Raw genomic sequence first — 144,179 nt, forward strand, 5'->3', positions numbered from 1 at the left:
TGGGTACACATATGAATTGAATGAGGAATAAGTAATGTGGACTGATGAGGGATAATGTGGAAAGACGAGAGTTCATTATAGAAACTCTATTTGTGACCTGTTTGTAAATGACTGTTTTATGTCAAGAATGCTGGGGAAGCATTTTGACCGTCTTGTGAATAAGGTCGTGGAGACCTAACTGATAAAGTTGCAACAGTTGACAAAGAGTCAACGGAGGATGTCTTGCGTAGCAAGGTTGGCTGAGGTCTTGACCAGCCTCGGTTCGATTTAAATGGTGAGCTTCCGGTACGGTGGATGAGGGACCAAGGAAGCGGCCTATGAGTGAAGCGCTAGGTGACCTGCGAAGGATCCTAGAGGGTGCTGACCATACGGTGCTTGGGATCTGGGTCGCCGAAGATACCCACACGTGCGTCGTGGAAGATATTGGAACAAGGAGCAAGAGTTGTTTTTTTGAAACCGGGCATGGATCTAGTTGACTCACCTTGCTGGTCCTCAACGGATGAGTCCATGGCTTTTTTTTTAATGGATCTATTGGTAAGATGTTTTGACTCCTCTACCTTAGGAGTCTCCATGAAGTTTGCCGATGTCAATGCTTCTTCATTTGGTTTTTTGTAGCAATCTCTAGCCATGTGTCTTGGATTCCCACAGTTGTGGCAAGTGAAGGTCCTTCCTCCTCCCCTGCCTCTTCCTCGCCCTCGCCCTTGTGCGAGAAATCCTCGGGTGTAGAATGCTTTCTCCTCTCTAGTTGTTGGGTCCGACCCTTTCTTCTCTTTGACTTTGTTCTCTTGCTCTAGTAGAGCTCCTTCTATCTCATATGCAGCTTCAAATCTGGTACATTCTTTAAGGTTGCCACAATGTTCTCATATTCTCCCTTGTCCACACTCTTCAGAAGCACCGCTAGTGCCTCGTCATCTTTGACCTTCTTCCCAATGGCTTCCAGTTGTTTCTTAATGCTTTTGTATTTGTTCAAGTGTGTGGTTGTAGGTTCACTTTCTGTAAGATTCCTCCCCAGCCTCTCAAAATGTCTAGCATCTTCCCTTGTAATCAATCCCCTCTTCAGAAATATAAAAGATCTTGTCTCTGCCTGTTTTGACTTAGAGAGAGAATATTCAGAATTTGAATATTTTTAGATAGAAAAATTTCTCATAATATTAAAATGAATTCCCCTGAAACAGAAATTCAAAAAGAACTTTCCAATGTGCAATTGGAATTAATTGGAAATGGGTATAAAGGACCTTAGCCTAAGGGTCTAGATTTTCAGAAATTTTTGGATTATGGTCCAATTAAGGTTCCTATGGGCCAATAGGATCAATCCAAGTGTGGGGAGGAGATAAATCCAATTTGTAAAAGAAGATACCCAAAAATGAGTAAATGCTCACATAAGATGAAGAGTTGACTATGTACAAGGTTTATTAGTAAGAAACTATGAGTAATATCAAAAATATGAGATATTTTGGGTATAATGATTCCATTTTGACACATATGTAAGGAAGGGGAGTCCCTTCAATGCTCACATAAGATGAAGAGTTGAATATGTACAAGGTTTATTAGTAAGAAACTATGAGCAATATTAAAAATATGAGATATTTTGGGTATAATGATTCCATTCTGACACATATGTAAGGAAGGGGAGGCCCTTCAATGAGGTGCCTACTTCACATGCTTGAATGAGTTTTAAACTCATAAATAATGTGATATTTTATCTCTCCTCTCTCCTAATTCAAGTCTAGTTCCAAAAAGTTAGCTTAACTGACCTAAAAATGGTCAAAAATTGACCAAACTGATTTGGAAAACTCTAGAATCAGTTTGTTTGGTTAGGAGCCCAATTTTTCCTATAAATAGAAGCCTTCCCCTTTGTTGAAAAAGGATAGTGTTTTATGCACGGTTACTCTACTCCACCCAAGCCAAGAACTATGAATTTATTAATAATTCACTAGTTTTTGACATTTTCCTCTTCCAAAGATTGGTTGGCCACTCTTGTTCAAACAAGAGTTGAACCCTCAAACCATCAAGCCAAAGGAAAGCTTTCAAAGTCATTAGTAAGTTGGTGATTCTTCTTTTCACTTATTTTATGGTTTTTATGGCTTTAAATGGTTTTTATGTTTTATGTCTTCTCTAAAAATGTTATACCTCATTACAAAAAGGCATTTCCCTCTCTTTTCTAACAAAACCAACCATTCTCTATTCTAGGTGAATGGTTAATTGATTAATGTCAAGTTTTTATAATGTTTATCTCAATTAAGTTGAAAAATGTTTACTTTAGGATAAATTCAATACTTTTGGTGCACTTTTAATTAGTTTTAAAGACTTAGAAATTTGAAAAATGGTCAGCCATACAAAGGAGGTTATGGCAAAATTTTTAGAAATTAATGAAATAAAATTCATCTTTTATTATTCTAAAAGAGTAATCCTTATGGTTTCTATATTCTAAAGTATTATTTTCATGCATAGAAGTATGCATAAAGGATAAATTTTTATATCAAAAGTGTTACTTTTATCATATTTGAAATTCATGCATAGAGGTATGCATAAAGATGATTATTTTATTATAAAAGTGTTACTTTTATCATAATTAAAATTCATGCATAGAGGTATGCATAAAGATGATTATTTTATTGTAAAAGTGTTACTTTTATCATATTTAAAATTCATGCATAGAGGTATGCATAAAGATGATTATTTTATTATAAAAGTGTTACTTTTATCATAATTGAAATTCATGCATAGAGGTATGCATAAAGATGATTATTTTATTATAAAAGTGTTACTTTTAGCATATTTGAAATTCATGCATAGAGGTATGCATGAAGATGATTATTTTATTGTAAAAGTGTTACTTTTATCATATTTGAAATTCAGGCATAGGGGAATGCATAAAAGATGATTATTTTATTATAAAAGTGTTACTTTTATCATAATTGAAATTCATGCATAGAGGTATGCATAAAGATGATTATTTTATTGTAAAAGTGTTACTTTTATCATATTTGAAATTCATGCATAGGGGTATGCATAAAAGATAATTATTTTATTGTAAAAATGTTACTTTTATCATATTTGGATTTCGTGCATAGAGATATGCATAAAAGATATTTTTATACTAAAAGTGTGATTTTCATCCTAAATGGATTTTATGCATATATTAGATGCATAAGAGAAATTCTTTTATTCTAAAAGTGTAATTCCTACTAAATTGAATTTATGCATAGAAGATGCATAGAAGATTGATTCAAAAGTGTCATTAGGAAGATGCATAAAAGATTGATTTTTATTTCGAAAGTGTTATTCTATTTAAAATGGAATTTATGCATAAATAGATGCGTAAAGAAATCTTATATCAAATATAAGAATTCTCTTGTATTCTATAAATAGATATTAAGATGTGATAAGATGCTTATGGGAAGTGATAGGATGTGATAAGAGGTGTATGAGATGTGATAAGATGTGATATGATGCATATGGGAAGGTGTATGAGATGTGATAGGATGTGTATGAGATATGATAGGATATGATAAGAGGTGTATGAGATGTGATAGGATGTGCTGAGATGAGTTAGGATGTGATAAGATGTGTATGGGATGAGGTAAAAAGTTTATCTGATGGGATAAGATGTATATGGGTTGTGATAGGGCGAGAATGGATGTGATGTGGATGTATGAATGTAGATGAATGTGAATGTGGATGTGTATGTATGGATGTGGATGTAGATGTATGTATGTATGTGGATGTGGATATATGAATGAGGATGTGAAACTGGATGTATGCATGTAGATGTGGATGTATGGATGTGAATGTGAATGTGGATGTGGATGTGGATGTATGGATGTAGATACGGAGGTGGATGTATGTATGTGGATGTGGATGTATGAATGAGGATGTGAAAATGGATGTATGCATGTAGATGTGGATGTGGATGTGGATGTATGGATGTAGATACAAAGGTGGATGTATGTATGTGGATGTGGATGTATGAATGAGGACGTGAAAATGGATGTATGCATGTAGATGTGCATGTGGATGTGGATGTGGATGTGGATGTGGATGTATGGATGTAGATACGGAGGTGGATGTATGTATGTGGATGTGGATGTATAAATGAGGACGTGAAAATGGATGTATGCATGTAGATGTGGATATATGGATGTGAATGTGAATGTGGATATGGATGTGGATGTATGGATGTAGATACGGATGTGGATGTATGTATGTGAATGTGGATGTATGAACGAGGATGTGAAAATGGATATATGCATGTAGATGTGGATGTATGGATGTGAATGTGGATATGGATGTGGATGTATGGATGTAGATACGGATGTGGATGTATGTATGTGAATGTGGATGTATGAACGAGGATGTGAAAATGGATATATGAATGTAGATGTGGATGTATGGATGTGAATGTGGATATGGATGTGGATGTATGGATATGGATATGGATGTGTATGTATGAATGCGGATATGGGATTGGATGTATGATGTGGATGTACGAACATGGATATGTATGTAGAATAATGAATGTGAATGTGTATGTGAAATAATGTGTCGTCGATATGAGTAAATGGATGAGAATGAGTACACATTGAATGGAATGTGGAATAAGTAATGTGGACTGAGGAGGGATAATGTGGAAAGACGAGAGTTCGATATAGAAATTGTATTTTGTGACTCTTTGTAAATGACTGTTTTATGTCAAGAATCCTGGGGAAGCATTTTGACCATCTTATGGATTAAGGTCATGGAGACCTAACTGATAAAGTTGCAATGGCTGACGGAGAGTCAATGGAGGACGTCTCGCGTAGCAAGGTTGACCGAGGTCTTGACCAGCCTCGGTTCGATTTAAATGGTGAGCTTCCGGTACGGTGGATGAGGGACCAAGGAACCGGCCTATGAGTGAAGCGCTAGGTCACCTACGAAGGATCCTAGAGGGTGCTGACCATACGGTGCTCAGGCTCTGGGTCGCCGAAGATACCCACATGTGCGTCGTGGAAGATATTGGAACAAGGAGTAAGAGTTGTTTTTTTGAAACCGGGCATGGATCTGGTTGATTGACTTTGCTGGTCCTCAACGGATGAGTCCATGGATCTCTTATATGAATCTGTTGATTGATCTTGCTAATCTTCAACGAGGATTCCATTTGATTTATATATGTGAAAATATTGCCGGGTACTATGAGCTAGGAACTATTGAAAAGGCCCATGAGTGAACATGTGGTGAGCGTTTTGGTTGCCAATGATGCCATAAGTACACCGTTGAATGAACGATTGCAAATATGGATTCAACCAGAGAATTCGAGGATTGTCATCAGTGACATAATGGTTTCATTAAAGGATTGTTTTAAAGTTAGTTGATGCTGAGAAAAAGACAATTTCATATTGGGTGTGTAAGTGGTGTGACTAGTTTTATGTTGCATGAACTTCCGGCTAGGGGGCCTGGGAACTCTTTTCCCTGGTACTCGGGACAAAACCTAACCAAATTCCTAATTGGATCCCATCACTACAGTGGTTGGGAGGTTGGCTCACCCATGGGACTGGATGGGGTTAGGCTGGACTGATGGATCCGTAAATCGAGACTCAATTTCTATTATTACGATAGATAAAGTAAATCTCGGATAGTAATTGTTCTATGGATAGGAATCAACGGCTGTGCCTCTTGATGGGGAAAAAAGCGTTGATCCCAATGATCCAAGTGCAAGTTTCTTCCTTGATCTGACCGAGTATCTTTATAGGTGCAGTCGGATCAGCTTGATCAGTAATGGTCTTGACTACGTTAGAGTAAAGAGTTATCCTGGTGGAATCGCCCGTGCTTTCCAGATAAAGGAAGTTTTTCCGGGTTCGGTTTTGGATAAACCAACGGATTAGTCTCTTGTCCGAATATCCGTGGACGAGGCCCCAAATGTGGGACCCCTGCCCCACGCAAGATGTGTTACTTCCGCTGCTAGCACCCCGAATCCATTGCGCGGTGGGGACAAGGATCTCACAGTTGGTATCAGAGCGTCTGGTTAATGAGGATCAACCGAGAAACCAAATATGTCATCAAGAATCACAAAAAGGTTGTAATTGTGTGATATAATTCCTACAAATTGAAAATTCGTAAGTTAGTAATTGGGTCTTCAAATAGAAATACCGCAATTGTATGGAACCCTGACTTGCTTGAGACCTAGACATGATGGTATTTACCTTAAAGTTCCAAGTATCTTGACTACCCGTATATATCGAGGGTATAACTGCAGCTCTTTACCGGCAGTATATACAAGTAAATCTAAGACTTGAAATTATAAGCGTTAATGCTATCCAGTAAATGAATTCAAATGTGGTTGATATGATTTTTAATTCTGTTTGAGAACTGATAAATTGATTTGGATTCTGATTAAAAAATGATGATTTCTGAAAATTGGTTAAAATATATTAACCTGAGCGAAACCGCAATGAGGATGAATGGGACGAGTCCCTGTGATGATGTTCTTAACTAGAATGATGATAATGATTTCAGCAAATCACTATGAGATTAGTGGATTGTGATGTTGAATTGCTACTGTTAACACTTGACTCGGTAGATCAAGTTAAGGAATGACAAATTGAGAACTTGGTTGACTGAAATCCCCGTGGAGGAATGTTCAAAAAGAAATTTTTCGGTCTAATGGACCATTATCGTGTTAAAGATATGAATGACATGATCTGAATGAATTGTTATTCAATGACGAGTTCTATATAAGGGATATTTATCCCAGTATTCTGTTGGATTGACTAGAATATAAGAAACCCCAGAATAAATTGGATCTTAAGAGAATGAGTTGTCCTCTACTTTGCGAGATGAGGACATCTCGCACTTTTTTAAGTGGGGTAGAATGTAAGATTCCTCCCCCAGCCTTCGAGGTATATAGGAGTAAGAATCTCCCTTTCTGATCTTATAATTATTCCCTTTCTAAAATAAAAGAAAGATTCTATTTAAAAAGGAAGACCCTTTCCCTAGAATACTTTCTCAGGAGCCCACCTATTTTAAGGATTCAGAATGATGAGTTCAAAAATGAGAATCGGTGTTTTGGATACCAAGGTTTTGGTATTCATTCGAGTACGGCCCAAAAGAAGTTCTTTATCTCTTGAGAAGTATAAGAAGTTATCCCCCAGATATTGTGGGCCATATTTGAATTCAAAGAAAGTAGGTGACTTAGCCTACGAGCTTCTTTTACCTCCTCATCTCAAAGTTCATAATGTATTTCATGTAAGCCTTCTATAGAAATATGTGCCAAACCCAAATCATGGAAAGACGGTAAAACTTCAATGGCAAGGTACCCCATTGGCTTCTAGGTTACGCTAGTTCCTTCTTTTATATAAGTCGTAACTCTTACTTGTCGCTCGCAGTAATCTTACTTCCATCGATCTCCTTTCTTTCTTAAATCTCCTTCATGGCTTGGCAGCAAGACTTGGTTTTATCCATGATGATTTCTCACCTTCAAGACGCAAGCGAGTCTGTGAAGAAGGATTTTATAGAACTGTATGAGTGCTCACTTTTCCCTCACTTGGGAACTTATGTAGCTCTCAGACCAAATGGCGGACCTGTCGAGACATAACTAGGGTAACACCGTGGGGTCGGCAACACTTTCGTAACAATGTCTGCTTGGCTATGGTTATTGAAGCTTATAGAAGGATTTTATAGAACTGTATGAGCGCTCACTTTTCCCTCACTTGGGAACTTCTGTAGCTCTCAGACCAAATGGCGGACCTGTCGAGACATAACTAGGGTAACACCATGGGGTCAGCAGCACTTTCGTAATAATGTCTGCTTGGCTATGGTTATTGAAGCTTTGGGTTTGGGTCCCCGATACTACTGCGTGATGAGATCAAGGCATGGTGGATTTTCTGAGCGGATCTTCTTACTTGCGTGTTTTCTGCCTCACCAGAAGATATGCCTTTTGTCCCATTTTTGGCTTGCCTCTTAGAGGTCCTTTTGTTAGATCACCTCATACCAATGAGGTAGGTGCTGCAATAACCAGCCGAATTATTCCCATAGATGAGTTACCTTATACGTGTGCAGCTTGTGATGAGTGCTGCTTTTGTGACCATATGATGGACGGGCTTATGGAATTGTAAAAAGTTCTTCTATCTTGTTGTATATGTTTCAAGAGTGAATAAAGTTGAAATCTTTGTTCTTGTCTTGAGTCTTGCTCTCCTTGAGACTTTTCTTGGTGGTTAATCTTAATTAAATTTTCTCTTAGTCTCATATTCGTGCATCTTGTGAAATTACCCCCAGTTTGCGAGATGAGGGCATCTCGCATTTTTCAAGTGGGAGAGAATGTAAGATTCCTCCCCAGCCTCTCAAAATGTCCAGCATCTTCCCCTGTAATCAATCCCCTCTTCAGAAATATAAAAGATTTTGTCTTTGCCTCTTTTAACTTAGAGAGAGAAAATATTCTAGAGAGAGAATATTCAGAATTTGAATATTTTTAGATAGAAAAATTTCTCATAATATTAAAATGAATTCCCCTAAAACAAAAATTCAAAAAAAACTTTCCAATGTGCAATTGGAATTAATTGGAAATGGGTATAAAGGACCTTAGCCTAAGGGTCTAGATTTTCAGAAATTTTTAGATTATGGTCCAATTAAGGTTCCTATGGGCCAATAGGATCAATCCATGTGTGGGGAGGAGATAAATCTAATTTGTAAAAGAAGATACCCAAAAATGAGTAAATGCTCACATAAGATAAAGAGTTGACTATGTACAAGGCTTATTAGTAAGAAACTATGAGTAATATCAGAAATATGAGATATTTTGGGTATAATGATTCCATTTTGACACATATGTAAGGAAGGGGAGTCCCTTCAATGCTCACATAAGATGAAGAGTTGAATATGTACGAGGTTTATTAGTAAGAAACTATGAGTAATATTAAAAATATGAGATATTTTGGGTATAATGATTCCATTCTGACACATATGTAAGGAAGGGGAGGCCCTTCAATGAGGCGACTACTTCACATGCTTGAATGAGTTTTAAACTCATAAATAATGTGATATTTTATCTCTCCTCTCTCCTAATTCAAGTCTAGTTCCAAAAAGTTAGCTTAACTGACCTAAAAATGGTCAAAAATTGACCAAACTGATTTGGAAAATTCTAGAATCAGTTTGTTTGGTTAGGAGCCCAATTTTTCCTTTAAATAGAAGCCTCTCCCTTTGTTGAAAAAGGATAGTGTTTTATGCACGGTTACTCTACTCCACCCAAGCCAAGAACTATGAATTTATTAATAATTCACTAGTTTTTGACATTTTCCTCTTCCAAAGATTGGTTGGCCACTCTTGTTCAAACAAGAGTTGAACCCTCAAACCATCAAGCCAAAGGAAAGCTTTCAAAGTCATTAGTAAGTTGGTGATTCTTCTTTTCACTTATTTTATGGTTTTTATGGCTTTAAATGGTTTTTATGTTTCATGTCTTCTCTAAAAATGTTATACCTCATTACAAAAAGGCATTTCCCTCTCTTTTCTAACAAAACCAACCATTCTCTATTCTAGGTGAATGGTTAATTGATTAATGTCAAGTTTTTATAATGTTTATCTCAATTAAGTGGAAAAATGTTTACTTTAGGATAAATTCAATACTTTTGGTGCACTTTTAATTAGTTTTAAAGACTTAGAAATTTGAAAAATGGTCAGCCATACAAAGGAGGTTATGGCAAAATTTTTAGAAATTAGTGAAATAAAATTCATCTTTTATTATTCTAAAAAAGTAATCCTTATGGTTTCTATATTCTAAAGTATTATTTTCATGCATAGAAGTATGCATAACGGATAAATTTTTATATCAAAAGTGTTACTTTTATCATATTTAAAATTCATGCATAGAGGTATGCATAAAGATGATTATTTTATTATACAAGTGTTACTTTTATCATAATTGAAATTCATGCATAGAGGTATGCATAAAGATGATTATTTTATTGTAAAAGTGTTACTTTTATCATATTTGAAATTCATGCATAGAGGTATGCATAAAGCTGATTATTTTATTATAAAAGTGTTACTTTTAGCATAATTGAAATTCATGCATAGAGGTATGCATGAAGATGATTATTTTATTGTAAAAGTGTTACTTTTATCATATTTGAAATTCATGCATAGGGGAATGCATAAAAGATGATTATTTTATTATAAAAGTGTTACTTTTATCATAATTGAAATTCATGCATAGAGGTATGCATAAAGATGATTATTTTATTGTAAAAGTGTTACTTTTATCATTTTTAAAATTCATGCATAGGGGTATGCATAAAAGATGATTATTTTATTGTAAAAATATTACTTTTATCATATTTGGATTTCATGCATAGAGGTATGCATAAAAGATATTTTTATACTAAAAGTGTGATTTTCATCCTAAATGGATTTTATGCATATATTAGATGCATAACAGAAATTCTTTTATTCTAAAAGTGTAATTCCTACTAAATTGAATTTATGCATAGGAAGATGCATAAAAGATTGATTCAAAAGTGTCATTCTCATTTAAAATGAATTTATGCATAGGAAGATGCATAAAAGATTGATTTTTATTTCAAAAGTGTTATTCTCTTTAAAATGGAATTTATGCATAAATAGATACGTAAAGAAATCTTATATCAAATATAAGAATTCTCTTGTATTCTATAAATAGATATTAAGATGTGATAAGATGCGTATGGGAAGTGATAGGATGTGATAAGAGGTGTATGAGATGTGATAAGATGTGATATGATACGTATGGGAAGTGATAGGATGTGATAAGAGGTGTATGAGATGTGATAGGATGTGATAAGATGTGTATGAGATATGATAGGATATGATAAGAGGTGTATGAGATGTGATAGGACATGCTAAGATGAGTTAGGATGTGATAAGATGTGTATGGGATGAGGTAAAAAGTGTATCTGATGGGATAAGATGTATATGGGTTGTGATAGGGCGAGAATGGATGTGATGTGGATGTATGAATGTAGATATGGATGTGAATGTGAATGTGGATGTGTATGTATGGATGTATGGATGTGGATGTAGATGTATGTATGTATGTGGATGTGGATGTATGAATGAGGATGTGAAAATGGATGTATGCATGTAGATGTGGATGTATGGATGTGAATGTGGATGTGGCTGTGGATGTGGATGTATGGATGTGGATACGAAGGTGGATGTATGTATGTGGATGTGGATGTATGAATGAGGATGTGAAAATGGATGTATGCATGTAGATGTGGATGTATGGATGTGAATGTGGATGTGGATGTGGATGTGGAAGTATGGATGTAGATACGGAGGTGGATGTATGTATGTGGATGTGGATGTATGAATGAGGACGTGAAAATGCATGTATGCATGTAGATGTGGATATATGGATATGAATGTGAATGTGGATATGGATGTGGATGTATGGATGTAGATACGGACGTGGATGTATGTATGTGAATTTGGATGTATGAACGAGGATGTGAAAATGGATATATGCATGTAGATGTGGATGTATGGATGTGAATGTGGATATGGATGTGGATGTATGGATGTAGATACGGATGTGGATGTATGTATGTGAATGTGGATGTATGAACGAGGATGTGAAAATGGATATATGAATGTAGATGTGGATGTATGGATGTGAATGTGGATATGGATGTGGATGTATGGATATGGATATGGATGTGTATGTATGAATGCGGATATGGGATTGGATGTATGATGTGGATGTACGAACATGGATATGTATATAGAATAATGAATGTGAATGTGAATGTGAAATAATGTGTCGTCGATATGAGTAAATGGATGAGAATGAGTACACATTGAATGGAATGTGGAATAAGTAATGTGGATTGAGGAGGGATAATGTGGAAAGACGAGAGTTCGATATAGAAATTGTATTTTGTGACTGTTTGTAAATGACTGTTTTATGTCAAGAATGCTGGGGAAGCATTTTGACCATCTTATGGATTAAGGTCATGGAGACCTAACTGATAAAGTTGCAACGGCTGACGGAGAGTCAATGGAGGACGTCTCGCGTAGCAAGGTTGACTGAGGTCTTGACAGCCTCGGTTCGATTTAAATGGTGAGCTTCCGGTACGGTGGATGAGGGACCAAGGAAGCGGCCTATGAGTGAAGTGCTAGGTCACTTGCGACGAAGGATCCTAGAGGGTGCTGACCATACGGTGCTCGGGCCCTGGGTCACCGGAGATACCCACACGTGTGTCATGGAAGATATTGGAACAAGGAGTAAGAGTTGTTTTCTGAAACCGGGCATGGATCTGGTTGTTGATTGACCTTGCTGGTCCTCAAACAGATGAGTCCATGGCTCTCTTATATGAATCTGTTGATTGATCTTGCTGATCTTCAACGAGGATTCCATTTGATTTATATATGTGAAAATATTGTCGGGTACTATGAGCTAGGAACTATTGAAAAGGCCCCTGAGTGAACAGGTGGTGAGCGTTCTGGTTGCCAATGATGCCATAAGTACATCGTTGAATGAACGATTGGAAATATGGATTCAACCAGAGAATTTGACGATTGTCATCAGTGACATAATGGTTTCATTAAAGGATTGTTTTAAAGTTAGTTGATGCTGAGAAAAAGGCAATTTCATATTGGGTGTGTAAGTGGTGTGACTAGTTTTATGTTGCATGGACTTCCGACTAGGGGACCTGGGAACTCTTTTCCCTGGTACCCGGGACAAAACCATTATGTCATCAGTGACATAATGGTTTCATTAAAGGATTGTTTTAAAGTTAGTTGATGCTGAGAAAAAGGCAATTTCATATTGGGTGTGTAAGTGGTGTGACTAGTTTTATGTTGCATGAACTTCCGACTAGGGGGCCTGGGAACTCTTTTCCCTGGTACCCGGGACAAAACCTAACCAAATCGAGACTCAATTTCTGTTATTACGATAGATAAAGTAAATCCCGGATAGTAATTGTTCTATGGATAGGAATCAACGGCTGTGCCTCTTGATGGGGAAAAAAGCGTTGATCCCAATGATCCAAGTGCAAGTTTCTTCCTTGATCTGACCGAGTATCTTTATAGGTGCAGTCGGATCAGCTTGATCAGTAATGGTCTTAACTACATTAGAGTAAAGAGTTATCTTGGTGGAATCGCCCGTGCTTTCCGGGTAAAGGAAGTTTTTCCGGGTTCGGTTTTGGATAAACCGACGGATTAGTCTCTTGTCCGGATATCCGTGGGCGAGGCCCCGAATGTGGGACCCCTGCCTCGCGCAAGATGTGTTACTTCCGTTGCTAGCACCCCGAATCCATTGCGCGGTGGGGACAGGGGTCTCACACGTTCCTTCATGTCAAGTTTGTAAAATTGCATTAGCAAATTTATCTTTGAATTTTTTGCTTGAGTGCCAAAAAGTTTGTTAGGTTCATCCCATGCATCTTTAGCTCGTTGTATCCTTGCAATGTGGTGAATGATTTCATCATTTAAGCTAAGTGTAATGAGCCCTAATGCTTTCTCATTCCTGCTCTTCCACTCATCCTTCCCACAATCCTCTAGACATTCATCTCTTCCCACAACTAGCCCCCACAGATTCTTCCTCATGAGCAAATACATGGTCTTTGTTTGCTATGTATGGAATTGCTCCCCGTTAAATTTAGGTATTTCTTGTGCAGTAGTCATGATGATGTGAAGGGGATCTTATCTCTTGATCCAATTCAAGATTCAAGGGTAGTGTCTACCCTTTAACAACTCCAATATGATGTTTAATGATGATTACAATAAGTTTATCAGCATAAATTCACCAAAACTTACATAAATTGATTTGTACTGAATGGTTGGGATATCAAACCATCTTCGAATTTCAATCTAAAGTGATAGAGATCTATATCACATACCCAATGGTAAATTTAAACCATCAATTACACCAAAATATAGTGATTAGTACTAATTAATCATTGATTAGTGAAATAATCTCCTATTTTGTGTGCAAAAAATAGAGTGTATGGGGAGGCCAGATCTAGTGCCTTAGAGTTCAAATGAGCTATGATCCTTTCAAGGGCATCAATAGAACTTATTCTAGTAGAGGATCAAGCCAAGAAATAAAAGATTTCACTAAACAGTGAATTTTTAATCTCTGTTTTACCAAAGTCACTTGTAGATTTGATGCAGAGCTTGATGCCACTTCTCCTTGAGGAATTTCTAAAATCTGAGATCACCAACATGTTTAGAGCATCCAAAAACCCCTAGGGCTAAGAGGAATTATATTGATTCACCTTGTGGGAGTGTAGATCTAGGTTTTTCTTCCATAAAAAGGCACCTGCAAATTGACGATTCTCGGCTGCTCCTAGCGGCAATTTTACAAATTGATGCACTAGTCTGAAGTGTAGGGATTGTAGCTAGATGAGGCTAAGAGCTTTTAGCCTATTTTTAAGGCTAAAGGGAGAGAGAGCTCCTCCACTAGTTGGGGGTGTAGAGGACAGTTGAAAAGAGCTTTAAAAATGGATTAACTCCTAATTATGATTGGTAGAGTAGTTAGCAAGGTTATTAGGCTCAAAAATCAGATGAACCCTAAGCTTGGCTCTGATACCATGTTGAATTTGCAGCATGTGATGAGCTATGGTGATCAAATGCAAGAATCAACATAATCAGTAAGTGATTAGATGATGATTAAGATGAGATTAGTGAGCAATTAATCTAATAGGATAATGTAGGCATGGATACTCAAAAACCAAAAAATTCTTATTAGGTCAATGCCTCAATTTATAGGTTTTACATCCACAAGATACTAAGCATCTAATCCCACTGATTTCTCCTTGATTTGTGCCTCCTCCCCTACATTTGGGGGTCCCGTTTCCTAGAATCTTTCCACACCCCTATATTCACTCATGCTACCCTTGATTCTCTCATCAGTAGATTCCTCTCACCTTTTCACTGCTACCCATTCAATTACAGACTCCCTTTTACAGTCTCTTACTAAAGGCTTGTTCCCGCACACACCCATTCACTTGCATATTTCAACAAAATGCACATGCACACACCCACACTCACAATATATGCACACACACACACACACACACGTATGCATGTGCTTATGCACATGCATATTAAGTGCATTAGTCTATTCAGACATGTATTTTTAAGTGTGTGTGTGTGTGTGTGTGTGCGTGTGGTGTGTGTAAACACATGGTTAAATGTAGGTGTGAGTGTGCATTCACATGCACCAGTTCACACACAACAATAATATACATAGATGTACCCCTATATGACACACACATGCACACACACACACCCACATCTACACATGTCTACATATATATAGGAGTATATGATGCAAGCATTCATTCTAACACACACACACACACACACACACACACACACACACACACACACGTATTCACATACAATCGTATGTGCATACATTTATAGGAACGTTGATGCATGCATACATACTAACATAAATGTGTATGCGAGTACAATCATATTTACATACATGTGTTCATATGTGTTTGTGTGTGTGTGTGTGTGTGTGTGTGTACACTTGCATGAAATGAGTGTGCGTTTTCAAAAGCACACACACACAATGATGTATGCACATGTATCCCTTCATAACAAACAAAAATGCCTTTTCCACATATTGAATTTATTATAATATGAATACATTATGCTCTTGGATAATAAATATATATTTATTATCCAAGTACATGTTTATTATATCAATATATATCTGGACCAAGAAAGAGTTCATGGAAGAACAGACTCCTTAAAGAGTGCACTATTGAGTCTCTTCTAGTGGTTGTTGGCAATTGCTTGTTGTGGTTGTATTGGGAATATCCTACAATTACAACATTTAAGACATGATGTTGGATCCATTTGAAATAGGTTAATGCTTACTCATAGGAGAGGCCTCGTGTGTGGTCCTATTGGGAATATCCTACAGTTACAACATCTAAAACATGATGTTGGATCCATTTTAAACATGTCAGTGCTTACTCATAGGAGAGGCCTCATGTGTTATATCCATTCAAAACATGTCAATGCTTACTCATATGGCAAACTTAACATGGATTTGTTCCATGTTGCCAGCTTCTCCTATGCCACCACACGAAACATCAAAATGCAAGCAAGATCGTTGCGTTTGGGAGGAAAAGTTATCCATTCAATACAGCACAAGGTTTGTAACCAAGACTAAACCTCTGTTTAGAAATGTCGTCATGAATTTTTTCCCAGTGTCATGTTGCCACCATAGGCTTTCAAAATGCAAGCATTGGTTTTTACATTTGGAAAGGGGCCCTTGAGTTGCATGCCTTCCGTGGTTTCCACTATTCTACTACAGACTACCAAATAATTCACAGCTTTGTCATCTCACATCCTATGATTAGTCTTGTCCAAGAGAACATCCCCAATAGGGAAGCTCCTCAAGCACTCTTTTCATGTGCTTCCCCTATAGCACTACATATGGCATACATATCCACCAAAGCAATGCCAAGCTTCCCAACAATGACTCTTGTCAAACAATTCATCATGCACCCCTTCCCTCATACTCTTTTGCAAGAGAATCACATTTGGCACACATATCATGTGTGATTTTGAAAGAGTACTAAATAAATCATACATGTCCACCAAAATAGAGTCCGTTGCAATTATTCAACAATTAATTATCAACCTATTTGGTAAGGTTTTTGTACTTAAAAAAGGCTCGTTTCACTAGAAAGCTCATTTCTGTTAAAAGCATGAGCTAGCAATTAAGCAACTTGTTAAAGTAGAAACGCATACCCTACATAGAGACCCTACATAGAAAAGAGATAGGAATCCTATGAACCAGTGGGAGACCTGCGGAGGTGACTGCTCTTGGGATAGTTGTTGGGGTCGCTTACTCTACATCTACTGCTATGCGATCAAGCATGATGGCCTCATCAGCTAGCTCCCCACTACTGATGAGATGGGTCGCCTACTCTACATCTGCTGCTATGCGGTCAAGCATGATGGCCTCATCAGCTAGCTCCCCACTACTGATCGAACCAACCCCTCCAACATCGGGATGCTAGAACATGTGCCTGTTTTTGCCATGCTTGCATCTTCTCCCAAGGTCAGTGAAAATGAAGCAAGAAATAATTTAGAAACAAAGGGGATTGGTTCTTAGTAGACACTTGCATGTTGAATGGTCGATAAACTATTGAGAGCCCATATAAGGATGACCTGTCACTTGCCCACCCATTGCTGCTGCCTGTCCAGTGAAGAACCTCTTATTGTCGATAGTGCTACCACACATGCATTGCCAATGCCTGGGTTAGGCCGCTAGAGCCTAGAGTGGAGGATAGGATAGTACCATCCACACTGCTCAAGCATTCCAGGGTCCACCACGCATGGATACCTACTCATCTGATGACATTGATAGACCTATGATTTTAATGCCCCAAGCTACTACAACCCCCATGAGTCCCCTGGGTAACGTTAACGGTTGCTTGCAGTCTCTCACAATCGCTCTTACACCATCTTAACACTACAAAGCTTTCCCTATCGTGCACACCTCCGCCCTTACTACCCCTTGCTATATATAGGCAACTCACTCAAGCACCTCACCTTCACATGGCTGAATCCCCTCCCCCACTTGGGGTATACCCGTACCCTGCAGCTTGGTGACGTCCCACACTTAGCTCCAGAGGACAAAGCCGCATCTTTTTCTACGACATCACCTCCGAATTCTACTCCAATTCCATCACCTCCAACTTCTCCTCCATCTCCAACACTTGGGTCTAATTTAGTCCTCTAGCAGAGAAGAAAGTTCATCCCTATCCTTAGCCATGTCTCTCACAAGTAGTCCTCTAGTAGCGAAGGGAATGGGACGTGCAGTTGAAGGAGTAGAATCATATGCAATCAGAAAATACAAAGAAGGTTTCCCAAAAGTTGCTAGATTCTCAAAAGTATGTCAAGCCGGTGTCAAGTCACAATAACATTAATGTTGAGGAATTTAAAGGGGTCAAAAAACTAAGGAGAAAAATAGACACTGTAGATGAAACTTGGCAACTTTTGGTCATGGGTGAGTGTTGTTATTTAAGGTTTAGATATACGGATAACCTGGCAGTGGCCATAGCTATAACCCCCTATGAGAAGATGAATCTATAGTGCTTTTTGTGCAGCGGTGGGGCAGCTAGGAGGAGAGGTGTTGTGCAACGTAAGCAGTGATGGACTTGAGAAGGGAGAGACGGAACTGTCTCCCACGATCCACTCTAGGATGCCACCCACCACGTTCTCATTCTCCAAGCTATACTCGAAACTCTCTCGGGCATCTCATGCATCTGAGATGTCTTTGCAGACACAAACCTACAAATAGAAGGGAGTTAGCTCTGCACTGGGCTTGTCCTTGTCTGTTTGTAGCTACTAAGGTGATCTTGGCGCTACAGAGAGTTGAGCTCGATGAAGCTACTAAAAAAATAAAAAAAATCCCATGCTACTCAGTGTGCTAAGATTGACAAAGCTTTTGTCCCATAAACAAATAATTAATAATCTTTTTAAAAAAATTCTACACTGCTTTGTGTTGTGCTTGCTTTCTGTTACACTGTTATGTGTTGCGCACGTTGTTGAGTGTTGTGCTATCTATAGCAATTGCCGTGTTGAGTGTTGTGCTGTCTATAGCAATTGTCGTTCCCCTCTCATGCTGCCTAATGCCGCTGCCCTTCACCACTTCCAGATCGAGCTTTGTTGCCAGAGTATCCAGATTTCTCTGCATCAAAAGCTAAGCAAAGTGAGAAGCATTTAGGCATATAAGCATATAGCATTGCGGGGGGAAGCTATGGCACTCGACTGAGAATGAGGGCAAAGACTGGAGCTATGTGTGTGAAGGTGGGGAGGTTTGCAATTGGCTAATGGCTCTTTGGTTTTCTGAGCCACACTGACAATTCCTTTACTACCCCTATGTGTTTTTCAAATTTTAAAGGAGAGGCATGTGGAATACCTTGAACATCACCTAGACAGGCCTAAAAATGGTTCCACCTAGCACGGTAAGTGAAGCCCAATTATATATATATAGAAGATGAGCTCACTTCTGACATCAAAAGTGTAAAATTCTACACCTAAGAAATGTTGGTAGCATTATGATGAGATTTATCTTGCACTCATCCACTACTAAGACCTTACTTCTATTGTTAAAGACTTCTCAGGCTTTGTGAAGGATCATCTCTCTCTCTTATCATCACAAGCGACCTTTCTATCTTCTCTATATCTTGCACTCATCCACCATAGACAACTTACTTCTACTCAAACAGAAGATGTCGAACATGAACAAGCTCAAGATAAGGGTTGGATCATTTATACAAGTAAGACTAAAACGATCTCTCTAAATAAGTTTTGATTTTGTGATGAAATATTAGTTTTCTTAATTATGATTGGCCCTTGTTACATTTTTTTTTAAATATGTGTTTCATTTTAATGTGCGAAAAAAAATCTTGCAAATTTGTGAGAATGCCGAAAAAGTTCACAAAAGAAATCATGCAAAAAAATTTCCCTCTAAAAGTAGAAATGGAAAGGGAATATTCAATGAATATTAATTAAAAACTCATTAAAGACTTAAAAATTTCTAGTTGGGGAGCATTTAAAAATTTGGATGGTTTTTTTACACACAATCATCAATTTTTTAAGGAAGTAAATGTGAGATCCCTGTTTCCACCGCGCAACGGATTCGGGGTACTAGTAGCGGAAGTAGCACTTCTTGCGTGGGGCAGAGTCCCACACTCGGGGCCTCGTCCACCACGGATATCCAGACAAGAGACTAATCCGTCGGTTTTTCCAAAACGGAACCCGAAAAAACTTCCTTTATCTGGAAAGCACGGGCCATTCCACCAGGATAACTTTTTACTCTAACGTAGTCAAGACCATTACTGATCAAACTGATCCGACTGCACCTATAAAGATACTTGGTCAGATCAAGGAAGAAACTTGCACTTGGATCATTCGGATCAACGCCCTTTTCCCCATCAAGAGGCACAGCCGTTGATTCCTATCCATAGCACAATTACTATCCAGGATTTACTTCATCTATCGTAATAATAGAAATTGAGTCTCGATTTATGGATCCATCAGTCCAGCCTAACCCCATCCAGTCCCATGGGTTAGCCAACCGCCCAACCACTGTAGTGATGGGATCCAATTAGGAATTTGGTTAGGTTTTGTCCCGAGTACCAGGGAAAAGAGTTCCTAGGCCCCCTAGCCGGAAGTTCATGCAAACATAAAATTAGTCACACCACTTACTCACCCAATATGAAATTGCCTTTTTCTCAGCATCAACTAACTTTAAAACAATCCTTTAATGAAACCATTATATCACTGATGACAACCCTCAAAATCTCTGGTTGAATCCATATTTCCAATCATTCATTCATCGGTGTACTTATGGCATTATTGGCAACCAAAACGCTCACCACCTGTTCACTCAGGGACCTTTTCAATAGTTCCTAGCTCATAGTACCCGACAATATTTTCACATATAAAAATCAAGATGGAATCCTTGTCGAAGATCAGCAAGATCAATCAACAGATCCATATAAGAGAGCCATGGACTCATCCGTTGAGGACCAGCAAGGTCAATCAACCAGATCCATGCCCGGTTTCAGAAAACAACTCTTACTCCTTGTTCCAATATCTTCCACGACGCACGTGTGGGTATCTTCGACGACCCAAAGCCCGAGCACCGTATGGTTAGTGTAAGATCCCTGTTCCCACCGAGCAACGGATTCGGGGTACTGGCAGCGGAAGTAGCGCTTCTCGCGCGGGACAGGGGTCCCACACTCGGGGCCTCGCCCACGGATATCCGGATAAGAGACTAATCCGTCGGTCGTTCCAAAACCGAACCCGGAAAAAACTTCCTTTACCGAAAAGCACGGGCGATTCCACCAGGATAACTTTTTACTCTAACGTAGCCAAGGTCATTTCTGATCGAGATGATCCGATTGCATCTATAAGATACTTAGTCAGTTCAAGGAAGAAACTTGCACTTGGATCATTGGGATCAACGCTTTTTTCCCCATTCAAGAGGCACAGCCGTTGATTCCTATCCATAGAACAGTTTCTGTCCGGGATTTATATTTTTTTTTTTCTATCGTAAAAACAAAAGTTTGAGTCTCGAGTTACGGATCCATCAGTCCAGCCTAACCCCATCCAATCCCATGGGTTAGCCAACCGCCCAACCACTGTAGTGATGGGATCCAATTAAAAATTTGGTTAGGTTTTGTCCCGGGTACCAAGGAAAAGAGTTCCAAGGCCCCCTAGCCGGATGTTCATGCAAAATAAAACTAGTCACACCACTCACACACCCAATATGAAATTGCCCTTTTTCAACCAGATTCAACCAGTTTAAAACAATCCTTTAATAAAACCATAGTATCATTGATCACCATCTTCCTATTTATCCAATTGATTCTTAATTTCCCATCATTCCTTCATCAGAGTATCTATGGCATCATTGGCAACTAGAACGCTCAGGAGCCGTTTCGATAGTTCCTAGCCCATAATACTTGGCAATATAATCACTTAACAAGATGGACTCTCGTTGAAGATCAGCAAGATCAACCAACAGATCCATATAAGGAGCCATGGACTCATCCATTGAAGACCAGCAAGGTCAATCAACCAGATCCATGCTCGATTTCAGAAAACAACTCCAACTCTGTTCCAATATCTTCCTCGACGCACGCGTGGGTATCCTAGGCAACCCAGAGCCCGAGCACCGTATGGTCAGCACCCTCTAGGATCCTTCGCAGGTAACCTAGCGCTTCACGCATAGGCCGCTTCCTTGGCCCCTCATCCACCGTACCGGAAGCTCACCATTTTAATCGCACCGAGGCTGGTCAAGACCTCGGCCGACCTTGCTACGCGAGACGTCCTTCATTGACTCCCCGTCAGCAGTTGCAACTTCCTCATCACGACCTTAATCACAAGACGGTCAAAATGCTCCCCCCAGCATTCTTGACATAAAACAATCATTTACAGACAGCATTTACAAACAGCATTTACAAACAGTTTACAATACAATTTCTATTTTAACTTTCATTTTTCCACATTATCCCTCCTCAATCTACATTACTTATTCCATATTCCATTTATATGTATACTCATCCCATCACATCATTTCCATCTCATCACTTCAGATTCCCTCACATCACAATCGTATATTCACATCCATACATCCACAACTATATGTGTACATTCACATCTACATGCATACATCTACATCCCTATGCATACATTCACATCCACATTCACATTCACCTCCATACACCTACATCTACATGTATACATCCACTCCACATTCACATCCACATCTATACATCTACATCTACATGCATACATCCACCTCTACATCCACATCTACGTCTATACACCTACATCTACATGCATACATCCACCTCTACATCCACATCTACGTCTATACACCTACATCTACATGCATACATCCACCTCTACATCCACATCTACGTCTATACACCTACATCTACATGCATACATCCCCATCCACATCCACCTCTACATCTATACATCTACATCTACATGTATACATATACATCTCCATTAACAACTACATCTACATGCATACATCCATATCTCCATTCCCATCTACATCTATACATCTACATCTACATGCATCCATCCACCTCCACATCCACATCTACATCTATACATCTACATCTACATGTATACATCCACATCTCCATTCACATCTACATCTATACCTCTACATCTACATGCATCCATCCACATCTCCATTTACATCCTCATCTACACATCTATTTCTACATGCATACATCCACGTCCCATGCATACATCCACCTCCACATTCACACTCACATCCATACATCTACATCTACATGCAACATCCACATCTCCATGCATAATAAAATTCTTTTAATTAATCTAGGATGATAGTTCCTAGAATATGGTAGGAATTCCTCTTTTTATACTTTGAATGAATTTATTTTATGCGTAATTTCTATAAAAATTTTGCCATAGCTCCGCTACTATGACTGATAAATCTCAATTTTTTTCTAAGGGATAAAGCTCATTATTAAAGAAATAATTAGAATGGTCTCATCAATCCATAATGGTCTCTAATTGGATCATTAAGAAAATAATTAGAATGGTCTCTAATTGGATCATCAATCCATAATGGTCTCTAATTGGATCATTAAGAAAACAATTAGAATGGTCTCTAATTGGATCATCAATCCATAATGGTCTCTAATTGGATCATTAAGAAAACAATTAGAATGGTCTCTAATTGGGTCATCAATCCATAATGGATTGAATCATCAATGTGCATAACCTAAAAGCATAGCAAAAGCCATTAATTTGGCCTCAAGCATAGCTTAATCTTGGATTAAGAAAAAGCTTTATGAAAAGCTTCATTTGGATTGAGAATGGGTCATGAGTATGACCATTTCTTGAGTGAGAGAGAGAAATTATAAAAACCATTAGAATTTAAATATAAGTGGAAATTAACTTCTATAGCATTTATTAAAGTATGTAACTCTTCACTACTATTCACCAATTAACTTCAATAGCATTTAAAAAAAACCATACCAATTAAACTTCTCAAGCTTGAGAGGGGTTGAGAAGAGAGAATCATTGAGAAATCATAGAAAGATCAAAATTCAATATACTTACCTTATGATTTGCTTGATTCTTTATTCACGGTAGAGGCCCCCAACCAATCAATTGGTTTAGTATGTTGATGGAGCCACCAATGGGGATTGAAGAAAGAGAGAAGTGTCAAAAACTAGTGAATTATTAAAGAATTCACAGTTCTTGGCTTAGGTGGAGTAACATAGCATAAGACACTCTATATTTTGGCTTAGGTGGAGTAGAGTAACAAGCATAAGACTCTATATTTTGGCTTAGGTGGAGTAGAGTAACAATGCATAAGACATTATATATTTTGGCTTAGGTGGAGTAGAGTAACAAAGCATAAGAGACTATCTATTTTGGCTTAGGTGGAGTAGAGTAACAAAGCATAAGAGACTATCTATTTTCAACAAGGGGAGGCTTCTATTTATAGGAAAATTTGAGCTCCTAACCAAACAAACTGATTCTAGAATTTTCCAAGTCAGTTTGGTCACTTTTTGACCATTTTTAGGTCACTTAAGCTAACTTTTTGGATTAGACTTGAATTAGGAGAGAGGAGAGATGAAATATCTCAATTTTTATGAGTTTAAAACTCATTCAAGCATGTGAAATATGCACCTCTTTTAAAGAATTTCCCTTCCTTACATATGTGTCAAAATTGTATTGCTCATAGTTTTTTACTAATAAACCTTGTACATTTTCAACTCTTCATCTTATGTGAAATATGCACCTCCTTTAAAGAACTCCTCTTCCTTACATATGTGTCATAGTTTTTTTACTAATAAGCCTTGTACATTTTCAACTCTTCATCTTATGTGAAATATGCACCTCCTTTAAAGAACTCCCCTTCCTTACATATGTGTTTATTTACTAATAAACCTTGTACATTTTCAACTCTTCATCTTATGTGAGCATTTACTCAATTTTTGGGTATCTTCTTTTACAAATTGGATTTATCTCCTCCCTACACATGGATTGATGCTATTGGCCCATAGGAACCTTAATTGGACCATAGTCTAAAGATTTATGAAAATCTAGACCCTTAGGCTAAGGTTCTTTATACCTATTTCCAATTAATTCCAATTGCACATTGGAAAATTCTTTCTAAATTTCTGTTTCAGGGGAGCTCATCTGAATTATAAGAGATATTTTTCTATCCAGAATTATTCAGAATCTGAATATTCTCTCTCTAGAATATTTTCTCTCTCTAGGTTAAAACAGTCACAAACAAGATCTCTTATATTTCAGAAAAGGAATTGATTACAGGAGAATATACTAGACATCAAAAAGGGGTTGGGGGAGGAATCTTACATTCTACCCCACTTAAAAAACGCGAGATGTCCTCATCTCGCAACTTGGAATAATTTCGCAAGATGCACGAATATGAGACTTAGAGAAAAATTTTAATCACGATTAACCACAAAGAAAAGTCTTAAAGAGAGCAAGATTCAAAATAATAACAAGATTTAAACTTTATTCATTCTCGGAACTTATACAGTAAAGATAGAGAAACTCTTTACACTTCCATAAGCCCGTCCATCATATGGTCACAAAAGCAGTCCTCACAAGCTGCACAAGTATAGGGTAACTCATCTATGGGAATGATTCTGCTGGTTATTGCCGCACCTATCTCAGTGGTATGAGGTGATCTAACAAAAGGACCTCTGAGAGGCAAGCCAAAAACGGGGTAAAGGCATATCTTCTCATGAGGAAGAAAACACGCCAGTAAGAAGACCCGCTCAGAAAACCCAAGATGCCTTGATCTCATGACGCAGTAGTATCGGGGACCCAAACCCAAGGCTTCGATAACCATGGCCAAGCGGACATTGTTACGAAAGTGCTGCTGTCCCCAGGGTGTTACCCTAGTTATGTTTTGATAGGTCCGCCATTTGGTCTGCGCTACAGAAGTTCCTAGGTGAGGAAAAAGTGAGCGCTCATACTGTTCTATAAAGTCTTTCTTCACAGACTCTCTTGCGTCTTGAAGGTGAGAAATCATCAGGGATAAAACTAATTCCTGTTGCCAAGCCATGAAGGAGATTAAGAAAGAAAGGAGATTGATGGGAGTAAGATTACTGTGAGCGACAAGTAAAAGTTACGACTTATATAAAGGAAGGAGCTAGCGTAACCTAGAAGCCAACGGTAACTTGCCACTGAAGTTTTACCGTCTTTCCATGATTTGTGTTTGACACATTTTTCTATAGAAGGCATTGAGAATTTTGAGATGAGGAGATAAAAGAAACTTGTAGGCTAAGTCACCTACTTTCATTGAATTCAGATACAAGGATCACAATATCTGGGGGATAACTTCTTATACTCCCCAAGAGATAAAGAACTTCTTTTGGGCCGTACTCGAATGAAAACCAAAACCTTGGTATCCAAAACACCGATTCTCACTTCTAAACTCATTGTTCTAAATCCTTAAAACAGGCGTGACTCCTGAGAAGTATTCTAGGAAAAGGGTCTTCCTTTTTTAAACAGAATTTTTTTTTTAATTTTAGAGAGGGAATAATTATAAGATCAGAAGGGAAGATTCTTACTCCAGTATACCTCGAAGGCTGGGGAGGAATCTTACATTCTACCCCACTTAAAAAATGCGAGATGTCCTCATCTCGCCAAGTAGAGGACAACTCTTTTTCTTAAGATCCAATTTATTCTGGGGTTCCTTATATTCTGGTCAACCCAACAGAACACTGGGATAAATATCCCTTATATAGAACTCATTATTAAATAACAATTCATTCAGATCATATCATTCATATCTTTAACATGATAATGGTCCATTAGACCGAAAAGTTTCCTTCGAAACATTCCTCCACGGAAATTTCAGTCAAGCAAGTTCTCAATTTGACATCCCTTAACTTGATCTACCGGTCAAATATTAACAGTAGCAATCTAACAGCACACCCATTAACCTCATAGTGATTTGCTGAATTCATTATCATCATTCTAGTTATGAATATCATTACAGGGATTCGTCCCATTCCCCCTCATTGTGGTTTCATTATATTTCAACTAATTTTTTAAAAATCAACATTTTTCAATCAGCATTTTCAATCAGAATCCAAATCAATTCATCCATTCTCAAACAGAATTAAAAATCATATCAATCACATGCAAAATCATCATCTGGATAGCATTAACGCTTATAATTTCAAGTCTTAGATTTACTCGTATATACTGTCAGTAAAGAGCTGCAGTATACTCTCGGTATATACGGGTAGTCACGGTCCTTGGAATTATAAGGTAAATACTATCATGTCTAGGCCTCAAGCAAGTCGGGGATTCTATATAATTGCGGTACTTCCATCTGAAGACCCAATTACCAAATTACGAGTTTCAGTTTGAATATCAAATTGTATGAATTATATCACACAATTATAACCTTTTTGTGTTTCTTGATAAATTTTTGACATATTTGTCTTCTCAGGTGATCTTTATTAACCAAAGGCTCTGATACCAACTGTAAGATCCCTGTTCCCACCGAGCAACGGATTCGGGGTACTGGCAGCGGAAGTAGCGCTTCTCGCGCGGGACAGGGGTCCCACACTCGGGGCCTCGCCCACGGATATCCGGATAAGAGACTAATCCGTCGGTCGTTCCAAAACCGAACCCGGAAAAAACTTCCTTTACCGAAAAGCACGGGCGATTCCACCAGGATAACTTTTTACTCTAACGTAGCCAAGGTCATTTCTGATCGAGATGATCCGATTGCATCTATAAGATACTTAGTCAGTTCAAGGAAGAAACTTGCACTTGGATCATTGGGATCAACGCTTTTTTCCCCATTCAAGAGGCACAGCCGTTGATTCCTATCCATAGAACAGTTTCTGTCCGGGATTTATATTTTTTTTTTCTATCGTAAAATCAAAAGTTTGAGTCTCGAGTTACGGATCCATCAGTCCAGCCTAACCCCATCCAATCCCATGGGTTAGCCAACCGCCCAACCACTGTAGTGATGGGATCCAATTAAAAATTTGGTTAGGTTTTGTCCCGGGTACCAAGGAAAAGAGTTCCAAGGCCCCCTAGCCGGATGTTCATGCAAAATAAAACTAGTCACACCACTCACACACCCAATATGAAATTGCCCTTTTTCAACCAGATTCAACCAGTTTAAAACAATCCTTTAATAAAACCATAGTATCATTGATCACCATCTTCCTATTTATCCAATTGATTCTTAATTTCCCATCATTCCTTCATCAGAGTATCTATGGCATCATTGGCAACTAGAACGCTCAGGAGCCGTTTCGATAGTTCCTAGCCCATAATACTTGGCAATATAATCACTTAACAAGATGGACTCTCGTTGAAGATCAGCAAGATCAACCAACAGATCCATATAAGGAGCCATGGACTCATCCATTGAAGACCAGCAAGGTCAATCAACCAGATCCATGCTCGATTTCAGAAAACAACTCCAACTCTGTTCCAATATCTTCCTCGACGCACGCGTGGGTATCCTAGGCAACCCAGAGCCCGAGCACCGTATGGTCAGCACCCTCTAGGATCCTTCGCAGGTAACCTAGCGCTTCACGCATAGGCCGCTTCCTTGGCCCCTCATCCACCGTACCGGAAGCTCACCATTTTAATCGCACCGAGGCTGGTCAAGACCTCGGCCGACCTTGCTACGCGAGACGTCCTTCATTGACTCCCTGTCAGCAGTTGCAACTTCCTCATCACGACCTTAATCACAAGACGGTCAAAATGCTCCCCCCAGCATTCTTGACATAAAACAATCATTTACAGACAGCATTTACAAACAGCATTTACAAACAGTTTACAATACAATTTCTATTTTAACTTTCATTTTTCCACATTATCCCTCCTCAATCTACATTACTTATTCCATATTCCATTTATATGTATACTCATCCCATCACATCATTTCCATCTCATCACTTCAGATTCCCTCACATCACAATCGTATATTCACATCCATACATCCACAACTATATGTGTACATTCACATCTACATGCATACATCTACATCCCTATGCATACATTCACATCCACATTCACATTCACCTCCATACACCTACATCTACATGTATACATCCACTCCACATTCACATCCACATCTATACACCTACATCTACATGCATACATCCACCTCTACATCCACATCTACGTCTATACACCTACATCTACATGCATACATCCACCTCTACATCCACATCTACGTCTATACACCTACATCTACATGCATACATCCCCATCCACATCCACCTCTACATCTATACATCTACATCTACATGTATACATATACATCTCCATTAACAACTACATCTACATGCATACATCCATATCTCCATTCCCATCTACATCTATACATCTACATCTACATGCATCCATCCACCTCCACATCCACATCTACATCTATACATCTACATCTACATGTATACATCCACATCTCCATTCACATCTACATCTATACCTCTACATCTACATGCATCCATCCACATCTCCATTTACATCCTCATCTACACATCTATTTCTACATGCATACATCCACGTCCCATGCATACATCCACCTCCACATTCACACTCACATCCATACATCTACATCTACATGCAACATCCACATCTCCATGCATAATAAAATTCTTTTAATTAATCTAGGATGATAGTTCCTAGAATATGGTAGGAATTCCTCTTTTTATACTTTGAATGAATTTATTTTATGCGTAATTTCTATAAAAATTTTGCCATAGCTCCGCTACTATGACTGATAAATCTCAATTTTTTTCTAAGGGATAAAGCTCATTATTAAAGAAATAATTAGAATGGTCTCATCAATCCATAATGGTCTCTAATTGGATCATTAAGAAAATAATTAGAATGGTCTCTAATTGGATCATCAATCCATAATGGTCTCTAATTGGATCATTAAGAAAACAATTAGAATGGTCTCTAATTGGATCATCAATCCATAATGGTCTCTAATTGGATCATTAAGAAAACAATTAGAATGGTCTCTAATTGGGTCATCAATCCATAATGGATTGAATCATCAATGTGCATAACCTAAAAGCATAGCAAAAGCCATTAATTTGGCCTCAAGCATAGCTTAATCTTGGATTAAGAAAAAGCTTTATGAAAAGCTTCATTTGGATTGAGAATGGGTCATGAGGATGACCATTTCTTGAGTGAGAGAGAGAAATTATAAAAACCATTAGAATTTAAATATAAGTGGAAATTAACTTCTATAGCATTTATTAAAGTATGTAACTCTTCACTACTATTCACCAATTAACTTCAATAGCATTTAAAAAAAACCATACCAATTAAACTTCTCAAGCTTGAGAGGGGTTGAGAAGAGAGAATCATTGAGAAATCATAGAAAGATCAAAATTCAATATACTTACCTTATGATTTGCTTGATTCTTTATTCACGGTAGAGGCCCCCAACCAATCAATTGGTTTAGTATGTTGATGGAGCCACCAATGGGGATTGAAGAAAGAGAGAAGTGTCAAAAACTAGTGAATTATTAAAGAATTCACAGTTCTTGGCTTAGGTGGAGTAACATAGCATAAGACACTCTATATTTTGGCTTAGGTGGAGTAGAGTAACAAGCATAAGACTCTATATTTTGGCTTAGGTGGAGTAGAGTAACAATGCATAAGACATTATATATTTTGGCTTAGGTGGAGTAGAGTAACAAAGCATAAGAGACTATCTATTTTGGCTTAGGTGGAGTAGAGTAACAAAGCATAAGAGACTATCTATTTTCAACAAGGGGAGGCTTCTATTTATAGGAAAATTTGAGCTCCTAACCAAACAAACTGATTCTAGAATTTTCCAAGTCAGTTTGGTCACTTTTTGACCATTTTTAGGTCACTTAAGCTAACTTTTTGGATTAGACTTGAATTAGGAGAGAGGAGAGATGAAATATCTCAATTTTTATGAGTTTAAAACTCATTCAAGCATGTGAAATATGCACCTCTTTTAAAGAATTTCCCTTCCTTACATATGTGTCAAAATTGTATTGCTCATAGTTTTTTACTAATAAACCTTGTACATTTTCAACTCTTCATCTTATGTGAAATATGCACCTCCTTTAAAGAACTCCTCTTCCTTACATATGTGTCATAGTTTTTTTACTAATAAGCCTTGTACATTTTCAACTCTTCATCTTATGTGAAATATGCACCTCCTTTAAAGAACTCCCCTTCCTTACATATGTGTTTATTTACTAATAAACCTTGTACATTTTCAACTCTTCATCTTATGTGAGCATTTACTCAATTTTTGGGTATCTTCTTTTACAAATTGGATTTATCTCCTCCCTACACATGGATTGATGCTATTGGCCCATAGGAACCTTAATTGGACCATAGTCTAAAGATTTATGAAAATCTAGACCCTTAGGCTAAGGTTCTTTATACCTATTTCCAATTAATTCCAATTGCACATTGGAAAATTCTTTCTAAATTTCTGTTTCAGGGGAGCTCATCTGAATTATAAGAGATATTTTTCTATCCAGAATTATTCAGAATCTGAATATTCTCTCTCTAGAATATTTTCTCTCTCTAGGTTAAAACAGTCACAAACAAGATCTCTTATATTTCAGAAAAGGAATTGATTACAGGAGAATATACTAGACATCAAAAAGGGGTTGGGGGAGGAATCTTACAGTTAGCGCCCTCTAGGATCCTTACTCCTTGTTCCAATATCTTCCACAACGCACGTGTGGGTATCTTCGGCGACCCAGAGCCCGAGCACCGTATGGTCAGCACCCTCTAGGGTTCCTTCACAGGTGACCTAGCGCTTCAAGTCAGGCTCTGATACCAACTATGAGATCCCTGTTCCCACCGCGCAACGGATTCGGGGTACTAGCAGCGGAAGTAGCACTTCTTGCACGGGGCAGAGTCCCACACTCAGAGCCTCATCCACGGATATCCGGACAAGAGACTAATCCGTCGGTTTTTCCAAAACCAAACCCGGAAAAACTTCCTTTATCCGGAAAGCACGGGCGATTCCACCAAAATAACTTTTTACTCTTACGTAGTCAAGACCATTATTGATCAAACTGATCCGACTGCACCTATAAAGATACTCGGTCAGATCAAGGAAGAAACTTGCACTTGGATCATTGGGATCAACGCCTTTTTCCCCATCAAGAGGCACAGCCGTTGATTCCTATCCATAGAACAATTACTATCCGAGATTTGCTTCATCTATCGTAATATTAGAAATTGAGTCTCAATTTACAGATCCATCAGTCCAGCCTAACCCCATCCAGTCCCATGGGTTAGCCAACCACCCAACCACTGTAGTGATGGGATCCAATTAGGAATTTGGTTAGGTTTTGTCCCGGGTACCGGGTACCAGGGAAAAGAGTTCCTAGGCCCCCTAGCCGGAAGTTTATGCAAACATAAAATTAGTCACACCACTTACACACCCAATATGAAATTGCCTTTTTCTCAGCATCAACTAACTTTAAAACAATCCTTTAATGAAACCATTATGTCACTGATGATGATCCTCAAAATCTCTGGTTGAATCCATATTTCCAATCGTTCATTCATCGGTGTACTTATGGCATCATTGGCAACCAGAACGCTCACCACCTGTTCACTCAGGGGCCTTTTCAATAGTTCCTAGCTCATAGTACCCGACAATATTTTCACATATAAAACTCAAGATGGAATCCTCGTTGAAGATCAGCAAGATCAATCAACAGATCCATATAAGAGAGCCTTGGACTCATCCGTTGAGGACCAGCAAGGTCAATCAACTAGATCCATGCCCGGTTTCAAAAAAACAACTCTTACTCCTTGTTCTAATATCTTCCACGATGCACGTGTGGGTATCTTCGACGACCCAAAGCCCGAGCACCGTATGGTCAGCACCCTCTAGGATCCTTCGCAGGTGACCTAGCGCTTCACTCATAGCCCGCTTCCTTGGTCCCTCATCCACCGTACCGGAAGCTCACCATTTAAAACGAACCGAGGCTGGTCAAGACCTCGGTCGACCTTGCTACGCGAGAGGTCCTCCATTGACTCTCTGTCCTCAGCAGTTGCAACTTTATCAGTTAGGTCTCCATGACCTTAATCCACAAGACGGCGGTCAAAATGCTTCCCCAGCATTCTTGACATAAAACAGTCATTTACAAACAGGTCACAAAATACAGTTTCTATATCGAACTCTCGTCTTTCCACATTATCCCTCCTAAGTCCACATTACTTATTCCACATTCCATTCATATATGTACTCATTCTCATCCATTCACTCATATCGACGACACATTATTTCACATACACATTCACATTCATTATTCTACATACACATCCATGTTCATACATCCACATCATACATCCAATCCCATATCCGCATTCATACATACACATCCATGTTTGTACATCCACATCATACATCCAATCCCATATCCGCATTCATACATACACATCCATACATCCACATCCACATCCACATCCACATTCACATCCATACATACACATCCACATCTACATGCATACATCCATTTTCACATGCTCATTCATACATCTACATCCACATACATACATCCACATCCACATCCACATTCACATTCATACATACACATCCACATTCATACATCCATATCCACATACATACATCCACATCCACATCCACATCCACATTCACATTCATACATACACATCCACATTCATACATCCATACATACACATCCACATTCATACATCCACATCCACATCTACATTCATACATCCACATCACATCCATTCTCGCTCTATCACAACCCATATACTTCTTATCCTATCAGATACACTTCTTACCTCATCCCATACACATCTTATCACATCCTAACTCATCTTAGCACATCCTATCACCTCTCATAAACCTCTTATCACATCCTATCACATCTCATACACATCTTATCACATCCTATCACCTCTCATACACCTCTTATCACATCCTATCACTTCCCATACGCATCTTATCACATCCTAATATCTATTTATAAAATACAAGAGAGTTCTTATATTTGATATAAGATTTCTTTATGCATCTATTTATGCATAAATTCTATTTTAAGGAGAATAACACTTTTTGAAATAAAAATCAATCTTTTATGCATCTTCCTATGCATAAATTCATTTTAAATGAGAGTGACACTTTTGAATTAAAAATCAATCTTTTATGCATCTTCCTATGCATAAATTCATTTTAAATGAGAATGACACTTTTTGGATTAAAAATCAATCTTTTATGCATCTTCCTATGCATAAATTCATTTTAAATGAGAATGACACTTTTGAATTAAAAATCAATCTTTTATGAATCTTCCTATGCATAAATTCATTTTAATTGAGAATGACACTTTTTGGATTATCCATGCATAAATCTAATTTAGTAGGAATTACACTTTTAGAATAAAAGAATTTCTCTTATGCATTTTATTTATGCATAAAAATCAAATATGATAAAAGTAACACTTTAATAATAAAAATAATAATCTTTTATGCATACCTCTATGCATGAAATTCAATTATGATAAAAGTAACATTTTTACATTAAAATAATAATCTTTTATGCATACCTCTATGTGTGAAAATCAAATATGATAAAAGTAACACTTTTATATTAAAATAATAATCTTTTATGCATACCTCTATGCATGAAAATCAAATATGATAAAAGTAACACTTTTATATTAAAATAATAATCTTTTATGCATACCTCTATGCATGAAAATCAAATATGATAAAAGTAACACTTTTATATTGAAATAATAATCTTTTATGCATACCTCTGCATGAAAATCAAATATGATAAAAGTAACACTTTTATATTGAAATAATAATCTTTTATGCATACCTCTATGCATGAAAATCAAATATAATAATCAATATGCATCTTCTATGCATAAAAAAGATACTTTCAGAGTATAGAATTGATAGGAATTACTCTTTTAGCATAAAATTTAATTACTAAAAATTCTCTTTTTCTTAATTCATCAATTATGCATAACATAAAAATCAATTTCTCCATGATTACAATAAATTTTTCAATTAATCTAGGATGATAATTCCTAGAATATGGTAGGAAGTCCTCTTTTCATGCTTTGAATGAAATTATACTATGTGTAATTTTTACAAAATTTTTGCCATAGCTCCGCTGCTATGACTGATAAATCTGAATTATTTTAAAGGATAAAGCTTATCATTAAGGGAATGATTAGAATGATCCCTAATTGGATTAATAATCCATAATGGATTGAATCATCAATATTCATAAAATACATAAACTAAAAGCATAGAAAAAAGCTATTAATTTGGCCTCAAGCATATTAATCTTGGATTAAGGAAAAGCTTTATGAAAAGCTTCATTTGGATTGAGAATAGGTCATGAGTACGACCATTTCTTGAGTGAGAGAGAAATTACATAAAAACCATTAGAATTAAGCATAAATGGAAATTTATGTAATTCTTTACTATCATTCATCAATTAACCTCAATAGCATTCATCAATTTATGTAATTCTTTACTACCATTCATCAATTAACTTCAATAGCATTCAAAAACCATTCCAATTAAGCTTCTCAAGCTTGAGAGGGGTTGAGAAGAGAGAAACATTGAGAAATTATAGAAAAGATCAAAATTCACCATTTACCTTACAAATTGCTTGATTCTTTGTTCACGGTAGAGGCCCCCAACCAATCAATTGGTTTAGTATGTTGATGGAGCCACCAATGGGGATTGAAGAAAGAGGGAAGCTCCAATTTCTTCAATTTGGAGAGAATTTTAGAGAATAGTAAAAATTAGCATTATTTCAGCATAATTCTAGTATAGTAAAATTCTCCTATTTTTTTCAAAGGACTCATGTTCTATTTATAGGAGAGGGAGGCTCTAACCAAAGCTAACTGATTTCTAGAATTTTCTAGATTTCAGTTTGGTTGAATTTGGACCAGATTTGGACCTAGTTTGGTTCCTTTTTGATTCGGTTTGGTTCCATTTTGATTTGGTTTGGTTCAAGAGAGAGGAGAGATAAAAATATCACAATTTTTGAAGATTTAAAACTCAATTGCACATGTGAAGTAGGAGCCTCATTGAAGGGACTTCCCTTCCTTATATATGTGTCAAAATGGAATCATTATACCCAAAATATCTCATATTTTTTATATTACTCATAGTTTCTTACTAATAAACCTTGTACATAGTCAACTCTTCATCTTATGTGAGCATTTACTCATTTTTGGGTATCTTCTTTTACAAATTGGATTTATCTCCTCCCCACACATGGATTGATCCTATTGGCCCACAGGAACCTTAATTGGACCATAATCCAAAAATTTCTGAAAATCTAGACCCTTAGGCTAAGGTCCTTTATACCCATTTCCAATTAATTCCAATTGCGCATTGGAAAGTTCTTTTTGAATTTCTATTTCAAGGGAATTCATTTTAATAATATGAGAAATTTTTCTATCTAAAAATATTCAAAATCTGAATATTCTCTCTCTAGAATATTTTCTCTCTCTATGTCAAAACAGGCAGAGATAAGATCTTTTATATTTCTGAAGAGGGAAATGATTACAAGGGAAGATGCTGGATATCTTGAGAGGCTGGGAAGGAATCTTATATTCTCTCCCACTTGAAAAACGCGAGATGCTCTCATCTCGCAATTTGGGGGTAATTCCGTAAGATGCACGAATATGAGACTAAGAGAAAATTTAATTAAGAGTAACCACCAAGAAAAGTCTCAAAGAGAGCAAGACTCAAGACAAGAACAAAGATTTCAACTTTAATCACTCTTGGAATATATACAGCAAGATAGAAGAACTTTTTACAATTCCATAAGCCCGTCCATCATATGGTCACAAAAGCAGCACTCACAAGCAGCACACATATAAGGTAACTCATCTATGGGAATAATTCGGCTGGTTATTGCAGCACCTACCTCATTGGTATGAGGTGACCTAATAAAAGGACCTCTAAGAGGCAAGCCAAAAATGAGATAAAGGCATATCTTCTGGTGAGGAAGAAAACACGCAAGTAAGAAGACCCGCTCAAAAAACCCACCATGCCTTGATCTCATCACGTAATAGTATCGGGGACCCAAACCCAAAGCTTCAATAACCATAGCCAAGCGGACATTGTTACGAAAGTGATGCTAACCCCACGGTGTTACCCTAGTTATGTCTCGATAGGTCCGCCATTTGGTCTGAGCTACAGAAGTTCTCAAGTGAGGGAAAAGTAAGCGCTCATACAGTTCTATAAAATCCTTCTTTACAGACTCGCTTGCGTCTTGAAGGTGAGAAATCATCATGGATAAAACCAAGTCCTGCTGCCAAGCCATAAAAGAGATTAAGAAAGAAAGGAGATAGATGGAAGTAAGATTACTGCGAGCGACAAGTAAGAGTTACGACTTATATAAAAGAAGGAACTAGCGTAACCTAGAAGCTGACGGTGTATCTTACCACTGAAGTTTTACCGTCTTTCCATGATTTGGGTTTGGCACATATTTCTTTAGAAGGCTTACATGAAATACATTATGAACTTTGAGATGAGGAGGTAAAAGAAGCTTGTAGGCTACGTCACCTACTTTCTTTAAAATCAGATAAGGCCCACAATATCTGGAGGATAACTTCTTATACTTCCCAAAAGAGATAAAGAACTTCTTTTGGGCCGTACTCGAATGAAGACCATATCTGCTTCTTTGAATTCTCTGACTGTCCTCTTCTTATCTGTATACTATTTCTGTTGATCTTGGGCAGCTTTTATATCTTTATGAATTGCCTGCATCTGCTGCTCCATGTCGTCAAGTATTTGTCTGGACATCTCGACCCTAATCAATGGGTCAGACCTAGTTAATGGAGTTAAGCAATCTTGTCCATACAGAGCTTTAAAAGGGCTCATCCTAATACTTCTGTGATAAGAAGCATTGTAGGTGAACTCGACTAGGTGCAGATAGCTTAGCCACTTCTTGGGTTCCCTGCCACAGCATGACCGAAGTATATCTTCGATTACTTGGTTTACCTTGATCGAAGTATATCTTCGATTACTTGGTTTACCCTGATACTCTGCTGGAGTATGGATGACTGAGAATTGTCGGTTAGGCCCTTGGTTTTTAATTGTAGTATAGATCTGTCCTTTTTCCTCTTCTACTACATTTGAAATTGTGACTGCTCTGGCTACTGCAGTCTGAGGCGGAATTCTTTCTCTTTGGTTGCCCCATTTCTGGAAAGGAATTCTAAGGTTATTCTGGACAGAGGCAGATGGATGAGCTGGAGTTCTTTTGGGGTTACCCTGGCTTGGGCGAGATGGACCCTGATTAGACTGGTATGAAGGGATTGGTCTCTGAATTTGGGGTACTTGACTTCCTTGTGCCCTTGTCATGGCAGGAGTCGGGTAGTCTTTTAACTGATGACCAAAACCTTGGCATCCAAAACACCGGTTCTCACTTCTGAACTCATCGTTCTGAATCCTAAAAACAGGTGGGGTTCCTGAGAAAGTATTCTGGGGAAAGGGTCTTCCTTTTTTAAACAGAATCTTTCTTTTATTTTAGAGAGGGAATAATTATAAGATCAGAAAGGGAGGTTCTTACTCCTGTATACCTCGAAGGCTCGGGGAGGAATCTTACATTCTACCCCACTTTTTTAAAAAAATGCGAGATGTCCTCATCTCGCAAAGTAGAGGACAACTCTTTTTCTTAAGATCCAATTTATTTTGGGGTTCCTTATATTCTGGTCAACCCAACAGAATACGGGAATAAATATCCCTTATATAGAACTCATCATTAAATAACAATTCATTCAGATCATATCATTCATATCTTTAACATGATAATGGTCCATTAGATCGAAAAATTTCTTTCTGAACATTCCTCCACGGGAATTTCAGTCAAGCAAGTTCTCAATTTGTCATCCCTTAACTTGATCTATCATGTCAAGTGTTAACAGTAGCAATTTGACAGCACAATCCATTAATCTCATAGTGATTTGCTGAAATCATTATCATCATTCTAGTTATGAATATCATCACAGGGACTCGTCCCATTCATCCTCATTGTGGTCTCGCTCAGCTTATTACATTTCAACCAATTTTCAGGGATCATCATTTTTCAATTCAGAATCCAAATCAACTCATCAGTTCTCAAACAGAATTAAAAATCATATCAACCACATTCGAAATCATTATCTGGATAGCATTAATGCTTATAATTTCAAGTCTTAGATTTACTCGTATATACTGTCGGTAAAGAGCTGCAGTTATATCCTCGATATATCAAGTAGTCATGATACTTGGAACTATAAGGTAAATACCATCATGTCTAGGCCTCAAGCAAGTCAGGGTTCCATAGAATTGCGGTACTTCCATCTGAAGACCCAATTACTAATTTACGAATTTTGAGTTTGAATATCAAATTGTATGAATTATATCACACAATTACAACCTTTTTGTGCTTCTTGATAAATTTTTGACATATTTGGCTTCTCGGTTGATCTTTATTAGCCAATTTGCTCTGATACCAACTGTAGGATCCTTGTCCCCACCGCGCAACGAATTCGGGTACTAGTAGTGGAAGTAGCACATCTTGCACAGGACAGGGTCCCACACACGGGGCCTCGCCCATGGATATCCGGACAAGAGACTAATCCATTGGTTTTTCCAAAACCGAACCCGGAAAAACTTCCTTTACCATGAAAGCACGGGCGATTCCACCAGGATAACTTTTTACTCTAATGTAGTCAAGACCATTACTGATCAAGCTGATCCGAATGCACCTATAAAGATACTCGGTCAGAGAAAGGAAGAAACTTGCACTTGGATCATTGAGATCAACACTTTTTTCCCCACCATCAAGAGGCACGGCCGTTGATTCCTATCCATAGAACAATTGCGATCAGGATTTACTTTATCTATCGTAATAACAGAAATTGAGTCTCGATTTACGGATCCATCCGTCCAGCCTAACCCCATCTAGTCCCATGGGTTAGCCAACCACCCAACCACTGTAGTGATGGGATCCAATTAGGAATTTGGTTAGGTTTTGTCCCGCGTACCAGGGAAAAGAGTTCCCAGGCCCCCTAGCCGGAAGTTCATGTAAACATAGAACTAGTCACACCACTTACACACCCAATATGAAATTGCCTTTTTCTCAGCATCAACTAACTTTAAAACAATCTTTTAATGAAACCATTATGTCACTGATGACAATCCTCAAAATCTCTGGTTGAATCCATATTTCCAATCATTCATTTATCATCGGTGTACTTATGGCATCATTGGCAACCAGAACGCTCACCACCTGTTCACTCAGGGGCCTTTTCAATAGTTCCTAGCTCATAGTACCCGGTAATATTTTCACATATAAAAATCAAGATGGAATCCTTGTTGAAGATCAGCAAGATCAATCAACATATCCATATAAGAGAGCCATGGACTCATCCGTTGAGGACCAGCAAGGTCAATCAACCAGATCCATGCCCGGTTTCAGAAAACAACTCTTACTCCTTGTTCCAATATCTTCCACGACGCACGTGTGGGTATCTTCGGCAACCCAGAGCACCGTATGGTCAGCACCCTCTAGGATCCTTCGCAGGTGACCTAGCGCTTCACTCATAGGCCGCTTCCTTGGCCACCGTACCGGAAGCTCACCATTTAAATCGAACCAAGGCTGGTCAAGACCTTGGTCGACCTTGCTACACGAGACGTCCTCCATTGACTCTCCATCAGCAGTTGCAACTTTATCAGTTAGGTCTCCATGACCTTAATCCACAAGACGGTCAAAATGCTTCCCCAGCATTCTTGACATAAAACAGTCATTTACAAACAGGTCACAAAATACAGTTTCTATATCGAACTCTCGTCTTTCCACATTATCCCTCAGTCCACATTATTTATTCCACATTCCATTCATATGTGTACTCATTCTCATCCATTCACTCATATCGACGACACATTATTTCACATACACATTCACATTCATTATTCTACATACACATCCATGTTCGTACATCCACATCATACATCCAATCCCATATCCGCATTCATACATACACATCCATGTTCGTACATCCACATCATACATCCAATCCCATATCCGCATTCATACATACACATCCATACATCCACATCCACATCCATACATACACATCCACATTCATACATCCACATCTACATGCATACATCCACATCCATATCTACATGCATATATCCATTTTTACATGCTCATTCATACATCCACATCCACATACATACATCCACATCCACATCCACACTCACATTCATACATACACATCCACATTCATACATCCACATCCACATACATACATCCACATCCACATCCACACTCACATTCATACATACACATCCACATTCATACATCCACATCCACATACATACATCCACATCCACATCCACATCCACATTCACATTCATACATACACATCCACATTCATACATCCACATCCACATCTACATTCATACATCCACATCACATCCATTCTCGCCCTATCACAACCCATATACTTCTTATTCCATCAGATACACTTCTTACCTCATCCCATACACATCTTATCACATCCTAACTCATCTTAGCACATCCTATCACCTCTCATACACCTCTTATCACATCCTATCACATCTCATACACATCCTATCACATCTCATACACCTCTTATCACATCCTATCACTTCCCATACGCATCTTATCACATCCTAATATCTATTTATAGAATACAAGAGAGTTCTTATATTTGATATAAGATTTCTTTATGCATCTATTCATGCATAAATTCCATTTTAAGGAGAATAACACTTTTCGAAATAAAAATCAATCTTTTATGCATCTTCCTATGCATAAATTCATTTTAAATGAGAGTGACACTTTTGAATTAAAAATCAATCTTTTATGCATCTTCCTATGCATAAATTCATTTTAAATGAGAATGACACTTTTGAATTAAAAATCAATCTTTTATGCATCTTCCTATGCATAAATTCATTTTAAATGAGAATGACACTTTTGAATTAAAAATCAATCTTTTATACATCTTCCTATGCATAAATTCATTTTAAATGAGAATGACACTTTTTGGATTAATTTAAATTCTTTATGCATCTATCCATGCATAAATCCAATTTAGTAGGAATTACACTTTTAGAATAAAAGAATTTCTCTTCTGCATTTTATTTATACATAAAAGTCAAATATGATAAAAGTAACACTTTTATTATTAAAAAAATAATCTTTTATGCATACCTCTATGCATGAAATTCAATTATGATAAAAGTAACACTTTCACATTAAAATAATAATCTTTTATGCATACCTCTATGCATGAAAATCAAATATGATAAAAGTAACACTTTTATATTAAAATAATAATCTTTTATGCATACCTCTATGCATGAAAATCAAATATGATAAAAGTAACACTTTTATATTAAAATAATAATCTTTTATGCACACCTCTATGCATGAAAATCAAATATGATAAAAGTAACACTTTTATATTAAAATAATAATCTTTAATGCATACCTCTATGCATGAAAATCAAATATAATAATCAATATGCATCTTCTATGCATAAAAAAGATACTTTTAGAGTATAGAATTGATAGGAATTACTCTTTTACCATAAAATTTAATTACTAGGAATCCTCTTTTTCTTAATTCATCAATTATGTATAACATAAAAATCAATTTCTCCATGATTACAATAAATTCTTTCAATTAATCTAGGATGATAATTCCTAGAATATGGTAGGAAGTCCTCTTTTCATGCTTTGAATGAAATTATACTATGTGTAATTTTTACAAAAATTTTGCCATAGCTCCGCTGCTATGACTGATAAATCTGAATTATTTTAAAGGATAAAGCTTATCATTAAGGGAATGATTAGAATGAACCCTAATTGGATCATTAATCCATAATGGATTGAATCATCAATATTGAAATACATAAACTAAAAGCATAGAAAAAAGCCATTAATTTGGCCTCAAGCATAGATTAATCTTGGATTAAGAAAAAGCTTTATGAAAAGCTTCATTTGGATTGAGAATAGGTCATGAGTATGACCATTTCTTGAGTGAGAGAGAGAAATTACATAAAAACCATTAGAATTAAGCTTAAATGGAAATTTATGTAATTCTTTACTATCATTCATCAATTAACCTCAATAGCATTCATCAATTTATGTAATTCTTTTACTACCATTCATCAATTAACTTCAATAGCATTCAAAAACCATTCCAATTAAGCTTCTCAAGCTTCAGAGGGGTTGAGAAGAGAGAAACATTGAAAAGATCAAAATTCACCATTTACCTTACAAATTGCTTGATTCTTTGTTCACGGTAGAGGCCCTCAACCAATCAATTGGTTTAGTATGTTGATGGAGCCACCAATGGGGATTGAAGAAAGAGGGAAGCTCCAATTTCTTCAATTTGGAGAGAATTTTAGAGAATAGTAAAAATTAGCATTATTTCAGCATAATTCTAGTATAGTAAAATTCTCCTATTTTTTTCAAAGGACTCATGTTCTATTTATAGGAGAGGGAGACTCTAAGTAAAGCTAACTGATTTCTAGAATTTTCCAGATTTCAATTTGGTTGAATTTGGACCAGATTTGGACCTAGTTTGGTTCCATTTTGATTTGGTTTGGTTCAAGAGAGAGGAGAGATAAAAATATCACATTATTTTTGAGTTTAAAACTCATTCAAGCATGTGAAGTAGGCACCTCATTGAAGGGACTCCCCTTCCTTACATATGTGTCAAAATGGAATCATTATACCCAAAATATCTCATATTTTTGATATTACTCATAGTTTCTTACTAATAAACCTTGTACATAGTCAACTCTTCATCTTATGTGAGCATTTACTCATTTTTGGGTATCTTCTTTTACAAATTGGATTTATCTCCTCCCCACACATGTGTGATCCTATTGGCCCACAGGAACCTTAATTGGACCATAATCCAAAATTTTTTGAAAATCTAGACCCTTAGGCTAAGGTCCTCCTTTATACCCATTTCCAATTAATTCCAATTGCACATTGGAAAGTTCTTTTTGAATTTCTGTTTCAGGGGAATTCATTTTAATAATATGAGAAATTTTTCTATCTAAAAATATTCAAAATTTGACTATTCTCTCTCTAGAATATTTTCTCTCTCTATGTCAAAATAGGCAGAGACGAGATCTTTTATATTTCTGAAGAGGGGATTGATTACAGGGGAAGATGCTGGATATCTTGAGAGGCTGGGGAGGAATCTTACAATAAAAATCCCTTGGGACACACACATCTATCTATTTACATACATACATACACACACATACATATATACATACACATACACACACACACACACACACACACACACACATACATACATATATTATACACACATACACATAATAGGATTGCAGAATGGATCTAGGGCCATTCTCTACCCTCTTGTGCTAACAACTGGTGAATTTGAGAATGGGTCTACGATCATTCTTATTAGAACAATGTGCTTTAAAATGGACCTAGGGCCATTCTGCCATACACAATATGCTTTTCTACCATATACAATGTGCTTTAAAATGGACCTAGGGCCATTCTACCATCCATGACGTTCTTTAGAATGGCCCTAAGGCCACTCTACCATGCACAATGTCCATTCTTTCAAGCACATTGTGCTTCCAAGAATGGCCCTTGGGAATTTTCTAGGCTCTTATGTCAACTATTAGTGAATTTTAGAATAGTCTTAGGGCCAATCTCTACATGTGCATGAATAAAACATTGTGAATGGTAGAATGGCGTTAGAATCATTTCTATAATCACAATGTGCTATAGAATGGCCCTAGGGCCATTCTACCTGCACAATGTGCTTGAAAGAATGGCGCTAGGGCCATTCTTACCACATTATACTTGCAAGAATGGCCCTATTTCCATTCAATCTTGATATTTTATACATGCACATGTAGAGAATGGCCCTAAAACCATTCTATTATACACCAACATTTGGTATGAGAGAGTGGAGATTGGCCCTAAGTCCATTCTTGCAAGCACAATGTGTTTTAGAATGGCCCTAGGGCCATTCTCTACCCTCTTGTGCCAACCAATTGGTGAATTTTAGAATGATCGTAGGGCCATTCTTGCAAGAACAATGTACTTTAGAATGGTTCTAGGGCCATTCTACCTGAAAGATCCCTGCCCCCTCTGCGCAACGGATTTGGGGGTGCTAGCAGCGGAAGAAGCACTCCTTGCACGGTGCAGGTCCTCTCACTCGGGGCCTCGCCCACGAATATCTAGAAAGGAGACTAATCCCTCGGTTCTTCCAAAAACCGAACCCAGAAAAACTTCCCTTGCCCGAAAAGCACGGGCGATTCCTCCAGGATAAGTTTACTCTAACGTAGTCAAGGTCATTACCGACCAAACTGTTTCGACCAAACCTAAAGTCACTTGGTCGGATCAAAGAAGAACTTACACTTGGATCATAGAGATCAACGCTTTTTTCCCCATCGAGAGGCATAGCCGTTGATTCCTTTTCTTTCCATAGAACAATTACTATCTGGGATTTACTTCATCTAGCGTACTACAATAGAATTGAGTCTCATTTTACGGATCCATCAGTCCAGCCTAACCCCATCCACTGTAGTGATGGGATCTAATTAAGAATTTGGTTAGGTTTTGTCTCGGGTACCAGGGAAAAGAGTTCCCAGGCTCCCTAGCTGGATGTTCATGCAAACTTAAAGCTAGTCACACCAGTTACACACCCAATATAAAATTGCTTTCTTCAGAGATTCAGCTGTCTTTAAAACAATCATTTAATGAAGCCATAGTATCACTAATCACAATCCTCTAAAATATCCGGTTGAATCTTAATTTCCAATCATTCCTTCATCGGAGTATCTATGGCATCATTGGCAACCAGAACGCTCACCACCTGTCCACTCAGGGGTCTATTTGATAGTTCCTAGCTCATAGTACCCGGCAATATATTCACTTATATAAAAAAAATTCAAGATGGAATCTCTGTTGAAGATCAGCAAGATCAACCACAACAGATCCATATAAAAGAGCCATGGACTCATCCGTTGAGGACCAACAAGGTCAATCAATCAGATCCATGCCCGGTTTCAGAAAACAACTCTTACTCCTTGTTCCAATATCTTCCACGATGCACGTGTGGGTATCTTCGGCGACCCAAAGCCTGAGCACCGTATGGTCAACACCCTCTAGGATCCTTCGCAGGTCACCTTGCAGTATCCTAACAAGCCAAGCTCTCCTTCACCAACAAATTGCATAAAAGATCATAAATCCCAAAAAGGAGGGTTTGCTCTTAATGGAGGGTCAATTGGATAGAGACGCCCATCAACCCAAAGATCTACATTTTTCTCCTTAGCTATTCTATGAGCTTGGACAGATTGTGCATCAGTAGGATGGGTTTTTTTAGACCTGCCATACTCTTCAGGAATACGAATGTGTAAATCAGCCTTCTGTTTTCTAGCTTCACACAAGGGGCTACACATACAGCTTACAAAGGCTCCATAGCTAAGTAGAGGAAGAAGCTAAATTAGAGAGATCCACACAGAGAGAGAGAGAGAGAGAGAGAGAGAGAGAGAGAGAGAGAGAGAGTGTTAAAACTTTGTTGTTGGAGGTTTGTTGTTGTTGGAGGTATAACACAAATCCGTTTTTATAAGTAGAAAATGATATTTTTGATATACAAATATACTAACATGGAGTTTTTCATCAATAAATTACATTTATGAGAAAAATTAAAAAATAATAAATTTTGGGATCCCACAATTTCGGGATCTCATGGATGTAGTGGTTCCTAACATTTAGTTATGTTTATGGGGTTGTGGAGACCTGACAGTTAGTTATGGATGTACTTGCTCTTGACAGGCTTCTGATGTAACCCTTGAATTACAAGCTTTTTGGAGGAAAAAAAGTATTTTCATCATACGTATTGGTTGGGTGGTGTTTTTTCCACCTCAAAATGTAAAAATTTAAAAAATTAAAAATTTTCACTTTTTGGGACCCACCTATGTTTTACTGATGTGGAAGGGAGATATGGTGGGAGTTAATGAGGAAGGAGATTTCAAACTGACAAGAAAGATTCAATTTGTAGAGAGTGAAGATAAAAATTCAAAAAGTATAAGAAAAGTCAAAAAGTAGAATATTCCCTTTAAAAAGTGAAACTAGGGGGTATGGCTGATGTGGCAAGGTAAAAAATAGGGGTCGTCATAGCCTTTGTCTCCCTTAAGCCTAGCTTTTTAAGCTCTAATCTCTTAAAATTAGGAATCCTTAGGAGGCCCTTCAAAAAATTCATAATGCAAAGTTCTATGTGCCATTCTCACCACAAGACGGTTGAGGCCAGCTGCAACGATTGGAAACAAAAGTTACCGGTAGCACTGGGCTTATCGAACATCCTATGAGGTGGCTACCAATGCGACACCCTTCAGTTTGCCTTAGCTCCAAACACGAGATTCAATGTATTCCATGCATCCTTTGCACGTGTGGGTCTCTTCGGCGACCCAAAGCCCGAGCACCGTATGATCAGCACCCTCTAGGATCCTTCGCAGGTCACCTAGCGCTTCACTCATAGGCCACTTCCTTCGTCCCTCATCCACCGTACCAGAAGTTCACCATTTAAATCGAACCGAGGCTGGTCAAGACCTCGGCCAACCTTGCTACGCGAGATGTCCTCCGTTGACTCTCCGTTAGCTGTTGCAACTTTATCAGTTAGGTCTCCAATGACCTTATTCACAAGATGATCAAAATGCTTCCCCAACATCCTTGACATAAAACAGTCATTTACAAACAGGTCACAATTACAATTTCTATAATGAACTCTCATCTTTCCACATTTATCCCTCATCAGTCCACATTACTTATCATTCATTCGCATCCCATATCATTCATTCACGTCTTGATTCACATGTCATCACATCTCATCCATTCACTCATATCGACGTCACATCCTTTCACATACACATTCGCATTCATTATTCCACATACACATCCACATTCGTACATCCACATCCATATCCACATCCATACATCCACATCCACATCCATATCCGCATTCAGACATCCACATCTACATCTACATTCGTACATCCACATCCATATCGGCATTCAGACATCCACATCTACATCTACATTCATACATCCACATCCACATCCATACATCCATTTCCACATCCACGTTCATACATCCACATCCACATCTACATCCATACATCCATATCCACATCCACATTCCATATCTACATCCATACATCCATATCCACATCCACATCCACATTCATACATCCACATCCACATCCACATGCATACATCCATTTCTACATCCACATTCATACATCCACATCCACATCCACATCTACATCCATACATCCATATCCATATCCACATTCATACATCCACATCCACATCTACATCCATACATCCATACATCCACATCCACATCCACATCCACATCCACATTCATACATCCATTTCCACATCCACATTCGTACATCCACATCCACATCCACATTCATACATCCACATCCACATCCACATCCACATCCATACATCCACATCCACATTCATACATCCATTTCCACATCCACATTCATACATCCATTTCCACATCCACATTCGTACATCCACATCCACATTCATACATCCATTTTCACATCCACATTCGTACATCCACATCCATACATCCATACATCCACATCCACATCCACATTCATACATCCATTTCTGCATCCACATTCGTACATCCATCCACATCCACATCCATACATCCATTTCCACATCCCACATCCACATCTACATCCATATATCCATATCTACATCCACATTCCATATCTACATCCATACATCCACATTCATACATCCACATCCACACATCCACATCCACATCCACATCCATACATCCATTTCCACATCCACATTCATACATCCACATCCATACATCCACATCCATACATCCATATCCATATCCACATTCATACATCCACATCCACATCTACATCCATACATCCATATCCATATCCACATTCACATTCATACATCCACATCCATATCCACATCCATACATCCACATCCATATCCATATCCATACATCCACATCCACATCCACATTCATACATCCATTTCCACATCCACATTCGTACATCCACATCCACATTCTCATTCATACATCCACATCCACATCCTCATTCATACATCCACATCCACATGCACATCCATACATCCACATCCACATTCATACATCCAGTTCCACATCCACATTCGTACATCCACATCCATACATCCACATCCACATTCACATTCATACATCCATTTTCACATCCACATTCGTACATCCACATTCTCATTCATACATCCACATCCACATCCTCATTCATACATCCACATCCACATTTACATCCATTCATCCATATCCATATCCACATCCACATCTACATCCATACATCCATATCCATATCCACATCTACATCCATACATCCATATCCATATCCACATTTACATTCATACATCTACATCCGTATCCACATTCATACATCCACATCCATATCCACATCCATACATCCACATCCATATCCACATCCACATCCACATTCATACATCCACATCCACATCCTCATTCACATGCTATTACCATTTTATAGCTTTCTTCTAGATTGATACCAACAATAGGACTTTTTCTAAATTTCTGCCAATTGCTTGGCCTAATTAAAGATTCTTTTTCTGACAACTATTTCCGTATTCCTTCTCAATTCCTCAATTGAATTAGTGGTCATAGTAGCATTTTAATTTGCTACCATTGAAATTCCTACCATCTCGACGTCATCAAGTGTCTCTTCTCTATGTGCACTATGCCTTGCGGGGTTATCTCAGTGACTAGGAAAGGTCCTAAGCCTCTGCACTTGAGTTTCTTTTTATGGGTTTTTGTGCTAAAGAGGAGGACCATGTTGCCCTCATTCATTTTCTTGTCCTTCAACTGACCATTATTTACGCCTCAGTTTTTCTACAATCATGCTATATATAGCTAGGAGGCGTGTTTCGTTAAGCTTTTCAAGCTTGAACAGGTGACAACCTAGGACATTCCCCGTGAGTTTTTCTTGTACACAACAATTCATAAACTCAGGACCAAGAACTCCATTGGCATAACCGCTTTAGTACCATAGGTCAAACTGAAGGGTGTCGCATTGGTAGCCACCTCATAGGATGTTCGATAAGCCCAGAGTGCTACCGGTAACTTTTGTTTCCAATCGTTGCAGCTGGCCTCAACCGTCTTGGCAAGAATGGCACATAGAACTTTGCATTAGGAATTTTTTGAAGGGCCTCCTAAGGATTCCTAATTTTAAGAGATTAGAGCTTAAAAAGCTAGGCTTAAGGGAGACAAAGGCTATGACGACCCCTATTTTTTACCTTGCCACATCAGCCATACCCCCTAGTTTCACTTTTTAAAGGGAATATTCTACTTTTTGACTTTTCTCATACTTTTTGAATTTTTATCTTCACTCTCTACAAATTGAATCTTTCTTGTCAGTTTGAAATCTCCTTCCTCATTAACTCCCACCATATCTCCCTTCCACATCAGCAAAACATAGGTGGGTCCCAAAAAGTGAAAATTTTTAATTTTTAAATTTTTTACATTTTGAGGTGGAAAAAACACCACCCAACCAATATGTATGATGAAAATACTTTTTTCCCTCCAAAAAGCTTGTAATTCAAGGGTCACATCAGAAGCCTGTCAAGAGCCAGTACATCCATAACTAACTGTCAGGTCCCCACAACCCCATAAACATAACTAAATGTTAGGAACCACTACATCCATGAGATCTCAAAATTGTGGGATCTCAAAATTTATTATTTTTAAATTTTTCTCATAAATGTAATTTATTGATGAAAAACTCCATGTTGGTATATTTGTATATCAAAAGTATCATTTTCTACTTATAAAAACGGATTTGTGTTATACCTCCAACAACAACAAACCTCTAACAGCAAAGTTTTAACAGTCTCTCTCTCTCTCTCTCTCTCTCTCTCTCTCTCTCTCTCTCTCTCTCTCTCTCTCTCTCTCTCTCTCTCTCTCTAGATCTCTCTACTTTAGCTTCTTCCTCTACTTAGCTATGGAGCCTTTGTAAGCTGTGTGTGTAGCCCCTTGTGTGAAGCTAGAAAACAGAAGGCTAATTTACACATTCGTATTCTTGAAGAGTATGGCAGGTCTAAAAAAACCATCCTATTGATGCACAATCTGTCCAAGCTCATAGAATAGCTAAGGAGAAAAATGTAGATCTTTGGGTTGATGGGCGTCTCTATCCAATTGACCCTCCATTAAGAGCAAACCCTCCTTTTTGGGATTTATGATCTTTTATGCAATTTGTTGGTGAAGGAGAGCTTGGCTTGTTAGGATACTGCAGAAGATTGACTACAAGAGTGGAGCTTGGCAAACCCAAATTCTCCAATCTCAATTGCAAGCATCACAATTCACCCTTTTACAATGTCAAGAAAGACTTAAAACATCATTAGATAAAATGAAAGAGATCCTAGCAGAGAATGTGGAGAAGGATGCAAAGATTCAATGGCTAGAGGAACTTATCAAACGACTCAAAGCAACGCTAAATGGTGCTCATGAACACAAAAAGACATTGGCTGGTATAGAATCTCTTGCATTTAAAAGGTGGAGCATGGAAGAAAAGGATTCGTACAACAAAGTAAGTAACATAAACTTTCATTATGCACTCAGTGATTTAAACAAAACATTCATTATTTGTGTTCTACCAGGAATTTTCTGTAACAAGAGGTGTGTGGTTCTAATAAACGAAGAGGGATGGAAGGATTTGGTCAAAGCCATTCTTAATACCAAGGATATTCTCTCAATTATTACTGACCCTCATACACCAAGCTATTGTCAGCAATGTGGTGAGCGAGATTACCACCTCCATTGATTCTTCATTAATTCAACATGCTTGTGATACGGTTGGAATCAGCATGAAAGGGTACCAAACAATTCGTCAAGTTGTAAAAGATGCAATTCTAAGACTAGGAATCATTGGCACTTTATTTCCTACACTAAAGGTGATTCACAATGTCAAGCATATCAATAATGATGATGTGCAGCGAGCTATAGGATAGTTTTATCATGTTGAGGACACACTAACATTAGACACAGGGTTGAGCATAAAGAAAATCAAGACAACAAGTATAGAATTTCACTATGATGTTTACAATAACATCTTTGTTCATATTGAGAGACTACAACAAGCTATAGTAAAGTTCTATGGTCTTTTACCAGAAGGTGAAACTTGCAATTACTACTATTCATGTTTTTCAGTAGAAAATGAAGATGATTATTTTGTTTTGAATATTATAAACTATCGTATGTTTACAATTTTGGGGAGCACACTTTCATTTGTGCTCAAGCTAGATGAGTGCCAAATTGTGAAAGGTCGGAAGCTGGAACCTATGAGCATTACGCTCATGAATGAGGCCATGATATGTGTGTGCATGGGAAAAGACTACCAAACTAAGTTTTAGTGTACAATCTGAGAAAGAGGTCTAGTGGCTTGGTGCATTCGAGGTACCGAAGGAGACACATGAGGTATTGACATGGATGTTTGAAAGGACTCCCTTGATAACAGATGTAATCAAAAAACAAATTGATGGTCAACTTTTAGATGTAGAAAATATAGAAAAGTTCAAGGTGGATTGGCATCTTGGGGGAGATTTGAAGACAATTAAATGCATGATGGGTTGTGCTCAAGGTGCTACATCAAGATGGCCTTGTCCATACTAATATGCTCAGATTAATATTCCTAGAGGCAGAAAAAGACAAATGGAAAAGGTATGGAGAAGGTTGATTCTGTTGGGAAGGATGCCTTGAAAGGTCTCAAGAAAGGGAAGAAGCAACATGAAGATGCAGTAGATCCAACCGAGTCAACTGATGATGAAAATGAGGAACAACCAAATGCAAGATGGGTGGAAGGTGTCATGTCTCCTGATATGATAGGAGAACAAAACAGGAATTCAAATTGGAGCCCCATCATTAATTTTTCACTAAAGAATATTCACTTTTGCACACTTCATGGATTCATGAGAATCTTCGATCGATTGCTTAAGTGCCATATCGATTATGCATTCACAATGCCTACACAAGAGAGGAAAGTTGCAGTGCTTGTGGTAAATTAGAGCATCTTTTGAATTCTCTGGGCTGCCATGGCAGAAACGTGAAAATTGAAGTGAATAAGCAGGCCTCTGGTATGTCATACGAGGTTGCTCAAAAGGTCTCCATGACTGAAGCAAAGGCAAGTACTTTTATCATATTGGATTTCATGCATAGAGGTATGCATAAAAGTTGAATATTTTATTATAAAAGTGTTACTTTTAGCATAATTGAATTTCATGCATAGAGGTATGCATAAAAGATATGGGAAGTGATAAGATATGATAAGATGCATGTGGATGTGGATATGGATGTGTATGTATGAATGTGGATATGGGATGTGGATGTATAAATGAGGATGTGAAAATGGAGATAAGCATGTAGATGTGGATGTATGGATGTGAATGTGGATGTGGATGTGGATGTATGAATGTGGATGTATGGATGTATGAATGTGGATGCATGGATGTGAATGAGGATGTAGATGTGGATGCATGGATGTAAATGTGGATGTGGATGTATGGATGTATGCATGTAGATGTGGATGCATGAATGTGGATGTATGGATGTGAATGAGCATATAGATGTGGATGTATGGATGTGAATGTGCATGTAGATATGGATGTATATATGTGAATGGGAATGTGGATGTGGATGTATGTATGCATGTGGATGTGGATATGGATGTGTATGTATGTATGTGGATATGGGATGTGGATGTATAAATGAGGATGTGAAAATGGAGATAAGCATGTAGATGTGGATGTATGGATGTGAATGTGGATGTGGATGTGGATGTATGAATTTGGATGTATGGATGTGAATGAGGATGTGGATGTGGATGCATGGATGTAAATGTGGATGTGTATGTATGGATGTATGCATGTAGATGTGGATACATGAATGTGGATGTATGGATGTGAATGAGGATATAGATGTGGATGTATGGATGTGAATGTGCATGTAGATATGGATGTATAGATGTGAATGGAAATGTGGATGTGGATGTATGTATGTATGTGGATGTGGATGTATGAATGAGGACGTGATAATGAATGTATGCATGTGGATGTGGATATAGATGTGTATGTATGAATGCGGATATGGATGTGGATATGGATGTGTATGTATGAATGTGGATATGGGATGTGGATGTATAAATGAGGATGTGAAAATGGAGATAAGCATGTAGATGTGGATGTATGGATGTGAATGTGGATGTGGATGTGGATGTATGGATGTGGATATGGATGTGAATATATGATATGTGATGTGAAGGAATCTGAAGTGAAGAGATGGAAAATGATGTGATTGGATGAGTACACATATAAATGAAATGTGGAATAAGTAATGTGGATTGTATGAGGGATAATGTGGAAAAATGAGAGTTAACATAGAAATTGTATTTGTAAACTGTTTGTAAATACTGTCTGCAAATGGCTGTTTTATGTCAAGAATGCTGGGAAAGCATTTTGACCGTCTTGTGATTAAGGTCGTGGAGACCTAACTGATAAAGTTGCAACTGCTGACGGAGAGTCAACGGAGGACGTCTCACGTAGCAAGGTCGGCCGAGGTCTTGACCAGCCTCGGTTCGATTAAAATGGTGAGCTTCCGGTACGGTGGATGAGGGACCAAGGAAGCGGCCTATGAGTGAAGCGCTAGGTCACCTGCGAAGGATCCTAGAGGGTGCTGACCATACGGTGCTCGGGCTCTGGGTCGCCTAGGATACCCACGCGTGCGTCGAGGAAGATATTGGAACAAGGAGTAAGAGTTGTTTTGTGAAACCGGGCATGGATCTGGTTGATTGACCTTGCTGGTCTTCAATGGATGAGTCCATGGCTCTTTATATGGATCTGTTGGTTGATCTTGCTGATCTTCAACGAGAGCCCATCTTGATTTTTATAAGTGATTATATTGCCGAGTATTATGGGCTAGGAACTATTGAAAAGGCCCCTGTGTGGACAGGTGGTGAGCGTTCTAGTTGCCAATGATGCCATAGATACTCTGATGAAGGAATGATGGGAAATTATGAATCAACCAGATAAATTAGAAGATTGTGATCAGTGGTACTATGGTTTCATTAAAGGATTGTTTTAAAGTTAGCTGATGCTAAGAAAAAGGCAATTTCATATTGGGTGTGTAAGTGGTGTGGCTAGTTTTATGTTTGCATGAACTTCCGGCTAGGGGGCCTTGGAACTCTTTTCCTTGGTACCCGGGACAAAACCTAACCAAATTCCAAAGTGGATCCCATCACTACAGTGGTTGGGCGGTTGGCTAACCCATGGGATCGGATGGGGTTAGGCTGGACTGATGGATCCGTAAATCGAGATTTAATTTCTATTATTACGATAGATGAAGTAAATCCCGGATAGAAATTGTTCTATGGATAGGAATCAACGGCTGTGCCTCTTGATGGGGAAAAAAGCGTTGATCTCAATGATCCAAGTGCAAGTTTCTTCCTTGATTTGACCAAGTACCGTTAAAGGTGCAGTCAGATCAGTTGACCCGTAATGATCTTGACTACGTTAGAGTAAAGAGTTATCCTGGTGGAATCGCCCATGCTTTCCGAATAAAGGAAGTTTTTTTCGGTTTCGGTTTTGGACAAACCGACGGATTAGTCTCTTGTCCGGATATTCGTGGGCGAGGCCCCGAGTGTGAGACCCCTACCCGCGCGCATGATATGTTACTTCCGCTGCCAATATCCTGAATCCGTTGCTTAGTGGGAACAGGGATCTTACAGTTGGTATCAGAGCATTTTGGTTAAATGAGGATCAACCGAGAAGCCAAATATATCAAAAAAATTTCAAGAAATCAAAAAGGTTATAATTGTGTGATATAATTCATACAATTTGATATTCAAACTGAAATTCGTAATTTGGTAATTGGGTCTTCAAATAGTACCGCAATTATATAGAATTCGTGACTTGCTTGAGGCCTAGACATGATGGTATTTACCTTATAATTCCAAGGGCCGTGACTACCCGTATATACCGAGAGTATACTGCAGCTCTTTACTGACAGTATATACGAGTAAATCTAAGACTTGAAATTATAAGCGTTAATGCTATCCAGATGATGAATTCGAATGTGGTTGATATGATTTTTAATTCTGTTTGAGAATTGATGAATTGAATTGGATTCTGATTGAAAATTCTGATTGAAAAATGATGATTTCTGAAATTAGTTGAAATATAAAAATCCGAACAAAACCACAATGAGGATTAATGGGACGACTCCCAGTGATGATATTCATAACTGGACTGATGATAATGATTTCAGCAAATCACTATGAGATTAGTGGATTGTGCTGTCAGATTGCTACTGTTAACACTTGACCGGTAGATCAAGTTAAGGGATGACAAATTGAGATCTAGCTTAACTGAAATTCCCGTAGAGGAATGTTCAGAAGGAATTTTTTTTCGGTCTAATGGACCATTATCGTGTTAAAGTTATGAATGATATGATTTAAATGAATTGTTATTTAATGATGAGTTCTATTTAAGGGATAATTATCCCAGTATTATGTTGGGTTGACCAGAATATAAGGAACCCAGAATAAAATTGGATCTTAAGAAAAAGAGTTGTCCTCTACCTTGCGAGATGAGGACATCTCGCTCTTTTCAAGTGGGGTAGAATGTAAGATTCTCCCCCAGTCTTCGAGGTATACAGGAGTAAGAATCTCCCTTTTTGATCTTATAATTATTCTCTCTCTAAAATAAAAGAAAGATTTTGTTTAAAAAAAAGGAAGAACCTTTTCCCTGAATACTTCTCAAGAGTCCCACCTGTTTTAAGGATTCAGAACAATGAGTTCAGAAGTGAGAATCGATGTTTTGGTGGATATCAAGGTTTTGGTCTTCATTCGAGTACGGCCTAAAAGAAGTTCTTTATCTCTTAGGAAGTATAAGAAGTTATTCCCAGATATTGTGGACCAAAGAAGGTAGGTAACTTAGCCTACGAACCTCTTTTATCTTCTCATCTCAAGGTTCTTAATGCTTTCTATAGAAATATGTGCCAAACCCAAATCAGGGAAAGACGGTAAAACTTTAGTGGCAAGTTACCATTGGCTTCTAAGTTACGCTAGCTCCTTCCTTTATATAAGTTGTAACTTTTACTTGTCGCTCACAGTAATCTTACTTCCATCGATCTCCTTTCTTCTTAATCTCCTTCATGGCTTGGCAACAAGAACTAGTTTTATCCATAATGATTCCTCACCTTCAAGACGCAAGTGAGTCTGTGAAGAAGGATTTTATAGAGCAGTATGAGCGCTCACTTTTCCCTCACTTGGGAACTTCTGTAGCGCAAACCAAATGGCGGACCTATCAAGACATAACTAGGGTAACACCCTGGGGTCAGCAACATTTTCGTAATAATGTCCGCTTGGCCATGGCTATTGAAGCTTTGGGATTGGGTCCCCGATACTACTGCGTCATGAGATCAAGGCATCTTGGGTTTTTTGAGCGGGTCTTCTTACTGGCGTGTTTTCTTCCTCATGAGAAGATATGCCTTTACCCCGTTTTTGGCTTGCCTCTTAGAGGTCCTTTTGTTAGATCACCTCATACCACTGAGATAGGTGCGGCAATAACCAGCAGAATCATTCCCATAGATGAGTTACCCTATACTTGTGCAGCTTGTGAGGACTGCTTTTGTGACCATATGATGGACGGACTTATGGAAGTGTAAAGAGTTCTTCTATCTTTACTGTATAAGTTCCGAGAATGAATAAAGTTTAAATCTTGTTCTTATCTTGAATCTTGCTCTCTTGAGACTTTTTTTTAAAATTGGTGGTTAATCTTAATTAAAAAAATTTCTCTCAGTCTCATCCTTGTGCATCTTGCGAAATTACCCCCAGTTTGCGAGATGAGGGCATCTCGCATTTTTCAAGTGGGAGAGAATGTAAGATTCCTCCCCAGCCTCTCAAAATGTCCAGCATCTTCTCCTATAATCAATCCCTCTTCAGAAATATAAAAGACTTGTTTCTAACTGTTTTAACCTAGAGAGAGAAAATATTCTAGAGAGAGAATATTCAGATTTTAAATATTTTTGGATAGAAAATTATCTCATCTTATTAAAATAAGTTCCCCTGAAACAGAAATTCAAAAAGAACTTTCCAATGTGCAATTGGAATTAATTAGAAATGGGTATAAAGGACCTTAGCCTAAGGGTCTAGATTTTCAGAAATTTTTGGATTATGGTCCAATTAAGCTTCCTATGGGCCAATAGCATCAATCCATGTGTAGGGAGGAGATAAATCCTATTTGTAAAAGAAGATACCCAAAAATGAGTAAATGCTCACATAAGATGAAGAGTTGAAAATGTACAAGGTTTATTAGTAAAAAATTATGAGCAATATTAAAAGTATGACATATGTAAGGAAGGGGAGTTCTTTAAAGGAGGTGCATATTTCACATAAGATCAAGAGTTGAAAATGTACAAGGTTTATTAGTAAAAAATTATGAGCAATATTAAAAGTATGACATATGTAAGGAAGGGGAGTTCTTTAAAGGAGGTGCATATTTCACATAAGATGAAGAGTTGAAAATGTACAAGGTTTATTAGTAAAAACTTATGAGCAATATTAAAAGTATGACATATGTAAGGAAGGGGAGTTCTTTAAAGGAGGTGCATATTTCACATGCTTGAATGAGTTTTAAACTCATAAAAATTGAGATATTTCATCTCTCCTCTCTCCTCATTCAAGTCTAGTTCCAAAAAATTAGCTTAACTGACCTAAAAATGGTCAAAAATTGACCAAACTGATTTGGAAAATTCTAGAATCAATTTGTTTGGTTAGGAGCTCAAATTTTCCTATAAATAGAAGCCTCCCCCTTGTTGAAAAATATATAGTGTTTATGCATCGTTACTCTACTCCACCTAAGCCAAGAACTGTGAATTCATTTAATAATTCACTAGTTTTTGGAGCTTCCCTCTTTCTTCAATCCCCATTAGTGGCTCCATCAACATACTTAACCAATTGATTGGTTGGGGGCCTCTATCGTGAACAAAGAATCAAGCAATTTGTAAGGTAATTAGTGAATATTGCTCTTTTCTATAATTTCTCAATGTTTCTCTCTTCTCAACCCCTCTCAAGCTTGAGAAGCTTAATTGGTATGGTTTTTTTAAATACTATTAAAGTTAATTGGTGAATAGTAGTGAAGAGTTACATAATTTAATAAATGCTATTGAAGTTAATTTTTATTTATGTTTAAACTCTAATGGTTTTTATGTAATTTCTCTCTCTCACTCAAGAAATGGTCATACTCATGACCCATTCTCAATCCACATGAGGCTTTTCATAAAGCTTTTCCTTAATCCAAGATTAAGCTATGCTTGAGGCCAAATTAATGGCTTTTTCATATGTTTTTAGTTTATGCATATTGATGATTCAATCCATTATAGATTAATGATCCAATTAGAGATCATTTTAATTATTTCCTTAATGATAAGCTTTATCCCTTAGAAAAAATTGAGATTTATCAGTCATAGCAGCGAGCTATGGCAAAATTTTTATAAAAAATATGCATAAAATAATTTCATTCAAAGCATAAAAAGAGGACTTCCTACCATATTCTAGGAATTATCATCCTAGATTAATTGAAAGAATTTTATTATAATCATGGAGAAATTAAATTTTAATATCATGCATAAAGGATAATTCTTTTATATCAAAAGTGTTACTTTTATCATTTTTAATTTTCATGCATAGAAGTATGCATGAAGGAAAAAAAAAATTATATCAAAAGTGTTACTTTTATCATTTTTAATTTTCATGCATAGAAGTATGCATAAAGGATAATTTTTATATCAAAAGTGTTACTTTTATCATTTTTAATTTTCATGCATAGAAGTATGCATAAAAGAAAAATTTTTATATCAAAAGTGTTACTTTTATCATTTTTAATTTTCATGCATAGAAGTATGCATAAAGGATAATTTTTTTATATTAAAAGTGTTACTTTTATCATTTTTAATTTTCATGCATAGAAGTATGCATAAAAGAAAAAATTTTATATCAAAAGTGTTACTTTTATCATTTTTAATTTTCATGCATAGAAGTATGCATAAAGGATAATTTTTTTTATATTAAAAGTGTTACTTTTATCATTTTTAATTTTCATGCATAGAAGTATGCATAAAGAAAAATTTTTATATCAAAAGTGTTACTTTTATCATTTTTAATTTTCATGCATAGAAGTATGCATAAAGGATAATTTTTTTATATCAAAAGTGTTACTTTTATCATATTGGATTTCATGCATAGAGGTATGCATAAAAGTTGAATATTTTATTATAAAAGTGTTACTTTTAGCATAATTGAATTTCATGCATAGAGGTATGCATAAAAGATATGGGAAGTGATAAGATATGATAAGATGCATGTGGATGTGGATATGGATGTGTATGTATGAATGTGGATATGGGATGTGGATGTATAAATGAGGATGTGAAAATGGAGATAAGCATGTAGATGTGGATGTATGGATGTGAATGTGGATGTGGATGTGGATGTATGAATGTGGATGTATGGATGTATGAATGTGGATGCATGGATGTGAATGAGGATGTAGATGTGGATGCATGGATGTAAATGTGGATGTGGATGTATGGATGTATGCATGTAGATGTGGATGCATGAATGTGGATGTATGGATGTGAATGAGCATATAGATGTGGATGTATGGATGTGAATGTGCATGTAGATATGGATGTATATATGTGAATGGGAATGTGGATGTGGATGTATGTATGCATGTGGATGTGGATATGGATGTGTATGTATGTATGTGGATATGGGATGTGGATGTATAAATGAGGATGTGAAAATGGAGATAAGCATGTAGATGTGGATGTATGGATGTGAATGTGGATGTGGATGTGGATGTATGAATTTGGATGTATGGATGTGAATGAGGATGTGGATGTGGATGCATGGATGTAAATGTGGATGTGTATGTATGGATGTATGCATGTAGATGTGGATACATGAATGTGGATGTATGGATGTGAATGAGGATATAGATGTGGATGTATGGATGTGAATGTGCATGTAGATATGGATGTATAGATGTGAATGGAAATGTGGATGTGGATGTATGTATGTATGTGGATGTGGATGTATGAATGAGGACGTGATAATGAATGTATGCATGTGGATGTGGATATAGATGTGTATGTATGAATGCGGATATGGATGTGGATATGGATGTGTATGTATGAATGTGGATATGGGATGTGGATGTATAAATGAGGATGTGAAAATGGAGATAAGCATGTAGATGTGGATGTATGGATGTGAATGTGGATGTGGATGTGGATGTATGGATGTGGATATGGATGTGAATATATGATATGTGATGTGAAGGAATCTGAAGTGAAGAGATGGAAAATGATGTGATTGGATGAGTACACATATAAATGAAATGTGGAATAAGTAATGTGGATTGTATGAGGGATAATGTGGAAAAATGAGAGTTAACATAGAAATTGTATTTGTAAACTGTTTGTAAATACTGTCTGCAAATGGCTGTTTTATGTCAAGAATGCTGGGAAAGCATTTTGACCGTCTTGTGATTAAGGTCGTGGAGACCTAACTGATAAAGTTGCAACTGCTGACGGAGAGTCAACGGAGGACGTCTCACGTAGCAAGGTCGGCCGAGGTCTTGACCAGCCTCGGTTCGATTAAAATGGTGAGCTTCCGGTACGGTGGATGAGGGACCAAGGAAGCGGCCTATGAGTGAAGCGCTAGGTCACCTGCGAAGGATCCTAGAGGGTGCTGACCATACGGTGCTCGGGCTCTGGGTCGCCTAGGATACCCACGCGTGCGTCGAGGAAGATATTGGAACAAGGAGTAAGAGTTGTTTTGTGAAACCGGGCATGGATCTGGTTGATTGACCTTGCTGGTCTTCAATGGATGAGTCCATGGCTCTTTATATGGATCTGTTGGTTGATCTTGCTGATCTTCAACGAGAGTCCATCTTGATTTTTATAAGTGATTATATTGCCGAGTATTATGGGCTAGGAACTATTGAAAAGGCCCCTGTGTGGACAGGTGGTGAGCGTTCTAGTTGCCAATGATGCCATAGATACTCTGATGAAGGAATGATGGGAAATTATGAATCAACCGGATAAATTAGAAGATTGTGATCAGTGGTACTATGGTTTCATTAAAGGATTGTTTTAAAGTTAGCTGATGCTAAGAAAAAGGCAATTTCATATTGGGTGTGTAAGTGGTGTGGCTAGTTTTATGTTTGCATGAACTTCCGGCTAGGGGGCCTTGGAACTCTTTTCCTTGGTACCCGGGACAAAACCTAACCAAATTCCAAAGTGGATCCCATCACTACAGTGGTTGGGCGGTTGGCTAACCCATGGGATCGGATGGGGTTAGGCTGGACTGATGGATCCGTAAATCGAGATTTAATTTCTATTATTACGATAGATGAAGTAAATCCCGGATAGAAATTGTTCTATGGATAGGAATCAACGGCTGTGCCTCTTGATGGGGAAAAAAGCGTTGATCTCAATGATCCAAGTGCAAGTTTCTTCCTTGATTTGACCAAGTACCGTTAAAGGTGCAGCCAGATCAGTTGACCCGTAATGATCTTGACTACGTTAGAGTAAAGAGTTATCCTGGTGGAATCGCCCATGCTTTCCGGATAAAGGAAGTTTTTTTCGGTTTCGGTTTTGGACAAACCGACGGATTAGTCTCTTGTCCGTATATTCGTGGGCGAGGCCCCGAGTGTGAGACCCCTACCCGCGCGCATGATATGTTACTTCCGCTGCCAATATCCTGAATCCGTTGCTCAGTGGGAACAGGGATCTTACACTCCAAGCTATACTCAAAACTCTCTGGGGCATCTCCTGCATCTGAGACACATACATACATGGCTTGGGAGGGACCTTACACCCACACCCTGCAACTTGGTGATGTCCCACACTTAGCTCCGAAGAACAAAGCCGCATCTTTTTCTACCTCTGACTTCTCCTCCACCTCCAGCACTTGGGTCTAATTTAGTCCTTTAGCACAGAGAAGAAAGTTCATCCCTATCCTTAGCCATGTCTCTCACAAAAAGTCCTCTAGTAGCAAAGGGAATGGGATGTGCAGTTGAAGGAGTAGAATCAGATGCAATCATAAAATACAAAGAAGGTTTCCCAAAAGTTGCTAGATTCCCAAAAGTATGTCAAGCCGGTGTCAAGTCACAATAACATTGACGTTGAGGAAATTAAAGGGGTCAAAAAACTAAGGAGAAAAACATAAATTGTAGATGAAACCTGGCAACTTTTGGTCATGGGTGAGTGTTGTTATTTAAGATTTAGCTCTACGGATAACCTAGCAGTGGCCACAGCTATAACCCCCTATGAGAAGATGAATCTGTAGTGCTTTTTGTGCGGCAGTGGCAGCTAGGAGGAGAGGTGTTGTGCAACGTGAGCAGCGATGGACTTGAGAAGGGAGAGACGGAACTGTCTCCTACAATCCACTCCAGGATGCCACCCACCACGTTCTCATTCTCCAAGCTGTACTCAAAACTCTCTGGGGCATGTCCTGTATCTGATACGTCTTTGTAGACACTAACCTGCAAATAGAAGGGAGTTAGCTCTGCACTGGGCTTGTCCTTGTCTGCTTGCAACTACTAAGGTGATCTTGGCGCTACAGAGAGTTGAGCTCGATGAAGCTGCTAAAAAAACAAAAAAAAAACCCACGCTACTTAGTGTGCTAAGCTTGATAAAGCTTTTGTCCCATAAACAAATAAATAATATTTTTTAAAAAATCTACACTGCTTTGTGTTGTGCTTGCTTCCTGTTACACTGTTGTGTGTTGCACACGTTGTTGAGTGTTGTGCTATCTATAGAAATTGTCGTGTTGAGTGTTGTGCTGTCTATAGCAATTGCCATGGCCCTCTCATGCTGCCTAATGCTGCCCTTTCACCACTTCCAGATCGAGTTTTGTTGCCAGAGTATCTAGATTTCTCTACATCAAAAGCTAAGCAAAGTGACAAGCATTTAGGCATAAAAGCATATAGCATTGCGGGGGGAAGCTATGGCACTGGAGCTATGTGTGAAGGTGGGGAGGTTTTCAATTGGCTAACGGCTCTTTGGTTTTCTCAGCCACACTGACGATTCCTTTACTACCCCTGTGTGTTTTTCAAATTTTAAAGGAGAGGCATGTGGAATACCTTGAACACCACCTAGACAGGCCTAAAAATATTGCCACCTAGCATGGTAAGTGAAGCCCAATTATATATATATAGAAGATGAGCTCATTTCTGACGTCAAAAGTGTAAAATTCTACACCTAAGAAAAGTTGGTAACATTATGATGAGATTTATCTTGCACTCATCCACTACTAACAACTTACTTCTATTGTTAAAGACTTCTCAGGCTTTGTGAAGGATCATCTCTCTCTTATCATCACAAGTGACCTTTCTATCTTCTCTATATCTTGCACTCATCCACCATAGACAGTTAACTTACTTCTACTCAAACTCAAGGTCAAGAAGATGTCGAACATGAACAAGCTCAAGATACGGTTTGGATCATTTATACAAGTAAGACTAAAACGATCTCTCTAAATAAGTTTTAATTTTGTGATAAAATATTATTTTTCTTAATTATGATTGGCCCTTGTTACATTGTTTTTTTAAATATGTGTTTCATTTTAATGTGTGAAAAAAAATCTTGCAAATTTGTGAGAATGCCGAAAAAGTTCACAAAAGAAATCACGCAGAAAACTTTCCCTCAAAAAGTAGAAATGGAAAGGGAATATTCAATGAATATTAATTAAAGACTCATTAAAGACTTAAAAATTTCTAGTTGGGGAGCATTTATAAATTTGGATGGTTTTTTTTTAACACACAATCATCAATTTTTTAAGGAGGTAAAAATCCCTTGGGACACACACACACATCTATCTATTTACACACACACACACACACACACACACACACACACATATAGACGCATACACATAATAGGATTGTAGAATGGATCTAGGGCCATTCTCTACCCTCTTGTGCTAACAACTAGTGAATTTGAGAATGGGTTTATGATCAATCTTATTAGAACAATGTGCTTTAAAAATTCTGCCATACACAATATGCTTTTCTACCATACACAATGTGCTTTAAAATGGACCTAGGGCAATTCTACCATCCATGATGTTCTTTAGAATGGCCCTAAGGCCACTCTACCATGCACAATGTCCATTCTTTCAAGCACGTTGTGCTTCCAAGAATGGCCCTTGGGAATTCTCTAGTCTCTTATGTCAACTGTTAGTGAATTTTAGAATAGTCTTAGGGCCAATCTCTACATGTGCATGAATAAAACATCAACATTGTGAATGGTAGAATGGCGTTAGAATCATTTCTATAATCACAATGTGCTATAGAATGGCCCTAGGGCCATTCTACTGTGCTTGAAAGAATGGCACTAGGGCCATTCTTACCACATTATACTTGCAAGAATGGCCCTATTTTCATTCAATCTTGATATTTTATACATGCACATGTAGAGAATGGCCCTAAGTCCATTCTTGCAAGCACAATGTGTTTTAGAATGGCCCTAGGGCCATTCTCTACCCGCTTGTGCCAACCAATTGGTGAATTTTAGAATGATCATAGGGCCATTCTTGCAAGAACAATGTACTTTAGAATGGTTCTAGGGCCATTCTACCATACACAATGTGCTTAAAAGATTGGCCCTAAAGCCATAGAATGGCCCTAGGTCTATTCTTTCAAGCACATTGTGCATGGCACAGTGGCCTTAGGGCCATTAAGCACATTGTGCTTCCAAGAATGGCCCTAGGGCTCTAGTCTCTTGTGTCACAACCACCGTTGGTGAACTTTAGAATGGTCTTAGGGCCAATCTCTACATATGCACACATAACATCAATATTTTAAATAGTAGAATGACGGAGGGCCATTCTTATAAGCACAATGTGCTATAGAATGATTGTTAACCTAAACATACTACCTTGCATAAGAGAGGGAAAGAAGAAGAGAAAGAAACCATGGAAGGGTCATTCTATAAGCACAATGTGCTATAGAATGACTGTTAACCTAAACATACTACCTTGCATAAGAGAGGGAAAGAAGAAGAGAAAGAAACCATGGAAGGGTCAATTCGGACAATAGCACTTAACCAACCCTAATGAGGGTTAACTCCCCTATGTGAGGCCACTTGGGGCTCACTCTACCACCACTTGTGTCACCCAAGTGGAGATTCACAAGCTAGGTGAAGAGCAAAGAATAAGGGAGCTATAGAAAGCTCTACCTTCACTCAATGCCAAAATGCATGCAAGAGGGATTTTGATGGAAAGACAAGAGAAGGGAGAGGAGAAGAGAAGCTAGATTAACACCATCCCTACCATGCATACACAACAATCAAGCAAGCAAGCATATACAACACAAGCATGCAACCACAAGCTCAAGAGAGTGAGAAAGAGAGAGAGAGACATCAAGACTCAATTGAGACAAATAGGATTGTCCCTTTTCATATTCCATAAAATGTCTTATATACATGAGCTCACTTTTTACAATGGCCGAATGCCCATTTACAATTTGAGGCCCAAAACTAGCTTTCTAGCTTATCAATAAGCACTTTGCACGATTACAAGAGGATAAGTTACAAGAAGCGTGACTGTGTTGGCCCCTTGTTGATGTCGAAGGCCAAGCCTTGAATGCCTTTGTGGTAATGGATGGCTCCAATCTAGGAAGGTCTCCAATAGTGTGATGATCAAATCAAAGAATCTGATTATGGCAACCACAGTGGGATCTGGCACTTGATTGTATCTGTCGTGATGAACTCATGTAGGTGCTTGAGCATGCTGGCTTCAGCGCATGGGTACTATGGCATCAGAGGGGGAAACCAGGGAAAATTATAGAGGAGTTTGGGGTTCTTAGCTTACTCCTGATGGAAAAGATTCCATGCCCATTGGCAAACAGATCGGTAGATTCTCGGGGTTGATTCAGAGTTGGCGTGTTGCCCTATAGTATTGGTCCCAGATGTAAGACTTGAGAAGGAATGGTTGCCGCCCGCCAGGCTGACTGCTCACCCATGAGATCAAACGTGATGGGACGAGCAATGGTGGGTGGCCTATGGTAACCACCACCGCATTGTTGAGGTGGGTGCTTATGCTTCTAGCCCATGATACTTGGCATTGAGGTAGGGTTGCCAGGACACGTGGAGGTCCATGCGATTCGTGACTTTGGTGATGGGCACCGCCTAGATTTGTTGACCGAGTAGAATTCGGGTGGCTTGCTTGAACTTTGTGGGATTGAGTGAATCATGCCAATTGAGGGGGTTTAGTGGAGGGTCGATTTCTCCTTCTTCCAAGGGTGGGGGGCAGGGAATTTTGGGTGGCGCTGGTGATGAGGGTGGAGGAGTGGCTGATGTTGAGGCGATGGTGGCAAGGCTTGCTGTAAATAATGGGAGAGGCTTAGCCGATGTTGAGGGTAATTCGGTGAGGGCATTGGGTAGGCGTAAGTTGAGGGTTAAGGTGGGAGGTGAGGGAGGAGTTGGTGAGGGAGGTGGAGTGTGGAGATGGGTGGGTGTAGAGGATTGTGAGGGGAAGAGAGTTAGTGTTGTGGTGCTGGGTGGGGGTGGGGGTGGTTGGGTGCTAGTGTTGGGGTGAGAGGAGCTGGGAGGAAGATGAGGGTGGTGGTTGTTGGGGGGGTTGGGAACCTGGTGCACCTCCTCCACCATTGTCATTGGTGTTGTTGTTGTCATTGTCGTTGTCATTATCATTGTCGTTGTCGTCGTTGTGGTCTTCCTCATTTGAGTAGTCAGGGCCGTGGGAGCAGAAGAATGCTTTAGCCTCCGCAGTTCTTCATGGGTGAACTCCATGGCGAATGCCACATGTGAATCGTCCAATTGCATGATGCCTGTGGCATGTATGACCTCTATCTGGAGTTTGCATCATCGGTAAAATATGAGGAGTGTGGAGTACGGCAAGAGCTCATCGTGTTGAAGGGATCTGTAGGCAACATGTATAATCTCCCAGCCTATGCGGTGGAGGTAGTGGAGGGCGTCGGCTGCTCATTGGGGTGGGTAGGGGTAAGGGCATAGCCCATCCAAGACGGAGAGGTCGATGGTGTCATTTTGGTCAGTGGGCTGCCCAAAGCGGAGGAGATGGGACCAGTTTAGGGAGGTTAGCTTTTGCAGGTAGGGGATGGGTAGGGAAGTTAAAGAAGATGGTGAGGTGGGTGAATGAAATCTAGCCCCTAAAAGAAGAAGGATGCCAAGAGGGTGATGCTATGTAGTGGTATCTTTGTAAGGATATATGAGTAGGTGGTGCAGGAGAGGGGTTCATCGAGGAATATATATTGTTCGAGTAGATTAAGGCGGACGGTTTGATAATGGAACTGAAGGAGTTGGTATGGGATCTAGGGAGGTATGGTGAGGAGAGGGAGCTCTGTGGGCAGTGTCCATCAGTGCGTCATCAACCTTTTTCTCAATCGTGATGGAGATAGGGCTAGATGGTGTGGGTGGTGGTTGGCTCATGCTTCAACAACTTCCAACTACGTTGCTTTGCAATGAAGAGCCTCCTCTGCAACCTTGTGGTAGCGCTAGAAGTCGAGGGTGGTTTGGTTGAGGGCCTCTTCAATTGTTACAACTCTTTGTCTGCATTTTGCATCTCTTATGCCTTTGCGAGCAACATCTGTTGCTATGCAGCTATAGCTATCTCCTGCTGTTGGCCTAAAGATGCAGTTCATCATCTGAATGATGAGCTCACGGGCCATGTGTGAGAACCCTTGGGCGAAGTCTATCACTTCCCCATGTGATGCGTGTACTCTCTCAAAGTAGGCTTCCCGTTATCTCTGAAACTTCCAATGCGTGCCCACTGAAGGGTTTCCCAATATTTCTGTGTGAAGAGGCAGGAGATGAGGGGCCAACTTCTGAGTGATGAGGAGGGTATGGAGACGATCCTGCAAGTGGTGGGGTTTCATAGAGGTTCTGATCATAAAATGTTTGGCATTGCACCTCCTCTCAGCGGCCTTGCGTTGGGCTTCAGCAGCTTCTAGCTCCTCTGTGGTTGGGCGTTGGCTAGATTTGGGTGGACGTTGCTCCTACTGCTTGGGTTCTAGGTGATGGCACTTGCGCAGTGGAGAGGTGGGAGAGGATTGGGGGGGAGGGAGAGATATAGGCACTACATCGGCCCATATTAGCTCCTCCCATCCAGCCGCGTGTGGTAGATTACCTTGGTGAGAGGAGGGATGCTGCTATGAGATTTCCTTGGGGATTGGCACATACTGAGTGCAGCTCCTTATGTAGGTACTTAGCCCAGTTGATGGGCATGCCCTGGTGGACCCTGGCTAATGTTGAGAGGCTGCACTTGTTAAACCAATCTGTCCACCTAGTTGTGAGTAAAAATGAGAGGGCCTTGGCTGACATCACAAGCTCCTCTTGGATCATGTCGGCCCACTCTACTCATCCTTGGTGGTGCTACCCTGCAAGGTGTTGTGAGTTAAATGTGGAGTGTTGGTAAGGTGCACATAAGGTTGGTCCATTTTGGTGAGCTGGAGGGCTTCCCGAACCATGCCGACACTCAGATGGACAGTGTGGACCTAGTCATCATTATCCAACACTTGACTTGTGGCCTCATTAGCATCATATGTTTCTGTAAAGTAGAGGCAGTTGTACAGGTTTAGGCCCCAAGGTTCCAAGGGTGGCAGCCCGCCGAGCCCAAGCTACTCCAGGCGGTGGGTTGCAATGGCTGGATTGGCAGCGACGACAGCTTGGTAGCAGGGTCCGGTGTAGTATAAGAGCTTATGCTTCACCTTATGATTTTTCTTAATATAAGGGAGTGGACCATGTGATCGTAGACCTGCTTCATGAGGGGCGCTCCAAGATGTGACAACTAGGTGGGATGGCGGCCATACTCCTCGAAAGTGTCCCCCTGCTGGGTGCTTCTTTCTTAGGGTGGGGTTCCAAGGAGAAGTCAGAAGTCTCGGCCCTGGGTGAGGGACATGAAGTGAAAGCTCAAGAAATTTTTTTTGCAGGAGTTTGGGTAGACTGAAAGCAAAAAGTGATGAAATGGGAGTGGTGAATCCATATTTATAGCTTTCAAAAGGACACAGCCGTGGTGGCAGTTGTTAGTATGGGTGTCACGTTTCCAGGGTACAGGCGTACGCTTCTGGTTGGTATGGGCATATAAGTTAAATGGTACGGGCATGCCATTAGTGGTAGAGGTTGGAATGGTCGTTACTTCCTTTAGTACGAGCATGTCTTTTATTTGGTATGGCCGTGGCATTTGAAGTTGAGGTTGGTAGCCGTGGCATTTGGAGTTGAGGTTGGTACGGCCGTGGCATTTAGAGTTGACGGTGGTACAGTTGTGGCATTTGGAGTTGGGGTTGGTATAGCCGCCATGGCATTTGGAGTTGAGGCTAGTATGGTCGTGGAAATTCCAAAGTATGGGCATACGCTTTAATTGGTATGATCGTGGCAACATTGGAGGAGAATGGTACGATTGTGGATTCTTTTGGTACGATCCTGGCAACATTGGTACGATCCTGGCAACATTGGAGGAGAATGGTACGATTGTGGATTCTTTTGGTATGGCCGTAGATAGCAAATAGAATTTTTTTTTTTTGCTTCCCTTTCTCCTGTGCAGTATTAGTGGCCGAGGTTGCTTTGGACTTCCATTAGAGGGTTGGTAACTATGGAGTGACAAGAGTAGGGAGTTTGTACCTTGGAGATTTGGGGACCCAAATTTGGCCATTTCCCTCATAGTAAAGTTGAGCCTAAAGCAGAGGTTTTGGGATCCACCGGGAATTTGTTGTTGGGTAAGGCTTAATGTGTGAGCGAGGATAGTTTGTCTTGGGTGAGCGTTGGGCCGGCAATCGTACTATAGCCTTTGGGCTTGGGGTTGTTGAATTGGTTAGCTGCAAGAGGGACAAGGAGCTTGTGTTGTCGGTATATGAGTATGGGAAGTGGATCGTTGGGGGATCCATAGAGTGGAAGTACCTTCATAATACCCTTGCACTGTGAGAAGCCTTTTAGGTACCCATTTATCGAGAGTGCTTGCCCTGTGTGCGGGGGTTAGATTTGTTAGGAGGGTTAGTAATATTAGTTTTGGGGGGGGGAGGGAAGTCAATAGCAGTGGTGACTTTTTGAGAGTTCAGTTTGGGCTGGCCAAGTGGGAGAGTTGAGAGGATATGCGAGGCAGTGGTGTTTCTAGAGTAGGGAGCGGCCTCTTTTTGAGCGGTATGGATCTGTGTGGATTGGAGGGTGGAATGATGGTGGTGAGGGGAGGAGTATCATCTTGGCATGAGGGAGCAGCAAGCACAAAAGGTTCTTCGTCCGTCATTAGGACTAGTTGGTTTGCCTCTCTTTAGCCTCTTCTTGGCCTACTTGTTTTATTTCTTCTCGGTCATTTTTTCTTTGTATTTTGTTGTGAATGGCCCTAAGGGTGGTTTTGGTTAGTGGCCATAGTAGCGTTTTAATTTGCTACCATTGAAATTCTCGCCATCTCGACATCGTTGAGTGTCTCTTCTCTATGTGCACTGCGCCTTGCGGGGTTATCTCAGTGATTAGGAAAGGTCCTAAGCCTCTGCACTTGAGTTTCTTTTTATGGGTTTTTGTGCTAAAGAGGAGGACCATGTCGCCCTCATTCATTTTCTTGTCCTTCAACTGGTCATCGAACCATTATTTACGCCTCAATTTTTCTACAATCATGCTATATACAGCTAGGAGACATGTTTCGTTAAGCTTTTCAAGCTTGAACAGGCGACAACCTAGGACATTCCCCGTGAGTTTTTCTTGTACACAACAATTCATAACCTCGGGACCAAGAACTCCATTGGCATAACCACCAGAGGTCAAACTGAAGGGTGTCGCATTGGTAGCCGCCTCGTAGGATGTTTGATAGGCCCAGAGTGCTATCGGTAACTTTTGGTTCCAATCATTGCAGTTGGCCTCAACCATCTTGGGGAGAATGGCACATAGAACTTTGCATTAGGAATTTTTTGGACCCAAAAAGGGCCTCCTAAGGATTCCTAATTTTAAGGGATCAGAGGTTAAAAAGCTAGACTTAAGGGAGACAAAGGCTATGATGTTCCCTATCTTTTACCTTGCCACATCAGCAATAACCCCTAGTTTCACTTTTTAAAGGGAATATTCTCATACTCTCTCTCTTACTTTTTGACTTTTCGTATACTTTTTGAATTTTTATCCACTCTCTACAAATTGAATCTTTCTTGTCAGCTTAAAATCTCCTTCCTCATTAACTCCCACCATATCTCCCTTCCACATTAGCAAAACATAGGTGGGTTCCAAAAAGTGAAAATTTTTAATTTTTAAATTTTTTACATTTTGAGGTGGAAAATATGTATGATGAAAATACTTTTTTCCCTCCAAAAATCTTGTAATTCAAGGGTCACGTCAGTAGCCTATCTCACGAGCCAGTACATCCATAACTAACTGTCAAGTCCCCACCACAACCCCATAAACATAACTACTGTTAGGAACCACTACATCCATGAGATCCTGAAATTGTGGGACCCCAATTTTTTAAATTTTTTTTCTCATAAATGTAATTTATTGATGAAAAACTTTATGTTAGTATATTTGTATATCAAAAATATCATTTTTTACTTAGAAAAACGGATTTGTGTTATACCTCCAATAACAAAGTTTTAACAGTCTCTCTCTCTCTCTCTCTCTCTCTCTCTCTCTCTCTCTCTCTCTCTCTCTCTCTCTCTCTCTCTCTTAGGATCTCTCTACTTTAGCTTCTTCCTCTGCTTAGCTATGGAGCCTTTGCAAGCTATGTGTGTAGCCCCTTCTGAAGCTAGAAAACAGAAGGTTGATTTACACATTCGTATTCCTGAAGAGTATGGCAGCTCTAAAAAAACCCATCCTACTGATGCACGATCTGTCCAAGCTCATAGGATAGCTAAGGAGAAAAATGTAGATGTTTGGGTTGATGGGCGTCTCTATCCAATTGACCCTCCATTAAGAGCAAACCCTCCTTTTGGGGATATTCCTAGGCAAAAAAAGACAAATGGAAAAGGTATGCAGAAGGTTGGTTCTGTTGGGAAGGATGCCTGTAAAGGTCTCAAGAAAGGGAAGAAGAAACATCAAGATGCAGTAGATTCAACCGAGTCAACTGACGGATGAAGATGAGGAACAACCAAATGCAAGATGGGTGGAAGGTGTTATGTCTCGTGATATGATAGGAGAACCAAACAAGAATTCAAATCGGAGCCCCATCATTAATTTTTCACTAAATAATATTCACTTTTGCACACTTCATGCATTCATGAGAATCTTCGATCGATTGCTTAAGTGCCATATCGATTATGCATTCACAATGCCTACACAAGAAAGAAAAGTTGCAGTCCTTGGTAAATTAGAGCATCTTTTGAATTCTCTAGGCTGCCATGGAAGAAACGTGAAAATTGAAGTGAATAAGCAGGCCTCTGGTATGTCATACGAGGTTGCTCAAAAGGTCTCCATGACTAAAGCAAAGGCAAGGAGATTTTTGGAGAAGCTAGCAACCATAGAGAATTCAAAGAAGACGGGGACTTTGGAGAGACTTGTGTGCAATCGCCACAAATGTAGATTGTCCAATGCCAGCTCTTGTAAATATGCGCAAACAGCTTTGGATAAATTTCAATAACATGGTTCGCATTATGAATCAAATTTTGGTAGCACAACTGCCCAAGAACGAGCATCATTCCAACAACATATCGTAGAATTCACTGCCGCTAGATGCTTGGGGAGAGAGTAAAGTAACACACTATATGGTAAGTTGTACAATAAAGAAATAAACTAGTGTTTTAACTTGGACTTTTTCTAATTAAATTCTATTGTCATGTGTACAACACATAGGTCCGTATTTCATGAACAAGTATGGATTGCTTGACATGTGGAGTACCCAAGGGATGGAGAAATCACATTATAAAGCAAGAGGGGTTTATTTCAAATATACAAGACATGGAGGTGGAGCTTTTGCACGAGGAACACGTACAAACTATCTACAAGAGATGGTCAATTGGTTTTATCGCACAACCTTTGGAAGGGTCCAACAATCAAAGCTTGTGCAAGAGGCACGCAAGGCTGCAAAAAGTCATGCTCAGCTTGAATGGTTGCAGAGACCAATGCTCCCCATAGGCATGGTGCTTGGCATGCACGAATGAGGAGACAAGGGAGGTGTTGGGTTGTGCATGCACCAGCACAAATCTAGATGTAATAAGGCTAAAAAAAATAAGTTTAGTTAGTTTTTTTTGCCCTTAAAAAAACTATTAATAGTTCCGTCTCTCACTTCATTTTCATTTCACTTTTTTAGAGAGCTTGAGCTCAAGATCTACCTAGGCACCCACGTAAGGACACCAGCACATCACCACGTTAGCACAATAGGCATAGTCGTACATAGATATGGCACGCACCAAGAACACTGCACGTGTTACCATGCCTTCACAAAACACAATGCAAGAAGGCACCCAATGACCACATATTGACGACACCACAGAAGAGAGTGAAACCTTGGATTCTAGGACACGCCCAATGGGATCACCAGAGTCCAACCCTCCTCCCACAGCAACATCAACGCACACACATGCATGCCCTTCTAGTGGGAACAAGTGCATAAAGAAGACCCCACAATGCAAGCTCTCCAGAGCTCAAGACAGAGAGGCTGATGATGAGCCCCTTTCGCTTGCATAGTGAGGAGATTCTCCAATGATATAGAACAGAGTTCCGTGTGCAAGGATTCCCCTTGAAGCATTACAAGAAGCCGTCGAGGCTTACCTTGTTGGGCTTTTTGAAGACACCAACCTCCTTGCAATACATGCAAAGAGGATTACCATTTCTACCAAGGACATGCAACTAGCTCGGTGTATTCGAGGCAAGCAAGACAATCTAGAGATCGTAGATGTTAAGCTGCTTTTTGAAGCAACTCTTTTGTTTCAAACCCCCCTTTGTAACAAGCCTATCTAGCTTTCATTTGTAACTTTCTGATAATTTAAATTTTAAGTTTCTCTTACAATGTCTCGCAGTGCAAATTCGGCCTCTCCAACAGCGATGTAAGCTAAAAATTCACACTGTTCTGGCAATTCTCCCCTAGCCACTTAGGATCATTTCTGATGCATTTATAATGAAGTTGAGTATACTAATTGTGAGAAACAATAGTTTACAATATAAAAAAGTTTATGATTGTTATTAATGTATAGTTTGATTATGTTTGCCACAATTGGGCTTTCTTGGATCCCAGTCTAGCCCAAAATGGGAAGTAATTGGATTTGATGGGTGGGATAATGTTAATCCTTGGTATATTTATATAGTCTTGGACCTTTATAGAGGCTAGATGACAATCTCAAGCTCCTCTTAATCAAAGAGGCGTTGGGATTACTAGATGGCTTTTACATTGTGGGTAATAGATGTAGGAGCTCCGAGGAAAAGCGTTTCATTTTTAGTGAAATTCTGAAGTGCATTACATTAAGGAAGTTGGTAAAGATAATGTAATAAGCTTTCTCACTCTCTATCTCTCTTCCTCTCTATTTGTTTGCCTCTCTCTCTTTGTCCCATACAATCATGTAATACACAAATAGTTATTGTTACATTTTATTGTGTATTTGGATTAGAAAAATAGACATAACTTTATTATTTTTTTGGTTTTTTCGTGTGATTGTGTAGAAGGAAGCATAAGGACGATAGCATCAAAGCTAGTGATTCGAATCCAATTCTCTATTCAACACTTGAGGTTGGTTTCTTTGTTGGCATTTTGTCTTTATCTATTTGTGTGTCTGTTGTATGGTTGGCTAGATAGAGAGCGAGAGCTTTGTGTGTGTGTGTGTGTGTGTGTGTGTGTGTGTATATATATATATATATATATATATATATATATATATATATATATATAGAGAGAGAGAGAGAGAGAGAGAGAGAGAGAGAGAGAGAGAGAGAGAGTTTTAATGTGCTCTCTCTCTCTCTCTCTCTCTCTCTCTATATATATATATATATATATATATATATATATATATATATATATATATATATATATACTCTCTCTCTCTCTCTCTCTCTCTCTACATATATATACTCTCTCTCTCTCTCTCTCTCTCTCTCTCTCTCTCTATATATATATATATATATATATATATATATATATAGAGAGAGAGAGAGAGAGAGAGAGAGAGCACATTAAAACATTCTCTAAAATTTCTCTTTTAATCTCATTGAGTGTGTTACCACGTTTAAATAATTTACAATATTGGTGTGCTTAGTTACATAAGCTATAGACATTCCATTTATTAGACTATTGGCTTTGAGATTGTAGAGAGAGTTCTAGCGAATAGTTGTTTTAATGTCAGAATGTTATTACAAAATTTTAAAAATTTTACGATGTTGCCTATACATAGAATATAGAGAGACACTTATATGTATCTCTATGATAGTTTACTAGGAGGAATCTACATTTGTATAGGTAGATTTCTAGGGTTGGTTATATATTGGCAAAGATATGAAGAGAGATTTGTTGAGCCTTAAGATATTAATTTTGAATTTCAATAAATGGAGATTCGGAATGATAACAACCACTCAAGAGATGTATTGGCTGTGAAGGATTCTTCCAATGAAGAAATAGCTTTGTCTACTCCACCAGAGTTGATGAATGTTCGAGCTACAAAACACCTTGCGAGGTCAAGGTCTCCATCCGGACAACCAAAACCTAAATGTCTACAAAATATTATGGACATATACAAGCGGTCTGAGAAAAATCAGGTTGCTTGCAAAGAGTACTTAGAAACCCTTTGGGATGAGATCCGTGGAAGTGGCAGCCAAAGGGGAGATATGCTAAGACGCGAGTTGTCTCATTATCTTCACCGCATCCTTGACAGTAATGGTCAGATGGAGGCTAACCAACTAGACATGATTTCTTTCATGGAGAATATGCATGTGTAAATTGGGGAACATCAAGGCGGATGTAATGGACAATGCAAAGAACAAGTGGATTCTCTAAAAGATCAAGTACATACTTTCGGCTTGGAGGCATTGAGTCTTAAAATATGTATTAATCGATGATGTTCTTTCTCAAGGCACAAATTGTATTGTGACTTGCAGAATTGGCTCTCTCTTTTGGATACATGTATGAATTTTCCATTTTCTCAAATTTAATACTTCTCGAACTTTTTTATTGTGTCTTCTATTTCCTCTCTCTGTCTCTCTTTGTATCTATCTACCTCTGTGATTGTATATGTTATTACCCTTTATCTTTGTAAGAGATGGATTGTATATGTTATGCTCACTTATTCATCGAGGAAATTGTTTGTATACGTTATACTCATGTATGTATTAAAAACTTCTCTAAGAATTACATTCTTATTGAGCTGAGTCTATTTGGAGCAGGGTTACATTGTGATAATGGCTATTGAAGTAGAATATTATGTCGGTGTTTGAAGTTGATAATGTTTTAAAAGGAAGGTAGTATTCCCTATTTTGTGTTTTGAAGGAGTTTGAAGATGGTTAGAAGCTGTTTATACTTGAGTTTAAACCAAGTTCGTAAGCTTCAAGTTCTGGATGCAACACGTGCGTCTCTCCTAACCATTCAAGGACAAGGGCTTGCATTCGAAGACAAAATGTTGCTAATTTAATGAATTACGTTAATGAAAATGAAGTTGGAACATTTGGAAGGGTTGAAAATAGAGAGGAACATAGAGGAATCCATGGTGGAATCCACTTACTCACAAGAAACAGAGCAATTTGCAATGCTATCGTACTTCAAGTGGTTGTGCAATTGCCAATCCATGGTCGAAATGCGCAGCCACATAGAGATATAGAGCAAGGCTCTTTTTCATTTGATTTAAATGAGCCGCCTGTGGATGATAATTTCCATTCTATTTGTTGTGTCGTTGTTGATGTGAAAGATATTAAATCCGAATGTCACTCTATAAGGCGTGCGTTTTAATTCCTCGGAATGTTAAGCACCCAGCAACTATGGTGGTGTATTCCGGAGATTACACTCCACTCATTAAGACCCTTACTTTATAAGTGCCATTTTTGTAATGCCCTAATTTGGAAATGTGACGCATCAAGAAAGCTAAGACAATATGTTGGCAAACATTGCTGTGGAAATGGGAATGTCTCTTTGCTACCTATGAAAAACCCACCTCCTACATTGGCTGAGTTGCTGTTTTTGGTAATGATAATACAAGTAAGAAATATAGAAAGAATATCTGCTCTTACAATAATGCCTTAGCATTTGTTTCACTTGGTGCTCACTTGGATAATCAGTTCACGAGGGGGGGAGGAGTATTTAATTTTTGAATCCATGGTACTATCTATCATTGTGTTGGTTCTATAGTACCTGATGACACACGAGATGCAGCTCCTCGATTTGCCCAACTATATGTGTTTGATATAGAGCATGAATTAGAGAATAGACTTCATGGGATGCCTTCTTTAAATCATAAATTACTTGAGAGGTTGCAAACAATGATGTATGGATATAATCCATATGCCTATGCTCTTCGTACAATGAGAGAAATGTTGCAATCAAGTCCACATGCAGATCTGAGAATGGTCATCACTAAATCGCGATCCACTTCAAGGTAATACTTAGTTTCTATAGGAAGTGAGGTAGTAGCTATCATGCCGGCTCAAGGGAGTGATTTTTAAATCATTCATCCATTGAGCTCAATATCTAAAATTGTTCCTCTGTCGGGCTTAATATCTAAAATCGTTCCTCTGTCGGGCTCAATATCTAAAATCATTCCTCCATCAAGCTCAATATCAATAGAAATCCTAATACTTTTTGTTCTCAAAATCATTCCTCATCATAAGATCCTTTATATTCTCAAAATCATTCCTCCATCAAGCTCAATATGCATAGAATTCCTGATCCCTCAAGTTTCATCTACACTTGCATGCGCATCTCTAAATTGCATTTTTGTGTTGTTATGATGCACATGAAGCTTGAGGTTATCATCTATAGACCCCTTCTCTTATAAGGACCTCATAAAGACATCCCATTCTTGCCTTTGCAATGGCACCGCCCTCTTGCACCACCTCACACAAATGAGTATCCTTGTTATTAGAAGAAGATGTAGCTTCATGGAGAATCTCATGAATCCTAGGCCTTCTTGACCCATGAAATCTTTGCTTACTTGGTCTCCCATGATACACTGGCAATGGGAGATGGCATGCAATCAATTGGCAAAGTGTTTACTAATTTGTCATTGCCCTTATTATCCGAATGGATAGAGTGAAGACAAATGCTAGTATGCACGCCACAACAATTCCCCACCAAGGCAACTGCAGCTGTTCTTATTATGCAACAACGACAACTCCAATGGTAACCATGAGGATGCCCAAGAACCATTCTTGAGAAACGTGCTTGTAGCGCCTCATTTTTTTAAAATAAAAGTATGAACATCTGCTTTACTCAGATATACCTTTGCCATGGAAGAGTAACACATGAACAAGGGGTGTGCTGAGAAGAGCATACAAACTTGCAACCTAAGATGGTGTGATTGAGAAGGATAATGAGATTGCCCTTAGCCTCTAGAAACTTGCTGTGCTTGTTCAACACAAAGTGGCCACCACCAAGTGGACACTCTTGTTGCGCTTATGGCTATGTTTCTTTGTGTACAGTCGACATGACTATCTGTAGATGTGTTGGCTGCTATGTCCTGACACCTAGCTGTCTTTCGATTAATTGCACAATTACCACCTTATCCCTCTTGAGCCTTGCAAAATATTCATATTGAGACTCCGAATCTAGTTCCTACATGAGACTCCGAATCTCGTCCATAGGAAACATATGCGGTTCCCGCAATCAGAGATCGAGTGAGGATAACTTTGAGGGGACTCCCCACTGCAAGTGATGCTATTGAGAAGCATGGGATTCTTCATGTAGAGGGCTAGTGGAATCCAGGCCCTATGTTGCTGCTTGTACTACTGAGAATATGCAGTCTGGTCCTGCCTGCTACCAGTCTCTGCTGCTGTTGTCTGTGTTTGTGCTGCTGCTATATACAACACAGCAAAGAGAGCCTCCTTGGACAGAGGCCTACTCGCGCAGTGTTTGGACAAGCAAGGGGCACTATGACCCTTGTCTTTGCCTCATCATTTTTTTCACTCACTTTGCACGGTGTGAGCTGGTGGGGACAATGTGTGATTTATTTTTATACTTCCTTGTGAAAACCATCCCTCCGATTAGAATGATCTTTTATGCCAGAAGAAATATCAATTCTTCCTACTTTGGGCCCTTTATAGAAGCATTGTTCTTGCAAAAATAAAGACCTCCTTCCCCATGAGCATAGCTAGCTAGCCCATAATGTGGGTGCTTTCATAGACATATACGAATGTTCACTTTGAACTGGTGGTGGTGATCTTATTAGCGGGGGCCATTGTGTGAGAAGCTTTTTATATAAGTATGTAGATAGATGGGTGGTGTACATAATATGCTGAAGCTAATCAAATTGTAGGTGAATGTAGTGCTGGATTGATTGATGGCCACTTTGATATATTGTTTCTTGATACATTAGCAATTTTGAAAGAAGACCACTCTCCTAGCCCCATACGCAATTGAGTATATGCTGCATGATAACTGTTTGTACCACTTACTGTCCTTTAAGATGCAAGATGGGCTTCCTTATCAAACAATCACGTAACATGATTGAGGAAAATCTATTGCACCTGCAAGTTTGGAAAAGGCCACTAAGCCGGTGCTACCATAAGACATTCCTTCCCACCTCTCCTCTTCCCTATGCCCTTCACGTTACCTCACATACACACCTTGCATCGCTCCTCCTCTCTCTACCTTCCTACTCCCCTTACTTCCCGCCTCTCCTCCTCCCTCTACCATCCACGTTAGCCCCTTCCTTCCCACCTCTCTTCCTCCCTCCACCGAGATTGTTGGAATTCATAATCATCATGTCCACTTGGTGTGATCAATGGCCAACACCAGAGTGACATGCATGAATGGGCACAATATCACTTTATATATATATATGCAATCCCTTGATAATTAAAATGCAATGAACATGTACTGTACTACACCGCCTCCTCTGTGCAGCCATGGCGACCTCACCCATAAGCTGAGTGATGTTAAATCGTGTTAATTGCTTGATGATAATCTACTATTAATTATGATTAAGCCATTATAATTAGTGTTTGTTTTATCTCCCCTATTAATTTCCACATGGTAGAAGAGGAAGGTAGTGCTGGAACTTTTGCGTAAGACAAAAGAAAGAAAACCATTTATATTTGATAAAAACATAGAGCAAGGTGGTGCTGGAACTTTCAAACAAGAGAGTGATAAGGAAACTTTCACATTGGGGGAGGGGGCACACGCACACACATGCTCAAAGACTCATCATCGTATAGTGAGAGAGAGAGAGAGAGAGAGAGAGAGAGAGAGAGAGAGAGAGAGAGAGAGAGAGAGAGAGAGAGAGAGAGAGAGAGAGAGAGAGAATACTTGGAATAGAATTAGCTTCCAATATAGGAGCGTACTTGGAGTATCGTTGCCTTGCAATCAACTTGCAGAAACAAAAAAAAAACAATCAGAACAGTAAGAGAGATTAAGCGGAGAGAGAGAGAGAGAGAGAGAGAGAGAGAGAGAGAGAGAGAGAGAGAGAGAGAGAGAGAGAGGGGGGGGGGTTCACCTAGCAAGCAAAAGTCGACTCCCCTTGCAATGTAAGGGAGAGATGGAGAGAGAGGGATCACCTAGCAAGCAAAAGGCGACTCCCCTTGCAATGTAAGGGATAGATGGAGAGAGAGGGCTCACCTAGCATATGCGCACAAAATCTCAAAGAACCGGCACAAACACAAACAATATTAGAATAGCAAGTGAGAGAGAGGGGGAGGAAGAGAGAAAGAGAGGGGGGAGGGAGGGAGGGGGAGAGGCACACCCACAGACAACCTGCATATGCGCGCAAAATCTCAAAGAACTTGCACAAACACAAACAATATCAGAACAGCAAGCGAGAGAGAGGGGGAGGAAGAGAGAAAGAGCGCGAGGAGGGAGGGAGGGGGAGAGGCACACCCACAGACAGCCTATGGCAAACAGTAGCCGCAACAACACCGAAATGAAAAAAAAGAAGGGAGTACGAGACGTGAAGAAGGCGCTTGTTACAATGAAATTTGAATTTGCATGCAGGGAGAGCGGCTTTGCATCTACAAGTGTGCATGGAGACGGTGGTGCTTCGGCTCTACGTAGGTTTAGAGTTAAGGTGGCGTTGCAGGTGAGGGCCCAAGGGATGCCAAAAAAACTCAACACGTGGCATGAGTAGAATCTTCTCCTTTTATATATAGTACTAGAGTGCTCACCTCTCTCTGACGGGTAAAAGATGTGCACACTTTTGTTTATGCAGGTTATAGGTTAGACTTGGGTGTCTCTTTCACTCTCGCATATTGGGGATGTTTGGAAGTAATCTCTCTCTCTCTCTCTCTCTCTCTCTCTCTCTCTCTCTCTCTCTCTCTCTTTTGCCAAAAGAAAATAACCCAGCTCTTGACCGATGCATACCCAATGCAACCTTGAAGAGTATCTATCTACCACACTATTACATGGCACCCATCATTATCCCATCATTCCACACATCAAACATTGTCCTTGTGCATATCCTGCAATTAGTGTAGATTAAGAAACCTTGCGCATTGCAAAAAGTTTGTCAACTTACTATGCTTTTGTAACTACATGGTCATTGGGGCGAGTTCTTTTATGATGCTACCACACGGCCTCAAGATGCAAGAAGAGGACCGTGTTTTGGGAGAGGCCCTAACATTGCATCCATAGTATTTCATACGATGATGTGTGTGTGTGTGTGTGTGTGTGTGTGTGTACACACATGCATACACTCGTACACCCATTAACACAATCACGTACACATATGTATGCGCATATAAAGCTATCTACATGTGTATGTCCAAATTTAGACATATGGATACATGCATATATACCAACACACACACACACACATACACTTTCTATCTTACATACATGCATATCTATTACGTATCTATGTACAATATATATTTATGAGTGACCATACATAGATAGAAGTATTTTAGTGTGTGTGGGCATAAGTATGATACTTGCTGGCGGGTGTATAAGTGCATGCTAGTTTGTTTTCAAAAGTGCACACACACACACACACACACACACACACACATACAAACATGCCTCCATATATGAAATGTGTTGAATTTGTAGCAATGTGATGAGCTATGGTAGATCAAATGCAAGAATCAACATAATTAGCAAGTGATTAGATGATGATTAAGATGAGATTAGTGAGCAATTAATCTAATAGGATAATGCAGGCATGGATACTTAAAAAACAGCAAATTCTCATTAGGCCAATGCCTCAATTTATAGGTTTTATATCCACAAGATGCCAAGTATCTAATCTCATTGATTTCTCCTTGATTTGTGCCACCTCCCTTACATCTAGGGGCACCTTTTCCTAGAATCTTTCCACACTCCTATATTCACTCATGCTACCCTTGATTCTCTCATCACAGTAGATTCCTCTCACCTTTTCATTGCTACTACCCATTCAATTACAGACTCCCTTTTACAATCTCTTGCTAAGGGCTTGTTCCCGCACACACCCATTCACATGCATATTTCAACACCTCCCCTCAAGTGAATAACTCTAGCACACCTGGACCCTATACCAAGTTTCCCTCTTACTTGGTAGCCCGTGACCAGTGTCTCAAGTCCCTAACTCGTAGTCCTTGACACTCTCTCTCTCTGTCCAAGGCTACTACAAGTGCCCATGACCTTGACTTAAGTGCTCACATGTACATCTACCACATGGCCTACATCATCGGTGGCTCGGAGATAGTTTTATTCTATTGGGGCAAGTTACATTGGGTTGTGGGGTTTCTCTCTTTCTCTCTCAGAAAAGATGTTCTGACTTCTCTACCTTAGGAGTCTCCATGAAGTATGCTTCTTCATTTGGTTTTTTGTAGCAATCTCTAGCCATGTGTCATGGATTCCCACAGTTGTGGCAAGTGAAGGTCCTTCCTCCTCCCCTGCCTCTTCCTCATCCTCGTCCTCGTGTGTGAGGCCTCCTCGGGTGTAGATTGCTTTCTCCTCTCTAGTTGTTGGGTCCAAACCTTTCTTCTCTTTGACTTTGTTCTCTTGCTCTAGTAGAGCTCCTTCTATCTCATGCAGCTTCAAATCTGGTACATTCTTTAAGGTTGCCACAATGTTCTCATATTCTCCCTTGTCCACACTCTTCAAAAGCACTGCTTGTGCCTCATCATCTTCGACCTTCTTCCCAATGGCTTCCAATTGTTACTTAATGCTTTTGTATTTGTTCAAGTGTGTGGTTGTAGGTTCACTTTCCTTCATGTCAAGTTTCTAGAATTGTATTAGCAAATTTATCTTTGAATTTTTTGCTTAAGTGCCAAATAATTTGTTAAGTTCACCCCATGCATCTTTAGCTCATTGTATCCTTGCAATGTGGTGAATGATTTCATCATTTAAGCTAAGTGCAATGAGCCCTAATCCTTTCTCATTCCTGCTCTTCCACTCATCCTTCCCACGATCCTCTAGACATTCATCTCTTCCCACAACTAGCCCCCACAGATTTTTCCTCATGAGCAAATACATGGTCTTTGTTTGCCATGTATGGAATTGCTCCCATTTAAATTTAGGTATTTCTTGTGCAGTAGTCATGATGACGTGAAGGGGGTCTTATCTCTTGATCCAATTCTAGATTCAAGGGTAGCGTCTACCTTTTTACAACTCCGATATGATGTTTAATTATGATTACAACAAGTTTATCAGCATAAATTCACCAAAACTTACATAAAGCCAAGGGTAATTAATTTGTACTGAGTGGTTGGGATATCAAACCATCTCCAAATTTTAATATAAAGTGATAGAGATCTGTATCAAATACCCAGTGGTAAATTTGAACCATCAATTGCACCAAGATATAGTAATTAGTGCTAATTAATCATTGGTTAGTGAAATAATCCCCTGTTTTGTGTGCAAAAAATAGAGTGTATAGGGAGGCTAGATCTAGTGCCTTAGAGTTCAAATGAGCTATGATCCTTTCAAAGGCATCAATAACAATTAGTCTAGTAGAGGATCAAGCCAAGAAATAAAAGATTTTACTAAACAGTGAATTCTTAATCTCTGTTTTACCAGTCACTTGTAGATCTGATGCAGAGCTTGATGCCACTTCTCCTTGAGGAATTTCTCAAATCTGAGATCACCAACATATTCAGAGCATCCAAAAAAACCTAGGGCTAAGAGGAATTATATATCCACATTTACATTAATACATCTACATCCATATCCACATTCATACATCCACATCTATATCCACATCCATACATCCACATCCACATCCACATCCTCATTCACATGCTATTACCATTTAATAGCTTTTTTCTAGATTGATACCGACAATAGGACTTTTTCTAAATTTCTACCAACTGCTTGGCCTAATTAAAGATTCTTTTTCTGACAACTATTTCCGTATTCCTTCTCAATTCCTCAATTGAATTAGTGGCTATAGTAGCATTTTAATTTGCTACCATTGAAATTCTTGCAATCTCGACGTCGTCAAGTGTCTCTTCTCTATGTGCACTGTGCCTTGCGGGGTTATCTTAGTGACTAGGAAAGGTCCTAAGCCTCTGCACTTGAGTTTCTTTTTATGGGTTTTTGTGCTAAAGAGGAGGACCATGTTGCCCTCATTCATTTTCTTTTCCTTCAACTGGTCATCGAACCATTATTTACGCCTTAGTTTTTCTACAATCAATGCTATATATAGCTAGGAGGCGTGTTTCGTTAAGCTTTTCAAGCTTGAATAGGTGACAACCTAGGACATTCCCCATGAATTTTTCTTGTACACAACAATTTATAAACTCAAGACCAAGAACTCCATTGGGATAACCGCTTTAGTACCATAGGTCAAACTGAAGGGTGTCGCATTGGTAGCCACCTCATAGGATGTTCGATAAGCCCAGAGTGCTACCGGTAACTTTTGTTTCCAATCGTTGCAGCTGGCCTCAACCGTCTTGGCGAGAATGGCACATAGAACTTTGCATTAGGAATTTTTTGAAGGGCCTCCTAAGGATTCCTAATTTTAAGAGATTAGAGCTTAAAAGGCTAGGCTTAAGGATAGGATGTTCGATAAGCCCAGAGTGCTACCGGTAACTTTTGTTTCCAATCGTTGCAGCTGGCCTCAACCGTCTTGGCGAGAATGGCACATAGAACTTTGCATTAGGAATTTTTTGAAGGGCCTCCTAAGGATTCCTAATTTTAAGAGATTAGAGCTTAAAAGGCTAGGCTTAAGGGAGACAAAGGCTATGATGACCCCTATTTTTTACCTTGCCACATCAGCCATACCCCCTAGTTTCACTTTTTAAAGGGAATATTTTACTTTTTGACTTTTCTCATACTTTTTGAATTTTTATCTTCACTCTCTACAAATTGAATCTTTCTTGTCAGTTTGAAATCTCCTTCCTCATTAACTCCCACCATATCTCCCTTCCACATCAGCAAAACATAGGTGGATCCCAAAAAGTGAAAATTTTTAATTTTTAAATTTTTTACATTTTGAGGTGGAAAAACACCACCCAACCAATATGTATGATGAAAATACTTTTTTCTCTCCAAAAAGCTTGTAATTCAAGGGTCACATCAGAAGCCTGTCAAGAGCCAGTACATCCATAACTAACTGTCAGGTCCCCACAACCCCATAAACATAACTAAATGTTAGGAACCACTACATCCATGAGATCCCGAAATTGTGGGACTCCAAAATTTATTATTTTTTATTTTTTCTCATAAATGTAATTTATTGATGAAAAACTCCATGTTAGTATATTTGTATATCAAAAATATCATTTTCTACTTATAAAAACGGATTTGTGTTATACCTCCAACAACAAAGTTTTAACAGTCTCCCTCCCAATCCTCTCCCACCTGTAGTGGGAGGAGCTAACATGGGCCAATATAGTGCCTATATCTCTCCCTCCCCCCCAATCCTCTCCCACCTCTCCACCACGTAAGTGCCATCACCTAGAACCCAAGCAGTAGGAGCAACTTCCACCCAAATCTAGCCAGCACCCAACCATAGAGGAGCTAGAAGTTGCTGAAGCCCAACGCAAGGCCACTAAGAGGAGGCGCAATGCGAAACATTTTATGATCAGAACCTCTATGAAACCCCACCACTTACGGGATTGTCTCCATACCCTCCTCATCACTCAAAAGCTGGTCCCTCATCTTCTGCCTCTTCACACAGAAATATTGGGAAACCCTTTGCTGGGCATGCATTGGAAGTTTCAGAGATAACGGGAAGCCTACTTTGAGAGAGTACGTGCATCACATGGGGAAGTGATATTCGCCCAAGGGTTCTCACACATGGCCCGTGAGCTCATCACTTAGATAACGAACTGCATCTTTAGGTAGCAGCAAGAGATAGCTATAGCTGCACAGCAACAGATGTTGCTCGCAAAGGCACAAGAGATGCATAGCAATAGATGTTGCTCGCAAAGGCACAAGAGATGCAAAATGCGGGCAAAGAGTTGCAACAATTGAAGAGGACCTCAACCAAACCACCCTCGAATTCCAGCGCTACCACAAGGTTGCAGAGGAGGCTCTTCATTTTGCAAAGCAAAGTAGTTGGAAGTTGCCAAGCACGAGCCGCCCAACCACCACCCACACCATCTGGCCATGTCTCCATCACGATTGAGAAAAAGGTTGATGACGCACTGATGGTGGACACTGCCCATAGAGCTCCCTCTCGTCGCCGTACCTCCCTAGATCCCATACCAACTCCTTGAGTTCCATTATCAAACGTCTGCCTTAATCTACTTGAACAATATATATTCCTCGATGAACCCCTCTCCCGCACCACCTACTCATATATCCTCACCAAGCTACCACTACATAGCATCACCCTCTTGGCATCCTTCTTCTTTTAGGGCTAGATTTCATTCACCCACCCCACCATCTTCTTTGACTTCCCTACCCATCCCCTGCTTGCAAAAGCTAACCTCCTAAACTGGTCCCATCTTCTCCGCTTTGGGCAGCCCACTGACCAAAATGACACCATCGACCTCTCCATCTTGGATGGGCTATGCCCTTACCCCCACCTACCCCAGTGAATTGCCGATGTCCTCTGCTACCTCCAGCGCATAGGTTGGGAGATTATACATGTTGCCTATAGATCCCTTCGACATGATGAGCTCTTGTCGTACTCCATAGCAGGCCTCCTCATATTTTACCGATGATGCAAACTCCAGATAGAGGTCATACAGGCCATAGACATCATGCAATTTGACGACTCACATGTAACATTCCCCATGGAGTTCACCCATGAAGAACTGCGGAGGCCAAAGCATTCTTCTGCTCCCACGGCCCTGAATAAGATGAGGAAGACCACGACGATGACAACGATAATGACAACCATATCGACAACGATAATGACAACGACAACGACAACAACAACACCAATGACAATGGCAAAGAAGGTGCACCAAGCTCCCAACCCCCCAACAACCACCACCCTCATCTCCCCCACATCAACGTTGCTCTTCCTCCTAGCTCCTCTCACCCCAACACTAGCACCCAACCACCCCCACCCCCACCCAGCACCACAACACTAACTCTCTTCCCCTCACAATCCTCTACACCCACCCATCTCCACACTCCACCTCCCTCACCAACTCCTCTCTCACCTCCCACCTTAACCCTCAACTTACGCCTACCCAACGTCCTCACCAAATTACCCTCAACATTGGCTAAGCCTCCCCCATTATTTACAGCAAGCCTTGCCACCATCGCCTCAACATCAGCCACTCCTCCACCCTCATCACCACCGCCACCCAAAATTCCCTCCCCCCATTCTTGGAAGAAGGAGAAATCCCACCGCCACCACCGTGAGAGCAGAAGGAGATCGACCCTCTGCTAAACCCCCTCAATTGGCACGATCCACTCAATCCCACGAAGTTCAAGCAAGCCACCCGAATTCTACATGGTCAACAAATCTAGGCGGTGTCCATCACCAAAGTCACAAATCGCATGGACCTCCACGTCCTGGCAACCCTACCTCAATGCCAAGTATCACGGCGGCTAGAAGCGTAAGCACCCACCTCGACAATGCGGTGGTGGCTACCACAGGCCACCCGCCACTGCTCGTCCCATCAAGTTTGATCTCATCGGTGAGTAGCTAGCCTCGCAGGTGGCAACCATTCATTCTCAAGCCTTACATGTGGAACCAATACTATAGGGCAACACCCAAACTCTGAATCAACCTCGAGAATCTACCGATCTGTTTGCCAATGGGCATGGAATCTTTTCCATGAGGAGTAAGCCAAGAACCCCAAACTCCTCTATAATTTTCCCTCGTTTGCCCCTCTGATGCCATAGAACCCATGCATTGAAGCCAGCATGCTCAAGCACCTACATGAGTTCATCACGGCAGATACAATCAAGTGCCCAGATCCCGCTGTGGTTGCCATAATCAGATTCTCTGATTTGATCATCACACTATTGGAGACCTTCCTAGATTGGAGCCATCCATCACCACAAAGGCACTCAAGGCTTGGCCTTCGACACATCAAGGGGCCAACACAGTCACGCTTCTTGTAACTTATCCTTTTGTAACCGTGCAAAGCGCTTATTGATAAAAGAGATATGGGATGACGAGCTTATGGCTTAAGTAATATTGTTGTAGGAATGAGCTAGATGTACATAGAGCTAGAAAGGCAGTTTTGGGACTCCAATTGTAAATGGACAGCTAGCAATTGTAAAAAGTGAGCTCATGTATATAAGACATTTTATGGAATATGAAAAGGGACAATCCTATTTGTCTCAATAGAGTCTTGATCTCTCTCTCTCTCTCTTTTTCTCACTCTCTTGAGCTTGTGGTTGCATGCTTGTGTTGTATATGCTTGCTTGCTTGATTGTTGTGTATGCATGGTAGGGATGGTGTTAATCTAGCTTCTCTTCTCCTCTCCCTTCTCTTGTCTTTCCATCAAGATCCCTCTTGCATGCATTTTGGCATTGAGTGAAGGTAGGGCTTTCCATAGCTCCCTTTTTCTTTGCTCTTCACCGAGCTTGTGAATCTCCACTTGGGTGACACAAATGGTGGTAGAGTGAGCTCCTAGTGGCCTCACATAGGGGAGTTAACCCTCATTAGGGGGTTGGTTAAGTGCTATTGTCCGAATTGACCCTTCCATGGTTTCTTTTTCTTCTTCTTTCCCTCTCTTATGCAAGGTAGTATGTTTAGGTTAACAATCATTCTATAGCACATTGTGCTTATAAGAATGGCCCTAACATCATTCTACTATTCAAAATATTGATGTTATGTGTGCACATGTAGAGATTGGCCCGACCATTCTAAAATTCACCAATGGTTGACACAAGAGACTAGAGAATGGCCCTAGGGCCATTCTTGGAAGCACATTGTGTATGGTAGAATGGCCCTAGAACCATTCTAAAGAACATTGTTCTTGCAAGAATGGCCCTATGATCATCCTAAAATTCACCAATTGGTTGGCACAAGAGGGTAGAGAATGGCCCTAGGGCCATTCTAAAACACATTGTGCTTGCAAGAATGGTCTTAGGGCCATTCTCTACATGTGCATGTATAAAATATCAAGATTGAATGGAAATAGGGCCATTCTTGCAAGTATAATGTGGTAAGAATGGCCCTAGCGCCATTCTTTCAAGCACATTGTGCAAGCAGAATGGCCCTATGGCCATTCTATAGCACATTGTGCTTATAGAAATGATCCTAATGCCATTCTACCATTCACAATGTTGATGTTTTATTCATGCACATGTAGAGATTGGCCCTAAGACTATTCTAAAATTCAATAACAGTTGACATAAGAGACTAGAGAATTCCCAAGGGCCATTCTTGGAAGCACAACGTGCTTGAAAGAATGGACATTGTGCATGGTAGAGTGGCCTTAGGGCCATTCTAAAGAACATCATGGATGGTAGAATGGCCCTAGGTCCATTTTAAACCACATTATTCTAATAAGAATTATCATAGACCCATTCTCAAATTCACCAGTTTTTAGCACAAGAGGATAGAGAATGGTCCTAGATCCATTCTACAATCCTATTATGTGTATGTGTGTATATGTGTGTGTGTGTGTGTGTGTGTGTGTGTGTGTGTGTGTGTGTGTGTGTGTGTGTATATGTGTCTGTATAATATATGTATGTATGTGTGTGTGTGTGTGTGTGTGTGTGTACGTATGTATGTATGTAAATAGATAGATGTGTGTGTGTCTCAAGGGATTTTTACTTCCTTAAAAAATTGATGATTATGTGTTAAAAAAAACCATCCAATTTATAAATGCTCCCCAACTAGAAATTTTTAAGTCTTTAATGAGTCTTTAATTAATATTCATTGAATATTCCCTTTCCATTTCTACTTTTAGAGGGAACGTTTTCTGCGTGATTTCTTTTGTGAACTTTTTCGGCATTCTCACAAATTTGCAAGATTTTTTTTCACACATTAAAATGAAACACATATTAAACAATGTAACAAGGGCCAATCATAATCAAGAAAAATAATATTTCATCACAAAATTAAAACTTATTTAGAGAGATTGTTTTAGTCCTACTTGTATAAATGATCCAACCCGTATCTTGAGCTTGTTCATGTTCGACATCTTCTTGACCTTGAGTTTGAGTAGAAGTAAGTTGTCTATGGTGGATGAGTGCAAGATATAGAGAAGATAGAAAGGTCACTTGTGATGAGAGAGATGATCCTTCACAAAGCCTGAGAAGTCTTTAACAATAGAAGTAAGTTGTTAGTAGTGGATGAGTGCAAGATAAACCTCATCATAATGTTACCAACTTTTCTTAGGTGTAGTATTTTACACTTTTGACGTCAAAAATGAGCTCATCTTATATATATATAATTGGGCTTCACTTACCATGCCAGGTGGCAACATTTTTAGGCCTGCCTAGGTGGTGTTCAAGGTATTCCACGTGCCTCTTCTTTAAAATTTGAAAAACACATAGGGGTAGTAAAGGAATCGTCAGTGTGGCTTAGAAAACCAAAGAGCCATTAGCCAATTGCAAACCTCCCCACCTTCACGGTAATTGCTCTAGATCGCACAACACTCAACAACATGTGCAACACAACAGCGTAACAGGAAGCAAGCACAACACAAAGCAGTGTAGGATTTTTTTTAAAGATTATTATTTATTTGTTTATGGAACAAAAGCTTTATCAAGCTTAGCACACTGAGTAGCATGGGTTTTTTTTTATTTTCTTAGCAACTTCATCAAGCTCAACTCTCTGTAGCGCCAGGATCACCTTAGTAGCTGCAAGCAGACAAGGACAAGCCCAATGCAGAGCTAACTTTCTTCTATTTGTAGGTTAGTGTCTGCAAAGACGTCTCAGATGCAGGAGATGCCCCAGAGAGTTTCGAGTACATCTTGGAGAATGAGAACGTGGTGGGTGGCATCTTGGAGTGGATCATGGGAGACAGTTCCGTCTCTCCCTTCTCAAGTCCATCGCTGCTCACGTTGCACAACACCTCTCCTCCTAGCTGCCACCGTCGCACAAAAAGCACTACAGATTCATCTTCTCTTAGGGGGTTATAGCTGTGGCCACTGCCAGGTTATTCGCAGAGCTAAATCTTAAATAACAACTCACCCATGACCAAAAGTTGCCAGGTTTCATCTATAGTGTTTGTTTTTCTCCTTAGTTTTTTGACCCCTTTAATTTCCTCAACGTTAATGTTATTGTGACTTGAAACCGGCTTGACATACTTTTGAGAATCTAGCAACTTTTGGGAAACCTTCTTTGTATTTTCTGATTGCATCTGATTCTACTCCTTCAACTACAAGTCCCATTCCCTTCGCTACTATAGGACTACTTGTGAGAGACATGGCTAAGGATAGGGATGAACTTTCTTCTCTGCTAGAGGACTAAATTAGACCCAAGTGCCGAAGGTGGAGGAGAAGTAGGAGGTGATGGACTTGGAGCAGAAGTCGGAGGTGACATTGTAGAAAAAGATGCGGCTTTGTCCTCTGGAGCCAAGTGTGGGACGTCACCAAGTTGCAGGGTGCAGGTATACCCCAAGTGGAGGAGGGGATCCAGCCATGTGAAGGTGAGGTGCTTGAGTGAGTTGCCTATGTATGGCAAGGGGTAGTAAGGGCGGAGGTGTGCACGGCAGACGGGAAATCTCTATAGTGTTGAGATGGTGTAAGAGCGGTTGTGAGATACTGCAAGCAACCCATCAACGTTACCCAGGGGACTCACGGCGGGTGTAGTAGCTTGGGGCATTAAAATCATAGGTCTATCAATGTCGTCAGATGAGTAGGTATCCATGCGTGGTGGACTGTGGAATGCTCGAGCAATGTGGATGGTACTATCCTATCCTCCACCTTAGGCTCTAGCGCCCTAGCAGCCCAGGCATTGGCAACGCATGTGTGGCAGCACTATCGACAATAAGAGGTTCTTCACTGGGGCAAGTGATAGGTCATCCTTATACGAGCTGTAAGATTCCTCCCTAGCCTCTCAAGGTGTCCGACATCTTCCCCTGTAATCAAATCCCTCTTCAGAAATATAAAAGATCTTGTTTCTACCAGCAGTTTTGGCTTAGAGAGAGAAAATTTTCTAGAGAGTGGTAATTCAGTTTTTAAATATTTTTGGATGGAAAAATATCTCATCTTATTAAAATAAGTTCCCTTGAAACAGAAGTTCAAAAAGATTTTCAGAAGGTGCATTAGAAATTAAGTATAATCTGTACAAGAGGCATTATCCTGGGGGTGAAGATTTTTTTAAAATTTTAAATTAAGGTCCTATGGACCAATAAGATTCATCCAAATGTAGGGAGGAGATAAATAGAAGAATAAAAGAAAAATTTTCCAAAAATGAGTAAATTCTCACATAAGATGAAGAGTTGACTAAGGACAAGGTTAATAGTTAAAAAAGAGAGATATTTAGGTAAAATGATGCATTTTTGACACCTCAGTATGGGGGAATTCCCCTCATGAAGGAGGCGCCTATTTCACATGCTTGAATGAGTTTTAAACTCCCAAATAATGAGATATTTTTATCTCTCCTCTCTCCTGTTTCAACTAGATCCAAAAAGTGAGCAAAACTGACCTAAAAATGGTCAAAAATTGACCAAACTGATCTGAAAAATTCTAGAATCAGTTGGCTTGGTTAGAAACTCACTTTTTTCTATAAATAGAAGCCCTCCCCTTTGTTGAAACTCAATAGTGTTTTGCACTGTTACCGTGCCTCTCCCAAGTGCCAAAAACAGTCAATTTTACTCATAATTCATTAGTTTTTGACCTTCCCTCTTCCAAAAGACTGGTGGCCACTCTTGTCTCAAACAAGAGTTGAACTCTCAAACCATCAAGCCAAAGGAAAGCTCTCAAATTATCTATGTAAGTTGGAGTTTCTTCTCTTTCTCATTCATTTTATGGTTTTTTTTATGATTTTTGTCTTCTCTACATTGCAAATGATGTTGTGCCTCATTGCAAAAGGCATTCCCCTCTCTTCTCTAGTAAATCCAACCAGTCTTTATCCTAGGTGAATGATTAATGAATAAAATCAAGTTTTTCATAATGTTTCTCTTAAATAAGTAGAAAAATGTTACTTTAGAATGATTTAAATCCTCTTGATGCATTTCTAATTAATTTTTGAGACTTAAAATTAAAAAATGGTCAGCCATACAAAGGAGGTTATGGCAAAAAATTTCAAAAATTTAGAAATAAGTATTATCTTTCATTATTCTAAAAGAGCAATCCTTATGATTTATATATTCTAAAGTGTCATTTTCATGCATAGAAGTATGCATAAAAGATTATTTTTTTATTATAAAAGTGTTACTTTTATCATATTTGATTTTTATGCATAAAAGTATGCATAAAAGATTATTATTTTTATTATAAAAGTGTTACTTTTATCATATTTAATTTTTATGCATAAAAGATTTTTTTTTTATTATAAAAGTGTTACTTTTGTCATATTTGATTTTTATGCATAAAAAATTATTATTTTATTATAAAAGTGTTACTTTTATCATATTTGATTTTTATGCATAAAAGATTATTTTTTAATATAAAAGTGTTATTTTTATCATATTTGATTTTTATGCATAAAAGTATGCATAAAAGATTTTTTTATTATTATAAAAGTGTTGCTTTTATCATATTTGATTCTCATGCATAAAAGTATTATTATTTTATTATAAAAGTGTTACTTTTATCATATTTGATTTTTATGCATAAAAGATTATTTTTTTATTATAAAAGTGTTACTTTTATCATATTTGATTTTTATGCATAAAAGTATGCATCAAAGATTTTTTTATTATAAAAGTGTTACTTTTATCATATTTGATTTTCATGCATAAAAGTATGCAGCATAAAAGATTATTTTTTTTATTATAAAAGTGTTACTTTCATCATAAATGATTTTTATGCATAAATGGTTACATAAAAGAAAATTTTTATATATTAAAAGAGTGATTTTCATCGTAAATGATTTTTATGCATAAATGGTTGCATAAAAGAATTTTTTTTATATTAAAAGAGTGATTTTCATCATAAATGGTTTTTATGCATAAATAGTGCATAAAAGATATTTTTTTATATTAAAACTGTGATTTTCATCATACATGGTTTTTTATGCATAAAAGATATTTTTTATTAAAAGAGTGATTTTCATCATAAATGATTTTTTATGATGATAAAAGTGTGACTTTCATCAGAATCAGATTTTATTGCATAATTAGATGCATATAGAATCTTTATAATTAAATAAGGGTTCTGTTTAATCTTTTGTTAATTTTCATAAAAATTAGAAAAATGAATAGGTAGATAATATGTGAGAGGAAATTCTACCATTTCATATTCCACCAAGATGGTAATGACAAAATTCAATTAAACTATCGAAGTCGAAGATCGAGATAAATGATTATTTTATTCCTCTTAAGAGATCCATGTTTTAGAAATCTGTAAGCAAATATTCGTCGAACGAAATTTAGAAAAAGAGAAATTGAAATAGTACCTTTCGAGAGAGATAGTTTAGGAAGAATCTTTCCAGACCTAAAATCTGATTCAGACTATTGACCAAGACCTAATTCTTTCCTCAATGACGATGTGCTTAATTCAAGAAAAATGCACTCAAAACGCTCACCGAATCTAAAACTAAGTTAAGACTTTTGATTTTGATCTGAGGATCAAGTTGACAGAATTCGAGGAATTCTGTTTGGAATTCAAACCTAGATCTAGAAGTATTGAGATATGGATTTAAGATTATTCATGGTTTTCAAAAAAAAAACTGAAAACTTGCATAGAAACCCTGTTTTCTTAAAGGACTGTCTTACGCCAGAATGCTGGAGGGAGCATTTGGCATATATGTTTATCAAAGGGAAGTTCGGTTGCAACAACTGGCGGGGAGTGTTCGAGGGACAGCTCACGCGGCAAAGCCTACCGAGGTCTTGACCAGCCTCGGTATGGTTAAAATGGTGCGCTTCCGGTACGATGGGCGAGGGCCGACGAAGCGGTCCCTGAGTGACGTGCCAGGACACCTAAGGAGGATCCTGGAGGGTTCTGACCAGGCGATGCACGGGCTCGCGGTGCCAAGGACACCTATTCGTATGTCAAGGAAGATATTGTATGACAGAAAAATGTTATTGTAATCTATCACTGGATCTCGTTGTTGACTCGCTGGTCTATACGGAGAGCCCAGAGTGATACTGTTTTGTGAGAAATAAAGACTCAATGGAAATTTTGAAGTATGACATGTGTAACCAGTTGTTGTCAATGGATTGTTTTTTTATATATTAAAGTTTTAAAGAGGAGTGTGTGCGTATCTGTTTTCTAAAGCTAAAGTTAAGAAAGGCATTCAATTATGGGTGGGTGAGTACTTGTTTGGATCTATCGATTCCAGTGGTAGGGTGGTGGCTAACCCATGGGCCGGATGGGCTGGAATCAGTGGAGTTTTAATAATCAAACTCAAAAATCTTAGGATTACACTAGGATTCGAGTAGATAGTTAATTCACTGATAAAATTCTCGATTGAGTGGATCATTGGCTGTGCCTAATCTTGATTAGAAAAAAAGCAATGAATTGCTCAAATGATCAAATTATATTAGTGATAGTTTCCTTCTATCTGGTTTATTCAGGTGGAGGATAGTTTAGATTTTGATCTCGTTAGAAAACTCGTTAAGAAAAATTCAAAAAGGTGAAATCGTCCCCGCTTTTCGGGCATGGAAACTTTTCTCGGTTTCGGTTTTTGGAGTGATCATCAGCCTAGTCTCGTGCTCGGACATTCGTGGGCGAGGCCCCGAGTGAGAAACCCTGCCCCGTGCATGAGGGGGCTGCTTCCACTATCAGCTACCGGGAGTCTGGAGTGCGGAGAGGGCAGAGGGATCTCACACAAGCTCTCAACAGTTTATCGACCATTCAACATGCAAGTGTCTACTAAGAACCAATACCCTTTGTTTCAAAATTATTTCTTGCTTCATTTTCACTTACCTTGGACTTTCATCTGAGAAGATGCAAGCATGGCAAAAATAGGCACATGTTCTAGCATCCCAGTTTCCATCCCAGCTGCAAGCTGGGCCACATGTACATGTTGGAGGGGTTGGTTTGATCTCATCAGTAGTGGGTGGGGAGCTAGCTGATGTAGAGTAGGCAACCCCAACAGCTATCCCAAGAGCAGTCGCCTCCGCAGGTCTCCTGCAGGTCTCCCACAGGTTCATAGTATTCTTATCTCTTTTCTATGTAGGGTATGCGTTTCTACTTTAACAAGTTGCTTAATTGGTAGCTCATGCTTTTAATAGAAATGAGCTTTCTAGTGAAACAAGCTTTTTTTTAAGTACAAAAACCTTACCAAATAGGTTGATAATTAATTGTTGAATAATTTCAACGGGCTCTATTTTGGTGGACATGTATGATTTATTTAGTACTCTTTCAAAATCACACATGATATGTGTGCCAAATGTGATTCTCTTGCAAAAGAGTATGAGGGAAGGGGTGCATGATGAATTGTTTGACAAGAGTCACTGGGAAGCTTGGCATTGCTTTGGTGGATATATATGTAGTGCTGTAGGGGAAGCACATGAAAAGAGTCACTGGGAAGCTTGGCATTGCTTTGGTGGATATATATGCCATATGTAGTGCTGTAGGGGAAGCACATGAAAAGAGTGCTTGAGGAGCTTCCCTATTGGGGATGTTCTCTTGGACAAGACTAATCATAGGATGTGAGATGACAAAGCTGTGAATTATTTGGAAGTCTGTAGTAGAATAGTGGAAACCATGGAAGGCATGCAACTCAAGGGCCCCTTTCCAAATGTAAAAACCAATGCTTGCATTTTGAAAGCCTATGGTGGCAACATGACACCGGGAAAGAATTCATGATGACATTTCTAGATAGAGGTTTAGTATTGGTTACAAACGTTGAGCTGTATTGAATGGATAGCTTTTGCCAAACGCAACGATCTTGCTTGTATTTTCATGTTCCGTGTGGTGGCATAGGAGAAGCTGGCAACATGGAACAAATCCATGTTAAGTTTGCCATATGAGTAAGCATTGACATGTTTGAATGGATCCAACATCATGTTGTAGTTGTTTCTGTAGGATATGCCTAATAGGACCATAACAAGCAATCATTGAACTACTTTGGCTGTATATAACACATGAGGCCTCTCCTATGAGTAAGCATTGACATGTTTAAAATGGATCCAACATCATGTTTTAGATGTAACTGTAGGATATTCCCAATAGGACCACACACGAGGCCTCTCCTATGAGTAAGCATTGACTTGTTTAAAATGGATTGCCAACATCATGTCTTAAATGTTGTAATTGCAGGATATTCCCAATACGACCACAATAAGCAATTGCCAACCACTAGAAGAGACTCAGTAGTGCACTCTTTAAGGAGTCTGCTCTTCCATGAACTCTTTCTTGGTCCAGATATATATTGATATAATAAACATGTACTTGGTTAATAAATATAAATTTATTATCCAACAGCATAATGCATTCATAGTATAATAAATTCAATATGTGGAAAAGGCATTTTTGTTTGTTCACTTCATGCAAGTGTACACACACACACACACACACACACACACACACACACACACACACACATGAACACATGTATGTAAATATGATTGTACTCGTATACACATGTGTGTTAGTATGTATGCATGCATCAATGTTCCTATAGATGTATGAACATACGATTGTATGTGAATACGTGCGTGTGTGTGTGTGTGTGTGTTAGAATGAATGCTTGCATCATATATTCCTATATATATGTAGACATGTGTAGATGTGGGTGTGTGTGTGCATGTGTGTGTCATATAGGGGTACATCTATGTATATTATTGTTGTGTGTGAACTGGTGGATGTGAATGCACACTCACACCTACATTTAACCATGTGTTTACACACACACACACACACACACACACACAATTAAAAATACATGTCTAAATAGACTAATGCACTTAATATGCATGTGCATAAGTACATGCATACATGTGTGTGTGTGTGTGTGTGTGTGTGTGTGTGTACATATATTGTGAGTGTGGGTGGAATGCATGTGTGCATGTGCATTTTGTTGAAGTATGCAAGTGAATGGGTGTGTGCGGAAACAAGCCCTTATAGCAAGAGACTACTGTAAAAGGGAGTCTGTAATTGAATGGGTAGTAGTGAAAAGGTGAGAGAAATCTACTGATGAGATAATCAAGGGTAGCATGAGTGAATATAGGGGTGTGGAAAGATTCTAGGAAACGGGGCCCCCAAATGTAGGGGAGGAGACACAAATCAAGGAAAAATCAGTGGGATTAGATGCTTAGTATCTTGTGGATGTAAAACCTATAAATTGAGGCATTGGCCTAATGAGAATTTGCTGATTTTTGAGTATCCATGCCTACATTATCCTATTAGATTAATTGTTCACTAATCTCATCTTAATCATCATCTAATCACTTACTAATTATATTGATTCTTACATTTGATCCACCATAGCTCATCACATTGCTACAAATTCAACATGGTATCAGAGCCAAGCTTAGGATTCAAATGATTTTTGAGCCTAATCACCTTGCTAACTACTCTACTAATCATAATTAGGAGTTAATCCATTTTTAAAGCTCTTTTCAACTGTCCTCTACACCCCCAACTGGTGGAGGAGCTCTCTCTCCCTCTAGCCTTAACAATAGGCTAAAATCTCTTAGCCTCATCTAGCTACAACCCCTACGCTTCAGACTAGTGCATCAATTTGTAAAATCACTGCCAGGAGCAGCCGAGAATCGCCGATTTGCAGGTGCCTTTTTTTGGAAGAAAAACCTAGATCTACACTCCCACAAGGTGAATCAATATAATTCCTCTTAGCCCTAGGGTTTTTTGGATGCTCTGAACATGTTGGTGATCTCAAATTTGAGAAATTCCTCAAGGAGAAGTGGCATCAAGCTCTGCATCAAATCTACAAGTGACTTTGGTAAAACAGAGATTAAGAATTCAATGTTTAGTGAAATCTTTTATTTCTTGGCTTGATCCTCTACTAGACTAACTGCTATTGATGTCCTTTAAGGATCATAGCTTTTTTGAACTCTAAGGCACTAGATCTGGCCTCCCCGTACGCTCTATTTTTTACACACAAACAGGGGATTATTTCATTAATCAATGATTAATTAGCACTAATCACTATATTTTGGTGCAATTGATCGTTCAAATTTACCATCGGTATTTGATACAGATCTCTATCACTTTAGATTGAAATTCAGAGATGGTTTGATATTCCAACCATTCAGTACAAATCAATTACCCTTGGCTTTATGTAAGTTTTGGTGAATTTATGCTAATAAACTTGTTGTAATCATCATTAAACATCATATTGGAGTTGTAAAAAGATAGATGCTACCCTTGAATCTTGAATCGGATCAAGAGATAAGACCTCCTTCACATCATCATGACTACTGCACAAGAAATACCTAAATTTAACGGGGAGCAATTCCATACATGGCAAACAAAGACCATGTATTTGCTCATGAGGAAGAATCTGTGGGGGCTAGTTGTGGGAAGAGATGAATGTCTAGAGGATCGTGGGAAGGATGAGTGGAAGAGCAGGAATGAGAAAGCATTAGGGCTCATTGCACTTAGCTTAAATGATGAAATCATTCACCACATTGCAAGGATACAACGAGCTAAAGATGCATGGGATGAACTTAACAAATTATTTGGCACTCAAGCAAAAAATTCAAAGATAAATTTGTTAATGCAATTCTACAAACTTGACATGAAGGAAAGTGAACCTACAACCACAGACTTGAACAAATACAAAAGCATTAAGCAACAACTGGAAGCCATTGGGAAGAAGGTTGAAGATGACGCGGCACTAGGAGTGCTTCTGAGGAGTGTGGACAAGGGAGAATATGTGAACATTGTGGCAACGTTAAAGTATGTACCAGATTTGAAGCTGCATGAGATAGAAGGAGATCTACTAGAGCAAGAGAACAAAGTCAAAGAGAAGAAAGGGTTGGACCCAATAACTAGAGAGGAGAAAGCATTCTACACCCGAGGAGGCCTCGCACGAGGGCAAGGACGAGGAAGAAGCAGGGGAGGAGGAAGGACCTTCACTTGCCACAACTGTGGAAATCCAGGACACATGGCTAGAGATTGCTCTAAAAAACCAAATGAAGAAGCATTGACATCGGCAAACTTCATGGAGACTCCTAAGGTAGAGGAGTTAGAACATCTTTTCTAAGAGAAAAAGAGAGAAACCCCACAACCCAATGTAACTTGCCCCAACAGAGTAAAACCACCTCTGAGCCACCGATGATGTAGGCCATGTGGTAGATGTATGTGTGAGCACTTTGGTCAAGGTTATGGGAACTTGTAGTAGCCTTGGACACATAGAGAGAGAGTGTCAACAAGGACTATGAGTTAGGGACTTGAGACACTGGTTGCGGGCTACCAAGTAAGAGGGAAACTATAGAGTTATTCACTTGAGGGGAGGTGTTGAAATATGCAAGTGAATAGGTGTGTGTGGAAACAAGCCCTTATTAGCAAGAGATTGTAAAAGGGAGTTTGTAATTGAATGGGTAGCAATGAAAAGGTGAGAGGAATCTACTGTGATGAGAGAATCAAGGGTAGCATGAGTGAATACAGGGATGTGGAAAGATTCTAGGAAAAGGTGCCCCCAGATGTAGGGGAGGTGGCGCAAATCAAGGAGAAATCAGTGGGATTAGGTGCTTGGCATCTTGTGGATATAAAACCTATAAATTGAGGCATTGGCCTAATGAGAATTTGCTGGTTTTTGAGTATCCATGCCTACATTATCTTATTAGATTAATTGCTCACTAATCTCATCTTAATTATTATCCAATCACATGCTAATTATGTTGATTCTTGCATTTGATCTACCATAGCTCATCACATTGCTACAGATTCAACACATTTCATATATGGCGGCATGTATGTATGTGTGTGTGTGTGTGTGTTATGTGCACTTTTGAAAACAAACTAGCATGCACACATAACCCGCCAGCAAGTATCATACTTATGCCCACACACACTAAAATACTTCTATCTATGTATGGTCACTCATAAATATATATGTACATAGATACGTAATAGATATGCATGTATGTAAGATAGAAAGTGTATGTGTGTGTGTGTTGGTATATATGCATGTATCCATATGTCTAAATTTGGACATACACATGTAGATAGCTTTATATGCACATACATATGTGTATGTGATTGTAATAATGGGTGTATGTGTGTATGCATGTGTGTGCACACACACACATATCATCATGTGAAATACTATGGATGCAATGTTAGGGCCTCTCCCAAAACACGGTCCTCTTCTTGCATCTTGAGGCCGTGTGGTAGCATCATAAAAGAACTCGCCCCAATGACCATGTGGCTAATTATAATGGCTTAATCATAATTAATAGTAGATTATCATCAAGCAATTAACACGATTTAAGAAACACTTATCAATTGATAATCGATAAATCACTCAGCTTATGGGTGAGGTCGCCATGGCTACATAGAGGAGGCGGAGCAGTACAGTACATGTTCGTTGCATTTTAATTATCAAGGGGTTGCATATATATAAAGTGAGATTGTGCCCATTCATGCATAAGTCACTCTAGTGGTGGCCATTGATCACACCAAGTGGACATGATGATTACGAATTCAACAATCTCGGTGGAGGGAGGAAGAGAGGTGGGAAGGAAGGGGATAACGTGGATAGTAGAGGGAGGAGGAGAGGCGGGAAGTAAGGGGAGCAAATAGGTAGAGATCTATGAAAGCACTCGCATTATGGGCTAGCTAGCTACTATGCTCATGGGAAAGGACGTCTTTATTTTTGCAAGAACAAACGCTTCTATAAAGGGCCCAAAGTAGGAAGAACTGATATTTCTTCCGGCATAAAAGATCATTCTAATGGGAGGGATGGTTTTCACAAGGAAGAATAAAAATAAAAATAAAAATAAATCACACATTGTCCCCACCAGCTCACACCATGCAGAGTGAGTAAAAAAAATGATAAGGCAAAGACAAGGGTGATAGTGCCTCTATGTTGCAGCCCCTCACCTGTCCAGACGCTGCGCGAGTAAGCCTCTGTCCACACGGAGGCTCTCTTTGCTGTGTTGTATAGCGGCAGCACAAACACATACAACAAGAGTAGTAGAGACTGGAAGCAAGTAGGACCAGACTGTATATTTCTTAATATAAGCAGCAACATAGGGCCTCGATTCCACTAGCCCTCTACATGAAGAATCCCATGCTTCTCAATAGCCCTGCTTGCAGTGGGGAGTGCCCTCAAAGTTATCCTCACTCGATCTCTGATTGCAAGAACTGCATATGTTTCCTACGGCCGAGATTCGGAGTCTCAATAGGAATATTTTGCAAGGCTCAAAAGGGATTAGGTGGTAATTGTGCAATTAATCAAAAGATAGCTAGGTGTCAGGACATAGTAGCCAGCACAACATCTATAGATAGTAATGTCGACTATACACAAAGAAACATAGCCATAAGCGCAACGAGAGTGTCCACTTAGTGGCCACTTTGTGTTGAACAAGCATAGCAAGTTTCTAGCAAGTTTCTAGAGGCTAAGGGCGATCTCACCATCCTTCTGAGGCTAAGGGCGATCTCACCATCCTTCTCAATCACACCGTCCTAGGTTGCAAGTTTGTATGCTCTTCTCAGCACACCCCTTGTTCATGTGTTACTCTTTCATGGCAAAGGTATATCTGAGTAAAGCAAATGTTAATACTTTTATTTTTAAAAAAAATGAGACAATACAAGCACGTTCCTCAAGAATGGTTCTTGGGCATCCTCATGGTGGTTACCATTGGAGTTGCCGTTGTTGCATAATGAGAACAACTGCAGTTGCCTTGGTGGGGGGTGTTGTTGTGGCTTGCATAATAGCATTTGTCTTCACTCTACCCATTTGGATAATAAGGGCAATGACAAATTAGTAAACACTTTGCCAAATGATTGCATGCCATCTCCCATTGGCAGGGTATCATGGGAGACCAAGTAAGCAAAGATTTCATGGGTCAGGAAGGCCTAGGATTCATGAGATTCTCCATGAAGCTACATCTTCACATGGGTCTAGATCATCATCTTCTTCTAATAACAAGGATACTCATTTGTGTGAGGTGGTGCAAGAGGGCGGTGCCATTACAAAGGCAAGAATGGGATGTCCTTATGAGGTCCTTATAAGAGAAGGGGTCTATAGATGATAACCTCAAGCTTCATGTGCATCACAGAAACACGAAAATGCAATTCAGAGATGCGCATGCAAGTGTAGATGAAACTTGAGGGATTAGGAATTCTATGCATATTGAGCCTGATGGAGGAATGATTTTGAGAATAGAAAGGATCGCATGATGAGGAATGATTTTGAGAATAAAAAGTATCAGGCTTTGTATGGATATTGAGCTTGATGGAGGAATGATTTTAGATATTGAGACTGAAGGAGGAACGATTTTAGATATTGAGCCCAACGGAGGAATGATTTAAAAATCATCCCCTTGAGCCGGCATGATAGCTATTACCTCACTTCCTGTAGAAACTAAGTATTGCCTTGAAGTTGATCGTGATTCAGTGAGATGACCATTCTCAGATCTGCATGTGGACTTGACTGCAACATTTCTCTCATTGTACAAAGAGCACAGGCATACAGATTATATCCATACATCATTGTTTGCAACCTCTCAAGTACATTATGATTTAAAGAAGGCATCCCATGAAGTCTATTCTCTAATTCATGATCTGTATCAGACACATATAGTTGGGCAAATCGAGGAGCCGCATCTCGTGTTTCATCAGGTACTACAGAACCAACACAATGATAGGTAGTACCATGGATTCGAAAATTAAATACTCCTCCCCCCCCCTAGTGAACTGATTATCCAAGTGAGCACCAAGTGAAACAAATGCCAAGGCATTATTGTAAGAGCGGATATTCTTTCTATATTTCTTACTTGTATTATCATTACCAAGTAACAACTCAGCCAATGCAGCAGGTGGGTTTTTCAAAGGTAGCAAAGAGACATTCCCACTTCCACAACAATGTTTGCCAACATATTGTCTTAGCTTTCTTGATGCCTCACATTTCCAAATTAGGGCATTACAAAAATGGCACTTATAAAGTAAGGGTCTTAATGAGTGAAGAGTGAAATCCCGGAATACACCACCATAGTTGCTGGGTGCTTAACATTTTGAGGAAATAAAAACGCATGCTTTATAGAGTGACATTCGGATTTAATATCTTTCACATCAGCAACAACACAACAAATAGAATGGAAATTATCATCCGCAGGCATCTCATTTAAATCAAATGAAAAAGAGCCTTGCTCAATATCTCTTTGTGGCTGCGCATTTCAACCATGGATTGGCAATTGCACAACCACTTGAAGTACCATAGCATTGGCAATTGCTATGTTTCTTGTGAGTAAGTGGATTCCATCATGGATTCCTCTATGTTCCTCTCCATTTTCAACCCTTCCAAATGTTCCTTCATTTTCATTAACATAATTCATTAAATTAGCAACATTTTGTTTTTGAATGCAAGCCCTTGTCCTTGAATGGTTAGGCGAGACACACGTGTTGCATCCAGAACTCAAAGCCGACGAACTTGGTTTAAAATCAAATATTTATAAACAGCTTCTAACCATCTTCAAATCTCCTTCAAAACACAAAATAGGGAATACTACCTTCCTTTTAAAACATTATCAACTTCAAACACCAACATAATATTCTACTTCAATAGCCATTATCACACATGTGACCCTGCTCCAAATACACTCAGCTCAATAAGAATGTAATTCTTAGAGAAGTTTTTAATACATACATGAGTATAACGTATACAAACAATTTCGTAGATGAATAACTGAGCATAACATATACAATCCATCTCTTACAAAGATAAAGGGTAATAACATATACATTCACAGAGGTAGATAGATACAGAGAGAGACAGAGAGAGGAAATAGAAGTTGAGACACAATAAAAAAATGTGAGAGAACAAAATAAGAGAGAAGTATTAAATTTGAGAAAATGGAAAATTTATACATGTAGCCAAAAGAGGGAGCCAATTTTGCAAGTCGCAATACAGTTTGTGCCTTGAGAAAGAACATCATTACTCTCACCAAAACCCTAGGCAACTATCCGGGCTTCTAACATATGACTCGCTTCTTAGCATATCTCCCCTCGCCTCTTAACATATGTCAAGGATGCAGTGAAGATGATGAGACAACTTGCCTCTTAGCATATCTCCCCTCTGGCTGCCACTTCCACATGGATCTCATTCCAAAGGGCTTCTAAGTACTCTTTGCAAGCAACCTGATTTTTCTCAGACCGCTCGTATATGTCCATAATATTTTGTAGACATTTAGAGTTTGGTTGTCCAGATGGAGACCTTGACCTAGACATCTCTTGAGTGGTTGTTATCATTCGGAATCTCCATTTACTGAAATTCAAAATTAATATCTTATGGCTCAACAAATCTCTTTTCATAGAGAGAGAGAGAGAGAGAGAGAGAGAGAGAGAGAGAGAGAGAGAGAGAGAGAAGAAGAAGAAGAAGAAGAAGAAGAAGAAGACCAAGGGGGTCGGGATTACATGCAAAGGGAGGAGGAGGAGGCTATCCAATGGGACATAGAAGTGGTGATGATGACCCACCTTTGGCCCTTGGGATCTCACTTCAAAGAAAACCTCTATTCGTTACATGCTTGCAAAGAGCATACATAAAATTTTACATTAAAACTTGCACTTGACTCTTCTTAGACTTTTATTTAATGAATTGGCCAAATAATGAGAAATTCAAAGTTATCTACCATGCTAATTCGGTGTTGAGAGGACCTTCTTTGACTAGCTAACAAAATGGTCAAATATCTTCCTAGTCTATGCTATAAAAATGCTTTTGTGCAATCAATCAAAATTAAAGTAGTGCTCAAAAGTAACATAGAGCACTAAAAATCTAGAGTCTAGAAAAATACAATGATTGTGATAAGTGTATAACTTTTGTCCCTTGAAAATAAAGGCAATGCCAAATTTCAACTTGACTTTGAAATTTTGGGCAAAAAAATGCATCAGTAACTTGCCTTTCTGAGCACTACCCTAAGATATGTATGTTGAGAATGAAGCAATACATGTATGCTTTACCAACTTCCTTAATGGAATGCACTCCAGAATTTCACTAAAAATGAAACGCTTTTCCTTGGAGCTCCTACATCTACTACCCACAATGTAAAAGCCATCTAGTAATCCCAATGTCTCTTTGATTAAGAGGAGCTTGAGATTGTCATCTAGCCTATAAGGGTCCAAGACTATATAAATATACTGAGGATTAACATTATCCCACCCATCAAATCCAAGGACTTCCCATTTTGGGCTAGATTGGGATCCAAAAAAGCCCAATTGTGGCATCTCCTCAAAGAAGACAGTATCAGACAATTTATTATTGATATGTCAACTTTAAGATATTTAATGACCTGTCTCTGCATAAAACATAATCAAACTATACATTAATAACAATCATGAACTTTTTTATATTATAAACTACTGTTTCTCACAATTAGTGTACTCAACTTCATTATAAATGCATCAAATGCATCAAAAATGATTCTAAGTGGCTAGGGGAGAATTGCCAGAACAGTGCAAATTTTTTGCCTACATTGCCGTTGTAGAGGCCAAATTTACACTGCAAGACATTGTAAGAGAAACTTAAAATTTAAATTATTAGAAGGTTACAAATGAAAGCCAAATAGGCTTGTTACAAAGGGGGTTTTGAAACAAAAGAGTTGCTTCAAAAAGCAGGTTAACATCTAAGATCTCTAGATCATGTCCTACTCGCCTCGAATACGCCGAGCTAGTTGCATGTCCTTGGCAGAAATGGTAATCCTCTTTGCATGTATTGCAAGGAGGTTGGTGTCTTCAAAAAGCCCAACAAGGTAAGTCTCGACGGCTTCTTGCAATGCTAAGATGCCAATCCAACTTGAACTTTCCTATGTTTTCTACATCTAAAAGTTGACCATCAATTTGCTTTTTGATTACATCTGTTATCCAGGGAGTCCTTTCAAACATCCATGTCAATACCTCATGTGTCTCCTTCGATACCTCGAATGCACCAAGCCACTAGACCTCTTTCTCAAATTGCACACTAAAACTTGGTTTGGTAGTCTTTTCCCATGCACATATCATGGCCTCATTCATGAGCGTAATGCTCATACATTCCGGCTTTCGACCTCTCACAATTTGGCACTCATCTAGCTTGAACACAAATGAAAGTGTGCTCCCAAAAATTGTAAATAAATGATAATTTATATCATTCAGAACAAAATAATCATCTTTATTTTCTACTGAAAAACATGAACAGTAGCAATTGCTAGTTCTCACCTTTTGGTGAAAGACCATATACCTTCACTACAGCTTGTTGTAGTATCTCAATATGAACAAAGGTGTTATTGTAAACATCATAGTGAAATTCTGTACTTATTGTCTTGATTTTTTTTCTGCTCAACCCTGTGTCTAATGTTAGTGTGTCCTCAACATGATAAAACTATCTTACACATCATCATTCATCATATGCTTGACATTGTGAATCACCTTTAGTGTAGGAAATAAAGTGCCAGTGATTCCTAGTCTTAGAAATGCATCTTTTACAACGTGACGAATTGCTTGGTACCTTTTCATGCTGATGAATGGTAACCTAGTGACCATGACCTAGTGAAAGGTGATCGCTTCGCGTTATAAATATAGTGATTTGGGTTAAATTGTTTGACCCTTTCCCTTTGATACTGGATTTTGGCTCTTGAAGAAATTCAACACATTTATTTTTTTATTCAAGCAATTCTGCAAGCGGAAAAAGGGACCGGGGTATTGAGGCAATCTTGACTCCTTGTTGACTTTGCCCAATCGAAATGACCATCCGGGACTCGAACCTTTATGGGAAAATTGAGTAAATAGAATGGTAACCTAGTGACCATGACCTAGTGAAAGGTGTGATTCCAGTCACATCACAAGCATGTTGAATTAATAAAGAATCGATGGAGGTGGTAATCTCGCTCACCACATTGCTGACAACAGCTTGGCGTATTTTAGGACGATGAGAGTCAGTAATAATTTAGAGAATATCCTTGGTATTCAGAATGGCTTTGACCAAGTCCTTCCATCCATCTTCATTAGAACCACACACCTCTTGCAGAAAATTCCTGGCAGAACACAAATTATGACTATTTTGTTTAAATCACTGAGTGCATAATGAAAGTTTATGTTACTTTGTTGTACGAATCCTTTTCTTCTATGCTCCACCTTTAAACGCAAGAGATTCTATACCAGCTAATGTCTTTTTGCATTCACGAGCACCATTTAGCGCTGCTTTGAGTCGTTTGATAAGTTCCTCTAGCCATTGAATCTTTGCATCCTTCTCCACATTCTCTGCGAGGATCTCTTTCATTTTATTTGATGATGTTTTAAGTCCTTCTTGACATTGTAAAAGGGTGAATTGTGATACTTGCAATACCAAAAGAATCCACAATCATACCATTCTCCTCCAATGTTTCCAGGATGGTACGAATTAAAGCGTACGCCCATACCTTGGAATTTCCATGACCGTACCAGCCTCAACTCCAAATGCCATGGCTATACCAACCCCAACTCCAAATGCCACAACTATACCAACGTCCACTCCAAATGCCACGGCTGTACCAACCTCAACTCCAAATGCCACGGCCATACCAAATAAAAGACATGCTTGTACTAAAGAAAGTAACGACCATTCCAACCTCTACCACTAATGAAACGCACGTACCATTTAACTTATATGCCCGTACCAACTTGAAGCGTACGCCCATACCCTAGAAACGTGACACCCATACTAACAACTGCCACCACGGCTGCGTCCTTTTGAAAGCTATAAATATGGGCTCACCACTCCCATTTCCACTCCTCATTTTCTTGAGCTTTCACTTCATGTCCCTCATCCTTCACCCAGGGCCGAGACTTCCGACTTCTCTCTGGAGGATCACAGGCACCCCACCTTGAGAAGGAAGCACCCAGAAGGGGGACACTTTCAAGGAGTATGACCGCCATCCCACACTTAGTTGTCACATCTTGGAGAGCCCCTCATGAAGCAGGTCTACGATCACATGGTCCACTCCCTTATATTAAGAATAATCATAAGGTGGAGAGTAAGCTCTTATACTACACTAGACCCTACTAACAAGCTGTCGCTGCCGATCCCGCCATTGCAGCTCACCGCCTAGAGGAGCTTGGGCTCGGGGGCTGCCGACGTTGGAACCTTGGGGCCTATACCGCTACAACTACCTCTACTTTATAGAAACATATGATGCTAATGAGGCCACAAGTTAAGTGTTGGATAATGACGAGTAGGTCCACACACCGTCCATCTGAGTGTCGGCATGGTTCGGGAAGCCCTCTAGCTCACCAAAATGGACCAACCTTACGTGCACCTCACCAACACTCCACATTTAACTCACAACACCTTGCAGGGTAGCACCACCAAGGATGAGTAGAGTGGCCCGAAATGATCCAGGAGGAGCTTGTCATGTCGGCCAAGGCCCTCTCATTTTTACTCACAACTAGGTGGACAGATTGCTTTAACAAGTGCAGCCTCTCAACATTGGCCAGGGTCCACCAAGGCATTCCCATCAATTGGGCGAGTACCTACATAAGGAGTTGCACTCAGTATGTGCCAATCCCCAAGGAAAGCTCACAGCAGCATCCCTCCTCACCAAGGTACTCTACCATGCGGCTGGAACCCAAGCAGCAGGAGCAACTTCCACCCAAATCTAGCCAATGCCCAACCACAAAGGAGCTAGAAGCTACTGAAGCCCCGCTGAGAGGAGGTGCAATGCCAAACATTTTATGATCAGAACCTCTATGAAACCCCACCACTTGCAGGATCATCTCCATACCCTCCTCATCACTTCAAAGCTGGCCCCACCTCTTGCCTCATCACACAGAAATATTGGGAAACCCTTCGTTGGGCACTTATTGGAAGTTTCAGAGATAACGGGAAGCCTACTTTGAGAGAGTACGCGCATCACATGGGGAAGTGATAGACTTCGCCCAAGGGTTCTCACACATGGCCCGTGAGCTCAGAATGACAAACTACATCGTTAGGCACAACAGTAGGAGATAGCTATCGCTGCACAGCAACAGATGTTGCTCGCAAACGCAAAAGAGATGCAAAATGCGGACAAAGAGTCGCAACAATTGAAGAGGCCCTCACCCAAACCACCCTCAACTTCCAGCGCTACCACAAGGTTGCAAAGGAGGCCCTGTCTCCATCACAACGATTGAGAAAAAGGTTGACGACGCGCTGATGGTGGACACCGCCCACAGAGCTCCCTCTCATCGCCATACCTCCCTAGATCGCATACCAACTCCTTGAGTTCCATTATCAAACCATCCGCTTTAATCTACTCGAACAATATATATTCCTCGATGAACCCCTCTCCCGCACCACCTACTCATATATCCTCACCAAGCTACCACTACATAGCATCACCCTCTTGTCATCCTTCTTCTTTTAGGGCTAGATTTCATTCATTCACCCCATTATCTTCTTTGACTTCCCTACCCATCCCCTGTCTGCAAAAGCTAACCTCCTAAACTGGTCCCATCTCCTCTTCTTTGGGCAGCCCACTGACCAAAATGACACCATCGACCTCTCCATCTTGGATGGGCTATGCCCTTACCCCTACCCACCCCAGTGAACAGCCGACGCCCTCCCACGAAGTTCAAGCAAGCCACCCAAATTCTGCTCGGTCAACAAATCCAGGCGGTGCCCATCACCAAAGTCACGAATCGCATGGACCTCCACGTCCTGGCAACCCTACCTCAATGCCAAGTATCATGGCTAGAAGCATAAGCACCCACCTCAACAATGCAGCGGTGGCTACCACAGGCCACCCGCCATTGCTCGTCCCATCACGTTTGATCTCATGGGTGAGCAGCCAGCCTAGCGGGCGACAACCATTCCTTCTCAAGCCTTACATCTAGGACCAATTTTATAGGGCAACATGCCAACTCTGATTCAACCCTAGAATCTATCGATCTGTCTACCGATGGGCATGGAATCTTTTCCATGAGGAGTAAGCCAAGGACCCCAAACTCCTCTATAATTTTTCCTGGTTCGCCCCTCCGATGCCATAGAACCCATGCACTGAAGCCAGCATGCTCGAGCACCTACATGAGTTCATCACGGCGGATACAATCAAGTGCCAGATCCCACTATGGTTGCCATAATCAGATTCTTTGATTTGATCATCACACTATTGGAGACCTTCCTAGATTGGAGCCATCCATTACCACAAAGGTACTCAAGGCTTGGCCTTCGACATCAACAAGGGGCCAACACAGTCATGCTTCTTGTAACTTATCCTCTTGTAACCGTACAAAGCACTTATTGATAAAAGAGATATAGGATGACCGAGCTTATGGCTTGTGTAATGTTGTCGTAGGAATGAGCTAGATGTACATAGAGCTAGAAAGCCAATTTTGGGCCTTTAATTGTAAATGGGCAGCCGGCCATTGTAAAAAGTGAGCTCATGTATATAAGACATTTTATGGAATATGAAAAGGGACAATCCTATTTGTCTCAATTGAGTCTCGATCTCTCTCTCTCTCTCTTTCTCACTCTCTTGAGCTTGTGGTTGCATGGTTGTGTTGTATTGCTTGCTTGCTTGATTGTTGTGTATGCATGGTAGGGATGGTGTTAATCTAGCTTCTCTTCTCCTCTCCCTTCTCTTGTCTTTCCATCAAGATCCCTCTTGCATGCATTTTGGCATTGAGTGAAGGTAGAGCTTTCCATAGCTCCCTTTTTCTTTGCTCTTCACCTAGCTTGTGAATCTCCACTTGGGTGACACAAGTGGTGGTAGAGTGAGCCCCTATAGTGGCCTCACATAGGGGAGTTAACCCTCATTAGGGTTGGTTAAGTTATATTGTCCGAATTGACCCTTCCATGGTTTCTTTCTCTTCTTCTTTCCCTCTCTTATGCAAGGTAGTATGTTTAGAATAACAGTCATTCTATAGCACATTGTGCTTATAAGAATGGCCCTCAAGTCATTCTACTATTCAAAATATTGATGTTGTGTGCACATGTAGAGATTGGCCCTAAGACCATTCTAAAATTCACCAATGGTTGACACAAGAGACTAGAGAATGGCCCTAGGGCTATTCTTGGAAGCACAATGTGCTTTAGAATAGCCCTAAGGCCACTCTGCCATGCACAATGTGCTTGAAAGAATAGACCTAGGGCCATTCTATGGTCTTAGGGCCAATCTTTTAAGCACATTGTGTATGGTAGAATGGCCCTAGAACCATTCTAAAGTACATTGTTCTTGCAAGAATGGCACTACGATCATTCAAAAATTCACCAATTAGTTGGCAAGAGGGTAGAGAATGGCCCTAGGGCCATTCTAAAACACATCGTGCTTGCAAGAATGGTCTTAGGGCCATTCTCTACATGTGCATGTATAAAATATCAAGATTGAATGGAAATAGGGCCATTCTTGCAAGTATAATGTGGTAAGAATGGCCCTAGCGCCATTCTTTCAAGCACCTTGTGAAGGTAGAATGGCCCTAGGACAATTCTATAGTACATTGTGCTTATAGAAATGATTCTTACACCATTCTACTATTCACAATGTTAATGTTTTATTTATGCACATGTACAGATTGGCCCTAAGACTATTCTAAAATTCACTAACAGTTGACATAAGAGACTAGAGAATTCCCAAGGGCCATTCTTGGAAGCACAATGTGCTTGAAAGAATGGACATTGTGCATGATAGAGTGGCCTAAGACTATTCTAAAATTCACTAATAGTTGACATAAGAGACTAGAGAATGGACATTGTGCATGGTAGAGTGGCCTAAGACTATTCAAAAATTCACTAACAGTTGACATAAGAGACTAGAGAATTCCCAAGGGCCATTCTTGGAAGCACAATGTCCTTGAAAGACTGGACACTGTGCATGGTAGAGTGGCCTTAGGGCCATTCTAAAGAACATCATGGATGGTAGAATGGCCCTAGGTCCATTTTAAAGCACATTGTTCTAATAAGAATAAGAGGCATTGGCCTAATGAGAATTTGCTGGTTTTTTAGTATCCATGCCTACATTATCCTATTAGATTAATTGCTCACTAATCTCATCTTAATCATCTAATCACTTACTAATTATGTTGATTCTTGCATTTGATCCACCATAGCTCATCACATTGCTGCAAATTCAACATGGTATCAGAGCCAAGCTTAGGATTCATCTGACTTTTGTACCTAATTACCTTGCTAACTACTCTACTAATCATAATTAGGAGTTAATCCATTTTTAAAGCTCTTTTCAACTGTCCTCTACACCCCCAACTGGTGGAGGAGCTCTCTCTCCCTCTAGCCCTAACAATAGGCTAAAACCTCTTAGCCTCATCTAGCTACAACCCCTACACTTCAGACTAGTGTATCAATTTGTAAAATCGCCACCAGGAGAGCCAAGAATTGCCGATTTGTAGGCACCTTTTTATGGAAGAAAAACCTAGATCTACACTCCCACAAGGTGAATCAAGATAATTCCTCTTAGCCCTAGGGGTTTTTGGATGCTCTGAACATGTTGGTGATCTCAGTTTGAGAAATTCCTTAAGGAGAAGTGGCATCAAGCTCTGCATCAAATCTACAAGTGACTTTGGTAAAACAGAGATTAAGAATTCAATGTTTAGTGAAATCTTTTATTTCTTGGCTTGATCTTCTATTAGACTAACTGCTATTGATGTCCTTGAAAGGATCATAGCTCATTTGAAATCTAAGGCACTAGATCTAGCCTCCCCGTACACTCTATTTTTTGCACACAAAACAGGAGATTATTTCACTAATCAATGATTAATTAGCACTAATTACTATATTTTGGTGCAATTGATGGTTCAAATTCACCATTGGGTATTTGATACAGATCTGTATCACTTTAGATTGGAATTCGGAGATGGCTTTATGTAAGTTTTGGTGAATTTATGCTAATAAACTTGTAATCATCATTAAACATCATATTAGAGTTGTAAAAAGATAGACGCTACCCTTGAATCTTGAATTGGATCAAGAGATAAGACCCCCTTCACATCATCATGACTACTGCACAAGAAATACCTAAATTTAACGGGGAGCAATTCCATACATGGCAAACAAAGATGGCAAACATAGACCATGTATTTACTCATGAGGAAGAATCTGTGGGGGCTAGTTGTGGGAAGAGATGAATGTCTAGAGGATCGTGGGAAGGATGACGGGAATAATAGGAATGAGAAAGCATTAGGGCTCATTGCACTTAGCTTAAATGATGAAATCATTCACCACATTGCAAGGATACAACGAGCTAAAGATGCATGGGATGAACTTAACAAATTATTTGGCACTCAAGCAAAAAATTCAAAGATAAATTTTCTAATGCAATTCTACAAACTTGACATGAAGGAAAGTGAACCTACAACCACACACTTGAACAAATACAAAAGCATTAAGTAACAACTGGAAGCCATTGGGAAGAAGTTCAAAGATGACGAGGCACTAGCAATGCTTTTGAAGAGTGTGGACAAGGGAGAATATGAGAACATTGTGGCAACCTTAAAGGATGTAACAGAGCATGAGATAGAAGGAGATCTACTAGAGCAAGAGAACAAAGTCAAAGAGAAGAAAGGGTTGGACCCAACAACTGGAGAGGAGAAAGCATTCTACACCCGAGGAGGCCTTGCATAAGGGCGAGGACGAGGAAGAGGTAGGGGAGGAAGGACCTTCACTTGCCACAACTGTGGGAATCCAGGACACATGGCTAGAGATTGCTACAAAAAACCAAATGAAGAAGCATTGACATCGGCAAACTTCATGGAGACTCCTAAGGTAGAGGAGTCAGAACATCTTTTTTGAGAGAGAAACCACAACCCAATGTAACTTGCCCCAACAGAGTAAAACCACCTCTGAGCCACCATGATGTAGGCCATGTGGTAGGTGTATGTGTGAGCACTTTAGTCAAGGTCATGGGCACTTGTAGTATATTGCCTTGGACACATAGAGAGAGAGTGTCAAGGACTATGAGTTAGGGACTTGAGACACTGGTCGCGGACTACCAAGTAAGAGGGAAACTTGGTATAGGGTAAAGGTGTGCTAGAGTTATTCACTTGAGGGGCAGTGTTGAAATATGCAAGTGAATGGGTGTGTGCGGGAACAAGCCCTTATTAGCAAGAGATTGTAAAAGGGAGTCTGTAATTGAATGGGTAGCAATGAAAAGGTGAGAGGAATCTACTATGATGAGAGAATCAAGGGTAGCATGAGTGAATACAGGAGTGTGAAAAGATTCTAGGAAAAGGTGCCCCCAGATGTAGGAGAGGTGGCACAAATCAAGGAGAAATCAGTGGGATAAGGTGCTTGGCATCTTGTGGATATAAAACCTATAAATTGAGGCATTGGCCTAATGAGAATTTGCTGGTTTTTGAGTATCCATGCCTACATTATCTTATTAGATTAATTACTCACTAATCTCATCTTTTTTTATTATCTAATCACTTATTAATTATGTTGATTCTTGCATTTGATATACCATAGCTCGTCACATTGCTGCACGTTCAACACATTTCATATATGGAGGCATGTATGTATGTGTGTGTGTGTGTGTGTGTGTGTGTGTGTTATGTGCACTTTTGAAAACAAACTAGCATGCACACATACACCCGCCAGCAACTATCATACTTATGCCCACACACACTAAAATACTTCTATCTATGTATGGTCACTCATAAATATATGTATGTAAGATAGAAAGTGTATGTGTGTGTGTGTTGGTATATATGCATGTATCTATATGTCTAATTTTGGACATACACATGTAGATAGCTTTATATGCGCATACATATGTGTATGTGATTGTGTTAATGGGTGTATGTGTGTATGTATGTGTGTGTACACACACACACACACACACATTTCATCGTGTGAAATACTATGGATGCAATGTTAGGGCCTCTCCTAAAACACGATCCTCTTCTTGCATCTTGAGGTCGTGTGGTAGCATCATAAAGAACTCGCCCCAACAACGACCATGTGGTTACAAAGCATAGTAAGTTGACAAACTTTTTGCAATGCGCGAGGTTTCTTAATCTACACTAATTGCAGGATATGCACAAGGACAATGTTTGATATGTGGAATAATGGGATGATGATGGCTGCCATGTAATAGTGTGGCAGATAGATACTCTTCAAGGTTGCATTGGGTGGCAAGAGAGAGAGAGAGAGAGAGAGAGAGAGAGAGAGAGAGAGAGAGAAGAAGAAAAGAAGAAGAAAAGAAGCTCTTTTAACGTCATAGGAACAATCCCAAGAGACCAAATATGATCTTTTGGACGGGAGTGAGATTCGAACACAAGACGTGTTGAATAACAACTCCATGAGCTAACCAATCTACCAATTGAGAGAGAGAGAGAGAGAGAGAGAGAGAGAGAGAGAGAGATTACCTCCAAACATCCCCAATATGCGAGAGCGAAAGAGACACCCAAGTCTAACCTATAACCTGCATAAACAAAAGTGTGCACATCTTTTACCCGTCAGAGACAGGTGAGCACTCTAGTACTATATATAAAAGGAGAAGATTATGCTCATGCCTAGAGCCGAAGCACCGCCGTCTCCATGCACACTTGCAGATGCAAAGCCACTCTCCCTGCATGCAAATTCAAATTTCATTGTAGCAAGCTCCTTCTTCACGTCTCGTCCTCCCTTCTTTTTTTTTCATTTTGGTGTTGTTGCGGCTACTATTTGCTGCAGGTTGTCTGTGGGTGTCTCTCCCCCTCCCTCCCTCCCCCCCTCCCCCCTCTCTTTCTCTCTTCCTCCCCCTCTCTCTCGCTTGCTGTTCTGATATTGTTTGTGTGTGTGCAGGTCCTTTGAGATTTTGTGCGCATATGCTAGGTGAGCCCTCTCTCTCCATCTCTCCCTTACATTACAAGGGGAGTCGCCTTTTGCTTGCTGGGTGAACCCTCTCTCTCTCTCTCTCTCTCTCTCTCTCTCTCTCTCTCTGTGCTTAATCTCTCTTACTATTCTGATTGTTTTTTTTTTGTTTCTGCAAGGCAACACTACTCCAAGTACGCTCCTATATTGGAAGCTAATTCTGTTCCAAGAATTGTTCTCTCCAACAACAAACCTCCAACAACAACAAAGTTTTAATAGCCTCTCTCTCTCTCTCTCTCTCTCTCTCTCTCTCTCTCTGTGACTATACAATGATGAGTCTTTGAGCATGTGTGTGCGCGTGCCCCCTCCCCCAATTTGAAAGTTTCCTTATCTCTCTCGTGCGTGAAAGTTCCAGCACCACCTTGCTCTATGTTTTTATCAAATATAAATGGTTTTCTTTCTTTTGTCTTGCGTGGAAGTTCCAGCACTGCCTTCCTCCTCTACCATGTGGAAATTAATAGGAGAGAAAAATGCACTAATTATAATGGCTTAATCATAATTAATAGTACATGATAATCAAGCAATTAAGATGATTTAACATACACTTATCAATTGATAATCGATACATCACTCAGCTTATGGGTGAGGTCACCATGGCTGCACAGAGGAGGCGGAGTAGTACAGTACATGTTTGTTGCATTTTAATTATCAAGGTGTTGCATATATATATATAAAGTGAGATTGTGCCCATTCATGCATAAGTCACTCTGGTGTTGGCCATTGATCACACCAAGTGGACCTGATGATTATTATGAATTCCAACAATCTCGGTGGAGGCAGGAAGAGGGGTGGGAAGGAAGGGGGTAATGTGGATGGTAGAGGGAGGAGGAGAGGCGGGAAGTAAGGAGAGCAGGAAGGTAGAGAGAGGAGGAGCGATGCAATGTGTGTATGTGAGGTAACGTGAAGGGCATAGGGAAGAGGAGAGGTGGGAAGGAATGTCTTATGGCAGCACCGGCTTAGTGGCCTTTTCCAAACTTGCAAGTGCAATAGATTTTCCTCAATCATGTTACGTGATTGTCTGATAAGGAAGCCCATCTTGCATCTTAAAGGACATTAAGTGGTACAAACAGTTATCATGCAGCAAATACTCAATTGCATATGGGGCTAGGAGAGTGGTCTTCTTTCAAAATTGCTAATGTATCAAGAAACAATATATCAAAAGTGGCCATCAATCAATCTAGCACTGCATTCACCTACAATTTGATTAGCTTCAGCATATTATGTACACCACCCATCTATCTACATACTTATATAAAAAGCTTCTCACACAATGGCCCCCGCTGATAAGATCACCACCACTAGTTCAAAGTGAACATTCGTATATGTCTATGAAAGCACCAGCATTATGGACTAGCTAGCTATGCTCATGGGGAATGAGGTCTTTATTTTTGCAACAAACGCTTCTATAAAGGGCCCAAAGTAGGAAGAATTGATATTTCTTCCAGCATAAAAGATCATTCTAATCGGAGGGATGGTTTTCACAAGGAAGAATAATAATAAAAATAAAAATAAATCACACATTGTCCCCACCAGCTCACACCGTGCAGAGTGAGTGAAAAAAATGATGAGGCAAAGACAAGGGTCATAGTGCCTCTATGTTGCAGCCCCTCGCCTGTCCAGACACTGCGCGAGTAGGCCTTTGTCCACGAAGGCTCTCTTTGCTGTGTTGTATAGCAGTAGCACAAACACAGACAACAGCAGCAGCAAAGACTGGTAGCAGGCAGGACCAGACTGCATATTTCTCAGTATAAGCAGCAACATAGGGCCTGGATTCCACTAGCCCGCTACATGAAGAATCCCATGCTTCTCAATAGCACCGCTTGCAGTGGGGAGCGCCCTCAAAGTTATCCTCACTCGATCTGTGATTGCACGAACCGCATATGTTTCCTACGGACGAGATTCAGAGTCTCATGTAGGAACCAGATTCGGAGTCTCAATATGAATATTTTGCAAGGCTCAAAAGGGATTAGGTGGTAATTGTGCAATTAATTGAAAGACAGCTAGGCGTTAGGACATAGTAGCCAACACAACATCTACACATAGTCATGTCGACTATTTACAAAGAAACATAGCCATAAGCGCAACGAGAGTGTCCACTTGGTGGCCACTTTGTCTTGAACAAGCACATCAGGTTTCTAGAGGCTAAGGGCGATCTCACCATCCTTCTGAGGCTAAGGGTGATCTCACCATCCTTCTCAATCACACCGTCCTAGGTTGCAAGCTTGTATGCTCTTCTCAACACACCCCTTGTTCATGTGTTACTCTTTCATGGCAAAGGTATATCTAAGTAAAGCAGATGTTAATACTTTTATTTAAAAAAAATGAGGCACTACAAGTACGTTCCTCAAGAATGGTTCTTGGGCATCCTCATGGTGGTTACCATTGGAGTTGCCGTTGTTGCAGGGGAATGACAAATTAGTAAACACTTTGCCAAATGATTGCATGCCATCTCCCATTGGCAGTGTATCATGGGAGACCAAGTAAGCAAAGATTTCATGGGTCAAGAAGGCCTAGGATTCATGAGATTCTCCATAAAGCTACATGTTCAAATGGGTCTAGATCATCATCTTCTTCTAATAACAGGGATACTCATTTGTGTGAGGTGGTGCAAGAGGGCGGTGCCATTGCAAAGGCAAGAATGGGATGTCCTTATGAGGTAAGAAGGGGTCTATAGATGATAACCTCGAGCTTCATGTGCATCATAGAAACACGAAAATGCAATTTAGAGATGCACATGCAAGTGTAGATGAAACTTGAGGGATTAGGAATTCTATGCATATTGAGCCCGATGGAGGAATGATTTTGAGAATAGAAAAGATCACATGATGAGGAATGATTTTGAGAACAAAAACTATCAGGATTTCTATGGATATTGAGCTTGATGGAGGAATGATTTTAGATATTGAGCCCAACGGAGGAACGATTTTAGATATTGAGCCCAATGGAGGAATGATTTAAAATCATCCCCTTGAGCTGGCATGATAGCTACTACCTCACTTCCTGTAGAAACTAAGTATTGGCTTGAAGTTGATCGCGATTCAGTGATGATGACCATTCTCAAATCTGCATGTGGACTTACTACACCCGAGGAGGCCTCGCATGAGGGCGAGGACAAGGAAGAGGTAGGGGAGGAGGAAGGACCTTCACTTGCCACAACTGTGGGAATCCAAGACACATGGCTAGAGATTGCTACAAAAAACCAAATGAAGAAGCTTTGACATCGGCAAACTTCATGGAGACTCCTAAGGTAGAGGAGTCAGAACATCTTTTTTGAGAGAGAAAGAGAGAGAAACCCCACAACCCAATGTAACTTGCCCCAACAGAGTAAAACCACCTCTGAGCCACCGATGATGTAGGCCACCTATAAATTGAGGTATTGGCCTAATGAGAATTTGCTGATTTTTGAGTATCCATGCCTACATTATCCTATTAGATTAATTGCTCACTAATCTCATCTTAATCATCATCTAATCACTTACTAATTATGTTAATTCTTGCATTTGATCTACATAAGTCATCACATTGCTGCAAATTCAACACATTTCATATATGGAGGCATGTATGTGTGTGTGTGTGTGTGTGTGTGTGTGTGTGTGTGTGTGTGTGTGTGTGTGTGCACGTTTGAAAACAAACTAGCATGCACACATACACCCGCCCCAGCAAGTATCATACTTATGCCCACACACACACTAAAATACTTCTATCTATGTATGGTCACTCATAAAAATATATGTACATAGATACGTAATAGATATGCATGTATGTAAGATAGAAAGTGTATGTGTGTGTGTGTGTCGGTATATATGCATGTATCCATATGTCTAATTTTGGACATACACATGTAGATAGCTTTATATGCGCATAACGTGATTGTGTTAATGGGTGTATGTGTGTATGCATGTGTGTGTACACACACACACACACATATCATCGTGTGAAATACTATGGATGAAATGTTAGACCTCTCCCAAAACACGGTCCTCTTCTTGCATCTTGAGGCCGTGTGGTAGCATCATAAAAGAGCTCGCCCCAACCATGTAGTTACAAAAGCATAGTAAGTTAAACTTTTTGCAATGCACGAGGTTTCTTAATCTACACTAATTGCAAGATATGCACAAGGACAATGTTTGATGTGTGGAATGATGGGATGACGATGGGTGCCATGTAATAGTGTGGTAGATAGATACTCTTCAAGGTTGCATTGGGTGTGCATCGGTCAAGAGCTGGGTTATTTTCTTTCGGCAAAAGAGAGAGAGAGAGAGAGAGAGAGAGAGTACCTCCAAACATCCCCAGTATGCGAGAGGGAAAGAGACACCCAAGTCTAACCTATAGCCTGCATAAACAAAAGTGTGCACATTTTTTACCCGTCAGAGACAGGTGAGCACTCTAGTACTATATGTAAAAGGAGAAGATTCTGCTCATGCCACGTGTTGAGTTTTTTGGCATCCCTTGGGCCCTCACCTGCAACACCACCTTAACTCTAAACCTACGTAGAGCCGAAGTACCGCCGTCTCCATGCACACTTGCAGATGCAAAGCCGCTCTCCCTGCATGCAAATTCAAATTTCATTGTAGCAAGCTCCTTCTTCATGTCTCGTCCTCCCTTCTTTTTTTTCATTTCGGTGTTGTTGCGGCTACTGTTTGCTACAGTTTGTCTGTGCGTGTGCCTCTCCCCCTCCCTCCCTCCCCCCTCTCTTTCTCTCTTCCTCCCCCTCTCTCTCACTTGCTATTCTGATATTGTTTGTGTTTGTGCAGGTACTTTGAGATTTTGTGCGCATATACTAGGTGAACCCTCTCTCTCCATCTCTCCCTTACATTGCAAGGGGAGTCGCCTTTTGCTTCCTAGGTGAACTCTCTCTCTCTCTCTCTCTCTCTCTCTCTCTCTCTCTCTCTCTCTCTCTCTCTCTCTCTCTCTCTCTCTCTCTCTCTCTCTCTCTCTCTCTCTGCTTAATCTCTCTTACTGTTCTGATTGTTTTTTTTTTGTTTCTGCAAGCTGATTGCAAGGCAACGCTACTACAAGTACGCTCCTATATTGGAAGCTAATTTTGTTCCAAATATTGTCCCCTCTCTCTCTCTCTCTCTCTCTCTCTCTCTCTCTCTCTCTTTGTGACTATACAATGATGAGTCTTTGAACATGTGTGCGCGTGTCCCCTCCCCCAATGTGAAAGTTTCCTTATCACTCTCTAGCGTGAAAGTTCCAGCACCACCTTGCTGTATGATTTTATCAAATATAAATGGTTTTCTTTCTTTGGTCTTGTGCGAAAGTTCCAGCACTACCTGCCTCTTCTACCATGTGGAAATTAATAGGGGAGATAAAATAGACACTAATTATAATGGCTTAATCATAATTATTAGTATATTATCATCAAGCAATTAACACGATTTAACATACACTTATCAATTTATAATCCATACATCACTCAGCTTATGGGTGAGGTCGCCATGGCTGCACAGAGGAGGCGGAGCAGTACAGTACATGTTCGTTGCATTTTAATTATCAAGGGGTTGCATATATATACAGTGAGATTGTGCCCATTCATGCATAAGTCACTCTGGTGTTGGCCATTGATCACACCAAGTGGACATGATGATTACGAATTCCAACAATCTCGGTGGAGGGAGGAAGAGAGGTGGGAAGGAAGGGGGTAACGTGGATGGTAGAGGGATGAGGAGAAACAGGAAGTAAGGGGAGCAGGAAGACAGAGAGAGGAGCGATGCAAGGTGTGTATGTGAGGTAACGTGAAGGGCATAGGGAAGAGGAGAGGTGGGAAGGAATGTCTTATGGCACAGCACTGGCTTAGTGGCCTTTTCCAAACTTGCAGGTGCACTAGATTTTTCTCAATCACGTTATGTGATTATCTGATAAGGAAGTCCATCTTGCATCTTAAAGGACATTAAGTGGTACAAACAATTATCATGTAGCATATACTCAATTGGGTATGGGGCTAGGAGAGTGGTCTTCTTTCAAAATTGCTAATGTATCATATCAAAAGTGGCCTTCAATCAATCCAGCTGGCACTGCATTCACCTACAATTTGATTAGCTTTAGCATATTATGTACACCAATCATCTATCTACATACTTATATAAAAAGCTTCTCACACAATGGCCCCCGCTGATAAGATCACCACCACTAGTTCAAAGTGAACATTTGTATATGTCTATGAAAGCACCCGCATTATGGGCTAGCTAGCTATGCTCATGGGGAAGGAGGTCTTTATTTTTGCAAGAACAAACGCTTCTATAAAGGGCCCAAAGTAGGAAGAACCTGTTGTGCTTGTTGCTGCTCCCTCATGCCAAGATGATACTCCTCCCCTCACAACCATCATTCCACCATCCAATCCACATAGATCCATACCGCTCAAAAAGAGGCCGCTCCCTACTATAGACAAACCACTGCCTCGCATATCCTCTCAACTCCCCCACTTGACCAGCCCAAACTGAACTCTCAAAAAGTCACCACTGCTATTGAGCCCCTACAAAACTAATAACACTAACCCTCGTAACAACTCTAACCTCTGCACACAGGGCAAGCACTCGCGACAATGGGTATCTAAAAGGCTTCTCATAGTGCAAGGGTATTATGAAGGTACTTCCACTCTGTGGATCCCCCAACGATCGATCCACTTCCCATACTCGTATACCAACACAAGGTCCTTGTCCCTCTTGCAGCTAACCAATTTGACAACCCCAAGCCCAAAGGCTATAGTACGATTGTCGGCCCAACGCTCACCCAAATCAAACTTTCCTTGCTCACACATTAAGCCTTACCCAACAACAAATTCCCGGTGGATCCCAAAACCTCTGCTTCAGGCTCTTTACTATGAGGGAAATGGCTAAATTTGGGTCCCCAAATCTCCAAGGTACAAACTCCCTACTCTTGTCACTCCGTAGTTACCAACCCTCTAATGGAAGTCCAAAGCAACCTCGGCCACTAATATTGCACAGGAGAAAGGGAAGCAAAAAACTTCACGCAACCCCTTGCCCCCCAGCAGAAGCCCACGGTCCATAACAATGATATACCCTCAACATCGGCTACTCCCCCAACAATCATTATCAGGCTACCTCTCGGAGTACTCCCACTCCCTTAATTAACATCTCCATTCTCAGCCACCACTACCTCGTCTGCAAGTCTCTAAACTCCCCAAGGAGATACCAACCTCGTTATCACCCAATTAGGATTGTCTCCTCAAACTGACGAATTGGGCATGGAGTTAGTACAAAACCCACAATGGAGTGCTGGATACATAGCCTAGGGGTACAAAAGGTGGTTGCAGGATGCCCACAAAAAGAAAATCTATTTCCTACGGCCATACCAAAAGAATCCACAATCGTACCATTCTCCTCCATTGTTGCCAGGATTGTACTAATTAAAGCGTACGTACGCCCATACCCTGGAATTTCCACGACCATACCAGCCTCAACTCCAAATGCCATGGCTATACCAACCCCAACTCCAAATGCCACAACTGTACCAACGTCAACTCTAAATGCCACGACCGTACCAACCTCAACTCCACATGCCATGGCTGTACCAACCTCAACTCCAAATGCCACCGCCATACCAAATAAAAGACATGCTCGTACTAAAGGAAGTAACGACCATTCCAACCTCTACCACTAATGATACGCCCGTACCATTTAACTTATATGCCCGTACCAACTAGAAGCGTACGCCTGTACCCTAGAAACCTGACACCCATACTAACAACTGCCACCATGGCTGTGTCCTTTTGAAAGCTATAAATATGGGCTCACTTTCCTCACTTTCTACTTTCAGTCTACCCAAACTCCTGTAAAAAATTTTATTGAGCTTTCACCCAGGGCCGAGACTTCCGACTTCTCCCTGGAGGTTCACAGGCACCCCACCTTGAGAAAGAAGCGCCCAACAGGGGGACACTTTTGAGGAGTATGGCTGCCATCCCACCTAGTTGTCATCTTGGAGAGCCCCTCATGAAGCAGGTCTACGATCACATGGTCCACTCCCTTATATTAAGAATAATCATAAGGTGGAGCATAAGCTCTTATACTACACCGGACCCTGCTACCAAGCTGTCGTTGCCGATTCAGCCATTGCAGCCCATCGCCTAGAGTAGCTTGGGCTCGGCGGGCTGCCAACCTTGGAACCTTGGGGCCTAGACCTCTACAACTGCCTCTACTCTACAGAAACATATGATGCTAATGAGGCGACAAGTCAAGTGTTGAATAATGACGACTAGGTCCACACCGTCCATCTGAGTGTCGACATGGTTCGGGAAGCCCTCTAGCTCACCAAAATGGACCAAACTTACGTGCACCTCACCAACACTCCACATTTAACTCACAACACCTTGCAGGGTAGCACCACCAAGGATGAGTAGAGTGGGCCGACATGTCCAAGAGGAGCTTGTGATGTCGGCCAAGGCCCTCTCATTTTTACTCACAACTAGGTGGACAGATTGCTTTAACAAGTGCAACCTCTCAACATTGGCTAGGGTCCACCAGGGCATGCCCATCAAAACTAGGCTGAGTACCTACATAAGCAGTTGCACTCAATATGTGCCAATCCCCAAGGAAAGCTCACAGTATCATCCCTCCTCACACCAAGGTACTCTACCACACGCAGCTAGATGGGAGGAGCTAACATGGGCCGATGTAGTGCCTATATCTCTCCCTCCCCCCCAATCCTCTCCCACCTCTCCACCACGCAAGTGCCATCACCTAGAACCCAAGCAGCAGGAGCAACTTCAACCCAAATCTAGCCAGTGCCCAACCACAGAGGAGCCAGAAGCTGCTAAAGCCCAACGCAAGGCCACTGGGAGGAGGCGCAATGCCAAACATTTTATGATCAGAACCTCTATGAAACCCCACCACTTGCGGGATTGTCTCCATACCCTCCTCATCACTTAGAAGCTGGCCCCTCATCTCTTGCCTCTTCACACAGAAATATTGGGAAACCCTTTGCTAGGCATGCATTGGAAGTTTCAGAGATAACGGGAAGCCTACTTTGAGAGAGTACACGCATCAAAGTGATAGACTTTGCCCAAGGGTTCTCACACATGGCCCGTGACCTCATCACTCAGAAGACGAACTGCATCTTTAGGTAGTAGCAAGAGATAGGTCGTCTTGATGTCATGCCTTGAGCACAACCCATCATGCATTTAATTGTCTTCAAATCTCCCCCAAGATGCCAATACACCTTGAACTTTCCTATGTTTTCTACATCTAAAAGTTGACCATCAATTTGCTTTTTGATTACATCTATTATCCAAGGAGTCCTTTCAAACATCCATGTCAATACCTCATGTGTCTCCTTCGGTACCTCAAATGCACCAAGCCACTAGACGTCTTTCTCAGATTGTACACTAAAACTTGGTTTGGTAGTCTTTTCCCATGCACATATCATGGCCTCATTCATGAGCGTAATGCTCATACGTTCCAGCTTCCAACCTTTCACAATTTGGCACTCATCTAGGTTGAGCACAAATGAAAGTGTGCTCCCCAAAATTGTAAATAAATGGTAATTTATAATATTCAAAAAATAATAATCATCTTCATTTCTTACTGAAAAACATGAATAGTAGCAATTGTAAGTTCTCACCTTCTGGTGAAAGACCATAGAACTTCACTATAGCTTGTTGTAGTCTCTCAATATGAACAAAGATGTTATTGTAAACATCATAGTGAAATTCTATACTTGTTGTCTTGATTTTCTTTCTGTTCAACCCTGTGCTAATGTTAGTGTGTCCTCAACGTGATAAAACTGTCCTATAGCTTGCTGCACATCATCATTATTGATATGCTTGACATTGTGAATCACCTTTAGTGTAGGAAATAAAGTGCCAGTGATTCCTAGTCCTAGAAATGCATCTTTACAACCTGACGGATTGCTTGGTACCCTTTCATGCTGATTCCAGTTGCATCACAAGCATGTTGAATTAATGAAGAATTGGAGGTGGTAATCTCGCTCACCACATTGCTAACAACAGCTTGGCGTATTTTAGGACGATAAGGGTCAGTGATAATTGAGAGAATATTCTTGGTATTCAGAATGGCTTTGACCAAATCCTTCCATCCCTCTTCGTTAGAACCACACACCTCTTACATAAAATTCCTGGTAGAACACAAATCATGACTGTTTTGTTTAAATCACTGAGTGCATAATGTTACTTACTTTGTTGTACGAATCCTTTTCTTCTGTGCTCCACTTTAAATGCAAGAGATTCTATACCAGCCAATGTCTTTTTGTGTTCAACAAGCACCATTTGGCGTTGCTTTGAGTCGTTTGATAAGTTCCTCTAGCCATTGAATCTTTGCATCCTTCTCCACATTCTCTGCAATGATCTCTTTAATTTTATCTAATGATGTTTTAAGTCCTTGACATCGTAAAAGGGTGAATTGTGATGCTTGCAATTGAGATTGGAGAATATGGGTTTGCCAAGCTCCACTTGTAGTCAATCTTCTGCAGTATCCTAACAACCCAAGTTCTACTTCATTAACAAATTGCATAAAAGATCATAAATCTCGAAAAGGAGGGTTTGCTCTTAATGGAGGGTCAATTGGACAGAGACGCCCATCAACCCAAAGATTTACATTTTTCTCCTTAGCTATCATATGAGCTTGGACAGATTGTACATCAGTAGGATGGGTTTTTTAAGAGCTGCCATACTCTTTAGGAATACGAATGTGTAAATCAACCTTCTATTTTCTAGCTTCACAAGAGGCTACACACACAACTTGCAAAAGCTCCATAGCTAAGCAGAGGAAGAAGCTAAAGTAGAGAGATCCTGAGAGAGAGAGAGAGAGAGAGAGAGAGAGAGAGAGAGAGAGAGAGAGAGAGAGATTGTTAAAACTTTGCTGTTGGAGGTTTGTTGTTGGAGGTATAACACAAATTCATTTTTCTAAGTAGGAAATGATATTTTTGATATACAAATATAGTAACATGGAGTTTTTCATCAATAAATTACATTTATGAGAAAAAGCAAAAAAAGAATAATTTTTGGGATCCCACAATTTTGGAATCTCATGGATGTAGTGGTTCCTGACAGTTAGTTATGTTTATGGCGTTGTGGGGACCTGACAGTTAGTTATAGATGTACTGGCTCTTGACAGGCTTTTGACGTGACCCTTGAATTACAAGCTTTTTGCAGGGAAAAAAGTATTTTCATCATACATATCGGTTGGGTGGTGTTTTTTCCACCTCAAAATGTTAAATTTTTTTTTTAAAAAATTCACTTTTTGGGACCCACCTATGTTTTGCTGATGTGGAAGGGAGATATGGTGGAAGTAAATGAGGAAGGAGATTTCAAACTGACAAGAAAGATTCAATTTGTAGAGAGTGAAGATAACAATTCAAAAAGTATGAGAAGAGTCAAAAAGTAAGAGAGAGAGAGAGAGGGAGAGTATGAGAGTATTTCCTTTAAAAACTGAAACTAGGGGGGTATGGCTGATGTGGCAAGGTAAAAAATAGGGGTCATCATAGCCTTTGTCTCCCTTAAGTCCAGCTTTTTAAGCTCTAATCCCTTAAAATTAGGAATCCTTAGGAGGCCCTTTTTGGGTCCAAAAAATTCCTAATGCAAAGTTCTATATGCCATTCTCGCCAAGACGATTGAGGCCAGCTACAATGATTGGAAACAAAAGTTACCGGTAGCACTCTGGGCCTATCGAACATCCTACGAGGTGGCTACCAATGCGACACCCTTCAGTTTGACCTATGGTAATAAAGCGGTTATGCCAATGGAGTTCTTGGTCCCGAGTTTATGAATTGTTGTGTACAAAAAAAACTCACGGGGAATGTCCTAGGTTGTAACCTGTTCAAGCTTGAAAAGCTTAACGAAACACGTCTCTTAGCTATATATAGCATGATTGTAGAAAAGTGACGCGTAAATAATGGTTCAATGAAGGACAAGAAAATGAATGAGGATGACATGGTCCTCCTCTTTAGCACAAAAACCCATAAAAAGAAACTCAAGTGCAGAGGGCTTAGGACCCTTCCTAGTCAAAGTGCACATAGAGATGAGACACTGGACGATGTCGAGATGGCGGGAATTTCAATGGTAGCAAATTAAAAGGCTACTATGGTCACTAACCAAAACCACCCTTAGGGCCATTCACAACAAAATACAAAGAAAAAATGACCGAGAAGAAATAAAACAAGTAGGCCAACAAGAGGCTAAAGAGAGGCAAACCAAATAGTCCTAATAACGGACAAAGAACCTGTTGTGCTTGTTGCTGCTCCCTCATGCCAAGATGATACTCCTATCATTCCACCATCCAATCCACATAGATCCATACCGCTCAAAAAGAGGCCGCTCCCTACTATAGACACACCACTGCGTCGCGTATCCTCTCAACTCCCCCACTTGACCAGCCCAAACTGAACTCTCAAAAAGTCACCACCGCTATTGACCCCCCCCCCCCCTACAAAACTAATAACACTAACCCTCCTAACAACTCTAACCTCCGCACACAACAGGGCAAGCACTCTCGACAATGGGTACCTAAATGGCTTCTCATAGTGCAACGGTATTATGAAGGTACTTCCACTTTGTGGATCCCCCAACGATCCACTTCCCATACTCGTATACCGACAACACAAGCTCCTTGTCCCTCTTGCAGCTAACCAATTTGACAACCCCAAGCCCAAAGGCTATAGTACGATTGCCGGCCCAACGCTCACCCGACAAACTTTCCTCACTCACACATTAAGCCTTACCCAACAACAAATTCCCGGTGGATCCCAAAACCTCTGCTTCAGGCTCAACTTTACTATGAGGGAAATGGCCAAATTTGGGTCCCCAAATCTCCAAGGTACAAACTCCCTACTCTTGTCACTCCGTAGTTACCAACCCTCTAATGGAAGTTCCAAGCAACCTCGGCCACTAATACTGCACAGGAGAAAGGAAAGCTAAAAACTTCACGCGACCCCTTGCCCCCCAGCAGAAGCCCATGGTCCATAACAATGATATACCCTCAACATCGGCTACTCCCCCACCTGTCATTATCAGGCTACCTCTCGGAGTACTCCCACTCCCTTAATTAACATCTCCATTCTCAGCCACCACTACCTCGTCTGCAAGTCTCTAAACTCCCCAAGGAGATACCAACCTCGTTATCACCCAATTAGGATTGTCTCCTCAAACTGACGAATTGGGCATGGAGTTAGTACAAAACCCACAATGGAGTGCTAGATACATAGCCTAGGGGTACAAAACCTGGTTGTAGGATGCCCACAAAAAGAAAATCTATTTGCTACAGCCTTACCAAAAGAATCCACAATCATACCATTCTCCTCCAATGTTGCCAGGATCGTACCAATTAAAGCGTATGCCCATACCCTGGAATTTCCACGACCGTACCAGCCTCAACTCCAAATGCCATGGCTATACCAACCCCAACTCCAAATGCCACAACTGTACCAACGTCAACTCTAAATGCCACGACCGTACCAACCTCAACTCCAAATGCCACGGCTATACCAACCTCAACTCCAAATCCCACAGTGATACCAAATAAAAGACATGCTCGTACTAAAGGAAGTAACGACCATTCCAATCTCTACCACTAATGACACGCCCGTACCATTTAACTTATATGCCCGTACCAACCAAAAATGTACGCCTTTACCCTGGAAACGTGACACCCATACTAACAACTGCCACCAATGCTGTGTCCTTTTGAAAGCTATAAATATGGGCTCACCACTCTCATTTCCTCACTTTATGCTTTCAGTCTACCCAAACTCCTTTTCTTGAGCTTTCACTTCATGTCCCTCATCGTCCAGGGCCGAGACTTCCGACTTCTCCCCAAGCACCCCACCTTGAGAAAGAAGCTCCCAGCAGGGGGACACTTTTGAGGAGTATGGCTGCCATCCCACCTAGTTGTCATCTTTGAGAGCCCCTCATGAAGCAGGTCTACGATCACATGGTCCACTCCCTTATATTAAGAATAATCATAAGGTGGAGCATAAGCTCTTATACTACACCGGACCCTGCTACCAAGCTATCGTTGCCGATTAGCCATTGCAGCCCACCACCTGGAGTAGCTTGGAATCGGCGGGCTACCAACCTTGGAACCTTGGGGCCTAGACCTCTACAACTGCCTCTACTTTACAGAAACATATGATTCTAATGAGGCCACAAGTTGTGTTGGACAATGAGGACTAGGTCCAAAGTGTCGGCACGGTTCGGGAAGCCCTCCAGCTCACCAAAATGGACCAACCTTACATGCACCTCACCAACACTTCACATTTAACTAACAACACCTTGCAGGGTAGCACCACCAAGGATGAGTAGAGTGGGCCGACATGATCCAAGAGGAGCTTCTGATGTTGGCCAAGGCCCTCTCATTTTTACTCATAACTAGGTGGACAGATTGCTTTAACAAGTGCAGCCTCTCAACATTGGCTAGGGTCCACCAGGGCATGCCCATGAAACTGGGCTGAGTACCTACATAAGGAGTTGCACTCAGTATGTGCCAATCCCCAAGGAAAGCTCACAGCAGCATCCCTTCTCACCAAGGTACTCTACCACACGCGGCTAGATGGGAGGAGATAACATGAGCCGATGTAGTGCCTATATCTCTCCCTCCCCTCCAATCCTCTCCCACCTCTCCACCATGCAAGTGCCATCACCTAGAACCCAAGCAGCAGGAGCAACTTCAACCCAAATCTAGCCAGTGCCCAACCATAGAGGAGCTTGAAGCTGCTAAAGCCCAATGCAAGGCCGCTGAGAGTGGGCGCAATGCCAAACATTTTATGATCAGAACCTCTATGAAACTCCACCACTTGCGGGATAGTCTCCATACCCTCCTCATCACTCAGAAGCTGGCCCCTCATCTCCTGCCTCTTCAGAGAAATATTGGGAAACCCTTTGCTGGGCACGCATTGGAAGTTTCAGAGATAACGGGAAGCCTACTTTGAGAGAGTACGCGCATCACAAGTCCCGTAGGGTTTTGCCCAGCATGTAGAGGCTGGAAAGTCGAATTCTAGATCATCGATAAAATAAAGGAAAAGAATAAGAGAGCCAGTTTGGCTTGTATGGAATTGATTCATGTATCAACTTATATATATATATATATTGTCTTTGGCATGATTGTATTGTGTAAAAAAGGCTGTTTTAACAAACCTTGTGAAAAGGGCCGTAATTAAGGAACATGTTTATTTATGTCAAACAGTGTGGTAGGATTAATTAGAAAACAAATTGATGCGTGAGTAGGGTGGAAGTGGGAGGATGGAATGCCCCGATGGCACCATCTTACGGACGGGTGGACCCGATTAGTCGAGTAGCTTTCCAATAGATTAAGTGAAAGCCCTACACTAGATAATTAGATTCTTGGGCAACTCTATTCTAGAAGACTAGGTCAGCGGCTGTGCCTTGCATGGATGAGGAAAAAAGCATTGCCTCTAGAAATCAAGTCTAGTAGTTGCCCAATTTATGATAAATTACCCTATGGGTGATTTGACTTTTAGAAGATCACGTTTTCCCTATGGGATAGGACTAGGTCTTACCTATGAATCGTATCCTTGAGTCTCTACATGGTCAAGGTGTCGATAAATAGGAAATTTTCTCACGACTAAGATTTAGTGGACTATCTTAAGTGTTTCCCCTATTTTAGAAGGGGGAACCTTACACCCGCTCACCAAAATGGACCAACCTTACGTGCACCTCACCAACACTCCACATTTAACTCACAACACCTTGCAGGGTAGCACCACCAAGGATGAGTAGAGTGGGCCGACATGATCCAAGAGGAGCTTGTGATGTCGGCCAAGGCCCTCTCATTTTTACTCACAACTAGGTGGACAGATTGCTTTAACAAGTGCAGCCTCTCAACATTGGCCAGGGTCCACCAGGGCATGCCATTCAAAACTGGGCTGAGTACCTACATAAAGAGTTGCACTCACTATGTGCCAATCCCCAAGGAAAGCTCGCAGTAGCATCACTCCTCACCAAGGTACTCTACCACATGCGGCTAGATAGGAGGAGCTAACATGGGCCGATGTAGTGCCTATATCTCTCCCTCCCCCCCAATCCTCTCCCACCGCTCTCCTTCACCACGCAAGTGCCATCACCTAGAACCCAAGCAGCACGAGCAACTTCAACCCAAATCTAGCCAACACCCAACCACAGGAGCTAGAAGCTGCTGAAGCCCAACGCAAGGCCGCTGAGAGGAGGCGCAATGCCAAACATTTTATGATCAGAACCTCTATGAAACCCCACCACTTGGAGGATCGTCTCCATACCCTCCTCATCACTCAGAAGCTGGCCCCTCATCTCCTGCCTCTTCACACAGAAATATTGGGAAATCCTTTGCTGGGCACGCATTGGAAGTTTCAGAGATAACGGGAAGCCTACTTTGAGAGAGTACGCGCATCACATGGGGAAGTGATAGACTTTGCCCAAGGGTTCTCACACATGGCCCGTGAGCTCATCACTCAGATGATGAACTGTATCTTTAGGCAGCAGCAAGAGATAGCTCATCTTGATGTCGCGCCTTGAGCACAACCCATCATGCATTTAATTGTCTTCAAATCTCCCCCAAGATGCCAATACACCTTAAACTTTTCTATGTTTTCTACATCTAAAAGTTGACCATCAATTTGTTTTTTGATTATATCTGTTATCCAGGGAGTCCTTTCAAACATCCATGTCAATACCTCATGTGTCTCCTTGGGTACCTCGAATGCACCAAGCCACTAGACCTCTTTCTCAGATTGCACACTAAAACTTGGTTTGGTAGTCTTTTCCCATGCACATATCATGGCCTCATTCATGAGCGTAATGCTCATACGTTCCAGCTCCCGACCTTTCACAATTTGACACTCATCTAGCTTGAGCACAAATGAAAGTGTGCTCCCCAAAATTGGAAATAAATGGTAATTTATAATATTCAAAAAATAATAATCATCTTCATTTTCTACTGAAAAAAATGAATAGTAGCAATTGTAAGTTCTCACCTTCTGGTGAAAGACCATAGAACTTCACTATAGCTTGTTGTAGTCTCTCAATATGAACAAAGATATTGTAAATATCATAGTGAAATTCTGTACCTGTTGTCTTGATTTTCTTTCTGCTCAACCCTGTGTCTAATGTTAGTGTGTCCTCAACGTGATAAAACTATCCTATAGCTCGCTGCACATCATCATTATTGATATGCTTGACAGCGAGCTATAGGACAGTTTTATCAGATGATGAACTGCATCTTTAGGCAGTAGCAGGAGATAGCTCATCTTGATGTCGCGCCTTGAGCACAACCCATCATGCACTTAATTGTCTTCAAATCTCCCCCAAGATGCAAATACACCTTGAACTTTCCTATGTTTTCTACATCTAAAATTTGACCATCAATTTATTTTTTGATTACATCTTTTATCCAGGGAGTCCTTTCAAACATCCATGTCAATACCTCATGTGTCTCCTTCGGTACCTCGAATGCACCAAGCCACTAGACCTCTTTCTCAAATTGCACACTAAAACTTGGTTTGGTAGTCTTTTCCCATGCACATATCATGACCTCATTCATGAGCGTAATGCTCATACGTTCTAGCTTCCGATCTTTCACAATTTGGCACTCATCTAGCTTGAGCACAATGAAAGTGTGCTCCCCAAAATTGTAAATAAATGATAATTTATAATATTCAAAAAGTAAAAATCATCTTCATTTTCTACTGAAAAGCATGAATAGTAGCAATTGCAAGTTCTCACCTTTTGGTGAAAGACCATATACCTCCTTCACTATAGCTTGTTGTAGTATCTCAATATGAATAAAGATGTTATTGTAAACATCACAGTGAAATTCTATACTTGTTGTCTTGATTTTCTTTCTGCTCAACCCTGTGTCTAATGTTAGTGTGTCCTCAACGTGATAAAACTGTCCTATAGCTCGTTGCACATCATCATTATTGATATGCTTGACATTGTGAATCACCTTTAGTGTAGGAAATAAAGTGCTAGTGATTCCTAGTCTTAAAAATGCATCTTTTACAACTTGACAGATTGCTTGGTACCCTTTCATGCTGATTTCAGTCACATCAGAAGCATGTTGAATTAATGAAGAATCGATGGAGGTGGTAATCTCACTCACCACATTGCTGACAACAGCTTGGCGTATTTTAGGACGATAAGGATCAGTAATAATTGAGAGAATATTCTTGGTATTCAGAATGGCTTTGACCAAATCCTTCCATCCCTCTTTGTTAGAACCACACACCTCTTGCATAAAATTCCTGGCAGAACACAAATCATGACTGTTTTGTTTAAATCACTGAGTGCATAATGTTACTTACTTTGTTGTACGAATCTTTTTCTTCCATGCTCCACTTTAAACGCAAGAGATTCTATACTAGCCAATGTCTTTTTGTGCTCAACAAGCACCATTTGGCGTTGCTTTGAGTCGTTCGATAAGTTCCTCTAGCCATTGAATCTTTGCATCCTTCTCCACATTCTCTGCGAGGATCTCTTTCATTTTATCTGATGATGTTTTAAGTCCTTCTTGACATTGTAAAAGGGTGAATTGTGATGCAATTGAGATTGGAGAATATGGGTTTGCCAAGCTCCACTTGTAGTCAATCTTCTGCAGTATCCTAACAAGCCAAGCTCTCCTTGACTAACAAATTGCATAAAAGATCATAAATCTCGAAAAGGAGGGTTTGATCTTTATGGAGGGTCAATTGGATAGAGACGTGCACCATCAACCCAAAGATTTATATTTTTCTCCTTAGCTATATCCTATGAGCTTGGACAGATTGTGCATCAATAGGATGGGTTTTTTTAGAGCTGCCATACTCTTCAGGATTACGAATGTGTAAATCAACCTTATGTTTTCTAGCTTCACAAGGGGCTATACACACAGCTTGCAAAAGCTCCATAGCTAAGCAGAGGAAGAAGCTAAAGTAGAGAGATCCTGAGAGAGAGAGAGAGAGAGAGAGAGAGAGAGAGAGAGAGAGAGAGAGAGAGAGAGAGATTGTTAAAACTTTGCTGTTGGAGGTTTGTTGTTGGAGGCATAACACAAATCCATTTTTCTAAGTAGAAAATGATATTTTTGATATACAAATATACTGACATGGAGTTTTTCATCAATAAATTACATTTATGAGAAAAAGCAAAAAAAAATTTTGGGGTCCCACAATTTTGGGATCTCATGGATGTAGTGGTTCCTGACAGTTAGTTGTGTTTATGGGGTTGTGGGGACCTGATAGTTAGTTATGGATGTACTGGCTCTTGACAGGCTTCTGATGTGACTTTTGAATTACAAGCTTTTTGGAGGGAAAAAAGTGTTTTCATCATACATATTGGTTGGGTGGTGTTTTTTCCACCTCAAAATGTAAAAAAATTAAAAATTTTCACTTTTTGGGACCCATCTACGTTTTGCTGATGTGGAAGGGAGATAATGTGGAAGTAAATGAGGAAGGAGATTTCAAACTGACAAGAAAGATTGAATTTGTAGAGTAAAGATAAAAATTCAAAAAGTATGAGAAAAGTCAAAAAGTAAGAGAGAGAGTATGAGAATATTCCCTTTAAAAAGTGAAACTAGGGGGGTATGGCTGATGTGACAAGGTAAAAAATAGGGGTCATCATAGCCTTTGTCTCCCTTAAGTCCAGCTTTTTAAGCTCTAATCCCTTAAAATTAGGAATCCTTAGGAGGCCCTTTTTGGGTCCAAAAAATTCCTAATGCAAAGTTCTATATGCCATTCTCGCCAAGACGGTTGAGGCCAGTTACAACGATTGGAAACAAAAGTTACCGGTAGCACTCTGGGCCTATCGAACATCCTATGAGGTGGCTACCAATTGGACACCCTTCAGTTTGACCTATGGTACTAAAGCGGTTATGCCAATGGAGTTCTTGGTCCCGAGTTTATGAATTGTTGTGTACAAGAAAAACTCACGTCCTAGGTTGTCGCCTATTCAAGCTTGAAAAGCTTAACGAAACAAGCCTCCTAGCTATATATAGCATAATTGTAGAAAACCTGAGGCACAAATAATGGTTCGATGACCAATTGAAGGACAAGAAAATGAATGAGGATGACATGGTTCTCCTCTTTAGCACAAAAAACCATAAAAAGAAACCCAAGTGCAGAGGCTTAGGACCTTTCCTAGTCACTGAGATAACCGCGCAAGGCACAGTGCACATAGAGAAGAGACACTGGACGATGTTGAGATGGTGGGAATTTCAATGGTAGCAAATTAAAACAATACAATGGCCACTAACCAAAACCTTCCTTAGGGCCATTCACAACAAAATACAAAGAAAAATGACCGAGAAGAAATAAAACAAGTAGGCCAACAAGAGGCTAAAGAGAGGCAAAACAAATAGTCCTAATGACGGACGAAGAACCTCTTGTGCTTGCTGCTCCCTCATGCCAAGATGATACTCCTCCCCTCACCACCATCATTCCACCCTCCAATCCACACAGATCCATACCGCTCAAAAAGAGGCCGCTCCCTACTATAGACACACCACTGCGTCGCGTATCCTCTCAACTCCCCCACTTGACCAGCCCAAACTGAACTCTCAAAAAGTCACCACTGCTATTGACCCCCCCCTACAAAACTAATAACACTAACCCTCCTAACAACTCTAACCTCTGCACACAGGGCAAGCACTCTCAACAATGGGTACCTAAAAGGGTTCTCATAGTGCAAGGGTATTATGAAGGTACTTCCACTCTGTGGATCCCCAACGATCCACTTCCCATACTCGTATACCGACAACACAAGCTCCTTGTCCCTCTTGCAGCTAACCAATTTGACAACCCCAAGCCCAAAGGCTATAGTACGATTGCCGGCCCAACGCTCACCAAGACAAACTTTCCTCGCTCACACATTAAGCCTTACCCAACAACAAATTTTTGGTGGATCCCAAAACCTCTGCTTCAGGCTCAACTTTACTATGAGGCAAATGGCCAAATTTGGGTCCCATATCTCCAAGGTACAAACTCCCTACTCTTGTCACTCCGTAGTTACCAACCCACTAATGGAAGTCCAAAGCAACCTCGGCCACTAATACTGCATAGGAGAAAGGGAAGCAAAAAACTTCACGTGACCCCTTGCCCCCCAGTAGAAGCCCACGCTCCATAACAATGATATACCCACAACATCAGCTACTCCCCCACCCGTCATTATCAAGCTACCTCTCGGAGTACTCCCACTCAGCCCTTAACATCTCCATTCTCAGCCACTACTACCTCGTCTACAAGTCTGTAAACTCCCCAAGGAGATACCAACCTCGTTATCACCCAATTAGAACTGTCTCCTCAAACTAACGAATTGGGCATGGAGCTAGTACAAAACCCACAATGGAGTGCTGGATACATAGGCTAGGGGTACAAACCTGGTTGCAGGATGCCCACAAATATATATATATATATATATATATATATTTACTACGGCCATACCAAAAGAATCCACAATCGTACCATTCTCCTCCAATGTTGCCAAGATCGTACCAATTAAAGCGTACGCCCATACCCTAGAATTTCCACGACCGTACCAGCCTCAACTCCAAATGCCATGGCTATACCAACCCCAACTCCAAATGCCACAACTATACCAACGTCAACTCTAAATGCCACGAACGTACCAATCTCAACTCCAAATGCTACGGCCATACCAAATAAAAGACATGCTCGTACTAAAGGAAGTAGCAACCATTCCAACCTCTACCACTAATGACATGCCTGTACCATTTAACTTATATGCCCGTACCAACCAAAAGCGTACGCACAGCTGTACCTTGGAAACGTGACACCCATACTAACAACTGCCACCATGGCTATGTCCTTTTGAAAGCTATCAATATGGGCTCACCACTCCCATTTCCTCACTTTCTGCTTTTAGTCTACCCAAACTCTTGCAAAAAATTTTCTTGAGCTCACTTCATGTCCCTCATCCTTCACCCAGGGCCGAGACTTCCGACTTCTCCCTGGAGGTTCACAAGCACCCAGTAGGGGCACACTTTCGCGGAGTATGGCCGCCATCCCACCTAGTTATCATCTTAAAGAGCCCCTCATGAAGCAGGTCTACGATCACATGGTCCACTCCCTTATATTAAGAATAATCATAAGGTGGAGCATAAGCTCTTATACTACACCGGACCCTGCTACCAAGCTATCGTTGCCGATTCAGCCATTGCAGCCCGCCGCCTGGAATAGCTTGGGCTCGGCGGGCTGCCAATCTTGGAACCTTGGGGCCTAGACCTCTACAACTACCTCTACTTTACAGAAACATATGATGCTAATGAGGCCACAAGTGAAGTGTTGGATAATGACAAATTCCCGGTGGATCCCAAAACCTCTTCTTCATGCTCAACTTTACTCACAACTAGGTGGATAGATTGCTTTAACAAGTGTAGCCTCTCAACATTGGCCAGGGTCCACCAAGGCATGCCCATCAAAACTGCGCTGAGTACCTACATAAGGAGTTGAACTTAGTATGTGCCAATCCCAAAGGAATGCTCACAACAGCATCCCTCGTCACCAAGATACTCTACCACAGGTGGCTAGATGGGCTAAGATGGGCCGATGTAGTGCCTATATCTCTCCCTCCCCCCCAATCCTCTCCCACCTCTCCACCAAGCAAGTGCCATCACCTAGAACCCAAGCAACAGAGCAGGCGCAACTTCAACCCAAATCTAGCTAGTGCCCAACCACAGAGGAGCTAGAAGCTGCTGAAGCCCAACGCAAGGCCGCTGAGAGGAGGCACAATGCCAAACATTTTATGATCAGAACCTCTATGAAACCCCACCACTTGCGGGATTGTCTCCATACCCTCCTCATCACTCAGAAGCTGGCCCCTCATCTCCTGCCTCTTCACATAGAAATATTGGGAAACCCTTTGCTGGGCATGCATTGGAAGTTTCAGAGATAACGGGAAGCCTACTTTGAGAGAGTACACACATCACATGGGGAAGTGATAGACTTCGCCTAAGGGTTCTCACACATGGCCCGTGACCTCATCACTCAGATGATGAACTGCATCTTTAGCCAGTAGCAGCAGCAGGAGATAGCTCATCTTGATGTCGCGCCTTGAGCACAACCCATCATGCATTTAATTGTCTTCAAATCTCCCACAAGATGCCAATACACCTTGAACTTTCCTATGTTTTCTACATCTAAAAGTTGACCACATCAATATCCAGGGAGTCCTTTCAAACATCCATGTCAATACCTCATGTGTTTCCTTCAGTACCTCGAATGCACCAAGCCACTAGACCTCTTTCTCAGATTGCACACTAAAACTTGGTTTTGGTAGTCTTTTCCCATGCACATATCATGGCCTCATTCATGAGCGTAATGCTCATACGTTCCAGCTTCCGACCTCTCACAATTTGGCACTCATCTAGCTTGAGCACAAATGAAAGTGTGCTCCCCAAAATTGTAAATAAATGGTAATTTATAATATTAATCTTCATTTTCTACTGAAAAACATGAATAGTAGCAATTGCAAGTTCTTACCTTCTAGTGAAAGACCATAGAACTTCACTATAGCTTGTTGTAGTCTCTCAATATGAACAAAGATGTTATTGTAAACATCATAGTGAAATTCTGTACTTGTTGTCTTGATTTTCTTTTACTCAACCCTATGTCTAATGTTAGTGTGTCCTCAACGTGATAAAACTGTCCTATAGCTCGCTGCACATCATCATTATTGATATGCTTGACATTGTGAATCACCTTTAGTGTAGCAAATAAAGTGCCAGTCATTCCTAGTCCTAGAAATGCATCTTTACAACCTGACGGATTACGTGGTACCTTTTCATGCTAATTCCAGCCGCATCACAAGCATGTTGAATTAATGAAGAATTGATGGAGGTGGTAATCTCGCTCACCACATTGCGGACAATAGCTTGGCGTATGTTAGGACGAGAAGGGTCAGTAATAATTGAGAGAATATTCTTGGTATTCAGAGTGGCTTTGACGAAATCCTTCCGTCCCTCTTCGTTAGAACCACACAACTCTTGCATCCATAAAATTCTTGGCAGAACACAAATCATGACTATTTTGTATAAATCAATGAGTGTATAATGAGAAGTTTATGTTACTTACTTTGTTGTACAAATCCTTTTCTTCCGTGCTCCACAAACGCAAGATTTTCTATACCAGCCAATATCTTTTTGTGTTCAACAAGCGCCATTTGGCGTTGCTTTGAGTCGTTTGATAAGTTCATCTAGCCATTGAAACTTTGCATCCTTCTCCAGATTCTCTGTGAGAATCTCTTTCATTTTATTTGATGATGTTTTAAGTCCTTCTTGACATTGTAAAAGGGTGAATTGTGATGCTTGCAATTGAGATTGGAGAATATGGGTTTGCTAAGCTCCACTTGTAGTCAATCTTCTGCAGTATCCTAACAAGCCAAGCTCTCCTTCACTAACAAATTGCATAAAAGATTATAAATCTCGAAAAGGAGGGTTTGCTCTTAATGGAGGGTCAATTGGATAGAGACGCCCACCATCAACCCAAAGATTTACATTTTTCTCCTTAGCTATCCTATGAGCTTGGACAGATTGTGCATCAGTAGGATGGGTTTTTTTAGAGTTGCCATACTCTTCAGGAATACGAATGTATAAATCAACCTTTTGTTTTCTAGCTTTACAAGGGCTACACACACAGCTTGCAAAAGCTCCGTAGCTAAGCAGAGGAAGAAGCTAAAGTAGAGAGATCCTGAGAAAGAGAGAGATCCTGAGAGAGAGAGAGAGAGAGAGAGAGAGAGAGAGAGAGAGAGAGAGAGAGAGAGAGAGAGAGACTGTTAAAACTTGCTGTTGGAGGTTTGTTGTTGGAGGCATAACACAAATCCGTTTTTCTAAGTAGAAAATGATATTTTTGATATACAAATATACTAACATGGAGTTTTTCATCAATAAATTATATTTATGAGAAAAAGCAAAAAAATAATAATTTTTGGGATTCCACAATTTTGGGATCTCATGGATGTAGTGGTTCTTGAGAGTTAGTTATGTTTATGGGGTTATGGGGACCTGACAGTTAGTTATGGATGTACTGGCTCTTGACAGGCTTCTGACGTGACCCTTGAATTACCATCTTTTTAGAGGAAAAAAAGTATTTCATCATACATATTGGTTGGGTGGTGTTTTTGCCACCTCAAATTGTAAAGAAAATTAAAAAATTCAAAATTTTCACTTTTTGGGACCCACCTATGTTTTGCTGATGTGGAAGGGAGATATGGTGGGAGTTAATGAGGAAGGAGATTTCAACTGACAAGAAAGATTCAATTTGTAGAGAGTGAAGATAAAAATTCAAAAAGTATGAGAAAAGTCAAAAAGTAAGAGAGAGAGAGAGAGAGAGAGTATGAGAATATTCCCTTTAAAAAGTGAAACTAGGGGGGTATGGCTGATGTGGCAAGGTAAAAAATAGGGGTCATCATAGCCTTTGTCTCCCTTAAGTCTAGCTTTTTAAGCTCTAATCCCTTAAAATTAGGAATCCTTAGGAGGCCCTTTTTGGGTCCAAAAAATTCCTAATGCAAAGTTCTATGTGCCATTCTCGCTAAGATGGTTTAGGCCAGCTACAACGATTGGAAACAAAAGTTACCGGTAGCACTCTAGGCCTACATCCTACGAGGCGGCTATACCAATGCGACACCCTTCAGTTTGACCTATGGTACTAAAGCGGTTATGCCAATGGAGTTCTTGGTCCCGAGTTTATGAATTGGTGTGTACAAGAAAAACTCACGGTGAATGTCCCAGGTTGTCGCCTCTTCAAGCTTGAAAAGCTTAATGAAACACGCCTCCTAGCTAAATATAGCATGATTGTAGAAAAACTGAGGCGTAAATAATGATTCGATGACTAATTGAAGGACAAGACAATGAATGAGGACGACATGGGTCTATCAAACATCCTACTAAAGCTGTTATGCCAATGGAGTTCTTGGTCCCGAGTTTATGAATTGTTGTGTACAAGAAAAACTCACGGGGAATGTCCTAGGTTGTCGCCTGTTCAAGCTTGAAAAGCTTAAGGAAACACGCCTCCTAGCTATATATAGCATGATTGTAGAAAAACTGAGGCATAAATAATGATTCGATGACCAATTGAAGGACAAGAAAATGAATGAGGATGACATGGTCCTCCTCTTTAGCACAAAAACCCATAAAAAGAAACTCAAGTGCAG

This window comes from Cibotium barometz, chromosome 56, assembly GCF_041138505.1.
Source record: "Cibotium barometz isolate CiBa-2024 chromosome 56, ASM4113850v1, whole genome shotgun sequence".
Lineage (NCBI taxonomy): Eukaryota > Viridiplantae > Streptophyta > Polypodiopsida > Cyatheales > Cibotiaceae > Cibotium > Cibotium barometz.